This window comes from Brienomyrus brachyistius, chromosome 2 (assembly GCF_023856365.1).
Source record: "Brienomyrus brachyistius isolate T26 chromosome 2, BBRACH_0.4, whole genome shotgun sequence".
NCBI lineage: Eukaryota > Metazoa > Chordata > Actinopteri > Osteoglossiformes > Mormyridae > Brienomyrus > Brienomyrus brachyistius.
This window is the reverse complement of record NC_064534.1, coordinates 10,350,730-10,494,908: the sequence shown is the minus strand read 5'-3', so window position 1 is coordinate 10,494,908 and position 144,179 is coordinate 10,350,730. Positions and strand designations below refer to the sequence as shown.

General features: G+C 45.1%; 1 protein-coding gene across 2 annotated transcripts; it reads right to left on the bottom strand.

Annotated features, from left to right (window-relative positions):
• Window positions 1–25,903: 25,903 nt before the first annotated feature.
• LOC125716779 (leucine-rich repeat transmembrane neuronal protein 4) lies at window positions 25,904–131,321 on the bottom strand. Of its 2 annotated transcripts, XR_007384404.1 has the most exons (4): window positions 130,602–131,321; window positions 119,711–121,254; window positions 41,269–42,945; window positions 25,904–26,027 (listed from the first exon to the last, which is right to left on the bottom strand). XR_007384404.1 is itself a non-coding variant. In XM_048989522.1 (3 exons), the coding sequence occupies exons 1-3, from the start codon at window positions 130,603–130,605 to the stop codon at window positions 42,727–42,729; spliced, it is 1,767 nt and encodes a 588-aa protein (XP_048845479.1). In that variant the 5' UTR covers window positions 130,606–131,321; the 3' UTR covers window positions 40,571–42,726. The 2 variants fall into 2 exon arrangements, 1 of the variants encoding a protein (XP_048845479.1); XM_048989522.1 differs by lacking the exon at window positions 25,904–26,027 and having other exon boundaries at window positions 40,571–42,945.
• Window positions 131,322–144,179: the final 12,858 nt, after the last annotated feature.

The window sequence follows — 144,179 nt, the reverse complement described above, 5'->3', positions numbered from 1 at the left end:
ATGGCATCCAGAAACGTTTTATGATAATATTAGCCTTGGAGACTGATTTCTTATACATATTACGCTCCTTTAGAGATTAAAATTATGTCGTAGATGTTTTTCGAACAAAAATGAAAGACTGGGATTTTGACATTTATTTCTGGTTGGATAGTTTCGCTTGAGTGCACATGTTTTGTTTGTCCAGACAGTGTCACATTCTGTTGAGTGCAATGACTCTGAAGGCACTCGTTTCAGAGATGAATAATTGCATGATTGATTTAGCTTTTGGGTACAGTTACTCCTCCCATTTTGGAGGCTCATCTCCCTTATGTCGTGTCCTTCTTTGATTAGGCTGACTACAGTCCTATTCTGTATGAGGGGTGGATGGATGGATGGACGGATTGATGGATTCATAGACAAATGTATAATGCAGCGGCATGCCTCCTTCATTTGGGAACACCAAGTACTCAGCTGCTCGCTTTCCCTCTCTTGCAATCGCTCTCTCTTTTTCTCTCTCCCTTTCTCGTACACACACAAACAGACACGCATAATGCGTACCAGCAATGACCTTGATTAATCACTCCGTAGGTCCGGTCGCATTCAATCCAATATTTGTCCCTGGCCTGCTGAAACTTTGCACTACTGTAATTAGGTAAAAGGACTGAGGAAAACCTCAAACATATTAAATCGATACAAAAGAAACAGACCCCATTTGCTATTATGTCAGCTTTTTACACTGCAATAGCAGCACTCAAAGGGAAAGTTATTTTATAGGATGCTTTCTTTCTTTTTTTTTCCTTGGAACATTTTGGTATTTTTAAGATGAAAGTTTAACACTAGCGATATATGTGCAGAGAGCATGGGTCAACATCAATTTTAAATTGACTCTGGCATACTTGAAGCACTTTTTTAACTCTATAAATCACTTGCAGTTGGGTAAATCACTGAAATGTGCTGCAAAGTACAGAGCTACACAGCTGACCTTACTTTGTATTATGAAACTGCAGTTAAGACTCATGATGTAAGAATTATGGTTTTGTCTGAGGCCATTAAGTAAGTGTATCAGTTAATGTTCGCAGCATTTGATTGTCACCTGACACTTTCATTTTTTGACTGTTTGGTATTGCACTATTTGGTGAGATTATGCTCAAAGGCATTACTATCTCCTGGGACTTAAACCAACAACCTTCTGGTTATATGTACCATCTCTGTTCTGTATGCTGTAATTATTGTGTGTAGGTCCACATAAAAGACCTCGAAAGCCCAGGTGGTGCTACCAAATCATAGCAAATTCTGTTCAGGTGCCTGTAAGGTTTTCATATGCCCACAGGTGCACCAATCCAACGAAGCCCCCAGGACAGTGAGTGATGCGTATGTCAGAGGTGTATGTGTGTGTGTGTGTGTGTGTGTGTGTGTGTGTGTGTCTGGGGGGGGTGTTCAAGCTCATGCTGGGCATGGCAGATGACTGGGAGGGATGAAGATGCAATGATGAAGGCAATTATTACCCTCGACGAGCAGGCGCCTGGTTCGTCTTAATGCCTGTCACCTGCTAGGTGGCGATGTAATGCTCCATACTGGTTCCACTGGGGCAAATGCTCTTGTTTGGAGAGGAAGCACCGGAAAAAGGTCTTTACCTCCAGAATCCCTGTCGCATCCTGACGCTTTATCGTCAGTGGTCGGCATCCTCGGTGGTCCCCCGCCACCGCCACCTGTCACGCCAACGTGCCAGTCTCTCCCCACTCCCCCTCGCTCGGACAGCCCCCCCCACCTGCCTGTTCTAGCCTATCAGATGTCTGCCTTATCAGCGCCTTCAGGTGTGCACCGGGAAGAAGCATTGGATCGGATCTGACCTTTCACGCGCTTGGCGGATTATGCTCTGAAGTGTAATCTCTGTTCCTTTTGTCTCCTCTAAGCCAAAAAGTGTCTTTAGGGACAAGGATGCCAATGTTTGCTTTTTGATCGCAGCATTTAGGGGTTCAATAACGAAGAGACAACTATACTCGTGTCTGGCTTACTGAGGGTGAGATACACACTGAGATTATACAGACACAGGAAACAGGGAGTAGGTGGAACGGATTAATCTGGATGATTCCTGGCCCACTGAACTCCCCCCAGAAACGGACACGGGGACCCAGCCGACACTCTCACATCTGGGAAACTGCGGCATCCTGTCTTTGTCATCTTCCCACATTCAATGTCGAGATGTATCTGAGATATTGTCTAAGGGTCTTGAGTACATACATTTCTCAGCCAGACACCCTGTGCTCGATGGCACGCGTACCGTGTGATACATTCCATAATTGTGTCATTCCGCATATCTTTTAAGACGCTTCCGGTGACAGACGGGGGTGTAGTGTGTCCAGCACATCTACACGGTGAGAATCAGATAAGCAACGCAAAAGGAGTAACAGTGGGGATTTATACAGAATGGCCCCTTCCCAGTGATACCATACTGATCCCACCCCACCATGCTTATTTTTTTAATTCACATGGAAGATGCCACAGAAACTCTGTAAGGAGGGGACATGCATTTCAATAAGCCACAACAGAAGGCTATGTTACCCAGTCTGGACCTTCCTTCCGGGCTTTCTGCCTCTCAGGGGGGTCACATGACTATGGTGGCAAATTTTTTTGGCAGTCCTCGGTGACATCTACCGCCAGTTCCATAGTCACTCGCAAGTGCAAATGTGCCCCTGCTGCCACATGGGAGAGGGAACGAAAATGCCAGGAAGCGCAGGTGCATTGTGGGTAGCACTAGCAAAGGACCCTAAAGAACTAAGCGATAGAGAAGCAGCAGGGCGGCGTTACAACATGCAGTTTCAGAACTGGACGGGGACTGATCTTTTTGGGTAAAGTGGCTGCCGCTCCAGTTACACTTTCCCCGAAGTGGCAGCGAAAGCTGGATCTCATTGTGCTTTAGGCCGATGATGGACACGGCCCAGACAGTCCAAGAAGGCCTTGCTTATTTTACCCTTAATCAATAAACATTCCTAGTAGTTTCTTCAGCAAAAATCCAATGGTATAGCATGAATTCGAATGTGAATATGCATTATGAAGAACCTGCGTGAAGCTTTGTGAGGAAAGAACCGTAAAAGGGACCCCTGTAGGCCGTCAGTCACACTGCAGTCAGAGAAAATGGCTTCGCGTCGGGCGTCTTTTGTAATGAAACATCCCTTTTGAATCGTAAGCTAGCAGGTGATGCGAAGTCGGCACTCGGACCCCACCGAGCTCCCGGATAACAAGATTTGGGGACATTTTTTATTCACGGCCCCTTTGTCCTCCACACCAAGCTAACTGCACTCAAAGTCCTGCTAAAACTGAAAGTGTGACACTGGATTCATCACCTCCAAAGCAGCTCTTGTGCACATCGGTGCTAAGTGTTTGTCTGCGGTGGTTTTATTCTTCTTTATCTGTTACTCACTGTTATTTACCGTATGCTTCTGTATATATTGGCTTATATTTACCTGGCAGTGCGGTCTGCAGAGAGCACAAGTATTTCAGTGAACTATGCCGGCCAGCATGTAAATAATAACAATAATAACAATAATAATAAAAACCGATAATAATAATAATAATAATAATAATAATAATAATAAACAAACCTCTGAACCTTTTATATACCTTTAAACGTGTACTTTAATCCACACAGAAAGAAGTATTATAAACAAAATTGTATTATAGATATTACCAACACTCATAAACTCTTAGTGACTCTGGGCAAAAGAAAGCACTAAACATAGGATATATATGACCTAAAAATAAGAACTGATGTTCTGAAAGTGTTTTTTTTTTAAATATATATATATATCTTTGATGCATCATTTTACAAGCTTGGCAGCATATGTCTCGGTCTGTGATCCCTTAACAATGCAGGTAGAATTCGGACCTTTGAGAGCCGAGCGGTTCAATAAATCAGAGGCGTGTGACAAACGCGTCAGTGATGAGCGCTGCTCAGGAACAACACAGCACCTCAGGTGAGCTTTCCGCATGACGGATGAGCCAGCTGCCGATGGAATGGAGTAACTGGCTGCCTCTGCCCCCCCAACTATCTGTGGCTGATTAAAGAAACGAACAAAAGAGACAGCCTTGTCAAATGGCTGCCCTCGTGCTTTTCTGCGACGCTCAGCTCTAAAATAATGGCTTCAGATTAATAAAAAACTGTTTAAAGACGTTAATGAAACATCTTTCGCATGTCGACCGCGTTCTTTGTGCCTCTGAATAGGGATGTTAATTAATTTAGCCAATCTCATCACCAAAATGAATTTAAATGAATTCCTTCTACATTAATGAAATGGAAAAGGAGGAAAACGAGAGACGGACTAATTAGTGGAGAATCCCGCAGACCCTGTACCATTATTGGATTTCGGTTTTGATGTGGAATGTGATGACACTGTCGCCTAACTCTGGAGAGGCAAACTGAACGGTAAAAACATGGTAAATGACAGCTTCGGGGCTCTGGATTATTTTGGGAAGTGTGGGGGAAAAAAAAAATGAGGATGAAATGCAAATCCAAAGATAGCACAGCCTTTGCAGGCACCAAGTGCACACAATAACGGAAAAATCAATAAGACTTCAGGAAAGTCTTGCTGAGAAGAACATACTTTTCAGAGCACTGAGTGGAAATTGATCTTTGCCATGTACTGACAGGTTTTTTTTTTTTTTGCTTTTTTTAAGATTAGGCCTTAGTACTTGTGTCTCTTCATTACAGCTTGCCCTTTGTTGGACTACTAAATAGACAATTGTTTCTAAATTTGTGCGTGTGTGTTTTCATGTGTGTGTGGACGCAGTAGTGGTGAATAGGCATACATTTAAATGTGCTGCAGACTATGTATTGATTTCAGTGTATTGATGAAAATGTCAGCCAAAGATTTTTTCTGTTTCTGTGCTGGAAAAAAAAATTATGGGAGATTGATTATTCATTCTTCACCAGCCCCCCCCCCTGCCCACCCAGCCCCCAGTTTATGTGTTGCCTTAAAAACTGCTTAAATAATGATGAATTCATTTTCCATGGATCACCACGGCAGTGGCAGTCATTTGCTTGCCGTTGGCCTCTCGGAGGTCTTGGTGGTGCACATTTCAATAACAATTCGGTTTCTTTTAGATGATTCTCTACGCTCAAACGTGACTGCCATGGAAGAGAACTTCTCATGTCTTTCCAAAACCACTTACTAAAAAATAATCAAAATGTCAAGCACCATGTCTCACTGTCGAAGGCGATTTTCCTTCCCGTGACGTTGAAGCTTTCAATGACGTGGGTAATTCGAAAGAATCCTGGGATCAATCTCAATGCAATCTCAGTTCCGAGGGGTTGCTATCACACCAGTCAAGGGCCTACACAAACTTTCTGCACACGATATTTATTGCAAATACACTCACTAAAATGTGCTACTTGGCCCCTCAAACAGCACCTTAATGGAAAAATCCACTACACGCAAAATAAATGACAAACAGTAGGATGACAGAATTTCCATGACTAATGTCTCCAAAGGCGATACCAGGATGATCAAATAAGTTCCGGATGTTCCTGTGTGAACTTAAACTGCTTGGTGGAGTAGGAGGGAGTCTATATAAGACATTGGATTTTTAAGGAGCAAAGGTCAAGATCTTCAGGATCTACAATGATTTCTTTAGAGTTTAGGTGTTTAGTTACGGTGTGTTAATGTCCATGCTCTGACTTGTAGTCATTTGTTCAAAGCACTTTACTACTTGTAATTGCTGAAAATTTTATCATCATCATCATACTCAATTTCTTCTGGACTAGATGGGGAATCAGAGAAGGCTGGATCCTACGCCAGGAAGCATGTTGCATGCAGGCACCTCTGTCACAGGACAGCAACAGAGATGCCGGAAAGATGCCTTTGGCCTGTGGGAGAAACCAGAGCCTCCATGCGCACAAGCAGCCAAAACCATATTAAAAATTAAACCCGCCGTCTTGGACGTATGAGACTTCAGAACTGTCCACTAACCTGTTAATGGGATAGGTTTCGTTACTGTTTTAGTATTGTTGCAATTGTTTATTTATTGAACATTATTATCGAGCAAAGTGTGCTGTATAATTCTAAGAATTTATTTTACTTTACATATTTTCCAAGTTGGGGGCGTCATGGTGGTGCAGTGGTTAGCCCTGTTGCCTCACACCTCTGGGACCCGGGTTCGAGTCTCTGCCTGGGTCACATGCGTGCGGAGTTTGCATGTTCTCCCCATGTCGTAGTGGGGTTTCCTCTGGGTACTCCGGTTGCCCCCCACAGTCCAAAAACATGCTGAGGCTGATTGGAGTTACTAAATTGCCCATAGGAGTGTGAGTGTGCCCTGCGATAGACTGGCCCCCCATCCTGGGTTGTTCCCTGCCTCATGCCCATAGCTTACGGGATAGGCTCCGGACCCCACATGACCCAGTGGGATAAGCAGTTTGGAAAATGGATGGATGGATATTTTTCATCATTGTTGTGGTATAACCTGTTATGTATATATATTAGGGGCCACATCATATACTGTATTCCTGAATTATTTGGATTACAAAATTTGAAGAGCCAAAGGGCCAAAGTCCATCCCTAACCTCTCACAGGCTATAAAAATTTAAATGAAGCTGCAGGAAGTCGGTCTTCAACAGAAATACATAATAATATTTTTTTCCTTGCTCTGTCACCACACAGAGCCTGAAGACATTCTCCAGATACTTCTCCAGAGTATCATGATCACTCGCTTTTGTGGAAAATCTAATTGTTTTTCGTAAATATCGAACATCACTCCTATTGTACCAGGGATTTCAATTTTGAATCAACTCTGGGTAAACAAAGGACGACACTCGAAATTAATATGATTTCAATAACAGACAACATTTAGAAATGCATATCAAATAATTGAAGCGCGGTTAATCCCCATGGCAAATAATGAATACTAATTTGAGGGAACAGTAGTAGTGTTTGAATTTCACGTTGATGTTTGTTTTTAGCACAGTTACCAATGCAATCCACTCGTTTCTTCATCCGAAACCAACCTCAGTCAATTTCCTACAGAATGGTGTAATAGATTGATGAGAAATGTTCACAGCCCTCTGCAGACCACACTCTGAAAGACAAAAGGGCACAGTATCAGTCTGTTCTGCTTGCTACTCCAGAAAGTTACAGAGCTGAAAATACCCACGTGCAAACTGACCCACCAAAAATCCCACGAGAACGCTACACGTATTTAAATTAGGAGAAGTGAAAATTAAAAAGATTTTAAACACGGTAATATGAAATATATTATAATGCTAAATACATTATCAACATAACAGACGTTTAAAAAGTTTAGCAGTAAAAAAGCTGTTATGAGGTTCAAAGTAATTTCATGCTAATTATGCAAAATATTAGCAAAATATTAATTAAAATAGCTTAATGTCAGAATTACAGATGCTAAGGTTTGTCACTGTTAAATGGAATATTCATCCATCCATTAATTGTAACCGCTTACCCTCTACAGCAGGCTTGTGCAATTATTTTCTGTGGAGGGCCAACTCCAAGCTTCAGCATGTCAGCATGAACCATTTTTAAATGATTATTTTCATATCCCTTGAAAGCTGCAAAACAAAGAGAGGTTCGGTTTTTTGCGCCGGTATGAAAGCGGATGTATTTTTCATTACTCATGGAACTTAAAAATAAAACCTAACCCATTTTGTTTCCATTGCATCGATTGCACGGGCCAGTGAAAATGGCGGCGCGAGCCGGATATGGGCAGCCGGTCGACTTTTGCCCAGTTCTGCTCTACAGGGTCACGGTGTGATTGGAGCGTATCCCAGGAACACACAGGCCATGAGGCGGAGGGAAGCTAGGGTGGGATGCTGGTCTGTCGCAGGGCTTTCACCCGATGGAATTCGTTGTCTTTGCTCATTTCTTAGAATGTGGGAGGGATCTAGTGGTACCTGGAGGAAGTTCACACAAACTCAAGAACGAACATGCAAGCTCCGCACAGCCAACTTAACCCAGAATCACTGAAACATGAAGCCAGACTTACAGTATAGGCACTGGGCAAATGTGCTTCACGTTTGTATGTACCATAAGTGTGCAGTACGATAATTTAAAAAGGTGTTTTCACATTGCATATAGTGCTGATAACATTGTGAACGATGCAGATGGTACCGAACCACACAGCACATGTGTCACATGCAGATCCATCACATGCCATCACATTCAGTAACTCTGTCTTTTCTCTTCCTGCGCCCGTTGCGGGCTTTTGACTCGGCTCCCGGTGGCAGCGCCTGCGACCGCATTCTCCACCGTTAGATCCCCTACTGAAGCTCATCTGTCCGCCTCAGATGGAGGAGCAAACTCTTGGGTTCCCCGTAAGCTGGTGCCCATGTGGGAGACACAGTTTCATGTGAGGAAACATACAATTATTCCAGATCCGGGATGCGCGTTGTTGCTCTCTCAGAATATCCGCATGCCATCTGCTCCTCAAACGCCACTCCAAATTTTGCCGTTTGCAGTCTTTATGCTTCATGCATGCTTCAACCAGGCTGGATCCTTCTCCATTTCGGTTTCTAGGCTGGGCTCAGAGTAGGGGAGAAATTATGAGTTAAGAGTTTCTCCACTTTCCCTGGTACAGAGTTCCTTCGGCCGAGGAAACCTCACTTTGATGAGGGGAAGGGGTGGGGGGGGGTGAGGGGTTTGACTCAACATCTGTAGCTATCCAGAAAAGGGATTATATATATGTCTGCCTTGTTTGCCATGGCATTGCCTGTAAACAGCGGATCCTCTACATTGATCCATTTCTCCAGATTCGAAGTAGCATCCCTTGGGTGGGTTCCCAGTCTCAGCTGCCAGGGCAGATTTGTCACCCTGAAAATGCGTTTGCCTCTCACTTCTTCTATCTCAACACAAATGCTTTATTGTTTCCTTGAACCTAACCCTCATAGAACGAACCACAAGCATCCTGAATTCAGTGTGTTCTCTTCATTGCCGAATGAGAAAAGAAAACAGCAACGGCAGGAAAGCGTCCTCCACAGCCAAAGACGTCCATATAGTGCTGTTTAATTGCATGTGAGTTACTGCTTCATGCCCAGCTCTGGACGTAGCTTAGCAATCATCATTATCGTTGTCGCGGTTTTTGCATGCAGTTGTTCAGGAGTCCAAAATATCTTGGCCGGATTCAAAGGGAATTCATGCAGTGAGATGCAAGGTTTGACAGCATGTGCTATCACAAACAGGCTCCTGGAGATGGGACTGTGCCGTTTCACTAACATGATGCTCACTGCCGGAAAAGGTTTGTCATGTGGTCATGCTCTCCATAAGAAGCTGTTTCATATGCGGATGAATGTCACTGTACCCACTCGCCGGTTCTAAGTCACATTCACCTTCATTGTTGTCTGGATGAATCTGATTTTCATCTATATTAGAATTTAAGTATACTGGACCCCCTCCATGACATCTTTATGCTGCCTGACATACTGGCCCCCGCAACCACACCCCATGTCCCTGTACTGGATAAGCAGGTATAAGTTAGAAGGGCGGATGGATGAGCTACTATTGACTTTGTGTGTTTTATCATCAGTTGTATCATCAATTCAGTCACCCACCCATTGCAAAAATTCACAGTTCCCTGGCCTGACATTAGATTATTGTTTGGTGGTGATGGCTTGTAGCTAAGTTACTTATTGTGGCTGCAGATACTTTTATTTTAGATCAAAAGAATTGTTTGATCAGTAAACTTGTTTGATGAGTAAAAAAATTTGAGGTTTCCGATTATGGACATCTGTGTGTCCGTATTGGACCCCTACTGGATGTTCATTTGCTATTTAGATGCTAGAAGAATAATTGAAATAGATTCCAAATGTCTTGGACATGAATGACAAATGTTGTAGGATATGTTTATAGAGTGAAAAGATAGCTGTGAATATGTAATAAGGTTTGTGAAACGGACTGTATCCTGCAGTGACTTGGGTCACAGCTGTATGGACGTAAATAACAGCATGAATACACAAAGCGTATGAGGACAAGTACAAGATTACACAGGGGTGACGTTAATGGTTAGCTGGAGGGCTGGTGCCGTTTTATCTTTGTCCCAAATGTAGTCTGTCAGGTTAGGTTTTATATTCAAGGGTTGCATGCAGCTTTGGGAAAGTCACACACAGGCATTTGCACAACTTAAAGAAAACCGGCATTTTACTTTATATCTGTGACTTGTGGGTCAAAATGACCCCACTACTAGCCTGTAACAGTGTATGTAAGCTTTTAGGTTTTGTTAGCATTTAAATGAATATTTCATTTCGCGGCACGGTGTTAAGGTGCATTTTCCCCCCTCCTTTGCGCAGGTCTCTGCATCACATCCACGTCTTTTTTCCCAGTTTCACATGTTGCTATGTTCCAACACACCTACATTATATGACAGCATTTTATAGCAGCAGATGTAGTATCAACAAGAGTGAGCATGAATCTCCTCTTCAATCACAAATATGGCAGGTATATATGCATTCATGCCCCCCACCCCCCTAATTTACATGAACTAATGAGCCCAACAAGATGTAATGCAGGGCTTGAGACACAAGTGCGCCCCCTGGAGTTGACAGCTGCTGTTTCTAAGCAGCGGCAGATGTGGGGTCAGGATTGACCCACACGTGTAAAGCTGCCCTCTGTTACCGAGTCACAGATGATTAACCTTATAAATGGCACTTGAGGTCAATCTCTCAAAACTAATCAGCACTTTAATGCTCTCATTTAACGTGTATATTCGACTGCCGTTTGAAATTAATTGAGAGTTCTCCTGCAATCAGTAATCAGTCTGAATGCAAAGCACAGAAGCAGCAGAGTGAGCCGCGTCCTCTTCAATTAGCAGTTTCTATTGGTGTATTGTTCTCGCAGAAGAAGAGGCTTAGCATTAGAGCTTTGTATTAGATATCCAACTATAGCAAACTACACAAACTTCGGAGGCTTTAACCATTTATAAAAAAAACAGTCTAGTTAGCCATATGCTCACTGTAAAAATCTGGTGACTAGTGACAATGTTATAGGGAATGGATGCAAATTTATATTACAATCTATGGTCAGTTGTGATGAGTTGGGACTCCACCTTGGGCTATTCTCTGCCTTATGCCTGTAGTTTTAAGACCCGCCCCCCCGCAACCATGAATAGGAGAATCAGGTATAGGAAATGGAAGGATGGATGGATCCTTTTTTTCCAAGTATTTTGTTTTTACCTAGAAATTTGCCCTATTATGAGCTGCAGGTGATATAACCTTTAAGGAAAGGTCATGTAAGCTATTATAACTTTTACAGATCTTGCAGGTGTGGTAAAGATCTTGAGATATTTTTCAGGGCAGGAATATAAATGCTTGAATTGAAAATTTGACAAAAACACTAAAACGTCTGGTAGACGCTCGGGACATAACAGCGGCACTCGTTTGGCTCCTGTGGTGTTAGATACCCTCAGCTTTCATGGACATAATGGAAGAACCTTGAACACAGAAATGGCACACAGACGCCAACCTCTGAATCACCCAGCAGAACCTACGTTGGCCATTGTGTTCAAGCATCTCCCATCTGCAACTTTTCAGCGCTCTCAACTGAACCGTTTTATTTCATTTTTTTATATATTTCTATTTTATATATTGACCCTGGCCGGAGGATAATCAGCGACAGCAGATGTAGGCCGCAATTCTCTCTGAGGGCCAAAGACATTACTCTCGACGGACTCAGGGGCAACCCCCCCCCCCGCAGTCTGCAGCTCAAGTGGCAGTGGGACTGTGGCTTTCCAGAGAAAAGCGTTCCCAGGAAGCAGGGAATCCAGAGTGTTCAAGTGTGGCCTTCCAGTGATCATGCCAAGGGCTGCCATGTTTTTTTTAAGGTGGCATTCCACCTTAATAAATAAAATTTACTTTAAACCTGTTATGTTATAAAGCCAGTTGTTCTCTGTGTGAGCCTTTTTTGGATCTTTATTTATTTGCTGAAAATTGATAGTATATAAGTAAAGATTTAAAAATCATAAGAACCCTTGGCAAATAACTGATAAATATTGAATGCGATCTTTAAAGTTTAATACGAAATCCATCACTTCTTCCTTCCAGCACATAATACTTTTGCTCCTGTGTTAAAAGTGACTTTTTTGTCTGCAGATTTCCTTTAAGCCATATAGCTGTAGGTACATCATTTACAAGCTTATTTCCTGAGCAAAATTAACTGTTTCTGGCCATCGTATTTGACTTCTGGTTGTGACGTGGCTGGAGAGTTGCTGTTTGCTCAGTCGGCCTCCCTCTTTTTCCTGTAACAGAGTTAGCTGCAGTTGTCCTGGTGACTCCGCTAATGGATACACTGACCGTAGCTGACCTCGTTTGCCCTCTGGTGGGATTTGTCTTTTTCCTGCTTTGCTGTTTGTCTCCGTTATTCTTGGCAAAGACAATCCAAAACGAACAATAGTATACTGCCCCCCCCCCCACAGCTAGCCGTTTAGCTACCTGGTTTACGTTCTTCTGGCCAGAAGGGGGCGCTTTGTATAAGAGTAGCGTGTCAAGGTGAGAGAAGGAGCAACAGTGTGGTGGGCAATACTCAGACAGCCACAGTTTTATGCCATAATTTAATTAAGATTAAGAGCACACAGAAATGGAGACAAACAGTGATCAATAGATTCTTGGGGGGGAGGGGGGGCGTAGCTGTCTCTAGAGGGAATCACATGACCCAGATACGCTCAGATCGCCTTCTTGGTTTGCTCCACCATTAATATCTAACGGCACAGAATTGATATGACCATTCTGCAGGCAAACCTCCACAGACCTCTTTATCTCCTCTATATACGTGGGTGTGGATTCATTCCGTGTAACTGCCCAGGTAGTTCTAACTCTTCTATATCATTGTGTTTTAATGTTTTATTTAACATGCTAGTATAAAGACCTGCGTAATGTTTCACTCATAAATAAGCCGTCATTCTTACAGGCATAGTTTTCATTGGCTTCCAAACCCCAGCACCTGTCTGTTGACAGTTTCTCTGGGAACAGATTTGCCGCTTCAGCGAGAAGCCTGACCAGACGTTCCATCCTTATAGGGACGATATTTTTAAGAGCAGATTAGAATATTTTTCAAATACTAATTTAAATTATTTCCTTCAGAAACATTAACCTAGTTGATTCGTTTTCCTTCGTTAGCCATGGTGTAAGTGGGATAAACCACTTTGCAATAATGAACTCCAACTTGACTGTGGAATATTTCTACATACCTTGTGTGTGTATATATATATATATATATATATATATATATATATATATATATTATATACACCTTGTGTGTGTGTGTATATATATATATATCCCATCCATATTCCTTTAACCTTGTCTCTGTAAACCCTGAAAAACCTCATGCTCAACAATCCCACTAATCTGTGACCTACTTCCAACATAACATGTCTGCCAAACCCAACTGAAATTCGTATTGCATTGTCCATGATTGATCTGAAGCTTGGAAGATGGGAAAAATAAATAAATAAAAAGAATGAAAGGAGGGGAAAAGCTACATTTTTCAGGAGTCATAAATTGCTCGCTGTCAGGGAAACGTGACAGACTGATGAGCTCTTTAGGCTTAGGTGGGCTTTGATTCCAGCAGCAGGGAGCTCCTGCTGAAGCAGACGGGCCTATCAGACCCAGCCAGCAAAGGACGGGACAAATGAGACGATCTGAGAGGAGGGAAAGGAACTCCCCTCACCTTTCATGCCTGATGCTGTCCATTCTTGAACCTGATCTCACCACTGCCTAATGAGTTCCCGTATCCTGAGAACTTCCCCAGCAGGTAACCTCCATGCAGCAACACCAGCACTGTCTGCACTGGGGCCTGTGGCACTACGGTCCCTAATGGCACTTTGCCACTGGCATACAGGAACCGAGTCATACTGCGAAGAGAGTCGAGTTACAGCGCAATTCCAGCTGGTTTCCAGCTCACTCCGGTTTACCACTGCAGAAGGGTCCGGAATGGCATTGCCAGGCTTGGGGAGGGACAGTTACGTAAAACCGAAGAGATGCTTGTTTATTGATAACACGGTGTACATCATGATTTAATATGTGCTAATTTCCTCTAGCAAGGTGAAACTGGGGATTTGAACCAGCAACCTTCTGAGGCACAGAGGCCCACTGAGCCACAAACTCCCTCCTGAACATTAAACCAGGTGTAAGACCCCTCACAGCTTCTCATTTCTGCACGGTGTCCACTACTGCTGAGATAATGAATATCACTGCCTGCGTGACACCCCATAGGATAATCAATTGGTCAACTGGCTAATTAATTGTTATACGAGTAATATACCGAGCAGAATCATGGGTAACATTCTTCTAGTAGTTATATAGTAGGCGTAGTTGTGGAACTGCTGAAAAACAAATACATAGTTTTGTCTGCCTTAAATTAGACCACTACCATGCCAAAACAATGAGGCTGAACTAATTCCTCTTAAAACTCTCTCCAGCTGCTCTAGAAAGCAGCTATGAAAATCTGTTTTCGACACATCATCAGAGACTCACTCAGTGGGAGCTGGTCTTTGTGATGCTGCAGGAACCCAAAGGCTGGATGGCGAGCTCTGAAAAGCTGAAAATCTTCTGCAGTCCCACCTGGGCTTTTCCTGCTGACAGCACGCCCGCATCCTGGTACCTATTAGCAGTGTGTCCTCTGTTTTATATTTACATTCAAAGTGAAATATATTGAAATGTATGTCTGCAGTGGAGGCCAAAGATATCCATCCATCCATCCATCCATCCATTTTCTATACCCACAAGGGTGCAGGGAAACTACGGACAGAAGGTAGAAAACAACACAGGACAGGGGGCGTCAGTCCACATTTGGTTCCAATGCAATGTAATACGTACTGTACATAATCCCCCCCCCCAACACACAAACACACACACACACAGATCATATATTCCTATAATTGTGGAGAGTTTCTATGGGCATAACCGTAATCCTATTCTGTACTAAACGATTATAACCTTAACCCTTACCCAGCTCTAAGCTTAACCCTCAGTAACCAAACACAATACAAGACTTCTGGTTATTTTTGCTTTTTAATTACATTCACTGATTCTCATAAAATAGAAGTTTACATTGTGGGGACCGAAAGACCCACAAGCTGAAAAGTAACAGCTTTTACATTGAGGGGTCACTTGGTCCACAAAATGTGATAGATACAAACCTACACACACATACACACCATTCACACCTATGCAGAATTTGTGAAGTCAAAGATACATACTGGGTAAAACACACTTAAAATCAACCAGGCCTATAATAATCTCTCATTATTTGAATATAAATAAAACATAACCTTCAAAATTTAAATATACAATTATTTCAATAAATAAAGTAGCACTTTTTGAGAGGAAAGTGAAATGCTCTGATCGACAAAACATTTTTCTAAAATGTGCTACGCAAAAAAAAAACCTGTGGAACGACAGCAGAAATTTCTATTGCAAATGATTCAGGTTGCCTGATGCGTCAGAAAGCTGTATAATTTATGAAACCAGGCAGACACTTTGCTGAAGGGCAGGTCCTTTATTGAACCTGGGATCCTTTTCTGGTGAAGTGTTCAAAGCAGACTTACACTGAGTAGGCTTGTGGTACGCTGTGTTCTAAGCACAGTTAAATGAAGAGACATTCTATCTATTGTATTACGGTACTCGTGGTCTGGATGAAGACATCAGACCTTGGCCAAAAAAATATTCAAGGAATTTTAGTGCTGGTATTTGAATCTTTTACATAAAAGCATTTGAAAAAAATATAATACATATATAAATATTATCTTTTAGACTAAATAACATTGCTCTTTTATCAAGTAATATTCTGTGCTGTGGTAACATAAAATATTTAATCTCCCTTAGAAAAATAAATATTCCATTTGCAGTGTTAAATATATGTGCAATCACAGGTTACTGATGTTGGAGGTTAATTATAACATCTAATATAAACACTAATGAGAGACAAAGCAGATCCACAGGTCATTTTATGGGTTTCCCATCTAATCATTTAATTTATTTCTCATTTTGTGATGGTTCCTACTGCTAATAACAGCCAGCTGGTCTTCACTTGGGATTAGGAAGAAGTGAGTAAAGCAGGAAAGGAGAGGAAGATGGAGAGAATGACCTTGCTGAATCCTCAAGGGAGCTTTTATCTGCTGTTTGAATGAAGCGCACTTGGTCTCCGTTCTTAGGCAGATGAAGTTACAGGTCCCGACTTGTGTCACTCCCTGGCAGACGCTTGTCGTGCCCATAAAAGGTCACAGGTGCTTCACGGCGATTTCATTTCAGTCACCTGGCTAATGATTTATCAGCTGGCAGCGGTCAGAGCACTGAAGGAGCAGCGTTCAGTCCAAACAGAGGAGCCGTACCCAAAGCGTGGAGCGTAATGTTCAAACACGAAGTGTGTAGCAAAGGGTGGAGAGACATTTTCTTCAGCTCTGCTGATGGATTTCTGACTCCTTGCAGTTTGTTAGCAGCTGGGGTGTTTGCCTTTTGTGATACGGTGGCTCCGCCTAGGCTGACAGCGTGCAACACAGGGAACGCATGGGTGTGAACCCCCCCTAAACCAGTGCCACTTTGGTGTTGTGCCAGTTTGGGAAAAGAAGGCCCAGCAAAAAAAAAAGACAGTAACAATTGCAGTTCTGGTGGAGTGAGTGCTGTCATGCCAGGGTCTCACACACACGCACAAAATGTTATCTTTGTGGGGACTCCATTCATTTCTATGGGAAAAACTCTAATCCCAACATGACGACCGTAAGTCCTACCCAGCCCGTAAATAACCAAACAAAATACAAGGTTTTTGGCATTTTTACTTTATTGATTGCATTCACAGATCTTTGTGGGGACCTGAAAAATGGTCCCCACAACGTCAAAAAAACTGGTTTTTATTACATTGTGGGGGAAATTTAGTCCCCACAATGTAATATAAACCTAATACACACACACACACCGGCACACAGTTCCTTTGCTCACCCATGCAGTGTTTACTTAGCAGTACCTCCCATGTTCTACTGCATTAAGTATACAATATTAATTAAACTCAATTCAATTTCTAAAGTGGTACTATTTAAGCAATTATAATATTATTGTTTTCAATTAGAGCATGTTTTGCGGCATCTCTCTCCAAACACTACTTACCATTATCTCTTTTTGCTTTTTGCTTGGCTTGGCTATTGCTGTTATTGGTTCTAGTCGACGGTTTCCTGTTAAGTGAAGCATTTTCTCCGAGGGGGTGGGGGCATCTTCCTCTTTCCTCTCTCTTCCAGGCTGACTGCTGTCTGCACACCCAGCCTTGCCGCTGAACACCTAAAGTGTCCATTTAATGGCAGCTCTAAGTGCCTGCACCTGCCTTTCAGCCACTGGCAAAATAGGGGCCTTCTTCAAAAATGGTAGGAAACTGCTTTCATTTCCAGTCGTGTCTGTCCGTGGTTGTGGCGTGTTGTACTGCCTGTCAGGGAATCCGGACAAGAGCAATGCTGTTTATACAGCCCAAGTTTAAAACCTTGTCCTGCAAACATGGTGTGTTACAATACGCCAATACAAAGGTGCTCTAGAAGTATGAAATGGTGGCCTTTGGATGACATTTGCAAAGCCTGCCAAGCAGGATATCTTTTTACTCACAGCAATAATCAACTAACATCTGAGAGCTTTAGCTGTGGACTCATTTTCATATATATATTTTTTATTTACTCAATTACATATTGTTGTTCTTAACGTAATGGGACAGAGCTGTCATATAGAGTGAATTTAAAAAGTACCTATTTTTACAAGCAGCTGATTTGTTGGCCTTATGTGAATAAAGTGTCTGGCTCATATAAAACTATCAAGCATTTTTCTAATTTCAATTATATATGACATTGCATGATGATTTTTCTATGCTTACTTCAAGTCGGTGTGGTTTCTTATATGGAACCACTATGGAACCACGTGCTGTATGGAAGCACATACTGTATGGAACCACTATGGAACCACGTAGTGTACTGTAGGGAACCACATACTGTATGGAACCACGTGCTGTATGGAACCACATACTGTATGGAAACACTATGGAACCACGTACTGTACTGTATGGAACCACGTACTGTATGGAACCACGTACTATATGGAACCACATACTGTATGGAACCACGTACTGTACTGTATGGAACCACGTACTATATGGAACCACTATGAAACCACATACTGTAGTGTATGGAACCACATACTGTATGGAACCATGTACTGTACTGTATAGAACTACATACTGTATGGAACCACGTACTGTACTGTATAGAACTACATACTGTATGGAACCACTATGGAACCACGTACTATATGGAACCAATATGGAACCACATACTGTATGGAACCACTATGGAACCACGTACTGTACTGTATAGAACCACATACTGTATGGAACCACTGTACTGATTCAATTGATTTCATTAACAGAATATATGTATACAAATTAAAACTGATAAAACATAAATATGCATTGTACATCAATGTAGAAGTAATATGTTTAACAAAACATTAATCTAATATGTATTTTACATGAATGAAGGACATACATTACCAATGACACACTAGCGCTGGGCGGTAGGTACACCGGCATCATAGTCATTACTCGTGTGACTGTCTGCCATGATGTGGGCTTTTCATTTAATCTTTTTACAGAAAATACCTCCTATAGATTTGCACTATACCGATAACACCGCGTGGAGTCTGCAGCCTAATTATGCGACAGCCTATTTATTCAAAAATAAAGCATTTTATTTTCTTCAAAGCTTCAGTTGTAATCTGAATACTTGTCCTTATATAGTGTATGTAACAGGTTTATCTGCCTTGTGTGATTTTTCTCTTACACGCTCTGACGGGGTGTCTTGATAGCAAATTAACAAATTCAAAATGAACTGATTTTGTGTAATTATACACATTAAACAAAATAACCGGGTTTTATATTACATATTTATATTGTATATATATTGTCACGATCACTTGCGTGCTGAGCAGCGATCGTGCGGGCAGACGGGTAAGAACAGGCTGACAGGCGAAGATCAGGGCAAACTACGGGGTTTATTGTGGGAACAGGGACTGGAGACATTCAACCACACCATAACCACAATGATGGACAAGGGGAGCAGGTCAGACCAGGACTTAAATACATAAAGACTAATCAAGGGAATTGGACAAAGCTGGAGACGATCAAGGAAGCACACGTGGGTAATCAGGGGGCGTGGCACACACGAGGAGCGGACGAGCCGGGCATGACGTGTGTGTGTGTGTAAATATATGTGCTAAATCAGCATATATACAGTATGCACAACATCCTCCATGCAAGGTGCATGGTAAAAGGCCACAACTACCCAGTTACCACTAGAACAGCCCGTGTCCCACACCAATGAACGTCAAACTCCTTTAATTGCCAAGCAAGACGTACTTAGGCATGTGCAGCCCTTTTGTTTGCGATAATGTTCCATTAGTGTTATTAACAGCAGCCAAGCTAATACTCTCCACCAAAAAACCGTAATGTTCCTAATAGAGTGGCTGCATTGTTTTCAAATGCAGTATTTTAGAAAATGTTTGATAAATCGAGGTAATCTATTGGTGATTTTTATGTTCATGGAACTTTACGTTTTCTAACAACTGAATAACGTAGTTATTTTTAACCAATTCAACTCAGGTGAAACCAAAGGTTTTCAGGGTTGCGAACTGTTGCGCATCTGGTGTGACACTCCCGTTTTCGTACTGTCAGGCTCACGCAGAAAATCTTATGGCAAATCTACTGTATATTATCCTTTATAAAGCTAGAATTAGCTACATCATAAGCATTGGTGTAGTTTGCAAACCCTACGGACTATTTACAAGGTAATAGAATTGTTACATACATGTAAATGCGTGTGCATGTTCTCCCCATGTCGTCGTGGGGTTTCCACCGGGTACTCTAGTTTCCCCCCACAGTCCAAAAACATGCTGAGGCTAATTGGACTTGCTAAATTGCCCGTAGGAGTGCATGTGCGAGTGAATGGTGTGTGAGTGTGCCCTGCGATGGGCTGGCCCCCCATCCTGTGTTGTTCCCTGCCTCGTGCCCATTGCTTCTGGGATAGGCTCCGGACCCCCCGCGACCCAGTAGGATAAGTGGTTTGGAAAATGGATGTATGGAATTTACATGAATAAAAGACGTGTCTAATGATGCATTAAGTTATTCTGGATTGTATGTAATATAAAGAGGTTATTTGATTAGTGGGTAAAACACATGAGTCAAATGTTATTTTACAAAACTTTTTCATATTGGGAGAGCCAGTCACTTGGGATTCAGCTGTTGGAAATCCAAATCATATTTAAGCATTGATCACCTAGGTCTTTAGAAACAGGTTACACAGCTTAACACGCTGTTTTAATGTCATATTAGGGGCAAGACATAAATAAACAGAGTAAAGTACTATTCTGGCTAAGGGCAGAGGGCAAATGGTAGGCCGTGATGTTTAGAATCAACAAACAGATGCAAAGAGATGCAGATACAGACAGACGATGGGGAGGGGGGGGGGGGGGTTGGGGCAATTAGCACCTGTCTGTGACTAATTGCCTGTTTCCCAGGACGTGGTGTAAGCGATTGGCGGGACAGCATGGATGCGGAGTAGGAGCCCATTCAGTCAGGGTTCCTTAGACAGCTGCCGTCATCTTGTCTGTCTTTCCTTCCCTCGTGGTGCCTCATCTGCGAAACGTCCTCCAGACTGTTTAGTTCCTGTGTGCAGAGGCATTGAAATGGCTGGTAATATATATTGGACGTTCAGCGATATTTGCAAGACATGTGAAATGTCTCCTTTTTTTGTTGTTTTTGATGCTTCTTTTTTTGCACTGACTATTGTCACGGCAGCGCATCAGGAAGCCAAGGTGCTCTTGCTCTCGCCGAGCGGCTGTCCAGCGGCGACCACCTGTCAGCGTGCCGGGGCCGGCGTTTGGGACAGCTGGCCGCCATGTGGCGGCGGAGCCACGCCCACAACTACGCCTGGCTGGAGACGACCAGCCACTCCGCTCTCCCAGCACCTGTGCTGCCTGTAAAATAACCTCCGCGATTATGAGGCGCTGGCCGTGACCTTCGCCTGCTGAGATCCGGGCAGTCCATTTTAATTCTCGTTTAGACACGCCCACTGCCATTACCTCCGCTCCCATCTGTAGTTGAACCTGGTCTGGAGCAAGATGTTGGCCACATACCCCCCCCACCCCCACACACACACACCTCCCTGGGGCTTCCTCCGGACCGTTATTCAATAAACACGGCCTCTCCAAGGCTTGTTCTCATACACCCACCGACCTGTGTGCCTCTTAGTTCAGCCCTGCCTCACTATAAAATGTCAACCTGCATAAGGAATCCAAATGAGTATATAATACATCTAATCTAGTCAAGCAGCACATATGGCCTGTAATCTGTGTGATAACGAAACAGCTATTTAAGGTGCATATCATTGTGTGATTTTTTTTTTAAAACAGCAATCCTGCCATCCTACAGCAATAGGCAAGAAAAAGCTATCGCTTAACAGGAATTAGAACACAGAGACAGTTTGTCGCATCCGTAAGGTTTAACAATTATAAGTGATTATGAAAAGTCAAACAACATTGACTCTTGGTTATGTTCTCTATGACAGATTTCGATTTCCAGTTTCATTACATCTCTGGAGTAATAAAAGGTAACATTGATGTTTATGTTACATGTTTTATTAATTATTATTATTAGGTGCTGCCAAGCTGCTGTGGACCTTTGGTGACCATGTACATAGCATTTCTCTGGAAGATTCTGTATTCTCTCTGGTTTTTCAGGCTTCTCAGTGTTCATTCATCTTCCACTGGTCATTCTTTTCCTCTTTTACTTTCCACGTATCAGCATTATAATCTTTCCCATTGCCCAGAATAAGATGGCTCTCGTTTGAGTTTCAAGTGGAGGCTGGACTTGATTTGATCAGAAATCCAGTGTTTTGTTTTTCCTGCAGTTCATGGTATATTCTTAAAAATCTCCACCACTCCCAAGTTTCAAAGGCATCGACACCTTTTCCTGTCCCACTCCTTCCTCGTTCAGCTTCCACATCCATAAATAAAGTGTCACAGAATATGTCACATTCTGAACATTTCTGATCTTTGTTCTTGGAGGTATGTCAATACTTTTGAAAAATTTTGCCGGGGTCTTTGTTACAGCTCCGCCAAGTGCCCGACTCCTGCATGTTCCTCGACTGCCGTATCCTTTGTAATCGATGATTCTTCCAAGGAGACAGAAGTCATCTACTATCTTTGCGTCCTTCCCATCAACATTAAAGTTAGCTGTCATTCCTGTAGTCGTTCTCTTCATGTTTACCTGTGTCTGATCTCTGCTTACCTTCTATCTGATACTTTTTCATTTCCTGCTGTAAGTGTCGTCGGCACATCGAAGCTCGTTGATGTTACTTTCAGCAATCATGTTAATATATCCCCTGTTAAAAGGACATCTGTCTCCTGATAGAAGATGGATGAAATAAATGTTGCTAAAGAAGGAAAATGACTATGTGTGATTTTTTTTTTCTCCTGATGTATTGAATTAGGTCCTTATTCTTCCATGTAAACAGCTGTCACAAGTTAAATGTAGCTGCTATAAAGCAATGCAAGAAAAAAAAAACTGAATTATTATTATTATTGTTCTTGTTCTTGTTAAGTTGATGTCTACAGCACTTCCCATTATTGGGCATAATGTCCACTGGTGCAAAGCCACTTTCACTGAAGCGTTTTAATACAGCACACTGAACTTACCTTGATTTATGTCATTAATCTTTGTTAAGTTACCACGCTGCAAACTGACTGAATGAGTACGTCTTGGATGGAAAATCACGTTTTTGGCTTATTGGGAGAGGCACTACATTGAGAGAAAAGCCTCCCCTTAATCGAGACCAATCTGCACTCTCTAAACACCTTTATCAAACTAAGAAGTTTTATTTTTTTTTAAAGGCAAACGGCGCCACGGTGAAAGTGTGGCTCTCCAGTTAGATGACAGCTGCGAAGAATGAAGCAGGCGGAGTGTAACTTTCCCCGCCCAAAGGCTCGGCTGCTGGTGAAACACCTCCCAGTGCAGCCGCACCATTACCCAAACACTGTGAAAACCGGCTCACACAGCCGAGACTCTGGCAGCGCCGGCTTCGACAGACGTGTAAATAAGTACATTTGCACATACATGTGATGGCCCGTTTTAGTGGCCCAGACAGCCGGGCCAGCTGTGGGTAAGATTTCACATCGGAGTTAAGATGAGGGCTCATTCCCATGAATGTGAGAGTCACAAAAACCCACCAATGTCTTCTGGGGAAAGAATGATCATTTTTCGGAAAACCGCGGCATGCACGTTTATGATTATCTCTGAAACTTTTTTTTTTTATTGTTTCTTTACTATTTTTAATTCAGATTTTACTCATTTATTCTTATCTTGTTAAACTGTTTTGCTTTTTTCTCTTTGTATTGCATATTTTGTCACACACAATCCAGGAAACGGTTAGAAAGCCATTCTACTGCACAGTGGTACCGTGTACGATCGCGTTTGTGACAAATGAAACACAAAACATGACACTTAAACTTGTAAAAAACGCCTAGAAAAAAGGACGTACAGCAAGGAATGCTTGGTTTCTGCGGCTAGAACCATGCTTACAAGCGAGAGACAGGGATCACCTTCCTGTGGAGATATGATCGACACCTCCTTCGATGTTTCCAGTTTTGACGAATGTGCTTATTTTATTCATAAATCCTTAATGAAAATGGCAACTGAAATTCACCATTAAAAAAGTCCCCCTGTATGAGCTATAGCCAGACATCCCACCTCTCCCAGAAATTCTGGGTGTTTCCTGAAAACTGACAGGAGCTTTCTGACACCCATAAATGATGCACAGTGTCCTGGAAATCTGTCATTCCGCTATTCAGCGCTGGTAAAATGAGGTGGCTAGAAGTTTTATCGTTGCAACCTCGCCCCAAGTTTTACCACCACTCTCTAGCCCCAGTCAGCAAATTTTACCCTCCTCCCAGTCAGCAATATACAGTATATTTGGTATTACCGTAATAGCAGCCAAGCATTGGCCAGCACTCACGTCCCCCCGGATGCCCCTCATCTGCCTCAAATGAAATCAATACCTCCAAGGTGTGATGGCTGAAATGCTGTACTGTGTATGCTAATGTTGTGCTTCCCGATCCTCACCTTGAGTAACACCCCATGTTCTGTTCCACCGCAAGACAATCCAATTAAGCTAATCAGCTAATCTACAGACCCATAATTAGTTGAATTAGGTGTGCTGGAGAGGAGTCTGTAACAGATATATGCGATGACTTGAGGTGTTGAAAGTCAGGCTTAGGATTTGCTGCCCTGATATCATTTTTCGTTTTTGCCAGGGAGTAATGTGAGTAGGGTTATTAAACATCTATTAAGGACAAGTTGAAAACATTACTGGAATGTTCACAAGGGTTAATGAAGTAACATCGAAGGACCAAGTACTACTGGCAGGACATTTTCAATTTGTGAATTCTCTCATTATCTCTAATGTGTGTTAGTTCATTATTTGACATTTATACAGGTCAATTTGCACACGGTTATTTGCGATCCACTCCCTTTTGTCATTTTAAAGCAGTATTAATTGTCTGCCTAGGTAGTGTGCCTCTGTCATTGCATGGTACACAGCATACCTGTAAGACCACAGACTTTCTGTAATAATTGTGGCAGTGGGAACCACAAATGCACGTAAGTTTACCTGAAGACATCAAAAGTGTGACAACAGGGTGATCAAACACTGTGGTAGAATTCAGGTGCATAATTGAATATGACTGCTCAATAACCGATACAAAAACTCATAAAAACAGATCAGATAAACATCGGTTTATGCTCATATACAGGGAGAAGTGGTAATGGAATGAAGATGTCTGGTAATTGGGGTGAGATCCAAAAGGCACTGTCAAATGAGAATGGCAGGGGTCAAATTCAGTATCAAACTCAGTAACTGTCCAACCATGATGTGGAAAAATGAAACCATGCCTTTATAAGTTCCTGACTGGACTCGTGAAATGCTCTATTTTGTGGGTGTGCATGTACCTCTGGGTCCTTAAAAACACTTCAGTTGATGCAGACTGGAAATGTGATCATATACAGTAGGACTTATTTGTCATTGCTATATTGGCTTCCTGTTAATTTTTATATTGCTATTAAATTACTACTACCAACCTAAAAAGCTTTGGCCTGTCCCTGAGTAATTTTGAGATATTTTAGTTCCAGTTTAGTTCCTGGACACTCTGTGGGGCAACACACTGGGCAGACAAGGTACTACCAGGGCCAGGAAGTGGACATAGGCAGAGCAAGGTGCATCAGGGAAAACAGGCCGGACAGACAGGAACACGGTGGAAAAATGTAGGAACATCCAGGTCAGGGGCACCAGGTAGGGCTACAGGGGAAAGGAAAATGGGACAAGGCAAGGGAACTAATTCAAAGGAAGGGCTTTTGGGAATGGGGCTCGGCAAGGGGGACCCTCAGACCCTGGGAAACGGGGCAATGACCCAGGGACGTGGGCTCTCCTGAGTCTCAGTGGGACAGGGTGACTTTGAAGGAACTGCATGGTTGGGTGGTACTGAGGCACAGCAGGGTTGGGGCTGGAAGTTGTTGAGGGAGCTGTGTGGTCGGGTGGTGCCAGGGGGCCCGCAAAACAGGAGGGAAAAAGTACCTCCTGGATGGCAGGGCAAGGATGATCTGCAAGGGCACCACCAGGACCTCCAGGCTGGAGCTAGAGAGTGCAGAGGGGTCTCTCCTGAAGGCAGCTGCCATCAGGTCTCAGGTGCTGGGGGGATCAGCGTCTTCACGGTTGGTCCAGATGATGTGTCCTTGTCGTCTTCTCCTGAACACAGAGACGCTGCCTTCTGCTCCTGGCTGGGTCTTGCTTGGGTCTCTCCTTTCCAGGCTGGTGGCAGCCCAGGGATCGGACGTTCATCAGGCAGTGACCTGCGGGAGATGGGACAGACACCATGGCACCGACTGGAGATGTAGCAGACGCCATCATGAATCGATGAAGCAGCTGCTGGTGGAACATCCGAGGACCATGAAGAGGGCGACCTGGAGGCCTCCAAGTCACTGTTGCTGAGGGGGTAAATGAGAGGGATCTCCATGAACCACATTGGGTGGGGGCTGCAGGCTGGCAACCAGAGAGAGCGAGCACGCAGAGACCCAGAGAACAAGTGGCTCTCTGGGTACGCTACTGTGTAGCTTCCTGAGTCTGGTCATTCTGTCATGGGTCAGGAAGCAAGGAGTCAGGACCAGGCATGGGAGCAGCCAAACCAACCTTTATTCAAAGGGCCAAGAAACAAAAGAGAGCACAAGGGGTCCAAAAAGGGGGAACACTAGTAAAGGAAGGACTCAGGCTTGATGTCAATGACAGGACTTGGGTGCCTAGGACTGGAGGCACTCTTATATATGATTGACAAGGGAGAAGATGAGGAGCAGGTAGAGTGATCCACATGAGGGTTGAAATAAAGACAAAACAAGTAACAGGTGTGGCTCACTAGAGCCACACTAGGCAGAGAACAAGAGGGCAGGAATGCAGGGTGTGAGTCTTATGCAATGTACCTGCTCTCGCTTTTGCACTTTCTTTGATTTGTATATCTGTCATAGGTTCTTGCTGTGTTTTGATGGCATCGCATAGCTGCATGCTCGCAATGCGCCATTTGTCTCACTTGTACATCTCTTTGGATAAAAGTTTCAACCAAATAATTACATGTGAACGTAATGCAGCTCCCAGAGTGGAAAGAACTAGCTTGAGCCGCAGAGCATTCTCCTACTGAGCTCCACAGCTGTTGAACAGCCTTCCAGCAAACGTGCGGGATACAGGCTCACTCTTAACCTCTCTGTCTTAGCTCACTTCATACTTATTTATTTTAACTTAGGGTGACACTAGCTACTCAGGCCCAGCTGTAATCTGAGGTGCAGTACTGGGCTCCATCGACTTTGTACATGAGCTTCAGAAAGGCTGTGACGCCTGCTTCCCATGTGGCCTCGTGCCAATGGAGTGCAGGCATTCGGGGATTCCTCTTGCCTATGTTCTCACCTGCCCCTCCTTCCTGGTTCTGCAGCCATGCGCGTTATTTATTGCACTCACCCTGCTGTCTCACATTGTCACTTTTCTGTCCCACATTTGCTGATGGACTTTCCTCATCCCCTTCTCCCTCCTGGGCTGAGGTTGAGGACCCTGCCTGCCCAGTGCCCAGCTCGACTTTTTGCATGCCTCCCACCAGCTTAAGGCATGCCGCCTACTCGCCCTTTGCCTTAGCCACCTCACCTGCCTGTTTGCCTCGGCTGCATTTTTGGCTGCCTGCCTGCCTCATATTGCTTCTGCCTGCCTGCAGGGGCTAAACAGGCTTGCCAAGGCGGCAGTATAGGAGCTGAGAGTGATCAGGGAATCCCTATTGACCATCTATTTTTTCAATAATATATTTTTTTAAATGATCTATTATTGGTCATTTATTTGTTCGCAAGTTGCTGATTGGTTAAAACTGAATGGGGAGACCCATTCTAAATGTATCTCTTTTTTTGCACTCTTTTTGTACCACTGTGTATTTTCTGGTAGGTATATGTATGCTCTGTTTCCTTCATATAATGGATTTTATGAGCCTGACCAATGAGTTTTCTGCCAGTAAAGTATGGAAGAAAACATCCTAATAGTACGAACCTATCTCATATTTTTTTGGAATTTGCCCCTCTCTGTAAAGTTATATATGGTATCTATGGTAATTGTGGGTGCAGTTGACACACACTGGATCGCAGTGTAATGCTTTAAGGGCACTGCTGCTTAGATGCGTTTATTCAATGAGCTCTCTGTTGAGCTCCTACTGGTTACTGGTTACTGATGTGAGAGTGCAAGCTTGCCGTTTGCTGTTATGATGTGATTGCTCTTGTTGGATGTAGCGTCATATTCACCTTGACTTTGACTAGAAATTATTTTATACTCACTAATATTTAATAGTTTTGTCATTTATTGTTGTGTCATTTTTGGGGAGTGAGGGCAGAAGTGGGGACAACACTGATGTTGCCTAGAGGCTCCTGAACTGAATAGGCCGCTGCGTACCTCCTCCTATCTTTCTACAATTACCTTGCACTAAATTATGGAAACTTGTCCTGCCTGGTGGCAGCCAGAAAAGGATGAGCTTCCCCTTGAGTCTTGATTCCGTGGTTCCTCCCAAGATTTCTTTCTTCCTCTGAAGGAGTCTTTCTTTACCACCGTTACCTCAGTTTTTCCATCTAGGGACTTTGGGCCTGGGATTCTCTAAAGTGCTTTGTGAAAAAGCCCCTTGTTAAAACCACTACATAAATACAACTGAATTGAATTGAATTAACTGTTTAGAACTGCTGTGACTAGACAAATAAGACTGCGGGGAACTGAGGGGGGAGAGCGTGTATGCTATATGCTGAAGTAAATTAAGGACAACAAGGGACAGGGTAGGGTAATGAACTGTAGCCATGGGGATTAGTATGTGAATGATGAGGACCTTTGGTGGGGGAGAGAGGAATCCTCGGGTGTGACCGATAGCTCTTGAAGCTATGAACCCCTCAATGTTATAGTTGGGCTCTGGGCCTAGGAGCACGATAGTAGGGGTGATCATAGTGAAAGTCATCAGTGAGTGTCTTGATTGCACCCACAAGCACTTCTCATATATGTTTTATTCCTAGTTCACCAGTTAATATAGTCTCTAAACCTATAGTCTGGGAGGGAATGGAACTGGTAACCAGGGGAGCCATCTATGATGAGAAGAGGAAGTATTACTTTGGATCTGGGGACTCTGACTGAGGGGGATGTTGGCTTTAGAAATCACACCTGAAATGAGGGTGATATCCTATAATCAAAGAGTGGCTTTTGATAATACAACACAAGGGCTTACTTTTCTAATAGCCTTTAAAGGGCCAATTAACTTCTTTAGGGGAACTTTCAGTTGTAGGTCTTCCAGGAATTGCCAGACCTTTTGACCTGGGTAGAAGTGAACGACTTGTCTATGGCAAAGGTCTGCCCTCGCTGTGTCTCATCCATTCATCCTTGGCAGGGACCTCAGAGGGCTCGCTTGACTATAAAAACAATGGCAGCTGGTACCCTGGAACACACTGGAATTGGGTTAGTCCCATAGAAACATTATTGAGAGGCTTCAGCACATTCAGCCGTAGTAAGATAGCAGCTCCAATAGCAATGGGAACTGCTGCAGCAGGGCCAAAGAAACCTGCCATTCTCCCGGCGAAGCCTCTCTCCCTGACCAGTGAACTGCAGATGATGGAGGTGAGACATTGATTTATATTTCCAATTCCAAAATACCTTCCCGACATCTGATGTAAATTGGGTGCCGCAATCTGACACTATGTCCAATGGAAGGCGGAAGTGCTGGGAGACATTTCGGAACAGGGCTTCTGGTCTTTCCAAGCCGCTGGTTAGTTTCTTCAGTGGTGCATTGTCACGCCCTGCATCCCTTCCCCCTTGTTCTCTATGTTGTGTGGCTGTAATGAACCACACCTGTTACTTGTTTAATCTTGCCTCTCGTTACAGCCCTTGTGTGGATCACCCCAGGTGCCTCTCATTTAATCTCTCGTCAATGGTGTATATAGTGTCTCCCTGGCTTGTGCTCCCCAGTCTGGTCATTGATATTGCCGCCCGTTTGTGCCCCCCCAGTGTGCCTTATGTCCTGTGCTCTCGCCTGATCCTTCCTACCCTGTTTTGACCCCTTGTGGTCCATTTTCCTTTTGCCCAGCCTACAAGCTAATTTAATAAAGCCCGCTATGGTTTTCCCCACGCCTGCCTTCGCCTCTGTCCTTACCTCTGATATGACACACATGATGGGATGCATTTGAGAACCTGTCAATGATAACCAGAATAACGGTGTACCCCTGGGAGGCTGGAGGGTCAATAATAACGTACAACACATTTGTTGTAGCAAGCTTTATGGGGAATAGGAAGAGGTTCTAGGAGACCAGCCAGGACCTGTCTAAAAGATTTCCATTGCGCACAGACCGAATGACCCCTTACAAAAGTAGCAACATCCTGTTCAAGAATTGGCCAGGATTTTTTTTTTTACTTAGATGGATTGTGTGCTTGGTTCCTGGATGTGTGAGCCCACTGGGGGGTGGTGGGGGGTGTTGTCTGACTTCCTGTGATGCATATGTCCAATAGCACAGTCCCAGGCGTGATACGATGTTAGGTGAGCTGCCTAGTTTTTTCCCCTGAAATCCTCTGCAAGATCATAAGAAGGAAAGACTGTGTCTACAGGGTTAGTCATTCTCATTCTTAGTGGAGCATGACAGGAAAAGGTCAAAATGTGATTAAGCCAGGGCTGCAAAGGAAACATCAAAGATAAGATTTTATAGCATTACTGTTACTGGAAAATAGTCCATGCTTGGATCCATTTTAATTTAGTCATCATCTTCATTATCTTATCCATCATCATCATCATCATCGTGCCCATCATGTTGATCACCCATTATAATCATCACCATGATTATCTTCATCATTATTACCAGCATCATTATTATCTTTGTCATAGTGATTTGTAGCCTGTGATCTTGGCAAAGATAGAAACCCATATCCGATCGATAAGCAGTAGAGGTCATACACGCAATAACTGAAGATATAGTCTCAAAACAGTGTGTTTGTATGCTTTCACTTAATTCTGTCAATATTGCTTTTTTATTAATTTTATGGAGGGAAATTAGCTTTCCTGCAAATGAATAAACACAGTCAGCTTCAAAGCAAGGTACTGAAATAGGAATACTTCAGGTAATAAAGGGTGGAATAGTCATTTAACTGCATGATTAATGTAATTAGACACCCATCCAGCAGTTACGTGGAATAAGGTATGAATCTCATGGATTTATGCTACTTAAGAAAGACATTGTAAACATGTCTGTAAACTTGGGCTATGAGTGAACACTAAGGACAGAAAACTTTTCCTGTGACCCTGGGCTTAAAATGATGACACTGACAGCACATCATCAAAAGCTCACCCTGAATGGAATAGTCAGAATACATTTTATACTTTTCACGTGTGTAAATGAACAAAGACCGTTAACCAATTAACTGCAAATTAACAAGTAACTTCCTACAGAGGAGGATGGGGCTTGACCCTGGACTGTACCCTGCCCTGGCAAATCCCTCCACTCCTCTTCCAGTTCTCAGCTATATTAAAAAAGCATAATATGAAAATTTAGATCACATTCGTGTACTAAGCTGAGAACATTAATGCTTCAATATTCAAATCTGATTCCATTTTTAAATTGTGTGATCGTGAAGCACGATCCTTCTGATTGTGTTCTGCTGATGGAGAAACGTCACACAGACCTTCACACTGCTTCATTAGTATCTCTGTTGTTTTATTGTTCCTTCATCAAGACTCTGTTGGGGCTGGAAATAGTCATCGTTCAGTTTAATTGTGATGATGAATTCCCAGAAGCGATTACCGAGCTTTCTCATGTTAGAAATGCTTCATGTACACTTTGGGCAGATTACTTGAGATCGTGTAGTGCGGTTATTTTCATCTGTATTTTTTCCTCTCCATTCTCCTGAAGTGCTTCATTCATCTCAGCACTCGTCCCCAAAGGTAGGCTGTTAAGATTCCACCATACCCACCCTACCCTTTGTCATGTACCTTGTCTATGGGATTTTCCGGACCATCTGTGCTCTAGAATTGTATTCGGGTGGTTGGTAGTCCTGCCCAATGTTTAATCTTGTTTCCCATCCATCCATCCATCCATCCATCCATCCATCCATCCATCCATCCATCCATTGGTAGATATACAGCCATTTCCGCAGGGTGGGACAATATCGTGTTTAGTCGTGTGGTGAGTGTGACAACGTGCTTCACCAGTGAATGCTTCCCGACCTGACCTGACATCCATCCATCCATCCATCCATCCATCCATCCATCCATCCATCTAAGGCAATGATAGGGTGAGGCAGGAGCCAATCTTAGGAAGCAAATGGCATGATGCAGGAGACACCATGGGCGAGATGCCGGTGTAGGATCTACACACACACACAAACACACACAGACACACACATACAAAGACATTCTAATAAATGTGCTGTGTGTACAGCCCGCCACAAGGTGCAGTGTTGTGCAGCAGAGCGCGGCCCTGCATGACATGCAAAACCTGCGCAGCCAGACTCGGCCCTCATGCTGCAATGCAGCACACCCAACTGCGTGACGGATGAGAGTGCCTCCGCGGGGGGCGTGAGGGGAGGTGGGCCAGGTGTCAGGCAGCTGGGGCAGTTATGATGCCACAGAGTATATAAGGGCTCGGCAAGTGCTGCGTCCAGTGGGTTCACAGACCATCACAGACCAGTTGCAGCAGGAGAAACAGTAGGACACCAGATGATGAACACATTCATTCTCAGACCCTTCGCAGGCCATTTGGTAATATCTGGATTTTTCAAATGACTCCTAAAATGTCATCTGATTTTGTAAGATGTAATAAACACACATAAAGATTACATCATGCAAAACTCTGCATGTATTGTTTGTTAAATAAGACTGCCAGTTCCAGAGGTTTCATACACTTTTCTCACAATCGTAAGATTGCAGTTTTATTTTCGTCCGCAGAACCCTGGGGCTGATTTTAAGATAAGATATGGTGAAGTAAGATAGATAAGAATCTTCATTGTCACTGCACACAGAGCAGCGAAACGCCGTTAAGCATCACTTCAGCCTGCAGTTACAGAAAATTCCTTATGCAAACACAAGGAAAATGAATATATCAACACAAAGGGATAGACATACACAATATACAATGGGGTATAAGACCACAAATATATACAGAAATATGCATTTGTTAAACCCATCCGCTCTCCAGTACTTAAATAAAGTCTCTGTTCCTGAATTCCTTAGTTCCATGGTTTTCTTTACCTCTCCTCCCAGAGGAAGAATTGCAAAGATCATCTATGCTAAATATGTTAGAGCTACGGAACATTGTGTGTGGGATTACATGGTGTTGGGCAGTCAGAGGGATGCCGCCAAATAACTCCAAAAGCTTGCTTTAACAAATAAGCAGCAATTTCTGTGTGTTGCAGTTCATATGCTCTTAGGCTTGGCTCCTGATCCACGCTTTCTTATTCTTCTGAGGTGTTGACTTCCTCTAAACTTAATAAGGTCCCTTAAAAAGTCCCTCCAAACAAAAGAGTCCAGCAAAGAGTAAGAATTAGAATCATAATCAAAATTACAATAGGGTGGCATATAATAATAATTTTTTTTTGACTCGGTACAGTTAAGGACAGACCGATGTTGTGTTCTATTCAAGTGCCGACCTTGAAGAGACCTTTGGAATGGCACAGTTATTGAAATGAGGGACGTGTCTCCCTTCACATCCCCGCTGTTGATTTTCTGTGTCACGGTGCAGATATTTCAAAGATGTGAGGTCGGATTCCTTAGAAGCTTATGGAAAAGGAAGCCGAACACTTCCGAAGACAAAGAGAATACCTTCATTAACAGTCTGCTTGTCAGTCTCTGGCCTCTTCGTGGAGAATTTCCTCATTTTACTCTTAAAAGAAAAATGCTTTTGATTTTATTCTCCTTCTGCTTCAGTTGAGCAGAGCTAAAATATATATCAGACAATGACAAACAAGCTTTTTGATCTTCTGCATGTCGGCTGTCTTTTAGCTAACCTATTACTTGACAATCTAAAAGTGCCTTTAATCCCCGAAAAGACATCATGATATGTTCTTTAATACTGACGCCCCTTTATTTCTCTTACACTTGCAGTTTCTTTGGATTTAACTGAATGATAGCATCATTTCTGGGGCACCATTTAGAGGCATTAAAATCTATGTCCTAAATACCTTATTGTGATGTTACCGGTAAGCTCAACCCCCGCCCTGAGACGTAGGGTGGACAGGCTTTTTTTATACAGGGTACCTGAGAGTGAGAGTTCAAAAAGTTCATTTAAAAATTGGGGAGGGGTGTGATGTGTGCCCCTTAACCCCCAATTGCTTCAAGGATGGGCTGATCATACTTCACCAAATTGATCATGTTTGTCTCTTTGTACAAAAGAATCTACTAGATAAATATAACAAAAAATGAGCTCCTTTCTATATAGAATAATCAAAAAGAAATGCTCTGCCCTGAGTTGCCTTGGACCCCCCCCATGTAGCCGCTTCAGTTGGTGTACCTGCAGTAATCGATTATCTCTAAATTTAGCAGGATGGTTGCTGGCTAAGGAACTGGAATAGTGGATAAAGGTGATCGGTCTTCCTTTGCACAGTGGCATTGTGGGTAGCGCTGTGGCTTCATGTCTCCAGGGTTGTGGGTTCGATTCTTGCCTTTGCCTCGTATGTGCAGCCTGCAATTTCTGCCTGTGTTTCTACGGGTTTCCTATGAGGAGGCCAGTGTTTTCCCACAGTTCAGAAGGTGAACCAGTGTTTCGAAATCGCTCGTTCTGACTGTGGGTGTACCCTGTAATAAATGGGCCTCTTCCCCACAGTGCCCCCTACTGGCCTGTTATGGGATAGGCCTACAGAGACCCAAGATACAGATACAGATGGGTAAATAATAAAAATAATAAATAAATAATAATAATAATAATAATAATAATAATAATGTGCAGTTAAGGACTGACTAAAACTGTAGGGGACTCAAGGTGGTCTGTGCTCATGATCAATATGTCCAAATCCAGTAGCTGGAATAGTGATTTCACTATTGGGCCCGTGAACAAGGCCCTTACTGTTAATATTTTCAGTGCTGGCTGACACTGATCTCTCAAATGTTCATCATGTCAGATTAAAGTGCCTGATAAGTAAAAAAGTAGACTGAAGTCTTACATTAGCTGGGGAACTTTGACTAAATGTCAACACTTCCAGGAGATAAAATTTTTGGTTTCGCTCAAAGAATAAAATAAAAAGCATGAAGCAGAAAATAAAGTAACAGAAATAAATGAAGTTAGTCTTGACCTCTCTACCTGTACAACACTTATCTTCTGCTTACAGCAGTTTCCCAGTGGACAGGTCCTAGATACCGTTATTACAAAGTAAAAATGCTACTGCTGTGAAAAACGGCAACAAAGTGAAAAAGAATGAAATTACGTCTGTTTTTGTCACAGAGGACGGTGTGAAAAGATGTGTAATCGCCTCGCTTTCTCTCGATCTGCAGCTAATTATCATTTTCACAGCTGGCTTCTTCGTAAATTCTGCATTCCGTTATTTACCTCCTTGTGTGTTGGAGCCGATAATGAGAGCATTTACCGGGGTGAAACAGGAGCACATCAAACCCCCAGTGGGCCCAATGCGACGAGAAAACGACGGTCCATAATCTGAGCCGTGTCTGTTATCGACCTGAAAAGAGAGCCTGCAGGGTCCCATGCTGGACCCGCTTCCTCGTGCTAGAACAGGTTTTAGAAATAAAGGCGTGTAGAGGCCGTCATACTGGCTGACCTTTCATGTTGCAGGCTAAATGATTGAAGGCGGGCCTGACAGTGTGCCCGCCCCTCCCACCTCCCCACCAATCAGACAGAAGTGCTGGAGAGCCTTTGGGATAGAGCCAGGTCACACACCCTGCACTTCATCACTGTCCTCTGCTATTCACAGGGACCTGCCTTGTATCTATTGCCATATTAAAGTCCACCATTTAACTCTAGTGCTGTGGTCATACCAAGTTGTAATATTTCTATATTTGGAGTGACAGAGAAAGACCTGCTTTATATTACTGATGTTTTATGGGCTGAGTGGGTTTTCCCAGCAGAAGAAATCTACTGTGGGGAGACCAGGGTGCTTCGACTACCTCATCTATGCAGCTTTTCTGTCATGTAACAGACAGGTGTGTGTGTGAGAGTCACCTTTATCGGGCTACAGGTGCTCACAGAAAGATGAGCGCTAGTTATGGACAGATTACAAAAAGAAATATCAAAAATATTAAAGAAACAACCTATCATTGGTAGGTTGATGGGAAAGAAGATTCCAGTGAGGTACACTCAGCTTTGTCTTAGACGGGCCCGGTCGGATATGTTAGGAGCTGTTCCAGGTATGAATATTTATATTGTAATATTAATGTCTCCTTGCTGACAAATTTATCCATCCATCCATTCATCCATCCATCCATCAATCCGTCCACAGACAAAATTCGTCAGAAAGCTATAAGCAAGGGAGTCATTCACCATATATCAGGGTCCCCAACTCCAGTCCTGGAGATCTACTGTGCCTGGCCTCAGATGAGCCACACCTGTTCTCAGGTAAATGACAAAGGTTTGCTGTATTACAGCCTTCACCATCAATCAACCTTTTTGGCCTTTCCATTGGCCACTGAGTGATCGAATTGTCTGAACGAATAAGATGTTTGCTGCTTTTGTGATGTTGAGTGTGAGAACTGAAATTAAATTGTGAAAATCGTGTTTGATAAATTATATCTGATTCATACAAGCTGAATAATTGATGTCCTAGAAAACTTTTTCCCCACAGGAAAAATGTCAGTTTGGTTTGTATGAAAAAGAGCTGTGGACCATGAGGAAAAATAAAACATTTTTTATTCAGCAACATGTTGACCAACAATTTTAATAATAGATAGAATGTTTTAATTTAAGAGTGTGCTTAAAGTTAATATTCAGTCATTGCTTTTAAATAACTCGGTATGTGAATTGCATATTTTTAGGCTGCTTGGGATTTACAATTTCGGTGCTGATGTATTCATTTAAAGTGCATTTCTAAATTTAAATAAATGTATTTGTGAGGATGCAGAAAATAAAAAAAATGTCACACTCCGAATGGGATTCTTTAAATTTCTGTCTTTTTTTTTTTTTAATTTCATCATCAAAACTTTACAAAACATTTCTGACAATTATATAATTCAAGAAGAGCTGTGTTTTGCGTCAGACCAGGTTGCCATAAAACCACTTTCAGGATAAAAGAAAAAAAAATAAGTAAAAAAAAAATTTAACAAAACGCTTGGCAATGTATTTACAGTTTTACCACGATTTTGCCTAAAATGAAAAAAAATAAACCACAACAACGACAAGGAAACGCTCATTGAGAAGCAGGCGAATCAGGCCAGACTCACACCTGGCGCCGATTACCGTCACAAGCAACAACAGTGTTAACAATACCGCTTACTTATTTACGCTTTTCTTTCATCTTGATCAATAAATCTTGCTCTTATATTAAATATCAAAATAAATTTATTGGGGACAGAGTAAACTAAAATACAGGCCTATTTTTATCGATTCCGTAAGAAGAATTCAGCATAAGTAAAAAAATTTCATCAGTTCATCTTCCTGCACGATAAAGGTCACTGGATAACGACATTATATGTGATATGGACACAATGTTCCCCAGATATCAATAACCAAGATATGGGAATTAATAGACATATCCGGCAGACTGACGGTTTTGGCAGCATCCATCTGAAAAAATACACACATGGCAATGAGTGTTAAAAGATAAGTGGAGCTAAACACCAGGCCAGTGGGCTGAAATCACAGGAAGCCCGAGGAAAACCACTAACGACACAAAGGGAACGCGTCTCCCCTCTCGGGTCCAGTAGACCCCGGCTAGGGTTTGTGAGTGAATGCACGCTGCGGCATGTTCTGCGAACCGACATCACAAACTGCCGATCCTCTCCTTTCTTCGAAATGATCTGGGATTGAAGGATTGAGGAAAACACTACAATACACAAAATAATAACGTGAAACAGATTTGCAGGGTTTCTTTTTTTCAGTTAAGCCCCAGCTGAGGATACCTACAGCGTAAGCTTGCGCCAGAGAATCGAACTGTGAACACACATTTATGGTACAGGCAACGTTAAATATAGCATTTGTATCATTATTTATCATTGAGCTTTTCATTTAAACACTTGGTGTGCCATTTTGCCATTACAATAATATATAAAATAATATATAAAAGGTTCAAATCATCAGTAGGATACCGATTTAAAGTGTTGCTTCATCATGATGGTGAGAAAGCGGCACGACTGAGTCACGGACGACGGATGGATTACGCGGGGAGCTGATCCTGTTAGCCTCCATAAACGCAAATGGCTGAGCGCCGCAGAACCCCTAAACATACATCATTTATGTTTTAGACACAACTGCAATAATGAATGAATTATGACCGTCGCTTCCGATAACCGAGCGAAAGCTTAGGTCCTCCGACGGTTTTTATGGAGGAATTCCCCCAGGAACTATGCACTGTATGCCCACGACGTTTAGTACGGCATAGTGAGTCATTATTACAGAACGTACGTGTAAGAGTGCATAAAGAAAATTCGTATTGATAAGTGTAATGATATTTCTATCATGTAGTCAGCCTGTAAGAAAGCACACCAGCACTAGACGTGAGGATAAATTATTTAATCCATGTCTGGTACGTCTAGGTGAAAAGTCATTGACAGAAACAAACTAACAGTTCTAACGCCCAGGCAAGCACAGGCAGAAAATAGTTTTTTACTGTTGAACTGTCAGTTTACACAGTCCGAGTTATCAGTGCAGACAGCCCTCAGCCGCCGCCCCCCACCCCCAGCTGAACCTACACCAGAGACACAATGTCAGGTAGCGAATGACAAACACTAATTTAACGGCCCAGGAGTCAAGCGTAATTGAGTTTGTCCGTTCCGCCTGAAGTCTGTGTAATAGAACGGGCCGCAGATCCGAGCCTGGGTTTCACCTTGCCTGCTCTCTCTCTTACCTGCTAGAAAGAATATTCCTTCCTAAGAGGAAGAGCAGGGTAGCAGGTAAACCACCTGTATTGGGCCGCCACTGCAAGCTTGAAAATACAGAATAATAATAATAATAATAATATCAGTATGAATGGGAATGTATGACTGTAATGCATTGGGCCTGCTTTAAGCAACAAATCCAAATGTGCTAAATGCTTTATTAACAGAGAGACGGTGGAATTTTAACTCATGCTGTAACTTTAACTGTAACTTTATAACAGAGACTGAGCTCATTAGTGTCCCCCCAGAATGGAATTTTTGTGAATTCCACCTAGATGTTGAAAACAAGGTGTGAAATAGCTATACAGATCACATTCCTGGGCCAAACCTCGAACAGCCTCGACTGCATTGCGCAGCCGCATGCGCAACTGCACACGCGCCCATAACGCCGAGCACGACGAGTGGAATCGCCTGCCGTGCTGTGGAGCAATCACTTGATGCAGTCTGCCTACGCGTCGCACTGTAAGAAAGCCTACAGTGAGGAAAAAAACATTATAACTGCAAAGCAAAATACCCATTATCACACAGACAAAGGCTGGGTCAGCGCAAAGCAGAGTCTTTCACCCCCAACCCCCATATCGAATGCCTGTTTTGGACATTCGGGAACAGCTTGCCTGGGAAAGACTCGATGTGCGCAGAATAAGAATGAACAAGCTGGCCATTTTACAGCCATTGAATGAATAAAGACAAGCACAGGAAGTACGGCAACTAAAATAGGAAGTAAAAAAACAGACGTCATGTGATTTTCACGTGTTCTCATAGTCTCTTTACGAGTTATTAAATTTAAGCCTCATCTTCAGGTAGGTAATTGCTAGGATGATTCAAGCAGTTTTTCTTCATTGATCTTTTAATACCTCGGCAAATCCTTTCTGAAATGGCGCACACATCAAGGAGTTAAGGTATAAATGGCAGGAACAATGCAAAACTGGTTTTATAAAAGAAATATAAACAGGTGTTTTCATTTGAACATAGTCATTGGGGAAGTACAATGAGATTACAGTGTAACATGGATAATTGCACTGGTGCAAATTCTGAAATGATTTCACCGGTTAATGTTGGGTTTGATTTTCGTTAAAACAGAACAATAGGGTAGGAAAAAAGAGATACTGTAATTATGTTATTTTGCAATTACATAAAACAAAAATACATAATCATATTAAGTGTTATACATTATATTAGGATATAACACTTTTGTATTTTGTTCTTAACCTGTTACTTTGTTTGAATCGCCATTCATTATTTCAAAGGGGCAAAACAGCCCAGGAGCTGAACAGTGTAATCATACCGCTGTAAAGGTTAGGTAAAGAGTTATTTAAAGTTAGTTGAGCATCAGCGAGCATGAGAATATTTCATTATGTACTATTACTTTCTGCAATTATCATAAAGGAGATCATGAATATTGAATATTTTCTGTTTGACAGGAATATAAATGTAATTTCTTCCTCTTCTCTCTCTGCCATTTGCTTAGTGCAAAATTGGAAATAATTGGCCAACAATTAAAAGGTCAAGGAAACTGATTGAGCATTCAGTGGAGAAAATGATGTGCTGCTTTAAAATTTTTTGTTTTTTTAATAAGGCAGGCATGTTGATGGACAGCTCAGTTTGATGGAGGGACCCTTGTGGGGTTCCATTGATGTACAAATTAAGACAAAACCTATGGAGAACTTTACTTACGCTATTGGGGGCACATTTGGACAGCCAACTTGCACTGCATGCTGGGAAGATGTGCGAACGCATGCGATTTCGGCAGAAAAGCTGATTGCGATGGCAATGCGCACAGGGAGAAGATGGACGTGGGCGTGCAGTGCACGCTGGGAAGCTGGACACATGCGTGCAATGCATGCTGGGAAGATAAATGATGATGGGAGGGGGCTCGGAGTGGGAGGGGAAAGCTGCTGCAGGTGATGGAGAATTGAGGTGGAGAGCAATCACAGACAGAGGCCAGAAGAAAGATGAAGGAACAGATAATCGGAAAGCACAACATTATTTATTAACGTGATTCATTAATAAGAAATTTGCTTTACAAAATAAGGAGGGGGCCAATTATCAAAAGCAAGATGGACTTCATATTTAGCCAAACCTTCTGCAGTGACCTGGGAGATGTTGCTATCTCCAGTCAGCCGTCTTTCATCCACCCATCAAATATTATTTCATTAAATTTTGAGGTGTATAAAACCATTTATGGCTATATATTCAGTCTTATCATGCCTTGAAGATGCCTATAAAGATACACAGACACTGTGAGCACAAAGCAATGATAACTGATCGTTTTCTTTCCAAAACACTCAACACTCGCTGCCAAAGACAGAACTAAGAACCAAACAGTTGATTTATAACACATTTAAAAAACGTGGCCAATGGTATCTGCAGTATGATATTTAAAATACATATTTGAAACAAAAGTCATCTTTTTGATGAACGCACGGCTTAAAGGTGTGTGTGAGGGAGAATCTGACCAAAAAGTTTGGGCACTCCTTCAGAATGCAAACCTCGCCGTACATATTGACCCGGGTTTAACAGACTCTTATGAAACATGGAATAGAAAAATGAGATAAAGTAGGAATTCTCTGTTACAGCAAGCCTGTATTGCCAATCACCAGCTTCCCAAAGCCCCACACAAATCCATTCGCAATAAACATCCATCAGACGATTCTGTTCTGGCTCACCTGGGTTTGAGATAAGGCTCCTCTTCGCGGGCACATGATTGTGTTTCTGAAGAAGTAACATCCCTTTTTTTATTCGCTATTTACAAGATTAACAAGGCGAACAAGTTCCATTAGATGCGTGTCAGCGTTCCCTTGCAGCCTTGAAGAGGCCCCTCTTTTCCCCGAAGATGGGCAGCTCTGTTTCGAAGAGGGCAAATCCCTTCCGCAATGTAACGGCGTCGACAGCCGGCCCTCCCCTCCCCATCGCAGGCGTGGGGGCGGGGCTGCTGTGTGCAGCAGGGTGAATGGGTAGGGGGAAGCAGAGCTGGCGGGATGAAAGAATCCAGGTGGAGTAGACAGAGCGACGGCGGGTGAGGAGGGTTCACTTCAGAGAGTCTTTCGGGGGGTCGGGGAGTACCTGGGACCGGTGTAGTTTACACGCAGGTCTACAGGGGGCAGCGGACGACCCCAGTGCAGTCACTGAGTCCCGAAGCCGCTCACGGTGCCTCTGGCCAAGGGTCGGGGTGGTTCAGCGTCAGATGGGTGCGGATGCCTCAGCTCGTAGATACGGTGCAGACTTGTCGGATTATTAAAAGTGAGATGCACCAGCAAGGCCTGTACATTCTCAGCAGGACCAGGAGGACCCAAAGGGCTCGACAGTTATTGTAAATATGCCCTTAACGAGGCATCTTCTCTATTGCCTGCGTATAATTGCATTCCTCCAGCACTAAGGTATGTAATAAACGTAAAATAACATGGGAAACAAGACATGTACTTGTCTTTGGTAAGACGTTTAAGGTGATGTTGTGTGTCAATAGAGCGCAATATAAAAAGAGATTGTGTCAGAAATACATCAACATATCAGTAAGAGAATGCTGTCATGTGAGCGGGCGCACGCTGGGCATCTCACTCCATACAATCAAACAATCACAAAGGCCTTTTTGTTTTCACCAACTGTTAGCTGCTTCGGACCCAGCAGGAAAAAGACTCTCCGGCTGTTAAACTTTAATCTGCTCTGCAGTTCAGTCCCCGGTCTTCTCCTCGGTGCTGTTGATTTTACACTTTGATGAATTATCTCCCAAGCTTTTGGGGAAACATCTACGTTAATTAATCGAAAAATTTAGGTGAGGGAACTGTTCAATGAAGAGCAAATTAAATATACTTTAATTTTCATTACCAACTAAAAAAAAAAAAAAAAACACATTTGAAAAGTGTCCAGCTTGTCATCTTGTCATTTACAGAATTAGCTTTCAGTTGGTTTGTTTTTGTACACCCATATTGCACTGATAAATTGTTCTGGTTCTCTAGAACACCCCCCCCCCCCCATTACTGGGTTTCCTCAGATGAGACACAAGTCCGATTAAGTGAGTAACGACCCCCACCCCATACTGCTTCATATCAGGTTCATCCCCCCACCCCACAGTTCTGTGCCAGTCTGGGTCCCTTGTTGAGCCGCAGCCCAACCTCATCCCGCCTCCCTCACTGCGGAGAGGCGCGGGGCCGGGTGAGGGTGGCAGCCGAGGCGGGGGTGGGGGGCAGAGTCTGCACCACGATGCGCTCGCGTAGCCCCCGGTCCTCCAAAGCCTGGGGGGGGCCCTCAAAGCCCATGTTGAGGTGCAAAGGCTGGTGGGCTTGGCAGTAGTCCATTACTGGCTGCTCATACCTATAGAAGGTCAGTGCACTCACCTGGTGCGGAACCTGTCCCACAGGGGGCAGCAGAGAGGAGGAGAGAAGGAGAGATGAGTTAGATGGACGTTTCTATTCCTGCTTGCATAATAACCATCCATCCATCCATCCATCCATAACTGCCTATCCAGTACAGCATCACAGCATGGCCCAGTGCCCAAGAAGTGCACAGGGGACGAGGCAGGGCAGCAGGTTGGATGGGATGCCAGAGCTTCGCATAGAAAATAGTAATTTACAGTTCCACAGAAGCCAGAAGAAGGCATCAGTACCCCCCTTAAATTTTTATTATTGACAGAACAACTGGCCCCAGTCTGCCCCCCCGCCCAGAACCCCCACTGCACTGTAAGCCTGATGCCCCACTTGTTTTCCTGTTTCTCCCGTGTATCTCCTAGTAATGAGCCTGAAATACCTGTCCCCCCCCCCATCTCCACATTTGTACTTGAATAAAGCCACTAATCCCCCCCCCCGCCACATCACAATGTCCTCTCACCGGCCTGCCAGGATTCATACATGCCATTTTACAGTTGTGTTCCTTATACGGTTGAGCTTTTCATTAAAGCAGCAGCCATTACCTGGCTTACAGGCAAGGCAGAAGCTCCCTCCAAGGGACCTGTACCGTTTACTTTCTACTCGCACTTCTAAGCGATTAACCGTTATGCTAAACGAGGCGGCTCTGATTGGACCTGCTAATTTAACATTGTAGCAGAGGGTGTTTTCACTGTGCAGACTGTTTTGGACGGTCCCCTTGTTTAGAAAGTATGTGGGAGTGGGAGGAGTTATGCAAATAAGGAGCAGTGGTTTATGGGGAAATTGGGCAGGCATCATAAAACATGACTTGCTTTGGAGAATACCTAAGCTGTGGTTTGCTGTCTTCGGGTTTTCTTATTCCTGCGATGATGTTTGGGCTTTCTATAAAACTGATGAGTAGTATGTTTGATGACTTGAGTCCAAGTTCCATTGGCTCCAACCACCACATGCTGCTATATCATGCTTCTGAAGTGGGCATGTAAATAGGTTTTGCAAAGGGAGTGAAGCTTCCAGCCAGGAGCTTATGTAAGACCTTCATCATGCGTATATGATCTTCCACTCAGCAATTAAAACTGTTTGGAAATAATACCGTATCATTCATCCTTCCCCTGCAGGAATTCTTCCCGAGAAAAAGAAATTTATATAAATAATAATAATGAAAAAACACTAAGGGCTGGATAGTACCACATTTGTGAGTTTGCCAGCTCTTCCGAATGAGAGCGGCTAGCCCGTCCCGCTGAGATCTACGCGTCAGTTTGTTCGGATATCAAGTCGCTCGACTTGCTGTGTCGCCGTGACTCAGAAAGGCTCAGGTACTGAGACACAAGAAAGGAAAAGCAGCCTTTAGCTTTCTCTGAAGTGCCCATTAGTGCAGCAGCCTGGCTCACAAACGCATACGGGAAGGTCTTTGATACCACTTGTTTCTGAGCGCGCTGAGAGCTTTCGTTCTAAGACCACGACGACAAATAAGAAGTACTTAGGATCAAGTAGGAGACCAACACTGTTGTGAAACATTAGAAATGATAAAACCAGTTAATGAACAAAATAAGTGAAGAATTTAAAGAGACCAATGGAACCAAAATAGGATCCACAGAATTTAATTTGTGAGTAATTAGCAATTGATTGGTTTGTGCTCTTCAACATCTGCAGCTAGAGAATGCATTTAAATTTATTTACCGCAGGGGTAATGAGACAAAGAGATTTACGTGTTTTTTCGACTAGGAATGAGCAAACCGGCTGTAGGGGGGGGTTCTCCGATCTGAGCAGTACCATGTGGTATGATGGCCGTATACTTCAAACGACGTCTGGACAAAACAAAATCAAAGGCTGTGTCTGAATTCAGGGGCCGCATTCTTCTTGGGCTGCATTTGAAAACCGCATGTGTCACAGCAGTGCGACAAGGCCGTCCCACTTTGAAGGGTCCTTCAAATGCATCCTAGGAATGCATCCTTCTTTTGCTGAGTCACGAAGCATCTACCCAGTGGATCTCTCTCAGCCCAACATATCCCAAGATTCATTGCGCAGAGGTAAAGTGGGCGTATCTAGCTAGGCGATGGGAGCGGCACTGGCGGGACTGGCGCTGGTGACGGTCAGATCGTCCCATTTGACGATGCTTTCCGTTCAACCTTCAAAGAATGCAGCATACAAAGGCAATACCTTCGTCGATCGCGTCATTTGAAGGATGCAGCCCCCGAATTTGGACGCAGCTTCTGTCACGCTACAACCCTGGAGGACACAGACTGTTTTCGATGCAGTGCACCAACAAACAGAGCGCAAATAAGCGTATTGTGGAGAGTGCGTGAGTCATGTTAATATGGCAGATGACAGCTATTTTAAAATGGAAAAGTAGTTTCTGTCTTTATTAGCAGCCACTATTGGCTGAATACTAACGTTAGACAGACTGTCAGATGTCGTCTGAAGTATATGACCACCTTCTTAACACCGACGCCAAAAAGGCCACTTAAGGCAGCTTCATGCGCATGTGCAGTTCCGGCTTCAGCAATTGACGATATGCAAAGTGCAAAAAAAGGGACAAGCAAATAAAAAACGAAACAAGAAAATCAGATAGGCCAGCTGAACAGATAAATGATAAGGCTGCTCTCCCCAAAGCGGTAAGGAGCCAGCAGGAGGTGCTGTTTCTGCCTTTGCATATAGAGTAGTGCCTACAGTGTTGATCCATATCCCATTTTTGTAGTGCACCCATGCCAGTCTCACTATTACCATCCTGGTGTTATCTCTGCCTCCTCCAGCTCCCCCAATCCACTGCCCAAGCACTGCCGCTTTGCAGTGCAGGCCACTGCACATTACCGCCACACCACCCCCCCCTCGGAAGACAGCAGAGACTCCATTAAGCGGAAACTGCTTATTACATTACCGACACTTTACAGATTCCACTTTGCATTCCTCCATCTTTATGCTCTGGTGCTTCAAATTAATTAAGTGATATTAACTTCTGACCATTCGAGGAGTTTTAGCCTGTCTCTGACCGTAAATCCGCACGGGTACGCCTGCCCGCCCGCGCGGTCGAGTCCCCCCCCCGTCAAACACGATGCTCGTCCACAGCATCGATAATTAGAGATGAGAACGCAAGAGCTGTACACACTCTGCATTTGTAAGGATATGCCATGGAAAAACACCAGCATAAGAGGATGTGTGTTTAATGAAGTGGCTAGGAAGGAGAATATTTCCACTGAAAGCTACTTTGATCTATCCTAGGTTTGTGAAAGCACTCCGCAAGGCCAAACTATATTTATGAACATCAAAACATAGGAGAACTCTACAACAGCAGGCATTTGGGTAGACAGCTCATTACCACCTCCGAAACAACATTACCTTACTCTCCTAACCTGCAGTGGGCATCCTGAGAGCAATTAAGTTAAATTGGGGGAGGGCCGCACCTTGATTTGGGAAAGTTCTAGACCAATGTTTCCCTTGTCCTCGGGGCCTTATAGACGGCCCACGTTTTTGCTCCCTCTCAGCTTCTTGCCAGACAATACACATTCTTGCTCTCAGTTAGAGGCTGGGAGGGAGCAAAAATGTGGATTGTCTGCCTGTCCCTGAGGACAGGACTGGGAAACATTGTTTTAGTGTGAGGCTCAAGTCCACTGACACGTCAAACAAGACCGTCACTCACAGAGGACTCCTGTGGTCTGTTTAACAATTACACACCTGTTAAAAAATGAGGATGGCCAGCTATCCAATGGATCACCCCCTCCACCAATAAGCCCCACCCCCCAAACAGAAAAAAGTCACATGTCCAGTGAGAGTGTGGCCCCTTCTTAAACCGATAGGGTCGAAGGAACACTGTCCAAAATATGGCTTGGAAGTCTCCACAAACAAGAGGAAGCCACAAACACAGACAACAGGAATCACATACCGCCACATAACACAAGACATCCCCAGTGGTGGCGCGTGGGTTGGTCCACATGTATCTAGGAGAAGGTCTGATTGATTTATAGGTTCACTCGCCCGATTGGAGGATTAGCTGTGAAACACAATGCGATTTGTGAAGACCCCACGCCTCAGTGTCATTAACCCGAATGAACCAGAACATGTTTACAGCAATATTAGCCAGGAGGGGTACCAGCTTGTCGCGACTTGTAAAAGGAGGTCTGGTCCGGTCCGGTATCGCTACTCATTCACACGGACCATGATGATCGTGACGTAGTGATGATCACCATCTCACCCCTCCCCTCCCTCCTAGTGAGCAAAATACAGTAAACTGAGGAGGGCCCACCCTCTCAGTGAAATTTACTTCCCCCTCATGGATGCGTTTGTCACCGATGGAATTTGGATCTCAGGGAAAAAATAATACAGCGTATGGTATGGAGTATAGGAGGACCTGGAACCAATCACAGGATGCACAGAGAATGTAGGAAGGAGCAGCCTATATGGCATGCCAGTACATCATAGGGTCCAAACTCACACAAAAGGCAGTTTAGAGGTGCCATATGGGTTGTGGGAGAAAAGCTATGTGATGTAGGGCAAGCATGTGAACTCCAATCCTCTACAGCAGAATTGGGATTCAAACCCTTAACCCTGGAGGCAGTGACCAGGCCACCCAGTTCATTTCTCCTGCACCCAAGCTCGGTACTTCGCAGCGGATGCGGCGGCTCTCTTGATATCAGCATTTTCATCTTTGTGTGACCTTGCATGGCCAGCGGGGGCGCTGTGGAGCAGGAGTGGCAGAGAAAGTGGCGCTCTCACCCCTCCGCTTCCCTCGCTCAGCGAATGCATCTCACCCTGGACATTCCGGGATGACCCCCCCCCACCCTGGAGGATTATATCGGCATCTGAGTGATGAATATTTAAAGATTAAAAAGCCTTTCTGGCACTGAGGCTCCGGCGTCTGCCCAGGTTTAATCAGGCAGATTGCTGCAGACCACAGACCTTTGGCTGCAGTGTTTATGCTCTGGGTCAAGAGCTGAGCAATGGGACCTGAAGCTGGACTGTAGGTCAGTCTGCACTCGGGGGGTGGGTCTGGGTCTGGGCTCTGGGGATAGGCCGTAATCCTGGCCTGACACTGAAGCTGGGCTCTGGGGATAGGCCGTAATCCTGGCCTGACACTGAAGCTGGGCTCTGGGGATAGGCCGTAATCCTGGCCTGACACTGAAGCTGGGCTCTGGGGATAGGCCGTAATCCTGGCCTGACACTGAAGCTGGGCTCTGGGCCCAGGTCAGTCTGTAATCTGGGCCCGGGTCAGTCTGGAATCTGGGCCTGGATCAGCCTGAGCTCTGGGGTTGGTTTTAATCTCTGGGTCCTCTCTGAGACCACCTGCTCCATCCAAATACCCCAGCAGCAGACAATGACTAGTAACTGGAAGGTAATCCTGATTTTAATGTAAAAAGTTTTTCCTCAGAATTGTCTTTCAGACCAACCATAATTTATCTTTGTTGATATCCCAAAACCACAGGACAGCAGCCCAGTTAAATTTGTGTGCATTTAGTAGGATCTCTATTAAATTAATAAATCAGGAATGAGAGGTCACCTGTGACCTGAGTGACCATGCAGGAAGTGATAAGCAAATGACTTTAGCTTAATTGTATCGATTAATTGCTATGTAATTATGTCTTGACTGTGCGGGGGTAATGGAAGGTGTATAATTACAAAAGCCATCAACATTTTGACTGCCTGAACGGGAAAATCCTCTGGTCCAGGGTCTGAACTAAGAATACAGGGAAAGCCTGTGAGGTCAGTGAACAGAGAAATATTATTTCTCCGTTTTAAATTTTAAACCACTGAATCACCCCTCCCCCCATACTGCTGCATGACAAGCTCCCATTTTGTGTTTCATCTAATTATGAATTCGTAAAGACTTACTTCAGACCAATCTGGGTGAAAGCTGTTCTTCTATTTTCTCATTTGTATTCTGTACACACACACACACACACACACACACACACACACACACACACACACGTGCACGCCCACACAAATGCCTGGACTCACAAACCTGCCACACACATACAGGCACACACACAGTGACCTATAGGTATCATCTCCGAAGGGGATGTCCTCTCCGCTGTTTAGGACTGGTGTGACAATTCGTTTTGCACCTAATTATTTAAATGTACCCCGATGCTGTTTCCACATTCTATAAACGCTGCACCCCTTGTAATTCCCAGGCTGGGAATATGGCTAAGCCTGCAGTTACCTGAGCCGCACCGTGTTTATAGTAAGATGCTGGAGATCGGAAGGGCATTTTCGGGGCGTCCTGCTGCCAGTGGCATTGACGGGAGCTCATGGTTTGAAGCATAACTTCGGCGCGTTATAAAGCAGGCAATTACGGGAGTTCACGCTTTGAAGCATAACTTCGGCGCGTTATAAAGCAGGCAATGACAGGAGCTCACACTGTGAAGCATAACTTCGGTGTGTTATAAAGCAGGTAATGATGGGAGCTCACGCTCTGAAGCATAACTTCGGTGCGTTATAAAGCAGGTAATGATGGGAGCTCACGCTCTGAAGCATAACTTCGGAAAATTATAAAGCAGGCAATCACGGGAGCTCACGCTCTGAAGCATAACGTCGACACGTTATAAAGCAGGTAATGACGGGAGTTCACGCTTTGAAGCACCACTTCGGCGCGTTCTAAAGCAGGCAATGACGGGAGCTCACGCTCTGAAGCATAACTTCGGAAAAATATAAAGCAGGCAATGACGGGAGCTCACGCTCTGAAGCATAACGTCGACACGTTATAAAGCAGGTAATGACGGGAGTTCACGCTTTGAAGCACCACTTCGGCGCGTTCTAAAGCAGGCAATGACGGGAGCTTACGCTCTGAAGCATAACTTCGGCGCGTTCTAAAGCAGGCAATGACGGGAGCTCACGCTCTGAAGCATAACTTCGGCGCGTTCTAAAGCAGGCAATGACGGGGGCTTACGCTCTGAAGCATAACTTCGGCGCGTTCTAAAGCAGGCAATGACGGGAGCTCACGCTCTGAAGCATAACTTCGGCGCGTTATAAAGCAGGCAATGACGGGGGCTTACGCTCTGAAGCATAACTTCTGCGCATTATAAAGCAGGTAATGACGAGAGCTTACGCTTTGAAGCACAACTTCGGCGCGTTATAAACCAGCTCCCATTTCTAGGGTTTTAAAAGAGAAGGGATGACAGTTCTTTGTTCTCTCGCTGTAAAAAAAACAAAAAAAACAATGGGGAAAAAAACAACAAATGCAGAGAGCCAAATGTCTGTAGTTGTCTCCGCCAAGACAAACTAAGAATACCCGGGAGAATGGGCGATCAGCGCGCCTGTCACCGCGCTCTGCAATTAATAGTATTTTCTGGGCTGTTAGGTTTGGATTGCTTATCAAAGCGTTCACTCAGCCTGCCTCCCCTAGGGGGCCCCGTTCTGTAGCCATGGGGTCGTGCCTGTGCCCCAGAGGGAGGGTGGGGGGCTCGGAATTCTGCTCCAGAGGGAAGGACTAGCACAAAGCCTTGCCTCCCGGCTGATCACCTCACCCTTCTTCCAGGCGATGGGGGCGGGTAGCAACAGGGCGGGATTGCGGGGTGGTGGTGGGGGGGGGGGGGTTGGGGCGTGACCCGTATCATGCCTCAGGCTCCCCCACAGGCAATATGATGGCAGAACAACAGCGAGACATAAAACGATCATCGGATCACGATTCTGTGCTGCGAAATGCTCCATGAAGTCGAAACGATAAATTGATAAAGTGCTTCCCAGGACATCTGGTGCTATTTCTGTCGGGGAATGGGGGGGGGGGGGGGCAAGTGCGGGGAAGGTCTGGCCACACGTATGCCTGAGATAAATTGCAAGATAAATAACATGATGGGCTCAATCTCGTTCGTGTTTTTCTTTTTTGGTTCTGGTGTGGGAGGGGGGTAGGGGTCCACGTGAAGATATTTAAATGCAAGGACTATCAGTCACAACAGCCAGGGCAGACCGGCAAACGGTCAGGACACCTCTGGCAGCATGTTTACGTCACGCTGGCGGATGGGTGACGTTTTAATTAAATTATGGGGGCCCACCTCTCTGTTTCAGTCCTCACAGATGCTGCAGTTTAACGGCTAAGAGTAACAAGGCCGTGTGTCTGGTGTCTTGCAGAAGGTAGCAAAGACCTTTTCATTATGATTTATTATTATAGCTGCTGTGGGGGCACCGCTATGGTTGTGGGATTGAATCCCTCCCTCTGTGTGTCTGGAGCCTGCAGATTCTCACTGTGTTGTGTAGTCTTCCTCCAGTTACGCTAATTAGCGCCTCTAAACTGTCTGCAGTGTGTGCAAGAGCCTGGGCTGTGCGGCACTGACGCCCTATCTGGGTTCTGGTGCCATGTACCGCCTAGGATGGGCTCCAGACCCCACATACATGCTTTGCATCCATCTATCCATCCATTTTCCAAACCGCTTATCCTACTGGGTCGTGGGGGGTCCGGAGCCTATCCCGGAAGCAATGGGCACAAGGCCGGGAACAACCCAGGATGGGGGGCCAGCCCATCGCAGGGCACACTCACACACCATTCACTCACACATGCACTACTACGGGCAATTTAGCAAGTCCAATTAGCCTCAGCATGTTTTTGGACTGTGGGGGGGAAACCGGAGTACCCGGAGGAAACCCCACGACGACATGGGGAGAACATGCAAACTCCACACACATGTGACCCAGGCGGAGACTCGAACCCGGGTCCCAGAGGTGTGAGGCGACAGTGCTAACCACTGCACCACCATGCCGCCCCATACAGTGCTAACCACTGCTGCTTTGCATTTCTAGGAATATGATAAAATAATGATCTGGGATTGAGGTAGAGGGGGGAGCAGCACAGCCTCTGCAGATAAAGCTCATTATCGATGACTCTGAAGCCACGGATGAGTCGCTCGTAACATATGGCCGGCTGCACTGGGTGAGGGTGCCCGGGTTCAACTCCGCTCATTGTCCTGTCATGCACGCGATTCTTCGCACGAGTGTGATGCATGAAGCCAGGTCGCTTGTTCGAGCTCGAGGTAGAATCATAAGCTGTTATGCCAAAGGGGAGTGATACTGACATCTTGTCTGGCTGTGGGTGAGTGACGACAACTGTGAATTCACGAATTGTCTCGGTAAGTCCTGGAGTGTCTTCAAGTGATACGTGTGTGTGTCTGTGTGGATTATGTTGATATTACATTGTGGGAACCAAATGTCCCCCACAATGTAATAAAAACCTGTTATTTTGATGTTGTGGGGACCATTTTTCAGGCCAAAGTAAATATGCCAAAATATTTGTTGGATTACTTAAGGTTAAGGTTAGGGCTGGGTAGGGATTAAGAACATCATGTTGGGATTAGAGTTTTCCCTACAGAAAAGAATGTAGAGTCCCCAAAAAAATATAGTTACAAACTTGTGTGTGTGTGTTTGTCTGTGCAGGGGGGTGGCTGTGCTGGGGTGCGAGTAACACATTCTGTCCGCAGTCCCATTTGTTTGTGCATGCTGTCCTCACAAACACCTGCTGTACACACGCACTGTGTGCGCTAAAGCCTGTCATTAGACAGGGGTATGCCGATTGGCCAAACAGGATCCCACCCATGTGCCCGCCCCGACTCCTCGTCAGCCAATCACAATTTAAATAGCCTCAATCCACAAATCCCTGATAAATATTTCATTAGCCGGCTGCGAGTGGCTCTTATTGTGGAGGCCGCAACGATATTTCAAAGGGCTTCGGGTGAAACCATTCCAACACTGGAGGAGACGGAATTAACTTTCTGGGCGGCAGGGAGCGAGCGAACATGATTTATATTTTCAGGAGGAGTGTCAGCTTTGAAAAAAAAATTGAAAATCGGGATGCAGTAGAAAGACACTATGGGAATACGTGAATGGGACTGTAAGCACTCCGACAGCACACAGCTGAAATGTGTATCAGTGGATCCATATGGAGAGGGGGAATCGGGGGATTTCATTAGATTACCCCCCCTCCCCCGCTTTCCTACCCCTTAATAGGGGAGAGCTACTCAACAGCTGCAGGGCACAGGAGTGGTCTTTAGCAATGTGAATCTAAAATGTTGCATGTTGCGATGATTTATAGTCATTATTTACGGGGGGGCACGGAGACTCACTGCCCCCACTCACACCGTGGTCTGGGGCCACACTGCAGATGCTGTTTCACTGGGTCACTAAGTACACCATCAAACCTTTCAGTAACTAATATTCCTAAGAAATAGGAGTGTAAAAACAAGATATCAGTCCTTCAAAATAATGAAGATCGGCTCTGTATTCAGCAGGCTTGCGTCCTCATTATTATAAGAAATATGGAACCAGTTGTTGGTCTAAAATAAAAAGGATACAAGCCACCAAAGATCAGACCCAATCTTCATTATTTCAATTGTATTGCACTGTTGATGAACCAATGGTATGGGCCATCTGAGAAGGTAGAGTATGGTGTATTAAGCGTTTCTCCTATATATATTTAGATGAAGATCTCACCCGTTGTCCCTACGTCATGTGACACGTTCCTTACTGCAGACAGTAGAGAGGAAATTCTCAGGCCTCAGCAGCCAGTGCCCGGGGAAGAACGAGACAGAAAATGGTGGACTGAATTCCTGGCATCTACCGGCAGGGCGGAGATTAAGGAATACCCAAGTCAGCGTTCATGTTTGGAAGGTGAAATCCGGGACTGTAGCTAAGAAGGTAATAAATATTAGTCAATGAATCAATATGGTTTAGGTAATCTTAACCAGTAGGCATCAAAGGGTAATGAAGTGATATTGATAGAAGGGATGGAAAGAGACATTTTCAGTGTAAATGTCAGTGTAGCTGCCTCTGCTGTGTGATTACATGATGGTGATGTCACCACTCCTACATCATCAAAGCAGCCTTTCATCAAGCGCCACGCCAGAGTACCACTTAGAATCTGCGGCCCATTTGCATCGCGATCATCATCTTTTATCACTAGAAGGGACCGGACAATAAATAAATATATAAACTCTCTCGAAAGAAAAAAAACCATAATAATGATCATTTGAATAAATGCATAAACATGAATTGTGACTGGATGGCCTTCTCTAACTCTATCAGTCACTCTAATCTAACTCACGCTGCCCCGTCCGTTTCATTTTGGCATTCGTGGACGTATAAGTGCTCTACACTGGTCTGCAGAGAATGGCTCTATAACTCAGAGGTTAAATAGCATCTGCATTTCCCGTCCGCCGTAATTCACTTTAACGTGGATGGTCCCGCTTCCTCGGCCCTGACCAAAATGCCATCTCACTTGTAAACACAGCCCGGATGTGCCTGTGAATGGAATCGTCTCCGCTCTACACCCGTAACTGTGTCGAGTCGAGCCTTTTGTTAAAGCACGTTGTTGCAGGACTTGACATGGCCGTCCTCGCATCTCCACTTGACCCTGGACGTGCTGCGGTTCACATGCGTATTTTCTAAATATGTGTGATGAATTGTGCCGTGCAAACTGCGTTGTTACAAGGGTGAAAATAGCTTTTGTTGCTGAGTGGCAGGAACAGAGAGCTCTATCCCTCGGTCTTTTCGAAAATATGGTAAACGTTCGTTTTTAAGCATCCTTTTTTAGCTTTCCGATGTCTTATTATTTCCTTATTGGTCCTGGGGCATAATGACTGCATACGAAATGGTATGAGAGTTACAGCAGCATGGATTCGACTCACAGATACACACCAACTCCTCTCCTCCAAAAGCACTGCGTATCCATGACTGATGTCATTTGCCAGCTGCAATGAAATGTTTCCTCTAGGAAGAATAAAGCCGGATATGAATTTTCAGGACTTCATCTTTTCGTGTAAAGACAAACATGTCACACATTAGTAATAGTAAATAATGAATGATTCAAAAGACCCCCCTCTTTGTTTTTATATTCTGTGGAAATGAACTGTGATTGCTAGGTGCAAAAAAACGTTACTCATAATAAGTGACTCTTACCGTCATAACTTGTCTTTTTATTCATTTTTATTCCTTGTCCTTTATGAAATTTATATGTATATATATATATATATATATATATATATATGTGTGTGTGTGTGTGTGTGTGTGTGTGTAGGGAGGCTGTTTTTATTCCTTTTTATGTCTGATTGCATATATAAACTCTCTGGAAGAGGCTCCAGGCATCTCCTGTGGGCTTGACCAGGATACGCGGTTAGAGGATGTAAAATTTATCAGGCAGTTTACTTATTGTACAGTGAGATGCCACAATTCATGTCACCTTATACTACCGGCACACAGACAAAAACCAGAAGCCTGGGCAAATGCACCGAGTCTCTGATCTCCACCTCGCGTCTCACGCCTTTTCCTGCCGCCGTTCTTCCGCTGGACCGGCCCGTTAGTAACTAACCACCCGTGCCCCTGCTTCTGAAGATTCTATGGCAGGCGGCGGCAGATCGGCGTTTCCCGATCTGGCCGCTGGAAATGACGTGTCTGCCTGCCGTCTCCATTAGCGCGCTCAGGTGTGGAAGCATCTGTGCCGCCGTCCATGGGAAGATAATTAGCAGATATCGGCCGTCGCTGGGCCCTGACGCATCGTTATGGAGTCCCTTCTCGGAGCGTCTCCAGCAGAATCCCGTGATCGAGGACAGGAACCAAACAGACGGTTTTCATTTGCATGAGTACGGTGTCTAGGACCCGCATGATCAACATTCCAACAGCCTACTCAACTCGCGCATATATGGCTTACTGATGTGAATTCGTATTCTTGGACGCTTTGTACTGCCTGCTACTTTACTGCCGACTGCACATTATAGATACTTATCATTATTTTTAAGGTTTATTGTTTAATGTCTTATATCTTGTCTCTTTATCCTTCTGTGCCCTCTATAGTCACGTCTCTTAATTTATGTCCCCTGTTGACAGTCTTAGAGCTAGAAAACGAAGCATTTCACGTCACTGTACTGAGTGTAACTGTTTATGTGACGAAAGGAACTCCAGGAAAGTCCAGTTATCTTCATCTGTACGTGATGTGCTCTGCCTGCCGATGTGCTCTGCCTGATGACTGTACATTCTGGATTTCATGCATTATAAAATCCAGAAAACAAAACGATCCCTGAAACATGTGACACTTTCTGAACCCTTAAAAGCACAATGCTGACATTAAGAACCGAGGCAGATGTCTTCAGAGAAGAAAACAGCGCTAATTAAATTATTGCGATTTTCATTGAATTTGAAATCATCATAGAGAGAATTACACTGGCCCCAATCGGACGGTGGCCTTTCAGAGGCTACGTGGCTTGTGATGCTTTACTGCATTGATCGGAACAACAGCAGCCAGACAGACCACAAGATGGTGTCCACCGTGACAGGGTGTGGTTTGGCCCCTGGGACAAGAGCTTTGGGGGGGAAGTATTCCCCTCGGTGACATCACAGGTGTGAATCACTGAGGGTAGCTTTGGGCTAAAGGGAGCCTCATTATGGTGACCTCCGCAGTCAGCGGTAGGGAGACAGATGCATTCTGTCTGTGCCAGACAGGCTCCACACAGGCTCTCAGACTGCTTCAGTTCCCTAAGAATGTATGGTGGTTTCGGTGGGGAGGTCAGGGTGGGAAATTGTCCTACATTTCTCATAATTCTTGCGTGATGGAACGCTCATCAGCAACACTGTGCTCTTCCACAGAGACTGCAGAAGGTAGCTGAATGGGGGAGGGGGGGCATAATGGAGGAGACCCACTTGTCTGTTTGTTTTGGAAAAACTCACATATAACCTTCTGCCTCTTCATTTTTATTATTTATTTTTCTTCAAATTTGTTGAAGGCTTCTCACTGCAATGCCTGCCACCAATAATGTGGCATTTTAACATACAGTCTGAAAATACAGTGGATTGGGAGATTTCAAATTGTAGCCAGGGAACAACCAGTGCTGCTTGTCTCATGTAAAAAAAAAAAATCACATTTCCGTTTTAAAAACATGGATATATTGAAGTTTTATCGGCTTGCATCAAATTATCAATAGGTAATTTTGCTTGCTCAACACTACAATCTTAATAATTTAAACCCACCTTCCCCCTCCCCCACAGTCCGTGTTGGGCCATATCCAGAGGTTTCCAACTCTCATGTCCCTTTACCATGGTAAACCTGTCCCTGTTTTACGGTGTAGTTCATGGTTAACCATGTCATTCCCTACCACCTCCCTCTGATCACATGACTGCCACAGGAAGGGCTGATTACAGGTCTCCTTATCGCCGCCCTCACGCTAACGTTCTGTCTGGAGAAGCGCATCTTATAACAGAGCTCTGAGATGACACAGCGGCGAGGCTCCCGTTTCAATGAAACAACTGATATTAATATTCCTGTGCGTTTTTCATATATGGATCTTTTCTCCACGCCAGCCATGCTTCCTAGAAGTAAAATGGGATCCCCAACTCTCCACTGCAGTCGAAAGTGAGACAGTCTGATGTCTGATACCCTGCTGGGTCGCGAACTAATTTACACCTGTGCAGGCGCCTCCGTCTCACTTCAGCGCTTGTTTCAGCTCAGCCACGGCGTCCTCATGCCAAGGGACTGGGGGCTGAATGGAGTGGTTAGCTGGGGTTTTTGGGGAAACCGGCCAGGTGACAATCTGCCCCCCCCCCCCCCCCCCAAGACCCGGGGATGTTCAGGGGGGTGATAGGGTGCCCTTAACCACTGCACCGCAAGATGTTCTGCAAAGACCTCAAGCTGAGTGAGTTGCCCTGGGTAAAGGTGTCTGCTAGGAAAGCATGTTAATAAATCAACAAATGACTTAATCACGCGACATGATGGCATGGCAGCCGGCCGATGTGCGACTTCAAGGGAAGGGGGGGGCGAAGGAAGAGGGGAGGCCAGCTGTTTTCCAATATGGCACGCCATGTGCGTGTGTGTGCGAGCCCGTTCGTGTGGCCAGCCTCCCGTCCCTGTCTGCTTTCTCACGTGGCTCTGAATCAGCCGATCTCGTCCTCTTGAGGATCTCTCCACAATCCCCGCTCGCGGAGCACGGATCAGAGAGCATGAAAGCACCAGGATCACCCAGTAGAGGGCTAACTCCCTCAGCCTGGTATTTATAAATCATGTATTGTTTCATGCATCGCCCGTAAATAATTGAAGAGCTGCTGCCTGAATTATTTCAGAGCAAATCTGTTTACATATTTCTGTAGATTTGTCTGTCACTTCCCGTACGTTACGGTTTTCCTCCTATCAAATAACGACACACCAAACAGCTGTTTACACTGATGGAGGACTTACAAAAGATTATGCCTCATCTGCCTGCAAATTAACTTGTTAACACATAAACGTTGCTTGTTTAACCACAAAAACGCCATAGTCATCATTCTTCGTTATTGATGTGATCGAGTGTCACAGTTCTGCCCAATATCAAAGGTTCTCTGTGTTTGCTTTCCATGTGCAGTCCTAATGTGCCACAAACCTCAGGGTACAGTCATGTTCTGCAATATCCTGCCCTTCTTGACAGAGATTTTAACTTAAGCCTTTTAATTACTACCAAGTGTTAAACTACTCCCATGGGTAACATGCTGATTTAGAATCCACGCAAGTACGAAACGTAACCGCGTGAAATTTCAACACTGGCGTGCTGATTAAGTAACTGGACTTGTAGATCGGAATCACACCCCCAGAGTGGATTCCTGTTTCCTGCTTAAATCCGGTGCTTATTACAGATGCTTTTCAGAAAAAAAATCCCAGTGGTTGATTGCAGTACAGCTGGTGAGAAGAATCTGTATAAAACATAAATGATAAAGAAATGCATGTCCAGGAGTCTGCTAGTAATTTATTGTGCTATTTGGGTCATTTGACTTTGTGTGACCTCCTTTATCGAGTCATAAAGGCTGATATGATGTTTGATAATGTCTGGGTGAATGTCACCACCGGACTCAGCCAGGCCGATATGGATGCAAATGAACCTCTTCTCCTCTGTGGAGAAGGCAGCACACGTCACATACGCCACCCCGGTCCAGCAGGCTCTGTGTAGGTGACAGACATGTGGTACAACTTACGTGTCCTGCTCTCTCCCTTGATGTCTGCCAGTGAGGGGCACGAGGAATGCAAACAGTTAACTCGCATCTGATATGCGTCCAGGTCAAAGGTGACGTCCGAGTGTCCCAAAACCACCTTTCTGAACCTCAATTCAGCCCTTTCTGGTCACACTCACGTGAGCTGAGGGCAAACATTGACGTGATGGATCGGAACCATAGCAATGATCGCAGACTCAGGGTCGCCCTGGCGAGCTTCAATGAGAGCAAGCTTAACGTATATGATGCCTACAACCTTCCGACTCTTAACGTTATTTGAGAACAACATCTCAGCCAGATAACATAATCGGCAGTGAGGGACAAGGTAGGAAACGTCACTTTTAGAGAGTCATCGTATTTGTTACTGTAAATGCATTATGCTACCTTACGCCAATCCAGTTCTCTTATACAAGTGACCTTCTCATATCTCACGGTTTTCCGACTCCTGCAGCTGCTATTTGGGCACCCTACTAAGGCAGAGAAATCAACCCAATAAGTATGTATTCATCGAGAAAAGGGCAGAAGGCAGCGGAACAGCCTGTGTGGGACGCCAGCCCATCACAGGGCACACTCATGATCAATTTCATATTTATACTTCCTACCTAATATATTTGTCCCAGCACGCTTTACAAATACATATATAAACACATTAGCCTCTGAGTATTTTATAGACAGCAGTTTACATAACTGCTTGTCTTCAGACTATGGGAGAAAACTAGCGTACCTGGAGGACATGTGGGGGGGGGGACCTGCAAGCTCCACACACACATACCACAGGAGGGAGTGCCCCTCATTCCCGGAGGTATGAGATGACAGTGTCACCCGCCGAGTCACTGTGCTTCAGCCTGGCAATCAAAGTCACAGATGTCCTCCGAGCTGCATCCAGGGCCCCCTGGTCCAGTGAAGCTTGCTGCGATCCTACTGTCCGCCCCCATTCCTAAACGGCGCGTCCTGAACCAGAACTAAGGCGCAGATTGAAGCTGCACATTCCAATCACCCCCGTCACATTTAATCACTGGCCACTGACCTGACACACTCGTACGGAAAAAATGGAATGGAAAGCTGGATTCCTGTCGGGTCCGCTGTGGAGGAACGACATGCCAGGGACGTCTGGGACACGCGCTAATCTGCCCTCTCTCTACCGCTGGAGATGATACTTTTCGACTCGGAAATGGGAACTAACAAAGACCAAAAAATGAGCAGCTGCTGCAGGGCGGGGGGGTCTTTGTTCTTGCTGTGACTCATCCACTTAATCAAGTGAACAGCAATGTATTCAATCATTTGGCGTTATTCATGATTACAAGCCCCGCACTGTACAATGCATGCCTGGGAATTTCAGAGGCTCGTTGTGAGTATAAATATTATTTTGCAATACAGGTATAGGAATATTAGAAATCTCTATATATTGTAATTGGCGATAGTCAGATAATGGTGTTGTTTAAGGCATAATTTAATGCTAATGTTAGGCTCTAACAAGATCTAAATATGCATATGCACTGTATATATTTAAAATGGGAGGCATAAGAGAAGCCATGATTCATAAAGAGGGGGCCAACCTTATTATTAGCCAATGATATGTTTTGAACTGGTGAGTGACAGGGGAGGAGGCTCATGGGAGTTTTACTTACACAAAAATATTTTGAGGGCAGAACAAAAAAAATTACTGGTTTGGAGAGATAACCAATCAGATTGCGGAAGAGGTGGGTCCAAGCAACTAGAGGAGGACATCTGGTTAGTCCCATCTCATATAGTTGCTTGGACCCACCTCTTCTACAATCTGATTGGTTATCTCTCCAATTCAGTAATTCTTTTGCTCTGCCCTCAAAACATTTTTGTGTAAGTAAAACTCCCATGAGTCTTGGCGTGCCTATCTCTCCAATTCAGTCATATTTCTTTCTGCCCTCAGAACATTTCTATGTAAGCCACTCCAAGGGCCTGCCAGCTTTCAGCAGGGGTGAGTGCTCCAGTGACCCCACCCCTGTATATGACCCAAAAATGCAGTACTTCAATACCTGATTCTCTAGTCCCTCAGAGTATGTAAGTCTAACAGTAATCAAGCCTCTAGATCTCTGTGCAGGGTTGGCATGCCCTATTTGGCACCCCGAGGCCTTACGCAATTCCCTGTCATGCCCACGCTTCTCTCCCGACTATCTGGAGTCTCTCACTGCCGATGCGAACCGAACTGAGCACGATGCTGCCGAGCAGCAGACACCAGCTTAATAATGAGATTGGGGCAGACATGTTTACGCAATCACAAGTTGGACTGGGCTAAGCAGGCAGGTACGCAGACAGACGCGCATGTGCTCGCATGTGGCACGTATGCGTCACGGGGGAGAGACTGCGAGAGATTAGGGGCTAGTTGTCAGAGGCCGGGATGGACTGCACGCGAGCAAAGAAATGACTGCGGAAGATCAGGGGTGGACTGTAAAAATGCCTAAAACTAGCTGCTGAAGACCAGGGATTGACTTTTAGGGACTAGAAGCGCCTTTTCCGCCTAATTGAACGGTTCTGGTGACAGCTTGAGTGTCTCTGTCATCATATAACACATACAAGCCCCTTTCCGCTGCCTGTCTGATTTCTGGTGAACCAGCAACAACTGGCACGCAGCTTCCAAAATAGATCTACCACACAGCACAGGGCCTTGCTCCTCCAGTCTGATCCTGTGTATCAGCTCCATCTCTCAGCTCTGCACCCATAAAACAACCTGCCTAACAATTACCCCCCTCTCCCTCCATTCTGCCAGATGAATGGTCATTGGGAGCATTTCTCGCTGTAAGGTGGGGGAGGGTCACAGCTTTCAAATCATTCGCGGCACCTCCATTTCACCTCTTTTTCGGGGAGTGCCATTCTATATATATTTTTCCCCCATTTTTTCCATGTTTGGACACCCCACCCCCCTTTCTTCTGGCTTGCTAATTTTGTTGACGGGGACTTTGAAAATGCTGCAAGGGTTAGCGGTGTGGCCTTTTTAAAAAGGCATATAAGCTCCCTGAGTAAACAGATCATCGCAGCCTATGTTCCTGATATATCGCTGTTGATATAACACTAGTCTTTTGTACGGCGCTCGAGACGTCAGCAGAATCCCACACAGTCCCCGTCAGGCTGTTCCTGGGACGCTGGATAAAAGCGAAACTGAGCTGTGACACTCTCTGTGTACAGGAAAACAATGCATGTACGATTCAGTACTGTCATCTAAGCAGACAAGAAAAAACAAAAAAATAGCAAGGATCTGAGAGACTTCCTTAAAATCCCGCACGTATCCATATAGCCAGATACTTTACTGGCTAAATTAAACACTGCACACGGGTTGCAGGAGCTTCATAAAATGTAATGTGTGGTATGTAGGTTTATGCGTGCAGCATGTTACATTTATGTTGTACTGTAGTGCGTAAAATTTGTATGTAGCGTGAACTGTGTGCTTTGAGTGCATTCATGTGTGTACGACTCGGAGATCTACCAGAGGTGGACATTTTAGGTCCAAAAAGTAAAAATCCAGACCAAGTAGAGCATAAAGAGTCACAGAGGTCTAATCAGGTTGATTGAAATAAAATATCTGTCGGGATTTTTACTTTCTGGACCTGAAATGTCCACCGCTAACAACTACACATGTGTATGTGTCAACACAAACGTCATGTGATGTCACGGGATGAGCGTGTGGTTCAGTGGGCTAAGCCTGCATGCCTGTAATCATAAGATTACTGGTTCAAACCCAGCCTTGGCATGTCTGCAGGTCCTTGAGCAAGGGCCTTAACCCCTGGGTGCCCCAACAGGTGGCTGCCCTTTGCAGACAGCTTACTCTACAAAGAACAAGTTGAGGGAGGTGTAAAGACAATTTCCCCACAGGGATCAATAAAGTATCAATTATTACTGTTATTATTATGAAGCTGGTGATGGAGGAAAGAGACTGGTGAGCGACTTTGGCAGATACTTGTTGTCCAAAGCGACACTAAAGGGAAGGTAGGGTCAGCCAGTCTCGGGAGCAAGTGGGGGTCAAGGGCCTTGTACAAGAGTCTGACGGTGAAATCACTCCACCATCCATGGGATTTGAACTGGGGAACTTTCAAACACAGGCAGAGTCCCAACGCCCTGATTGGTCACACAAACACATGTGATTAGCACACTGCGTGGTCCTTTGCTCTCCTACACACACTGCACTCCGAGGCTGCTGTAATGCTGGGAATGATGGGAGACACCTGGGGAGACCCCTTTGTGCTCCTCAAAGTCTATTAAAGCAAAACAGAAGTGGAGGAATGTTCAGTGTCCATTCAGCCCCCACAAGGTAAGTGCGCTTGAAACAGCAACACAGAGGAGCATCTATGACTGCATTTCACATGAGAGCTCATGGACTAATGACAAAAACAAGCCGAAATCGCAGGCTTTGCACTCTCCAGGTTCGCAATATTCCATTGTGCTGAAATGATGCAAAACAATTACACAGTAGGAGATTTCCTGAAGCATATATGCTACTTTAGTATAAGAGGTAAACAGGTGAAGTCCTGCATAAGTATGTAAAGTCCCAGGTAAATAGGTATAGTCCAGTGTAAATGAGTAAAGTTCAGGTAAATATGTAAAGTCCAGTGTAAATGAGTGAAGTCTCAGATAAATATGTAAAGTCCAGTCTAAATGAGTAAAGTCCAGGTAAATATGTAAAGTCCAGTGTAAATGAGTAACATCCCAGGTACAGTAAATAGATAAAGTTATGTGTAAATGAGTTAAGTTCCAGGTAAATAGGTAAAGTCCAGTATAAATGGGTAAAGTTCCAGGTAAATTAGTAAAGTCCAGTGTAGATGAATAAAGTCCCTTGTAAATTGGTAAAGTTTTGTGTTAAGTCCTATGCAATAATATAAGACCAGTTGTTATATCTTGTAGCTTAATTGTGTTGAGCATATTATCTAAAACAACAATTTTTTTACATTTGGACCAAAATTGTGATAACTATGAGTGTGCTGGCCGCCACCAAAATCGTGTTACATGTGCGGGACGACACGCGAGCTGGCCTTGACCACAGTGTCAGTAGCAGTGCCTTTTCGGAGCGGGTTGGGGGTGGCAAGGTCGGATGGCTGCTATGGGGTGTTTTTGCAGACGGTCCTGGAGGATGCATTGGTCCCCCATGCACGGGGCTCCGGGCTCCCAGGCCTACTGTGCCGATGCCAGATCCACCCCCTCCCATCTCACTCCAGCTCCGTTTCCATGGCAATGACAGCCGGCTGAGGAATGCACATCTAAATAAAAAGCAACAGCTCTCATAAGAGAGAGAAAAAAATCTGAGGACGGTGCAATTGGGGCGGGCGTTGGGGGTGGGGGTCTCGGAGGAGGTGTGTGTGGGTGTGTGTCAGCATGTTGTGTGATGGTGTTGGGCATTTCTGTTCTGTGCTTAATTTCTACCCCCCCTTGGGCACAGATTTGAAGATTAACTTTCAGACTGATGTGTGAAAGGCTAAACGAAGTGTCGGGTTTGTTTTGTGACGGCTGACATAAAGCGTATTTTTGTTTTGAGGGAGATAATGATTTCCTGTCACGTGACCTTACTCAGGGCTTGCCGGGCATCCCTCATGTCCGATGCTCCTGTCAGCATAATAATTAAGCCATGGGCTGCAACAAAAATGATGTTTGGCTTCGATAATTTGTTTCCACTAAAACACAACGAGAAGTAAAGCAGCATCATGCATTAGAGCTTTGATTTAAATGCTCCCAGCGCATTAGATTTGGATTGTGTGGTTAGATCATGTGGGTGAGCTTTTGTGTGGGAGGGTGTCTCTGTCTGTGTATATCGCGTATGCGACTGTCTCTCTGTGTCTGTGTGTAGGCATTGCAGATGGTGTCTCCTGCATGTGTAGCTTGTTCCTGGTGCTTTAGAGCTCATACAAGTGCAGGACGTGTTGGGAGGGCAGTGGAAACGTTGGGTCTGGTCAGGGTCGAGTTGGGGTCCGGACCTGGGCTGAAAAACGCCTGCGAATTAGCCGAGCGTGGTCCAAGTTTCAGTGAGGCCGGGTTTAATATGGGAGTTGTGTAAGGCCGTAGGGTGCCAAACAGGGCTTGCTAGAGGCTTAATTATTGTGGAACTTAACGTACCCTGAGACACTTTGAGGTACTAATCTTTTAAATTACGGGATGCTCATTCTAGGGCTCATGGCAGCTCAGGAGTTAAATATCAGCCCTGTAACTGAAAGGTTACTTTGAAAGGTACTTAACTGGAGTCATTCCATTAAAATGACCAGATGTAATAAATAGATAAAAGCGGAAGTAGCCTTATAAAAAAAAGAGCGAGCTCTGGCTTTTTACAGAGCATGACCTCACACGGCGATCAAACGCGCCTGACAGGTTGGCACTGCCTTTGCCAGAAACAGAGGCTCCCTGTTTTATCTTCCACATCAACCAGGGAGCCAGTGCCAGGTTCGCGGCAGCTCCTCACCAACGGAGCCAAATCGTTAACCCAACTTCTCTCCATGGCTGATCTGCCATTCAGAAATGCTGTCTGCGTGGGCATATGGCACCTCACACGCACCCCTGGTGGAAACACTGCTTTGGAAGATTACATCACGATAAGATTCTCCTCATGGATTTTTACTAGCTGGATCAACATTCTGAATTCTAACTGCTGGGTTTCTACAGAAAAAAAGGTTAAGTTTTTAGATTATTCCCAGATTCATACCTCCAAGGTTGAGCTCATGGGCGTTTTACTTAAATGAAAATGTTCTGAGGGGTGGAAGAAAAAAAAATGCTTCAAAGAGATAACCAATCAGATTGTAGAGGAGGTGGATCCAAGCAATTAGAGGAGGTGGGACCAACCAATCACATGTCTTGATCCCGCCTCCTCTATTTGCTTCGACCCACCTCCTGTACATTCTGATTGATTTTCCCTCTCAACAAATTATATTTGTCATCAGAACATTTTGTGTAAGTAAAACTCCCATGAGCCAAGATTGGGGGTTCAAGTTCTTCCCTTGGCTGTGTGTGTTGAGGTTTGCATGGTCTCTCCAGGTCGACACTGTATTCTCCAGGTACCTGGGTTTCCTCACGCAGTTCAAATATATGTGGTGCGGTTCACCGGTGTCTTTGAATTGTGATTGAATGAGAGTGTGTGCCCTGCAATGGACTGACATCCCACGCAGGGTGTTCCCCTGCTTTGTGCCCTACGCTGCTTAGCATTGACAAGCTGTGTAAGTGGGTGGAAGATGAATAGATGAATGAATAGGTGGATGGATGAATTATTTATACACACAAAAATTTCCCTTGTCTGTCTTGCAAAGTCTACATGCCAGCAGCTCGTTTTAAAGCTTTTTGGATTATAATTTAAACCAGAACAATAAATTGCCTCAAGTTCAGGAAGGGGCCAAGCCAGAGCATGTGTCAGAGGGATGTATTGTCATTTAAGAGAGTCATCCTGTCTGCTTTTGATGATGACGAAGTAAGGACAATTAGGAGAGCTTCGCTATTAAAGCTGCATATCAACGAGGGGTGGAAAAAAGCCAGAGTATAGCTCACAGTGAGGAGCGTAACTCTGTTCTGTGATACTCACACACCGACATCTTTTAAGAGGACACCTTCTGTCACGACTCAGCTCTAATGTTGCTTGAATAATACATTTAAGGATGAAGCCAGTGCGTATTAATTTTACACGTGCGTTTTTCATTTCATTTGACAGTCAAGGTGGCCAGGTAGGCTATAATCTCATCCCGGGTTATGTGTGCGGGGTTTGCATGTAACTCACTATGCTGCCTTAGTGTTCCTGTTTACTGTCTTACTGCCTTACTGTCCAAAGACATGCAGTTTGAGTGATTTTCCTTCTTTAAATCGCCTATATTGTGTGTGTATGCATGTGTGTGTCCTAGCAAAGCTGTGCAAGGAACCTTGTGCTTCCTGAAGGGTCTGGGTTCCTGACAGCCCCGTACTGCCTAAGCATTTGGAAAATGCGTCCATGGGCAGATTTCACAATTAGCATGCCATTTTATCGGCTCAGCCGATGCTGTTATCCACAGTAAGGTGCATATGGCTGGCAGAGCAGAGACATAACACAGATCGGGAGGATCTGAGAGGAGAAAAATCAGCATCATCCTTAAGCATCTGTTCACTTATATCCTGGTAGCCAAACACTGTCAGGTCCTAAAATGTTCCCGCTCGAGGTGCATGATACCTGCGAGAGACAGGTCCACCTGAGCAGGCTGCCTCTTTAAATGCCAAAGACGCTCCGGAAAACACCTAGTCGCTGTTTGTCATTCCGTCAGGCTCTGTCAGCAACAGAAGGACGTTTAATCTAAAAAGGAGTGCCACTGTCCTGCACCGAAATTGGCAAAAATAAACGCAAAGTCGCTCAGACGTCTGAGGTATTGTGGCACGTTCATGGTCCTTATTAAAATTTTGTTCTTTGCAAGTATCTGACTAGTGTTTGTATAGGCAGGGCATGTTTTGATTAGCTCTACACAAAGATAGGGCCAATTATTAGCATTTCAGCAAATGGGAATCCTAATTAGTAAATGGGATATTGGCCTGTATGGTACACCAGCTTATTATTTTGTTGCTAACATGCTTTTGTGTGCAAGTTGCGAGGGAGATGTTCGTCTCACTTATTAACACCGTTTTCCAGGATTTTCAAGTGCTGTTTCTCTTTGAAAGTGGAATAAAGGAGCAGACTTTGGATACCCGTACCACAGTAAGCAACAATACCAATGCGAAAAAACAAATGCAACACCGCTTGCTTTTTGGTGTCTTTCGTTGCGTCCTTTGTTGTAATATTGTTGGCGAAAGCGTTCCCTGGATGAGTGGAATGTGCTTTGTAAGTCTGAGTTTTGGGAAACGTCGGCTCCTGGTGTTCTGTCGGGAATCCCAGAGGATTTAAATTAGCATCGAATTCATTAATATCCCGCGACTATAGTTTAAGGCGTATTGATTTGACCGTGACTTTCCATAACCCACCCAATACTGTGAGCCTGGAGGCTATCCCAGCATGCACAGGGTACAAAGCAGGGTACACCACAGACTGGAATGCCAGTGCCTCTCAGGGCACACTCTTACACATATGACTGAAACATGTAAGCAATTCCAAGAAGGGTAAAAGGTAAGACAAAATGAAATGCATGTATCAGGAAAAAAGTTATGCTTCTGCAATGTATCTGGTATGACCAGGCGATTTTCTTTATAAAAATACAATTATTTCAGGGTAAGAGCATGTCATGAGGCGATACTCTACGCCTCCTTGTTGCATTAAAAAACTGGACTTTGAATTAAATAAAAAGTCGTGAGTGCCACTGGGGACCCCATTAAGAATAACATTTTCGAACAGCAAAACGGCGCAACATACGGAATCGATGCTTTGAAAACCGTGAAAAGAAGCATTCTTCGGAATTTTGTTTACAGAAAAGGATATCGGTTCTGTACACTGTGTTTTACGAGGAAGTAGCCTTTTAGCATGCATTGGCGAAGTGCTTCTTTTTGAAATGGGGGCGGCACAGAGGTGACAGGGGGTCTGGCATCGGGATCCTGGATACCTTGGAGACGTATGATTTTTCAGGTGTCTTGAATCCCATTTGCAGGATCCAAATACAGATTCTGCACGATCTGGGGGGTGATATGTCTGAATACTGGCATCTTTTCTGCATGCCAACCTCAAGGCATTATTTGTCTCTGTCTTACCTTGGAAATAAGACCAAATCTACCATGATTTCCTACACTGTCCACATTCAAGAGAGCAGACATCTGTCAGTGCAGTCCTACAGGTATATAAATAGCCTTTTCATTAGGGATTATCAGGATATCAGCATCAACAAATCAGATAAATCTGTGTTCCTGAGCATCAAGTTTTACTAAGGAAAATACCCCATATATTAATAATTACATATTTCAGAGATGTTCTCACACTGGTCCATTCGGACTAATGTGGTGCTGAGGTATCGCTCCCGCACGGCTACACTCAGGTTCTCATCCCTGAGGTGGTTTGTTGTGTGCTGGGTGTGGCAATGCACTGTAATCAGTGCATGCTTCTTACCTTTCAGAGACATTCCACTATAATATGTAGAATGCATCGCCTTGAATGCAGCATGAAAGAAGACTTAATAGTGTTTCTTTTTGCTGGGAGCAGCTGCAGGGTTTATCCTGAGGCTCCCATAAAGGAGGAGCAGAGGTTAAACAGGGGAGACCAGCTGCAGCTCCCTCCTCGAAAGCCTCACGCGGAAAATCCACCACAATGTTGCTGCGCCCGCCTGATTTTTGGATTCGGACACCACCCGGTCAGTAGGGGGCGGCGGGCCGCATGGCTGCCGAAGGAGACAGTAACCTCGGCCTGACTGTGTTCGTTTATCTCTAGGAAGAACTGGGGGCTTATGGGTAGCCTACGGGCCGCGGGGAAGGAGTGAGCCTGCAACCTATGAAGGTGAGAGATCATGAAATAGCGAGTGAAATACGGTCAAATAGGCACCCCATCCCTCCCTCCCCCCCCCACGCGGAAATGTCACCAGACAGGGGGGTCCAGGGAACACTGAAAATATAGCAAATAATAACTGAAACAATCAGGCTTAGAAACTTTACCGGAATCAGAAATTAATAAATCTAAAAATGCCAGTGGCTGATTTTGAACTAATACTGAAACGTTTCGGTGCTGTTTTCCCGCCTGGTTTTCCCCTGAACTCGTGCATTTGGGCGCTGGGCGTCGGGCTCCGGCCGCCGTTTCCGCACCCTGGGCGTGTGTTTGGCTCCCTCTGCTGCAATCCACCACTCCCAGCTCCCGCGCCCTGCTCAGTTAAGAAAACACCCTCCTCACCACCTCAAAAGAGGATCGACATTGCCGCAAATGTCACGCCGTGCAAATTGTGGGGTAGAGGAAGATCGGCCGGGGCGTGCCCTAATAGGTTCGTCAGCAGAGGCAGCGTGTGGCCAAACATATGTTTATTGGACCTGTGCTTGATATTTTTGCTATTATTCTTTTGTCAGGAAGAACTGCTTTATAGGGAGACCTGCTGTTTACTAACCAGCCCTATGCCCTGTCTGGGTCCTCGGGGTCATGCTTAAATATGGCCATTTCCTGCTGTCTGTTCAAGATGGCCTGACTCCTAAGTAATTCTTCGTAATTAATGTGTTTAAAAAAAAGAATGTAATGAAACTAACTGTGGACAAAGAAAACAGTTATAAATGTAATGTTAAGTCAGTTTTATGACTTTTAGACATGCATGCAGGATGTTTCCCAGACAGTCACCATGATTCTTCATAGAATATATGGCTATGGAATATGAACAGATGCGTATATACATTGTTTATTATTAAATGGATCAGGTTAATTTAGTTTAATTTACAAATGTAACTGGTGCATTGAAGCCTTCCCTTAATTTACGAGTGTTCCACAACTCGATTTGCACGTCGAGGTGATTTGCATATCGGAGAACGCCACACCGGGGGGACAAAAGCTGTTTTTTTTGACAAGTGCCCCATTTAGAATTTCCTCCGGTTACCGCAGGAACGGCAAAGGGACACACATCGATCCGCCGCTCCCCGGCGGCGACACAAGCGAGCCGGCCAGACTCGTTTTCAAAACAGTTCGCGGAGTGACAGAGAGGCGGCCAGAGTGCTCATTCTCGGGCCTGAAAGGCGTGCAGCGAGCTCCACGCCATGGAGGACCATCTGCTGGCCTGGAGATGTTATGAATAGCATGAAACGGCATTGAGAATGAGGGACTCCTGAAAGGTGGAGGTTTAACAGGGCGGAGGAGGAGTGCCCAGTCTCTGCCTGTAAGGCAGCTGCTGGGGCCTGTTTGTACTCAGATGTGAAAGACATAAAAATGGCCAAGCGAGGGATTATTACCCAGAATTAACATATGCTAATCATCACGGCTGTATTTCTGATGCCCGTGGGGGGGGGGGGGGGGGTCTAGTCTACATCTCGATTTTGTCCCGATGTCACCTTCGCTGTAAGGAAAGGCATTTAAAAGGATCATACTAATGCAATTTGTCATAGTTTTACAGCGACGCCTTCGATCAGTTATGGACCAAACTTATCCTCTCGCGGGGTATGATATCCGATAACCATGGTGTCCGAAAGTGGTGGGATTCCCCCCCAGCGCCCCACTACCCTGCAGCAGTACCGGTTCCATTTGGGATGCCTGCGTGCTCCTTACACACTCTCTCTCGACATAAGCCCAGCCCGGGATGAGCTATGAATTTTAATAGCGTGTTTCACTGGAGGGAGGGACTCAGATCTCCTGAAACTGCAGCTTAATACTCAATTACACTTGGTAAGAGTTGCGTTTTGTGGCTGGATTCCTGTGTTATTAAATGGATCTTCTGTTCATGGAACACCGTGAAAATGTGCGACGGACTCACATGTCCCAGTCCCACCGCCTTCAGTGTAGCCGGAGCTCTGATTTTACTGGGAGTACTGGTAGACCTAACTGTGTCCCTATGGGTCCCAAGGTGCCGAAAGGCACACAGGTTCATGATGAAGATCTTAAATGAATGAACGAGCGTTCAGTCATGCCCTTATCATACTCCATGTGCTTGCGGAGTGTGGTGGCATGCAGAGTGCTGTTTTAGTTGAACCCCAACACTGCACATAGAGACTGAGCTGATGAGTGCGTTAACCGTTTCCATGATAGTGACCCCAGTTAGAGGCACTGTGGACCCACTCTGTGGCTGTGCAGAACATGTGCCATGAGAAACTCCCACCTGCCACACGCATCGTACATCATCAGCAAAGAGCCCCGAGTCACCATCAAAGACACACCGCACATCATCAGCAAAGACCCCTGAACCGCACATCAAGAGTCTCTAAATTGGTAGCAGTACAATCTTACTGCTGCAATTCCACCGCTTCCTGCTAATTTGATCATACTTATGAGTTATGTTAAGGTGCCATGAGTCACATGGGCTGACGAGGCTAAGAGGACTAACTAACTAAGCTGGCAGCTTACGGAAGACCTATTTGGTCACCTTGAACATGGTAACAGAACACCTACTGCTGCTGTAGCTATGCTAATGTATTACAGTATTCCTAACTGCAGGCAGTTCACAGTCCTTTGAATAAAATTCCTGAGATTTGAAAAAATAAAAAAAATCAATGAAATGGATTTTTAAACTTTTTAAAAATAGATTTAAAACCCCTGGCAGGTATATAAGTATTTAACCCAAAATGCATTTTTAATTCTAAAAAAATGGCCATAAAGAGTTTTTAAATTGAAATTGATAACTACTGCTATGCTTCTCCCACAATAGCGCCATGTGACGGTCTTCCAAAGGCCATTCGTGGATCAAGATGCTGCTGCTCGCCACATGTAGACATTCCGTGACACGGGCAGCATATGTTGTGAGGTACTTACTTTCCCACACACTTTTTTTCTCCCCAGGCAAGCACTCGCCTAACTCTTTGGGTGTGCAGTTAATTCATATTCTCGCTCCCATTCAGAGAAGCATTCGAATGCGCTGTCACGCTGGGTACCGTAATTAAAGACAATAATAAAATAGCAGCAGGACGCATGGCATGCTAATAGTGTCATGCATATGCATGCTAATCCCGTACCTGGCGAGGAACCACACCGACGAGAGGAAAAGCCCAAAGCATCTTGCTACAAGTGTCACGTGACCGACGGCTGCTCCTGTCCAGATACCTCTGCCACACATTGCCCGAACTGTGGATAACAGCTCGGAAGCTTCTAGATCCCTCATTACATGCATCATGCTCCTAATTGTCCTGATGCTCAGTTCATGTGTGAGATAAATAAATGGAAAATCCTGTGAAGGGTAAAGTCATTCATAACAATGACTGAATATATATATATATATATATATATATATATATATATATATATATATATATAATTGCAATGTTTTTGGCAACCAATCGGCTTCCTCTTGTTCCATGAAAGTGATTCTAATTAAGAGTAGCAATCACAAAGCCTGTTTCTAATGGAATTAAGTACGGCATATTTCCTTATCCGATCTGCCCTTACTGCGTTCTGATTCGTTAGGCCACATTACTTTTTAGTATTGTGATGGTATTATTCTAGGAATCTACAGGCTAAATTAAGAGAAGCCAAGGGGTCCCCTTTGACATGAACCAGATTACCACTGACCTGGTTACCAACTGCAGAACTGTCTGTCTCTGTCTGTTTCTGTTTGTCTATGTCTGTCTCTGTCTCTGTTTGTCTCTGTCTCTGTCTTAGTCTGTCTCTGTCTGTCTCTGTCTGTTTCTGTCTGTCTCTGTTTGTCTCTGTCAGTCTCTGTCTGTCTCTGTTTATCTCAGTCTGTCTCTGTTTGTCTCTGTTTGTCTCTGTCTTAGTCTGTCTCTGTCTGTCTCTGTCTGTCTCTGTCTGTTTCTGTCTGTCTCTGTTTATCTCAGTCTGTCTCTGTCTGTCTCTGTCTCTGTCTGTTTCTGTCTGTCTCTGTCTCAGTCTGTCTCTGTCTCTGTCTGTCTCTGTCTATCTCTGTTTGTCTCTGTCAGTCTCTGTCTGTCTCAGTCTGTCTCAGTCTGTCTCTGTCAGTCTCAGTCTGTCTCTGTCAGTCTCTGTCTGTCTCTGTCTGTTTCTGTCTGTCTCTGTCTGTTTCTGTCTGTCTCTGTTTGTCTCTGTCTGTCTCTGTTTGTCTCTGTTTCTGTCTGTCTCTGTCAGTCTCTGTCTGTCTCTGTTTGTCTCTGTATACCCAGATTCCATACTGTCAGGGAGTCTGTATATGAGTAACGATGCCGCTGCCCTCCCACTCCCATGCATGTAGCCAAGCACGAAGGGCGAGGATGCTGACGAGAACAATCTAATATCACTGGAAGGTTCTAGAAACGTTTGATCAACATAAAACATGACCAGACAGTTCAGATGGCTGCCATTGCATCAAGGTCAAGGCCATCCATGCCGTCATAACTCCCAGAATAGTCTCTGAAATATGGGATTTTTAAAAATGCAATTCAAAGAGCACTAAAATCTCTGCATTTATGCAATTATATATCTATAAGCAATGAAAGCCATCACCTGTAAAACAACAAGGGGTAAAAGTAATGCCCTGCTTGTTAAATGCTTAGCAGATACTATTATATAAACAGGGTATAAATTTTTATTATATAACACAGCAGTATATGCACAACTGAAGATATTCAGGTTAAGTTCTGCCTCCAGGGCATCCCAAGGGGATCCACCTAGGAATCGAACCCATGACCTCCGGCCCCTAAATCCAGCTTCTTCACGGCAGTTTTTATTTGTCATTATATTTTTCAGAAATACCGTTATATATACACAGGTTTTCTATCAGCACTGTGTTCATTTTTAATATATTTAATTAAACAGTGTACTGTAAATAAAGGTGATCACTCACCCGGATGCATTTTTTATTGACCCTCAACAGGGACAGAAATAGTTTTTTATATGCTGTAACAGATAACTGTGAACAAAACATCTTATCATTAATTAAGACGACAAAGGGCTTCTTTGGGGTGCATTGTCAACAATTATTTGTTTCCTGAGCAGCCTGGGGTGAATTATTACATCATGTCTGAATGAATGAGCGGCAATAAATGAAAACGTAAAAACGCGCTCAGGGTGAGGTGTGAAGAAGCAGAAATTAATAGGCAAAATGGGGCTCCGGCATTTTTTAAGAGGAAAAATAACAAAATAACAGAAAAAAAGAGGGTCTTATCTGAGGTACTGCATGAAAGCTAGATAATCTACAGCAGGGGTGTCAAGCTCTAGTCCTGGGGGGCCGGAGCCCTGTGTAGCTTAGATCTTTCCCTGTTCGGCCACAAATGATTCAACTTAAGAACTGTGTGGTAATTAGCACAAGGAGTTCAATCAGGTGTGTTAAACGAGGGGAAACACAGAAATGCCCTTCAGGACTGGAGTTTGACACAACCGCTCTACAAGAAGAAAGGCAAACCTCACAGACATGAATTTCAGGAAACTCCCATGCCTTCAGTGTTTCGGTTAGGGCTGCTAAATGCATGAAAACGAGAAAAAGTGTTTTATGTCCTTAACACAATCCTGGGCCGAAGAAGCGGTCACTGTACTCTCTCAAGCCACGGAGAATTCCTAAATTAAGACTACTGGTTATTGTCAGTATATTCGCAATCTCTGCTGCATATTTGAAGAGCTGAACAATTAACCAGGGAAGTTCGAGTGTGACATTGAAAGGTTACAATAGCGGAGTTTTTGCCAGATTTCACAGTTTCCCTCTGTCGAGCTGAGAGGCGGAGAATAGGGCATTTGTCTGGGCTGGCAAGTTCGGGTGACGGCAGCTGAAGGCTGGCTGCTAAATATCAGGGCCCTTCTAACCTTCGGTCTGAAGTTAAAGAAAAAAAACAAGCCGTAAAATACTTATTGTGGGCCGTGGTTTTGGACTCCTGATGTAACTATTTTTTACAAAGGATTAAGCATGATGTCTAGATCTTTCTCTAAAATACCTTGGAGAAAACTTGAAAAGTAGATTGTACATCATTTTTATGTTGACAAATATACTTCTTTACAACAAAGCAACATAACTTTGACATCTGTAGTGTGTGATGGTGGACTAATACCACATTTTCTTGTTGATCATACATCAAACACCATAGATCCTGATTGTGGGACCAGCACGACTGTTTAATACCCTCTAACGCTGGCTAAAATGGCAAGGCCATCTCAGTAAATGAACCCTGTCACTGAATCATCTCCCATTAATAATTTGGTGGTATGGGCACTGCGTGGTTGGCATACTCCTCAGGTTCAAACATCGGTTGGCATGGAAACGTAGGAAGGGAGGTGATAGCTCTGGGGTTGGGGGGGGGGGGGGGTGATGGGGTGGTGTAAAGATGTGGAACACATGAAAGAAAACATGGAGATTACCAGCGGGGGACCGCGGTCGAATCGACAGCTTCCTCATGATGAGGATTATACGTAATAAAACCGGCAGCAACACAACATGGAAACAACAGACAACAGGTCTTTCAATGTACTCCACCAAAGCTGGATCTGAATAGCACTTTTGTCAAAGAAGATAACACAGGGGGGAGCCCGAAAGGGTCTGCATTGACCGGGAAAGGTGAAAAAAACAGATCAAAAAAGAGCGCAGCGAAGAAACCAGAAGAACGTAATGGGTCTCTGAGCATCACAGGGCGCACATTGATTTGCCCTTTCGCCAAAGTGCTAGATTGTTGAGCTTTAGTATGACATTTCCAGCAAATCAGGGCCATCTCGAGGTAGCTGAGAGGCCTTTAGACATAGCTGGCCCTTAATTATGGACTTGGTAACAAACTAAAGCAATTGTAAAAACACAGTTTGGGGAATTCAAAAAGGAATCGCTACTGGGGATAGCTGCCATTATACTACAAGAAATAAAACCAACCTGTAACAATTCAGGTAGTTCATTGTGTTTAGAAAAAAAATTAAACAGCTGTAATAGAGGACGATGTAAGACATGACGGCCATGAAAGATGTTTATTTCAACGGAGGTCACTGTATCGAAGCATGTGATCTGGTACAATCTGGTACTGCTGTTTTCCTTCTGCTGATTGTGACTTTTGGATACTCATGATACCATAAATAGACCAGTTGACCTTGGTTTTGCCCAGTGACATCCGATTTCCTCTGAGTCCCTGACCGTGTGACATTCAGCTAGAGCTTCCAAATCTACCCTGAAGGCTCTTCATTACATTCAGGATGGCCAAACTGTAGCCAGACATTTAAAACCCTGGGGCACTGTGCGATTCGTCGTCGACGGCCTGCCTCCTGCCCCATTGCATGATGGGGGATGTTATATATACTAGGCAGCCTTTGTGCTTTGGGATGTTCGGACAGCCTGAGCAGTCCGCCATCTTCCTGCCTGACACCTCCCTGACACAGAGAGCCCATTTTCAACTCGGCGGGGCGACACCGGCAGTGTCGCTTCTCGCAAGGGTCGCTCCGTGTGAAAGTGCGCGGTCGGAGGCACCCATGACCCCGCTGCGTGCTTCATGGATACTGCCGCTAAACTGTCACCCCGAAGGCAATTAACTGGAAAACCTCGGAAGTCAAAGTGAATGTCACCGCTACGTCCCGTTCGTCACGATTTCATTTCTGGTGGGTGCCTAACGCCTCGATGTGGCATGCGGCTGACAAACCCGTTTACCTGATTACATCGTCCAAAAGCTCGGTTTGCGTCTTACCTGGGAAGAGGGAGCTCCGGCTCAGTGACAGATGTGCTTCGCGGAGAGAGATGTCTGGATCCGAGTATTAAATTCAATCGCTACAGCGCTAAAGCAGATGCTCCTACCTTTCAGGGCATTAGGGGATTGATTCAACTGGTATTGAGAGGTTTATGTGGAAATTAAAAGGTGCCATGAAGAAATGAGAGACCTATAGGAGACATATGGCATTTAATACACGTAATTGTGTATATTCCCATGGCAACATGCACATTAAGATACTAATGTAGTATTTTAAATGACTTATATAATATTGAAACTGCTGTTAATAACAAATTGATAGTCATAATGCAACAGACCATAGAACCAGAAATAGCTATGGACTGGTCTATAACTCACTGTTCATATATTTAAAAATAGCGGTTTAAAGTGCTAAGATACAATAAAGTAATTTGAACAACTCATTGGTGAACTCAATCCAAAAAATCTTTCTTGACAAAACTATATGTTAAACTTGGCTCAGAAATTGCACACTTTTGCAGAAGGTAGACTTCTCTTAATGATTTCTAGCCTCATTTCGACAAAATGAAGAAAGAAGGCGCTAGCTGAGGCTGTCCTGCACATGGCTATTAATGGTGGGCCGCAATTAGGAATGGTCGAGTGTGGTACCCTTTAGGTCTGCAGGACCGGTGACCATAAATGGTTTTGGTCCTTTGCCTGGATCTATCAAATCATAGAGTGTGGTCAATGAAAATTAAATGGTTAGTCAAAAAGGGGTGGATGGACGGACGGACAGACAGATATTTACACTGGGCATGGATATTGTAAAGGTTTGCTAAAAGTAAAAGTGACAATGACAGCAACAGACCAAATTGATTTATTTTGGTAGTATAGCAACAGGGGGTGGCGGTCGGGGCTGGGGGTGGCGGTCGGGGCTGGGGGTGGCGGGCGGGGCTGGGGGTGGCGGGGCGGGGCTGGGGGTGGCGGTCGGGGCTGTGCAGTCGGTTCATAGAGCCCCTCCAGCCAAAGGCACCAGAGGCTGAAAAACTGTTTTATTAAAAAAAAGAAAATAATAATGAAATAAAAAAGCATCTGGGAGCAGAGCTCTGGCTGTTCTGCTGACCATGCTGTGGCACCACTGTTGAATGCCAGGAATAAGAGGTTTCTTTGATGGGTTTCAAAGCCGTTCGCTTCCCCAAGACCGTCCAGAGTCCATAATGCTGACCCCCACCCTGCTCAACCTCACCCTGCCACACCGCTGTGGAAATGCTGAGTAATCACTAAAACATACTCCGCACACACCCACGACCTGATATGCACGCTGATATCCATGAGTGCATCCCCAGCTGATGACACGGAAGCACACACAGCATGTCCTGTCACCGCGAAAATGTTACACCGCTGCTCGGACACGCCTGGGTCCATGTTGTCCATGACCGGTGATAAATCACGCCGAACTCCTACAGCCCCCTGGGGGGGGGGCCCATCTGTGTGGCCATGTGCAGTGGGCCAGGCTGCAAGGCCCAGCCTAGAGGAAGTGACCCCAAGGGAGGTTCTTGTGACTTTCGACCTCACTGTGCCACCCCTCCCTTCCATTAATCCTTCGACGTGAGCTTTTCGGCGTGGCAGTGGGCAATTTATATGCCCTCCGACCATTGACAAGACCACGGTCGCTCCAGCAAAAGTCCCGCCCATGTCTAGGATTGTGGGGGGGGGGGTAAGTGTGACTTGTGACTGAGAGAGGGAAGAGGGAGGTACGGAGCAGGCAAGAGAGCGAGTGGGAGAGCAGACGCGCCTTGTACGCTTAAACACTAAATAAATAAAAACGACGGCAGCTGGGCCGAGAGGGGCCTGCGACAGATGACGCATAAATAAATTATTAAATAAGCGCATGAATAAATCAATGGAGAATGTGTGAGAGACAAAGAGAGAGAGCACCGATACAAAGACTGCAGCAAATTGCTAGTGGTACATACAAAGCCGCTCACTGCGACTGCGATCCTTACGAATGGCGACGCATGGAATCGCCGTGGAGTCAGTGCGCGGGCAGTTGCAGGGGGGATTATATAAGGTGACACTGTTTATTACATGCATGCAGACTTATGCACACAAGCACAGGCACAGCGAGGGTGAGACCACACCGGCGAAGACGGGATACCAGATCCCCAACCCCTCCATCACTTTTCCCAGAAAGGTGATGGTTAATGGCTTAATAGTCTAATTTATTACTTGTGGGAGACGGAGCAATCATATGGTCCCCCATTTTCTGCCATCACTTCAGAATTCATTTCCAGGATGAGGGAGAGAGATTGGTGCCTCTGTGGGCAGGGCTGGGGTTCGAATCCCATCTCTGTTCTTTGTGTGTGCAGTCTGCATGCTCTGCCTGTGTGGTGTGTCTTCCCTCCTGCGGTTAGGTTAACTGACATCTCAAAATTCCCCATTGTGTGTGTGTGTGTGCTAAACCTGTAATGGGCTGGCATCCCATGCAGAGTGTCGTCCAGACTCAGACAAACCATACACACAACAATGACTAAAATAAGCAGCTCGCCAGTAGATAGATGGCAGCAAGGCCCTGGATTGGATGGGAATGTTGCCCCCTGTTGTCAATGGGGCTCACTTTGCCAAGCCACGCCCCCAGCGACAAGATGACACCTGCCCCTTGAACCCAGTAGCTTTGCACAACAGCATAGAAGATAAGAATCCATCTGTGATTCATTGGATCTATTTTTATGACTGTCGTGAATGTCAGGGAACTTTGGCGGGAGCCTAAATACCCAGAAGTCTGTTCCAGGGTGTCATTTGTGAGAATGTGACCCTTACTTCAAGCCCTAGAGCTGCAATTACAGTGTGCTTTAAGGATGAAAGTATACCAAAAAAAAGCATCAATGAATATCCATTATCAGCAGCATCTACTGTGGCATCTCAGTACTACTCAGTCATACTGTTACTACAGGGGTGAACAATCTTATCCAGAAAGGGCAAGTGTGTAAGCAGGTCTTCGCTGCGGCTCCCTAATTAGATTGCTAATTATAAGACTGATTGGCTGAACAGCTGTCCTAAAGGTTACCCCAAAATCCTGCTTATACACTGGCCCTTTGCGGATATGATTGGCCGCCCATGTGCTACTAGAACGACTATTAGAATATTCAGCTGTCAGAGATGGAACGCTTAGGTGCAGAAAGTGCAAATCCAGACTAAGGTCTTGTTTCAGTCAACCAGTTGAGTATAAAGAGTCACAGTCACAGAGGACTTAACTGGTTGGCTGAAACAAAACCTTGGTCTGGATTTGTTTTCTCGGGACCTGAACTTTCCACCTCTGACAGCCGTTTGAAGGACATCTGTTTGAAGCTCTTCTCTAGCCAGAAAAGACACTCTTTCAGTATCCACTACAAAATTTTGTTAAAAGCTCGGGCAATAATAGCGCCATTAAATTGAGATGGACAGCCTGGTATATTTTTAATGACCTTCTTAAAATATGCATGAAGGTTACACAGCAGAAGGGGCATTTGCCCAAGTTTGGACACCCGGAACGTCACGTGTTTGCGATCCATTCCCCATCTTTACGCTCATGCTAATGTGAGACCCTCTTAGCGTGACCATGAGGTTGTCAAAGCCGACCTGGACAATGGCACACCTGCATAAAACGCCACGTCAGCGTCTCTCACAGATGCTTTCTGGTATCACCGTACCTCATGAATGTCAGAAGATCGGTCTCATCGGTGAGTGACAATCCGATATTTGGCACAAAACTCAGTTGATGGATTTGTTTTGTGGCTGCCAAGCATGTAATGTGTATGTTGATGCTGCTTGTATGGTGAAACTTGATTAGTAGCCAAAGAAGTAGTTAAAAAACCAACTATTAAATGGCTACTGGGAAGATGGGGGAATGTTTCCTGTTAATGAGCATCCATTCACCTTTGGACAGTTTATCCAGTATAGAAAGGGGGTCTGAGCCTGCAGTCTGTCCCAGGAAGGACAGTGCACAAGGCAGGGCACAGGCCTCATATGTGATGCCAGATCAGTTGACATGCACACACACACACACACACACACACACACACGTTTGTATTCATATCTTTGTGGGGCACATCCATTCTTTTCTAACAGCACAACCCCAATTCAAACAATGACAGCCTTAACCCCACCCAGCCCTAACCTTAACCATAAGAAACCAAACAATGACAGACGTAACCCCCACCCAGCCCTAACCTTAACCATAAGAAACCAAACAATTACAGCCTTAACCCCCACCCAGCCCTAACCTTAACCATAAGAAACCAAACAATTACAGCCTTAACCCCACCCAGCCCTAACCTTAACCATAAGAAACCAAACAATTACAGCCTTAACCCCACCCAGCCCTAACCTTAACCATAAGAAACCAAACAAAATGTGAGACTTTTGGCATTTGATTTTTTTGATTGCAGTTGCAAGTTTTCATAAAACTGAGTTCCCCTTTTGGGGACTAAAAAAATGGTCCCCACAATGTCAAAATAACAGGTTTTTAATCACATTGTGGAGATATTTGGTCCTCAAAATATAATATATATTTAAAACCCCCATACCCCCCCCCTACTACCACAACACACACACACACACACACACACACATACCCATCCACATGTAGGGTATACCGATCCTTATGGGGCCCGCTCATTCACTTCTATGGGAAAAATGCTAACGCTAACTATGACAACCTTAACCCCCACCCAGCCCTAACCATAACCATAAGTAACCGAGCAAAATACAAGAGTTTTTGCATTTTTAGTTTTCATAGCAGTCACCAATTTTTATTAAATAAAGTTTTCGCTTATGGGGACCAAGAAACCGGTCCCCATAAGGGAAAAAAAGGGATATTTATCACGTTATGGGGACATTGTGTTCCCATAAGGATAGGTATACCCACTCACAGATACACACACACACACACACACACACACACACACACACACACACACACACATCAATTACTACTATTACTACTACTATCAATTAGCAATTGATACAAAAAACATAACATATAAACATATCAATTAAAAAAAACTCTGTAGAAAACACTGGACATGCAGCTGCTAAAACTATTAGCAAAGCAGGGGCCTGATTCTCCAGGACAGTCTGGAACTGTAAGCTAAGAACAGCAGTTTTTTACACTCTGATAATTAACCTTTCCAAAGAATCAGTTCCACGAGTCCCATAACCTTTAGAGCTTGTGTCTAAAACGAAAAGGGGACTAACAGCAGGCACTAGAATTTTACAAGATTCTTTATCTTTCCCTTTAAGAACTAAGCAACTCTTTCATTCTCCCTTTTACGACTTAAATCTGCTGCTTAGTTAAAACATCCGGTGACGTTAATTGCAAAATAGATGCAGGGGTCAATATTTAGCGACAAAAAAAAGAGAGATCCTGTTTATTTCTGTCAAGTGCTCTGCTCTAATGAATAAAACAGTTTGGAGATGATGAGCGCATCCCACCCAGGGTGTGCCCCTGCATCGTGCCCCTGAGGCCTGGGACAGGCTCCAGCCCCCCCCTCCCCCCCCGTGGTCCTACCAGGATAAGCAATTGGAAGATGGATGGATGGACGAGAAGATGAGTCCCCCTCTTCCAAAAAAACGCCAGGTAGCGAAATCCATTTTCTTCAATTTATCTGGAGCCAACTGAATGTGCTTCAGTGCCGAATAAGAGACAGAAAGGCTACTTCCGGCCGGGGAAATGATGCCATGCAGTGGGACGCGGCTTACAGACTAAGCCTGCGGGCTTCCGGACCCCATCTGCATGAGCAATTCTTTCCGTAATGGGCTAGATAAACACCGCGCTGCAGAATGAACACCTCGACCTGCATGCCGCCTCATTGTTTGTTTGCTAGAGACGCAGGAGGGGGAGTTGGGATCGTCGGATCCTATCGCTGCGTGCCGGCGAGGCGAGCCTCAAACAGAACGCCTCTTCAGCAGGGAGCTCTGAAGGAGTTCGGCGCTGGCCCCCGTCTGTCTTAATTGCGGCTCCGTGGCCGCGTGAGTGCGTCAGGGAAAGCGGGCCGGCGCTGTCCTACTCCATCGCTACAACATATTTCCATATCAAAGGGGAGATGTGAGTGTGGCCAGCCGCTTACACCCAGGCTGCTCGAGAAATCATAACATCAATCGCGGCCAATGGCTTTTGTGATCGTTTTATTATCTGGGATCTGAGATCTAGTTGAAAATTGAAGGGGGGGTCAGGTGACAAGGTACACTATTAGGCTGTTTTGATTCTTCCTCTGATATGGGCCCCAGCATCCAAATAATATTTCACATATTGGATGGATGGAAAACAAACATAGAACTAACCCTAATATAGCCACAGTTTCCCCCGATCTGCCTTTTTATACATGTTCTCTAAGAGGTTGTGCATATATGTGTGCTGTGCTACGCAGCCTAATGAATGACATGGTAAGGATGTGATACATCGATGGGACATATGAATGACACAGACACAGAGACCCAGACTGCGTAGTCACCTCCTTTCAAAACAGACCAGATCTGCACGGCCGTGCAGGAAGCAGCGTCCCTCTAATGATGCTTCATTAACACTTCATTAACTCTTTTTTTTTATTATTTCAAGGGCTGTACTTATATGTATTACGGATGGTCCATGACAGCCAATCAGACGATGGAGAGAGAGAGAGAGAGAGAGAGAGAAAGAGAGAGAGAGAGAGAAATGGAGGCAAATGCAGATGGTGATACTGACATGGGGGTCATTTCTGTCCATGCCAGTGAATTCAACATGAGGCCTTAGTCTCATCCGGGGCAGAACAGGAGAGGGAAGGAGCTTCTCTGACCATGGTGATGAGAATCTGCTATTTTAAATAAGAGCAGGTGATGTTTGCGAGCAGTTTAATGAAACCGTACTCAGATGAGCAGCCCGCTTAGACTGAGAGATCCCCTGGGGTGCTGTGGCATTCCTCGTCAATTCCCACTTCTCTGAAAAGCTGCAGAAAAGGCCACTGGATAGCACTGGAATACAGGACAGCTGGAATTTAGGGAGAATCTCCAGAGACGAAGCAAGTCTCATGGATATTTCACTGTTTAGTTAATCAAAACGTGAATGTAATTACTCTTCTAAAAAATGCAAAAAAAAGTAGGTTAACTAATTTTATTTCATATTCATTTCTTTCTTTTTTTGCCTGGAGAACTGTTCATGCAATTTACAAATTGTAACCACAAAAAGAACAAAGATCATAATTAAAAAAAAAAAGCTCTTTTGCATAACAGAGTAATTGCAGAACTCGGTCATACCTGAGAGGTAGCAGAGGCACATGGATTAGAAAGTTTACACCTATATCTCATTTTCAAGGCCTGTGTACGGATTTTAATGTCATGAGAGGAATCTGGGTGCATGAGCCTAAATGGCAGGGCAAAGAAGAATGTAAACGACAGTAGGTGTCCTGGGAGCTGCCTGTCAGACAGCCTTTCAGACAGACACGGCTCTGCTCGGCCTTTTCTCTGTGAATCCACCTTCTCCTTTTTGGTGTCCGTGGTCAGGCCACCAGGATGCAGGTTTCTCATGAGACGCCTGGATGGTTGATGCACTGTTTAAAGAACAGGACACAAGCTCTGTACCCAGATACGCTGTTAGAGATGTTGGGCCCATAATCCAGGCCAATCCAATTATGTTCTATTTTTTTTTAGCTCTCAGAGGCCCTTGGAATCGTTCTAACTCTCCCACCGCTATGGTGCCTCTCACTGCACCCATGCCACTTTGCTGCCAGGCCACACCCACCGAAGCTGCAATTGTACAAGTTCCTGCCTCTTTCTGCAAGCCTGTCCGTTGTGCGCGTGTACTTAGTGAACACGCCTGTCAGTGACAGGGAGCATGCTCTTTGGTGGACTGTCCTCGGGGTATCCGTCATCGATCCCTCTGTGCGCACTGGCGATCGCCGTTCTTGGCCAGGCACTGCTAAGTGAGCGCGTTTGTTCGCTCGCGGTGAGAAAAACACGCAAGCTGGCGTTAAAAAATATAAAAATACTAAACCCACAAGAGCCAGTTAACGATTGTGTTAGCACGTTCCGTGTGGCCGCGCTAACGAGGCAGGGTCACCCCAGCTAAGCGACGGCCATCTTCGGCACGCTCCTTGGCAGATCCCGAAGAGCGACACTCCCCTGAAAGGCTGCCTCCCTGGACCCGGGCCCTCCTCCATCACCCCCCTCCCCCCACCCCATCCTCCAGCATGCTGGCAGGCTGAGTGCTGGGCTCTCTGGGGATGCAGCTATTGATTGGGCTGCATCACCTATGGACACTTTAATTCATTAAAGGCTTTCAGTCTCTGCCCTTCAGGTCACTTCTCAGATGTAAGGAAACGGAGGAGGTGGAAGAGGAGGAGGGGGGGAGGAGGAGGGGGATTGGGATAAGGAGAAGGAGGAAGGGGAGGAGGATGGGGGAAGGAGGAGAAGGAGGATAAGGAAAAGGAGGGGAGGAGAAGGAGGATAAGGGGGAGGAGGAGAAGGAGGAAGGGGAGGAGGATGGGGGAAGGAGGAGAAGGAGGAAGGGGAGGAGGAGAAAGAGGATAAGGAAAAGGAGGGGGAGGAGAGGGGGAATCGGGATAAGGAGAAGGAGGAAGGGGAGGAGGATGGGGGAAGGAGAAGGGGGATCAGGATAAGGAGGAAGGGGAGGAGGATGGGGGAAGGAGGAGAAGGAGGATAAGGAAAAGGAGGGGAGGAGAAGGAGGATAAGGGGGAGGAGGAGAAGGAGGAAGGGGAGGAGGATGGGGGAAGGAGAAGGGGGATCAGGATAAGGAGAAGGAGGAAGGGGAGGAGGATGGGGGAAGGAGGAGAAGGAAAAGGAGGGGAGGAGAAAGAGGATAAGGGGGAGGAGGAGAAGGAGGAAGGGGAGGAGGATAGGCAGAGGAGGAGGAGGAGAAGGAGGATAAGGAAAAGGAGGGGAGGAGAAGGAGGATAAGGGGGAGGAGGAGAAGGAGGAAGGGGAGGAGGATGGGGGAAGGGGGAGGAGGAAAAGGAGGAAGGGGAGGACAAGGAGGATAAAAAGGAGGAGGGGGAAGAGGAGGAAGGGCGGCTTTTTGCCAGATGCCAGCGAGGGGGAAGCCTCATCATGTGAAACCGGACTGATCGCATCTCCGATTGATCCGCGTCCGATAAAAAACATGTGTGTTTTCCATCTGGGTTGCTTTTTTCGGACTTTTTCACTTGTTTTATGCAAGAAGCCAGCTGCGTTTTATCGGCCAACTGAAACCCTCCCTCAATAATAGTGGTCCATTTAGTTAATTACCTGGCCATTTAATTGTTGGATGTTATAGGTAGCGGTCCTCAGTCAGTGATTATAGCTGTTTTAGGTGATTTTCCGGTTTAGGGTGGGGATATAAAACTTGGAAAAGAGCTGAGATGTGAGGCTTTGCCCCCCCCCTCACCCCCCCAGCCCAGTAGCGCGACCTTTTAACACGTTTTCCTTTGGAGATGCAGAAGCCGTACGTGTCCGTGTGTGCGTGTGTCCGTGCCTGGAAGTCACACAGCAGGTGACTTGAGCGCCTTCTTCTGCATGGCTGAAGGCCTGCCTGATGGATGCCCCCCCCAAACCATCAATCGTGTTCCCAGCCTCAGCCGCCTCCGGGTTGCGGGGTCTCTGTTATTATCCCGGGGACATTATTTATGTCTGCATGGCTGGTCCGTCGGCTAAGACCCCCCCCCCCACGGCATCGGGAGTGGGAGAGGAGACTGTCCACGTGACCTGCACAGCGGTGCACCCCCCCCCCCCACCCCCTCCAGGGTGTGTGGTTCGATTACACAAGTGCCGCGTGACATCGCAGCGTGATGGGTGACGCATCCCGTCTCCGTTCTTTCTGCGGGAGAATGCTGTATTTTTCCGGCGTCCAGCATCAGCCGCACCGGATCTATGTCCAATACGGATGGAGCGGGAAATCAGAATGCGTACCACATAGAGGCGGCGGTGATATACGCCCGTCACGGAGGCGTGTGCTCAGCACTCCTGCCCCCTGCAGCTGTGACCTTCCCCTCCACTCTGTTGGACTCACACATCGCAAAAAAGGATATAACAACAGCAGGGCCGGGACCACAGGGGCACTGGCCCCCTGCTGAAAGCTGATTGGCTTCTGGGTGCCCTCTTCTCTGTCACTCACCGACTCACAACATATCATTGGCTAATGATAAAGTTGGCCCCTCTATGTGAATTATGCCCCCTCTTTTGTCCCCCACCATAAAAAAAATCAAGTATCGGCAGGTTGTGTGTCTTCTTGTGTTAGGAAGTGCGAGCACTTTTAACACAACCTGCGCTGGTGCTCCATGTTGCAGAGTGCTCCAGTACTTGCGAGCTTCTGGAAGAAAGTGCTGGCAAGGCCAAGACTAGATCAAGTAAGTGCCTCTGAAGCAGGCGTCAAAAATCCCATGTCGATACAAGGTACCATGTTGCTGATGCGTGCTGCCACCAGGGCGGCGCCGTCGGTCTGCCTGGAGGGAGGAGCAGCCGCTGGGGCACAGCGACCCCTGAAAGGGAGCACTAATGCTGGACGGGGTCGGGTGGGGAGGGCCGATGGCACATGATGTCCAAAGGGGGGCAGATGGAAGCAGAGGGGCACAGGATGCTTGGCGATGGCGTTTGGGGACCTCAGAACATTCTCCCAGACTGAAGCAGTACCAAACAGGCTCACAGACCTCAGGGGGGACTGCCATAGAGAGACCTATAGCTTCCATGAAGCCATTTCGAAAATATGTCTTCATCATCATCACCCTATCTTATCTTATGTAATCTTTCGCATGGTGTGTAGAAATATACAATATACACATCCAGTTTTGTTATAGGAAACCCTTTCTATAACCAATAAACTTTTCAACTCCACAGATCTGCTTAAGCTCACTTCCTGTCACTCGGTTTACTGAGCTGGTCCCCCTTGTTACTTTAATGTGTGCCAAGTACCGGCACCTGGTACCATGAAAAGGCAGGAAAAGGGAGCCACGACAAACAGGCAGCAAACATTAGCACGAAACGTCAGCAGAAAGTTAAATTCACGTAAAGTGATTCTGTTAGGCGGTCTGTCTCCATTTACCGCGCCTCTGCTTCCTACAGTGTTTGTGTAGTGATTTGTATTAAGTAGTAATTTGATCATTTACACGAGTTTTTTTTTTGTTATTTATAAATAACGGTTTAGAGCAATTATGTTGCACGCAGATGGCAGTGTGTGTTCACCCCCCAGTTTAGCGAGTGTCAACATTTAATTAGATTCCAACACCTTCCTAAAGATAATCATTTGCAAGACGTATCACACTTCAGAGTGCAATTAGCTGGTGGTAGCAGCTAGAGTGCTACAGCACCTAATGAACGGTGCAACGCGCACTCCGGAATCACACAGTTGTAAAAACACGTTGCGATGCATTGGACCGCCGTTACCAGCGAAGACTAATGACCTGTGCTAAGGAGGACTGAGTATGAGCTAAGCCCAGCACTCATGGTAAAGAGGGACACTGCTATTCGTGTTCAGGGTGCATTAAGCACCGAGTTTCAGCTCACACTACACGCTGCCAGGCCATCCCCTCTCGTTCATGCTCCCTCCATCTGAATTTGCACCACCTGCCTTCTCCTTTGCACCTTCGCACCATCCATCTTCTCGCCATCTGCCTTTCCTTCATCCTGCCCTGCTGCTGCCCCTCCTTTTGGCTCCTCGCTGGCTCTTCCTCCCGAATGTTCTGCCTCTGATCTAAGCTCACCCCGTTGCTGAAACTCCTTCTTCTCCTTTTTTCAGTCCCTCTTCATCCAAAATTCAAACGTCTTACGAACTGCCGCACCTTGACGTCACCCTTTTAACACTCCCTTGCCTCTGTTCCCACCCTGGCACACCGCATGTACTGACCCTGCCTCTCGCCAGACCCCGGGAGCTTACGGAGCAGACCTCACCTGTGCCAAGCAGCCTTGAAGGTAGACCAGTCTCCCAGCAGGGCATGCCTCACCTGATCAGCATCCTCCTCTCTGTCCCTGAGAGATGAGATCCTTACCTCCCCGAGATCACAGCTGCTGCTTGCCACCATACTCCTGCTCTCGCCAATACTTCTCCAGACATCTGCTAACTGCTCCCCGCCTGGCTTATACTGTGAACTGATATTAATGATGAAGAACTGTCCCGGAACCAGTATTCCAGAAGCTTCTACATCCTGGCTTGTATAGACAGCATATGCGTGTAGACTTTGACAACCACTTCCTTATTTTCCCACCATAACCTCACGTCCCACTTTTCTGACCTGTTTTGTCTAATTTTCTTTCCCTGCAGCTAATTACACTCTCCGAGCTCTTTTACCATTAATAGTTCTAGAAAGATCTGACAGAGGTTTCCTGCCATCGGCTCATGTTCCTTACATGTACTGCTATCCAGCACATGTCATGTTGCATAAGATCCCTTCCGGTTTGACGTTCGGAGTCGAGCGGCTCGCTGGGTTTTGTCAGAACCGGGGCCCGTGTTGCTCCACCGTGTTCGGAGACGTGGAAGAGAGACACAGAGAGGCCGTTGACAGTAATGCAATAGGCCGAGCGAGTCGGGAACCGTGTACAAGGATCTAGAAACAAGGACAGACCTTCCCCAGGCGTGACAGCAACACAAAGGCATAAATACCCCCCCCCCCCCTTCCCATCACAGCCAGCTTCCCGAGAAGCATATCCAGGTTATATACCCCCTTAAGAAATGTTTCCTCAAGCTAGTGTCTGCCTACAACCCCCCCCCCCCCTCTGGAACGGCTTGTCACCCACATGAGGTGGTTGGGGAGTCAGATGAGGAGGGTCGGAGAGGGTATAATACCCCTGCTGGTGAGCTTCACCGCTACCTGTTGTCACCGGGACCTGACGAACTGCCCCTGAAGTGACTCTACGTGGTTCCCCCTGTCCTTTGTACCTAGGGGGCGCTAGGATCCAGACTTTATTGTCCCCAGCCAGCGTCGCTTGTGTCTGTCACTGCCTGCTGCAGCACGCTTCAGTCGCCACGGCTGAATGCCTTCCGCAAAAATACACGCCTACGCTCAGGCCGAGTGCAGAACTGCCTTCTCCCCTCTGTTAGCTATTAATTACTCGCTCCTCCCCCACTGAAGGGGGCGGGTAAGAGCATCCTCACATGAATCTCACACCACGCCACGGAAATGGGTCTGGCTTTCGTGCTGAATGGGCGGGCACATTAAAATGTGAAAAGGCGCAAGGTGCTTACCTACAGGAAGGGGTGCGACATTATGAAAGGAGGCCCCTCTGCTGACGAGGTCGTTTTAATGAGGAGAACGGCTGAGCACAGGTACATCTGCAAGCCTCTTTTTAGTCGTCCCATAATACTGTCCTTGAAACACTCACACGTACACTTTGTAATTATATCTTTGTGGGGACTCTCCATTCATTTCTAAGGGGAAAATTCTAATCCCAACATGACGACCTTAACCCCCAACAAGCCCTAACATTAACCATAAGTAACCAAACACAATATAGGACTTTTGGCTTTTTTACTTTTTTCATTGCATGCACGGATCTTTGTGGGGACCTGAAAAATGGTCCCCACTATGTAATATAAACATCCACATGCACGCACACACATGCGCACTTGGGAGTGAAGCTTGCTGTCATTTATCCGGAACCCATAGAATATTTACAGAGGTTACAGAGCCTTGCTTAAAGCCCAGGTGGAGATTACTATGCCAAGGCTGGGATTTAAACCAGTGACCTTCTGATCCCAGGCACAGAGGTTTAACCCAACAAGCCAAACACATCCCCCAGCGACCAGCAACATGCGAGAGATGCGACCTCCATCAGCGGCACCTTGCCAGCGTAATCAACGTCTTTGTCTTGTCCCTCCCCATCCAGCAGAAACACCCACCGTTGGTCCATAAGACACACGTGCGGGGGGAGGAGGGGGGGGGCACCGGAATCACACCAACCTTTCACATTCATCTCTGAATGCCTGACATCATAATAAGACAATAACATAAATAACATGGAGACTTTGCACTGATCAGCTTGCTGCCCCCTCCCCATCTGTGTAACCTGTCTGGTTCCCCCGTCATCCCCAAGAACTTGGTAAATTCCCTGTAGAAAAATATATGTTTCAGTGACCATCTTCGCCGGACCAGCCAGTGGCGAGAAAAAAAAAATTAAAATCTCGATTCAGGTGACAAAGTCCTCTTTTAAAATATGATTTCATGCATTATGGAATCCGACAGTAACTGTGTCAATCCACTGGGCTGCACCATTTGGTGATGTCAGTCGGCTCATCGCGGTTCTCCGGGTGCTTGGATATCAGCCTTCACTGCATGCGCCGGCCATGTGACCAATGTGCTTCCACACCATCCAGCCCTCCGAGGCTCCTTCGTGATACGCAGTTTCCTCCCTGTGAGTTTCTGCGCACCGTCTCCATCTCCGCTACATTAGCGTCGCAGTCTGGGCTATTACAGAAAGTAGCCAGTGGCCACTGTGTCATTTTTTGCATCATTGTCTCATAACAGTGGTAATTAAATATGTTGCCCACGGAGGATTTCTGCTGATTTTGTGGATATTTTGGTCTCGCTTTGTTCCCTGTCTTTGCTGGCCAGTCGACAGATAGCGAGTCAGGGATCCAGTTTCTTAGGCTTGTTATTGGCTGTCCCCCAGCTGACCCCCTCCGGGCCTGTTGCGTCCCAGGGAATGCTTCTGGTTGGCCGACTGGAGCAGGTGCTACGTTGGGCCTCACTGACAACAAATGACATTAGACCCCTGGTGACTCTGTATTTGTAAGTGCGACAGCCAAAGCAAGGGTGTGCGAGCAGGCAACGAAATGTGCGTGATAAACTTTATTTGCAGTGTGTGCAAATTCACGCTAGGTGATGCAACCGAGATGACATATCCAGGATGCCATTAAACTGTCAAACCATCATGCTGTTTGAACACTGAGGCTCTCTGCTTTCACAACAATCAGAGTGACATCACAGCAAATGACTGGCCTGATTGGCTGAAGATTCTTTCGATCATTTTCATTTCGAATTATGATGCAGAGAGATGGTGATGTAATCTGAATGGCTGAGAAAACAGCACACCTCCAGAATTTAATGGGGCTACGGCAGGCTGCGATAAGCCCAGGTCTGGTAGTTAATCTGGCCACCAGACTCTCCTCATACTTTAACCTGTAGGAGACGAGTTCTGTGTGTAGAGAAGTCGCTCGTCATCTGGCAAGTATCAGGAAGTTACCACTCTGATCCATCCATCCATCCATCCATCCATCCATCCATATAGTTTCCTATTTTTTGAATAAATATTTATCCATTCTTAATTATTTATTATGTTGTTCTATTTTACTGCACTGTTACCAGTATATGGCAATAAATTGTGAAACTAATTAAATGAATCCATCAATCCATCCATCCATCCATCCATCATCCATTCATCCATCCATCATCCATCCATCCAAGTTTAATTAAAGTGAGTCCAATTAGGCTCCATTCTAACATTTGTCTGTTTTTCAAAAATGTATACTTTCCTTTAACAGTCAAAAAGGGAAATGAGGCCATTAAAATCTATTCAGCTGAAGGCTGCTTTTCTCCAACACTCTGTTTCACCAGCAGTCATATCCCAAATAAAGCAGCTTTCAGACGCCCCACAAACAGGCTGCAGCACCTCCTGCTCCTGTCAGATACACCGGTGCTGGGAGCGCTTTAGCGCCGCTCCTATTTCCGCGCTTTGGAATTTGGCTCCGCTGCTCCGTCCACTCCGGAGGGCGGCTTTGTTCTGGACCCCGGATCGGCGGCCCGCCGGACTTCACGCTGCTCGCCACTTCCTGTCCAGTTAAAGGCCAGTAGGAGTAGAGGCATGCTCCCGAGCACATTCGCATTCACCACCGGGTTCTGTCTCAGCGGGGTAGGGGGGCAGTGAATTAAGAGCACCAGGACGCATATCTGCGGTTCAACAAGGTCAGCAGTGAAAAGCACAGGTGTGTTTCTAGTGCACATTTGGGCTCACGAGCTCCATTTGGCCATGCGTGGAAATAGTCACCATTGTTGGACATCCCAGCTGCCTTCGGAGGAGAACATAGCAATTATGGGGAGGGGGCGGGGATGCATTTAAATTTGTGAATCAGAATGCGTGTTGGGAAATAAGGCAGACATCAATTTCCTGCGATCGCATTTTGCAGCCTTCAGGTATTTTTTTAAAATGTCTTTACAAAAAGCTTTGGCAAGTCATTCTCAGACTCAGGGGACGCCATGGATACAACAGCCCATAAATGAGTGGGGTGAGGCTGGTGACTGGTTCGCTGAATTAACTAGGTGGCATTAGTAAAACACCTGCAAACTAATTCAGCACCTTCAGCGGCGTGCCGGTATGGGACTCGATTTAATCTCCCTGTCTCCTCCCATCTTTGTCTGGGAATCATGAAGCTCTGTGGAGGAGCAGAACATTGTCGCCTCTACAGGTCTGTACAGTGTCTACAGGAGCAGCTTCCGGCTTTTAGCCACTTCGATGGCGCGCCGGCAGGCGAGGAGGAAGGCACTCGCGACTGCCGGCACCGTCTTATCGGAAGCTGCGCTCCCTTTAGCTACGCACGGATGGGAGCTGCGAGCAGGCTGCGCCTAAGGTGGCCGCAGTTACCCCCAGGTGCGTTCCCAGGCTAGCACCGCTAATGGCTGGCGCATCAGTCACAGGAAAACAACCCAGAGCACCGCAGCACAGCGGGCTGCGTGGTGCCGGAGGGATGGGAACATTAGCTAAAGCTAAACCAGCGGGGCTGGTTTGCAGACACCAGGCAGATTTGGGGGATTTGTTACATTAGATATTTTTTTTTAAAAAAGGAGGAGATGTAAAGGACAAGGTCACCTATTTATATAGCTAAACAGGCTGGATTTCTCCAGAGGTTTAATGATACCATGTTACCATGAAGAAGGACCTTTCGAACACCTGAGTCCATTTACAAAAATTCTAATCACAACAAAAAATGTAAGAGATACAGTAAATGCCAATTCAAGCCGACCAGCATGGATTAATTTTCATTTCATGATGCAGGTGGCTGAGCCTTACTGAACATTATTGGGACACACAAAAGGGGAAACTCAGTTTTATAGAAATCTCTGACTGCAATAAAAAAAAAACTAAAAAATGCAGTAAGTATTTAGTTTGGTTACTTAAGGGTTGGTAGGCTTAAGGTTGTTATAGTTTGGATTAGGGTTTTGCCCATAGAAATGAATGGGTGGTCCCCACAATGATATGAGTACAGGTGTGTGTGTGTGTGTGTGTGTGTGTGTGTGGTGTGCATCACTGTGTCCATCCGTCCTCTGTGTTTAGCAATTACAGAATTACATCATCTGAAGAATTCTTTCCTACTCCTAATCAGTTAAGAGGTTTAATTACAATCAGTATGTGATTAGCAGTATAGAATGGACGCAGCCCCCCCCCATATATCTTCCAGTCACATATGCAGTCCGTATCTATAAACCACAGAATAGAGCCAGCCAATCACAGGCGGACAGAGTTTATAAAGCTCAACTAAACAAAACAAAGGAGTCACTGAGACTGAGGCCTTTTAAGCAGCTGTTTGCGGGTTAAAGCTCAGCTGGATCTGTGAAGGCCAAACTGCACAGGAGGTGAGTATCTAACACTGGAAGCTGCTCGGAAAACTCCATGGAATTCAAATGCCGAATTTCAAGGTGCTAAGAAATCCAATTCAAATTAAATGCATAAGATTAAAGTATGCCAATTCAATTCAAACAAAACTAACAAAGAGGAACACTAATTAAAATTTAAATACATAATGGTGGAGCATAAAACATTCATTACAAATGCTACAGTATCCAATGAAATCAATTGAAAAAAATTAACACAACAGCACGCACTAAGTAACCAGAATCATTATTCTTTCTATGCATGTCTAAGCAGCATGTATAATCTTCAAAATATGTTTAATTTAATATGCAACCTGCTCAATATACAATAATAGTTGGATCGATAATGGAAGGAGTTATTGTGGTGAAATATTAAAAATGTTTGCCCTGTCGTTTCTATCGAATTATTGGATGGATGTCTTTGTGGAAAGCTACGGATAGGTCACACTTCTCGGGCCGTGCACCCTATTTCCTGTCCGTCCCGTGGATCCTTCTCTAATCCGCGGTAATAAAAGGGGCGGTGCCCTCTCTGTTTGGCCGTATGGCTTCCGTAACGCAGGCCGGATGCTGACTGATGCAGGTCAGGCGAAGGTTAAGCTTTCATTTGCCGGAGGAGATAAAACCCAGGCAGTCACCTTTTTTCATGTTCACTAGTGCCCGTACAAGGTGAGCACCCCCAAGTAATAACTTCATAGAGACTATTTAACAGCCTAACATTAACCTCTAGAAAAAAATAGTCTATATCGTATATCAAAGACATAATCAAGTAATACACCCTATGCAATTTCTATATTTAACTTCATTTATTAATTATATTCAATTTCTTACCCAACTCGCATCGGGCTTGCATTAATAATATCGTAAGATGAGTTTAACTTCGTAGCACATTCGTAAATATGTCTTTTACCGGGAACCTCTAAATCACCGTTCCCTCCACTGCAGAAATACCACTACAAAAATACTACAGGCTGCCGGATGATTGAAGTTAGACGTGGCCTTGACAGAATTGCTGATTATCTCACTCACTGACGCTCTTTTAGAAAGGCTGAATATTCTTGTATGCTTGTGCTCCTAAGCCCAGTCTTTGGGTACTACCTGCAAGTTGCCGCCCTTTCCTCCGTTCCCTGTACCCTCGTTCTGGAATCTCTCAGTCCTGGTGGCCGCGGTTCACGCCAGACGAACCGGGAGGTATCAGGACTGGCCGGCGGTGACGTAACGCTAAGATGGTGCGTGGGAGGTGGAAGCAGGGCAGCAGGTATAAAACTCGGTTAGCTGCAGTGTGTCCAAGGCTGAACCACTCCCAATTCCTCCATGGGACTCAAATAATGCCCGGATAATGTCAGAATTTACTGTGTGCACAGATCATGGTACATTCAGTGACAAAACTTTTAGCACGGAAAACACCTTTCCCATGGAATCAATAAAGAATAAGAAGGCGGTCCGAGTTTGTCTCTCATTTAAGATGGGGAGTTTTTATCCTAAATAAATGTGGGGTAGCAGGGGGCTACAGTACCTGTTTGCCCATTTATAGCCATCTATAAGATGGACCCAACCAAGTCCGTTGACCAAGTGTATCTCAACTACCAGCAGAAAGAAACATAAGGGACCGAAACTACGTTCTCGTCTCCTGAGTCTGGTAGGAGGCTTTGCAGCATCTTCTACTGACCAGATTGAAGAACAGTTTCTTCCCCAAGCTGTCTGAATCTCCAACAGTTAAATATAGACTGCTTCAATCCCTGTACTTAAGCTTAATTATAACGTCTTAAGTGTTTCACAGCAGCTACTGCCTTTTTCTGCCTCTTTATTAGTCATTTATATTGCTGTATGTTTTTATTATAGCATCATCGGCTGTGAATTACTGACTAAATTCTGTTAGTTGTTCCTTGTGCCGCATGTGGCCGAGGGAGAAAAAATGCTAAGGATGTGTCTAATACATCATCTTATACCTCACTTATTGACACATGATCGATACTCAGATAACGGCAGACACATATCTCTGGTGACTGATTCCATGCAGTCTAATGAAAATGTTGCCAGACTTCAACTAATAGATGCCATAGAGGCTGTCATGTCTTTGCTAAAGGGGCTTCGACTGAAGCATTTACCCCCCACCCTCCCCGCCCGCACCCCTGAATCCACTGGCCAATATCGCGCAGTGCTAGCAGCACTAATTTCTGCTGTAAAACGCTATTAATTATGATCAATGATACAAATCCAGTAAAGTTCTGCTAAGGAAGCATGCAAAAACATTTGCTGTTTAACTGATGAAGATGGGAACAGTTACTAATTTGACCTACAGATCGTCCTTGAAATTAAATCCTAATGAATGTGGAGATTTACAATGCGTAAACACTGAAGTAAATTAATGGCTTTGTGATCCTTATTGCCGATCTCATTTGAAAAATATAGATGAGTGTGGCTGTATTTGTCCTTAAATACTGCAGCTGTGCAGCCAGATCCACGGGGGTTATATCTAATTATGGACTTTGAAATATTTACTCCTTCGTAAAGAGATGCGCACTTTCTTATTATTTTCTTTATTTTTAACTCCTACTTACGAGCGGGCCGCCATTATGCCTGTTACTGTATACAAAAAGTTCAAAGATCTGTTAGTTTTTAAGGACACATACTACTTTGTGACACTCAGGAAGACATTGCATGGCTTTGCCGTTCGTCGACTTGAGGTACAGTACAGTATTGAATGTAGTTTCTTTTAATATTATTCGACGTTATTATTCGGCTTAAAGAAGGAATTAGGGAACGACTCGTGTAACGGAAGGTTTTTAGGTGCTTGGAGCACTTCCTCTTCCTAAACTCTTTGTACATTATGGTCGGCCTTTAGTCTTCTAGGGCTGGATGTACATCTAAACAGGAACGGAAGAAAGGTACGCGTATGACTTACTATCCCCCGTTAATACATAAAAATTTTAAGTTTGTACATGATGTACACAATCCTCAGTCTTTCATTAACATTATTACTTGATTAGTAAATCAGCACACCTTCTATTTTACGTTTTAATCAGGCCTGATTAAAAAGTTCTCAAAAACCTGCAGGAATCCTGCCCCAGAAGGATGGGTTTGCAAAGCCTTGATTTATGTGGTGAATCAAAGAAGCATAATTTGTAACTTGTTTTTCTGTTTACCTTTAGAGACACTGTTTCTATAGCTTTAGCTTCCATTGTGTTGAACCAGGCAGGCGGACGGCCTGTTTGTGGCCCCCTGTCTAAAATTGATGAAACCCCACCATAACTGCATCTCCTCAATGAGGCCTTTGCTATGGAAAAGATCATGTGACCTGTAGTGTATGGCAGTGACATCATCCAGCAGAGAATATATCCGACCCTAGGATTACATCCCATAAAGCGCGCTCGGGCATTGGCGGTAACAACCGAATGACGTCGTCGATAGCTAGCGGCTGGGTACGCGCTCACCGGCCAGCATTTTTCCCACAAACCTCCGCTGGGCGCTCAGCCAAGTCCTGGTGCCTCTGTAGCAAACACCCTCCCAGCAGCAGACCCTCAACATGCTCTTGCTCAAACGCGCGCTCACGCTGAGCCGACTGGATCGGGCCAAAACGATGCCGCCTGCCAGCACGCCATCATCAAAATAAACAGCGGAGCTACGGCAGCGGCGAGCGATCGGCTTCGCCCGTCCCGCTCACGCCCGACCGCGGGTGATGCAATTAAAGCCGTAACCATGGGAACCGTGAACGCCATGACCTCGGAAAAACGGGAATTCCACGGTCGCTGGTCTGTCTCTGTGGCGTTTGGCCAGATTCCCACCACGCCACTGTTACGCCTGTGGGTTCTGGGATGCGTAGTGCTGGGTTTGCAATCCCGCGTTCCGGAACCTTTCCGGTAAATCTTCAGAGAGAGTTTTCTAGCTGCAGTTAGTGCAGAATATGGAGAGAGTACACAACGAGAGTAATCTGTGCTGCCCACTCGAGGATGGCTGACAGCAGAAGCCCACCCCCAAAGGCCAGCAAATCACCTCAAGTCCTCCATTTTTTTCATCTCCGTTCAGTACCATCGTAATGTCCTCACTATACTTCGGAGGACATATGTCGCCATGGATAACAAATCACCTAAGGTAAATTGCTTCATAAAGATAAACAGTAACAGTGACGCCGATATTCAATTAAATTTAATTATCCTTGTTGCTTGAATTGAATCTGTATGAGTTTCTTTATCTATTATGTATGTTTTTAAGCATCATTAATAGTCGTTTCTTACATGACACATGAAACAACCATGTAATAGAATATTGTATTTTAGCTTTTTATTTATGTAGCAATGCTAATAGAACTTATTACTCATATCGAACTTTGTGTAGCATTTAATGTATTTTCCATCATAAGCATTGACTTAAAGGTGGCTTAGGAAAAAAAGTGTTTGCTCATAAATGGAGCACTTAAACATATCCGTGACAATAACCTTAATCGTGAAAATGATGATTATTCATTTGCTTTATTTTCTTGTTCCTCGGTGCTCCTGCTTCGCATTGGGGCCTGGTACTGACTGCCGCGGTCTGCATGCTGTGTTACAGTATACACTGTGATGTGAGCTTCACCTCCGCTCTACAGCTGATTTTCCCAGTTACCTGTGAACCCTTAGGTAGGTGTAGGGAATCCACAGTCCTTTTCAGGGCCAAAGAATTGCAGGTGATTGATATGACATTCCTAAACATCAACAAAAATTTGAATGAGGTTTAAAAATGCTACTATTAAAATACAACTAATACTACTACTGATAGCAATAATAATACTGACAATAATACTACTGCTACTACTACAGCAGTAATAATAATAATAATAATAACAACAGGCATGATCATAGTCTTCATTATCACTGTTGTTGCCATTTGAATAATCCCGTTTCTTCCATCGTCATCTTATTTGCAGGGTTAATCCCAGTTCTTGATCAAAGCATCCAAGTAATATATTTTTATTCAGACCCAATGTCAGTAATATTTGTATTTTTTTGCTGTACTACATAAAGCATAAAGCTATGATTTGCGGCCCTCTGCTTTCTAACAGACACACACACACACACCTTAAATCTCGGCGTGAAGATAATTCCATGCCACCATTTGACAGTTGACTCTTAATCAACTCAGTAATCTTATTGTTTTTTTTTTTTTATTGCAGTTAACTTGTGGGGAGTAAAGGGTAACAAATAAGCTGACAGGCGAGCTTGTGCAGGATCCAACGTTAGCCTACATCCCAACTAAAGAAATGATGTCAGAATCACTTTTTTCCGGCGCTTGGCAATTATATGGGTTGATTTACACTGTGGCACAGAGATGCACGATGTGTTTACTTGCTGTGTGCAGGAATCCCATTTCATTCTCAGCTACATATATCCATTACTCTGTTCAGTCATTAAATAAGAGGTAAAGAGACCCGAAACACAATTCCAGTTAAGCATTTTTCCATTTACAAATTCAAACCATGAATATGTCATCTATTCAAAATGGAAAGCATGCAGTGGTGTTTAGTGTATGAATACAAATGACACTGAGAAATAAATGCACTTCTTCCCTGACAGCAAATTCGTGTATATATACAATTAGCAGCAATTGTGGCCAGGAGTAAACTTTAAATACATAAGCATATACAGAAAGGTGTCTTTTTAAATGTATAATATTCAATATTTACTGAAATTAGATTTTTCTGTAACTTGTGGCTTTTTTGTTATTAGTATGTAACTATTGATATCATGGCTATGTTGAGTTTTCATATTTATTTAAATAAAATATTTTTAAAAGGCCATAATAACCGTGCCTGTATGAGATTTGATCAGACAACATTAAGTTCCATGTCCTCATCTTCCATGCCTGCTGATGCCCAATTAGGTTCCATTTTCGGGTTTTCTAAATGAAAACACAACTTTGAACATCTATGATACAAGATTAGACACTGGAGGGAGAAGTCCTGCTGCTAGTAGGTGATGTCATAAGCTGGGTTGGGTAATTTAGGTCCAGTGATTAAAAGTCCATACCAAGACTTTGCTTCAACCCACCAGCTGAGCATAAAGAATCACAGTCACAGAGTACTCAACGGGTTGGTTGAATCAAAATCCCGATCTGGACTTTTACTCTCTGGATCTGAATTACCCAATTCTGCTCGTAAGAAAAGCAAGCTGTATATGTGACTATGTGCTGGTACAATGGCAGTGCACTGGGCATCAGATACATTCTGGACTTACAGTGTTTGTGTGTTTATCTGTCTGTACCTGTTAGTATTACAGTACATTATGGTAAGACCTGTTACATATTACAGGTCCGCAAGAGCTTAACCTCTGCTTCATAAAAATCTGTGAATGTAATTTAAAACTTCCAAAAATCTTGCATTTTGTTTTGTTGCTTATGTAAGGTTGGGGCTGGGTAGGGGTTAAGGGTGTCATTGTTGGGATTAGGGTTTTTATCATAGAACTTAATGGAGAGTCCCTGCAAAGATATGAGTATAGGTCTCTGTGTGGGTGTGTGTGTGTGTGTGTGTGTGTGTGTGTATGTGTGTACCCTTCAGGTTGTAGGAATTAAACTGACGTCTTGGAAGATCATCAGCGTTAAAATGCGACATTTTTTCAAGGGCTTTTCAAATGCTTGTTTTATAGGTCGCCACCTCTAGTCAAAACATAACAGGCGAAAAAGTCATGCCCTGTGTTCCTGTCATGCCCAAATGTCCTGCGCGTAGCAGATCCTGCATTGAGGATACATCTCCAACAGCGATGTTAGGGCCCGGTAAGCGAGGCAGCGACCGGTGTCTTCCTGTGCCCTGTCCTTCACCCTGACAAAAGATCTCCATCAGCACACACCATTAGTGTGAAATAAGTCAGGTGTTGAAGGCTGTACTTCGGTATCGTGTCCTGCCCTGGCGATTCGGCGACCAACTGCCAGAACCAAGACAGCACCAAGTCCGGGGAGACACTGACTTCCCATTTCTCCTCAGGGAATTTTTATACACTGTTTCTCCCAATAAATATTTCAGGTGACTAGATGAAAAACCATGTCGAGATCTGCAACAAACTATGCTGCATCTCACAGAATTGCATTTGAATTGGCGTACAGCAGGCAAGTAATCATTTCATGTACTGCGTTTACTATGAAAATTCCGCTTTTCATCAATTTATGTTAAATTACTTTTAAATAAAATTTCACTAAGTGCTGCAAGCAATTGAAAGTGGATCCAAATGAGGTCCAAAGGGGAGATCGGACACACAAACATTTGCTTTGAAGTGAGATGGATGGCCTTGCCTGCCATTATCGGAATGTATACTGAATCAAAATGAAAAAACAAAGAGGAGAAGCTCGATACAGAGCATGTACAGTATTGCGCGCATGCCTGTGTCGCATGTCTGTGTCACATGCCTGTGTCGCATGCCTGTGTCGCATGTATGTGTCGCATGCCTGTGTCGCATGTATGCGTCGCATGCCTGTGTCGCATGTATGCGTCGCATGTATGAGTCGCATGTATGCGTCGCATGTATGCTCTGACAGGAAACTCAGCTTTGCCATGATCACACTGCGGTTGGCAGAGTTATACTCCCATTCCAGTTCCCTGCTCACACTCAGATCTGCATTAGGTTTGTGGTTTTTGTGACTAAATCCAACACTAACAACGAAGAAGCCTTGGCTATCAAGGTGTAGACCAGCCAGCTGTTACCTGTGCTTTGATTCAAGGGTGAAGATGTACCTGGTGCCAGCCAGGCAGAGACAGAGTCTGATGCACTGTGCCGGGTCTCCCGCCCAAACACATACCCCCACCTCATCCATCAGCGAGACAGCATCTGCTGGCCCCTCTGAGGGGCATCTGCTGTTTCGCAGTGCTGCCTTTTTCCCTTCCGCTTCAGAGCTCATGAACGTGCCGCTATTCCCTGCAGCCTGCCCTCCTTCTCTCCCTACGCCCCACCCTGGGCTTTGCTAATTTGGCACATCCGGGAAACCTGGCCATCAATCACACAAGGACAGCCAATTAGCCTCCTGGCCCCGACGCGTGCAGGGCTCCATTAGGACTCTGTGGCAGAGCACTGTGTCAATTGACAACAATATATTTCCAGGAGAATTTCTTGGGAAAACTGAGCTCAAAGCCCAGCCAGAACTTCAGGGATCTGCTTTTCAGCTGTGACCAATAAACAACTGAAGGGCTGCACGGCAAATTGCTTTCCAACAGAGAAGCATTGTTTACCTCTATGGGCTCTTTCAGTAATCTTTCAGCTCTGAGGTCACTTCCTGTTGTGTCCACATTGGCATAATATTGGCTTTTTCAATCTCTTCTCTCTCCCCCCCTACCGCCGGTACCATGCGCCACACAAAATGTTCAGTCACCACCAACTGTCCGTAGATGAGCAATTCAAACACCTTGCCTGACATCTCCCATGCTGGTTTGAGCTAAACAATTTAATTGCATGTTTATTGCCTCTTAATTTATGCTGCCACTTTGGTGTTTACACAGTTGGATGAGTGTCTGCCAGATCCGTGCAAAGCATAATTCATATCAGGAACCTCTCTCCACGTTACACGTTCTCACCTACAAACGGTCAGGACAGGGAGCGTTCGAACATTGGAGATGATTCGGCAAATCAGGATAAATAGGGAAAAAACAGGCACTGTCTGCATGCCCCCCACCCCACACGGACCCCGAATTGTTGGACAGCGGTGCGCCGCGCTATACGTCCTGCAAGTCTCGCCTGCGCGGGCTAAATTCTTCATTTCGACCAACAAATCAGCTCATCGATTTTCTGCACGAGGAATCGCGGACGAGAGGAGAGTTAGATAAGCAAACCGATGTTCAATTTATCTTCATATGCTGTGATAAAAGTCATGTTCAGCCGGAAAGGGCTCGCTACAGAAGCGGCCCCTGGAATTTTTTAACTCACCCCCTGCTGTTCATCATCATCAAGTAAGGAGAGAAACAAAAAGAAATCGCTAAAGATATACAAAGCTATCGCTACGAGTTTCTCCTCCAATGTTTTTCATTTTTTAAGCCTTTCCATTCGTCCTTGTAAAGTTTCCCAGAGATATTTTCTTGCTTCCAAATGCGGCAGAGAATGGTCAACTGCTTTAAGACGGTACAGCATAACCTTTAGGTTACCCATTGTTTCCCATTGCTCTGCACACCTGCCTCGGCACATCCTGTCCCCAGGATGGGAGCTGATAAACAGGTGGGGGGCTGGCGGAGGCTGAGGTGCCAGAATCCAAAGTGGCAGTAGGTGTATGTGGATGGCCGATCCCAGGGGACCAGGATGAATTCGCCGAACACTGCAAAAGGCCAGGAAATAATCACTCTGAAAAAATAAAGACTCTGGGAAGTGTCCAGAAGTGTTTCTTTCAAGCATTTAATAAGACTTCTCAGACTAATCCCGATCTGGACACGCGATAATCTTTTATTATTTCTTTCCTCTGAATCTGAAATGATGTCGAAAGAGCACTTCTACCGCGTGAAAAGAAGTCTGTGACCTAACAAATGGGAACAACAGCAGATCCCCGGAGGGTAGAATAGTCTGATCTCAAGTCCAAGCTCTTTGACCACTTCTGAGGCACATCGTTTGTAAGTCAACGGTCCTCCATTGACAACTAATAACTGGAAAGTCCGAAAGGAAAAATAAGACAGAGGGGAAAGAGGCCAGATAATCACTATGAATATCAATCCAGTCCTTGTTGTGAAGACCTTGAACGATCCCAGATTCTGAGCTTTAGCATGGCCATTAGCATAGTGAGCAGGTATTTTAAGGCAGAAACCCTGCAGAGTGATGGAGCCTCCTCCCATTTCTTTATTAGGAGCCTCATTAGACAGGGATCCAGTCCCCCTGTCATGGAACAAAAAATAGCAAAGATGGCACAAGGACCAAGGAGTATGTGAAAAGCACCATGGAGATGGCCGATGGCCTGCAGAGGAGAAGGTGGATGGATAACAGGCTTTGCCACCCAGGGTGGTTTGGAGAACGTTCCGAAGGCCTGCTTAGAAACCCTGACACGGACGACTGCACCTCTCCAACTTCTCCCCCTCACATGGTCCACAAGGCTAAGCTCAAACCTCCTCCACTCCCTTATTTTGAACACTGTGTCCCAGTTTGAGGTTTTACAGGAAATCCCTGCTTACAGGTTTGACAGGAAATAAGACAGGGCTGCATAGCCTGTTGATGGAACACACTCTGAGCCTGTGCTCCTCAGAAAAGTACGAGTGGCAAAAGTTACTGTGAGATATGGAAGAGAAGCCCTTGTTGATATATGACCCCCCCACCATCACCACTGAGGACTAGGGAGTTTGGCTTTGTTTCATACATATGAGACATGGGGGGACTGGGAAATGAAGGATGGGGTAGGTGGCTTTGTTCCAGAAAGTGACTGAGATATCCACACCTCATCCCCGAAACGTGGGGTGTGGACTCAGCAGGTCTCAGGAGCTACGCCTGTCCCACCTGTCTCCCACTGCTACCTAATTATACCACTCAGCAGCACTGGATCGAACTTTGGAATACAAGCAGAACCAGAAAGTCTCCAAGGAAGCACACAACCATCTCCATATCCTTCTTTGTTTTCTCGATCGCCACGCGCAAATTGTCATCAAATTCAGTTCACTGGGATTGTGACCAGATTCATATTCCACGGATGACGCGGCTTGAAGCTGAGCTATTGGATCGCAGTAGTGTTTTCACGAGCAAAAGCGAAAAAGGGAACTGAGAGGAGCTGAAGGTGTCTCCTCCGTGTGTCACCGAGCTTAACGACTCCTGGGATCCCAATAAACAGGTCCGTCATTAAGGGGCGGAATTGGAGGATCTGCGGCAGCTGTGCTGCCCATGGTCTAACTCGCAGACAAATGTGACATGAGAGAGCAGCTGCACGCGCATTGCATCGCATATCAGAACCTCCCTTGCGAATCATTGGAACTGGCAGAAGGACAGCAGGCTACAACCTCCCTGTCACAGTCCCCACATCCAGAAAGAGGGCTTAATATCATTAGCAAGTTAGCGGAGGAGAAGATACAAACATCTTGGAACACTTGATACTTCATATGGCATTGTTGTAAGCTACCCAGATCTTTTTCAAACTGAAAGCAAGCAGAATCCAACAGCCCAACTTTGCCAGGTGGACTAGATGTTGATTCAAGTTCTTGGCTTCGGTTATAAGTGACTGAATCAAATATAACATCTTATAGACAAGGATATTGCAGGAAATTGTTTCAAAATTTAACCACAACTGAAAACAACAGCATATGATCACAAGAACACCTCTGCTTCCAGTAGAACCTACTGTGAAAGGAGAATAGTTTTCTCAACATCGTTAAAAGACCTCAGCTAGCCTTCATCATGCTTAGCAGAATTAAAAGGATCTCTGATGGTGTTGCCCGGCTGTGGAGAGCCTGGTGATCACTGCCAGCACTTGGTAACAGCCAGAATCTAAATCTGGGTCTGCATGCTGCTGGTTCCACCGGCCTGGATGCCCTTCCATGGAGCATGGCCATATGCTGGTTCAGGAAACACATGGGGATTGATGAGATACTTTACTGGAAACTAATTGGGACGGATGAGGGGGACTCAGCGATGCCACTCGCGACCCACGCCAGCAGATCGATACATGCCCCTGATCCGCCATTGATGGAATGACCCTGTTCTCTGGCCTCAGGATAATCTGGCCTGCTGATTTATCTCAGGTGAGAACACTTTACAGAACATGCAATATCGATTTCCCTTCCCCCCTCTATGAAAGGTAAGTTATAAGCTGTACCGATAATATTCCTCAAATGGCTCCAGCAAATGTTTGAACTGGAGTGCAACACAGATGAAGTTGAAGTCCCCCCTTCCCCCCCCCCCCCCTGCCCTCCCCCCAGGATTGCTCATTGCTGATGGACTGATAAGAATGGTGCAATATCGAGGATCAATCGAGCATAAGGCCTGGAACCACGAATGCAAGTACTGGGTGGTCTCAGTCATCCAAGGTCAGCTGTAGAAATGACCTTTGCCGTACTTTCATGCCACATTTTCTGCAGCTATTCCTACCATTAACCTTCCCCCTCCACGCCCTGACCGCTTATCCTTGCTAGCTATGAAAATGAGGCCCATGATTTGATGGAATAAATATTTAAGCAGCACACAATTGGCCTCTTGTATGCATTCTGGAACATCGCTCTGGCTCGCAGCTGTCAGGTCCAGGACCTGCATGCCTCCGTCCTGGTTTTTTGAACATCAACTTGAATTGACAAGTTTCCCACGGCGGGCTAAGCCGCAGAGCCGCCCCCATGCGCGGATGGGCGCACTCTGGTTTCACCGATAATTGCCACTATTGGCAGACCCATTTTACAATCAGGTGCCAGATTCCGGAACATTACAAACGGTGATGAGAAAAAGAATCCTACCTGGCACATTAACAGCTCTTGCTCCACCATCACCAAAAATGTGTACAAATACTTCATATCACACAAACAAAACAAGTCTTACACGGGCAGAAAGCAGGACGTCCCTTGAAAGAGCCCTTTGGACGGTGCATTATGTGTCCATTGTATGTTTCACCAGCACTTAGACTGTTCCAGAAAACGTAGGTCACGGTCGGGTGCCATAAGATCATCTTTCAGCTGCACTTCTCAGCTTTACAGTTATTTGTCCAGATGGATGCAGGCTACTTTTTTTTCGTAAACAGACAGTGTTGATGAAACTTTACAATGGCCTTATATTGCAGTTTTTCAGCTTTGTTTCGGAGCATTTCTCAAATGACAATTAACATCCGCAAAACAAGAAGTGTGATCCCCGCACCACGACGTCACTTCTGCACAGCAGAACACCATTTCTCATTGGTTCGCAGAAATTTACAAATATTGTAGTTTACATGCATGCAAATGGTTTTGTATAATTGTCATCATTTGTCACAATTTTCACTTGTTTTAGTCTTGTTGGTCAAAAGAGATTATGTAGTTTCCCACTGTAATATTTTTACACTGAAAATGATACATGTATGTGACCATCATGTTTGCCACCACATCCAGTTAATCAAGCTTTCAAAATGATTTAAAATATATATTACATAAATTGCTTTGATATGGCGCTGTTGCATTTTTGGTTCCTACAGCACATGATTTGTTGCCATTTTGCTGATATTCTATTATACAGTGCTAAGTGACTTTTTTTTTTTACTATTGTACTATGTCTTGAGATCTGAAGAAGTTACACGTGCATGCGAGTGCTTTCTCTTGCCAGTGAACGTTACATACTGTAATACAGAGCCTCACAGTGTTCAAACTAGTATCTTTGACATGAATAAGTATCAGTTTTCTAAAGAAGAATGATTGGCCAGTGACAATGAGAAAGTGGGAACCGACTATAATTCAGCATTGTGGAGTTCAGGAGCAGACTTACACTGACATACTGACAATATATCTAAGCATTTTGACGCTCGTGGTTAAAACGATGCTGACTGTACTTTTTTATTTTCGTGGCAATAACAAATTCATTAGTGGAATTATTCGCTTTTGAGACATTAATACATTTTTTGGGGTATGTTACAGACTTGCAGCTAAACCACAGTGTTGTACTACAATATATGCGTGAACTGTTTGGAGAAATGCTCTTATAGTCTTGAGAATGTTTCACGAAAAGGGGCCAAAGCAATCGAGAAAATCGGTAGTCTAAAGTCTATTGCCTTTGGAAGTCTCTGCAACAGTTACATTGTAATTCAGGCTCTGTCTACATGAAAATAATAGAAAGAGATAGGACTCAGTTCTCAGGGGAACAGAGGGGGGACCGTTAGACAGTCAAAGGTGCGATTGATGAGTCTGAGGAGAGGAATGAGTGCGGGTAGATTTTATTATTATTTTTTTTAATGTAAGGGGCAGCTCTACCTCCCATCCTTCCAGGCAGAAGGACCGGGAGAACTCTCGCCGAATCCACTCCACCAGAGAAGGGATTTAGTAACCATGGCGACCAACGAAGTCCGTGGCATTGCCATGGCCCTGCTGGATTATCTGAAAGACAGAGCCTGCCTTGTCACGGGGAGTCCGATCAGTGCCAGGCGGAGGAGCCGGGGGAACGGGCAACCATTATACCTGGAACATAGTACCATGCGCAGTAAACTAAAGGATCTTCTTCGAGACAACATTCTCATAGGTAGTACTGAGAATATAGCACTTTAGAACTTAGCAGTGTCTTTAGAGAAAAGTCCCAAGACTGGTTGTGTGTGAGGTTTGAGACTCTTCATCCAATTCCTCCCGGTCAATGTGCAAAACGTCTCCGCTGCCTTCCAGTGAGATCGTTTAGTGGGAAACGGCCGTCCTGCTTCCTCTCAGCGACAGAACCGGCCTTATCTGACTTGGGCAGCACTGACCACGGGGCGTCTAGCCTCTGAGCAGCCCGATGCTCCGTGGCAAATTTGGCCAGCACTCGCAACAGGCCGGCTCAGCCATGAAGGGGAAGGAGGGAAAAAGAAGCGAGGAAGGGGGCCTTGCTCTCCCCCAGGAAAGCGGCATTAGCCAAAGGTTGGATAAGGAACCGTGCAAACACAATTTGGCTTATTAAGGGCTGTTTGCAGACAAACAGCTTCCCCTGCGAGCTCAGGAGGGAAGAGTTTTATGTAACCAGAGCTCGACACAGCCACTGGAAAGGGTCCTGTCTGCGTCAACACTGCGTTTAGGCCGGGGGCGCTGTTAGGATCATAAGACATCCGGGGTTTAGCCTAGAGACCTAATCTGTCTGGGGATTCTGAAACTGAGAGCATGGAAGTCAAAGCATCCGAACTAAACAAGTCATTCGAGGCTCATTCAGATTCATTCAGGGCCTCAGCCTAGAACGCCCAAGGCCTGTGAGGTGTTGGGTCTGGGCAGGAAAAACGACGCCAGGGTCAAACGTGAGCCCCTGATATAACAGTAATGACAGGCATACCTGTGCTTGCTCACTCGCTGAGTAAATGTCAGCGAGTCTGAATCATGACACGTTAAGGCTGAACCCAGAAACGATGACTGGGGCTGTGCGGAGTGTGGCCGTGCATGTGAGGCTGCGGAGAAGCTGGCAGAGCGTGACGTCCGCTTTGGGGGGGCTGCGAGCACCGGCAACAGCTGAAGTGTTTATGACATGATAAAAGTGGTCTCTGGGCAGTTCGACTTCACATCCACTCATGCCAGGAATGGATCCTTCCTCTAAAACATCCCCTTAGGCTTTCAAGCAGTCGAGCTTCAGATATTTAATTTGAATATCCATCCATCCATCCATCTATCTTCCAACCGCGTATCAAGTACAGGCTCATCTTGAGAGCACAGGAGGCACAAGGTTTGAGGACCACTCTGGACAGGATGCTACCTTATAACAGGAAACAGACACTCACACACTATGGTCAATTCTGGGATACCGATTCATAGAACAACGGATTTTCAGGACAGTGGGAGGAAAGCAGACACACACTTTACACACACGGGGGCAGGGTTAAGACCCTCAACCCAGTAGGGTACCCACCTGCACCAAAATAATTTGAAGAACTGCGGTTGTTTTGGAGCTCACCCCAGCCCAGACCTCAATGGCTGTCGCTAAGAAAGCGGTACACCGTAAACAGCTCATTAACCCCGCCCCTCCACTTTGGCAGATTAAGTGGATTGTGGTGCGATTGGATGTAGATGGAATCTGGATCAGATCAGAGCAGCGTTTGATTAGTCACACTAACTTTTGCTGGCCATGCGAGCTTCACACACCACAGCTATTGTGCTCTGGACAGAGAACTGGGAGCTGAGCTTTTCACTCTGTGAGTGTGTGTGTGTGTGTGTGTGTGTGTGAAGCTGTCTCTGGATGTAATCGCTATTCGGGGAACACGGTCAAAGCGTAAGGAAACTACCATTTCAAGCATGAAAGGAAACTATGATTTCGGGGTTAATATAACCCCAGAATGAAAACACAGGTAAGGACAACGAAGCACCTACAGATGTTCTCAGGCTGTTCAAAAAAAGGATGCGTGTGACTCAGTGACCTGAAACACCCTGGTCACCTGACTCTACCTCTGTAGGCCACACCCCCTCACCATGCGCGCATGTGGGTGCGTCTGCATGTTTGTGTTCATGTGACTTTATGAATGTAAGTTATGTGGGTGTTTCGTTGCTGGGGAGCAGACGGTCCGTGGATGAACGCCTCACTCCTCCTGCGTAAGGGAGGAGCGGGAAATAAGTAGGGTGAGCTGCAGAGTCTCCTAACAGACGATTAACCCAGAACCCCCATCATTTGAGTAAATGCATGGCAGATGCATGGAGACTTAGAGGTTATAATGAAAAGGATACCACTACTTTCTAAATGCTCTCCTTCTCAATGCTCACTTGAGGAGATTAAGGGGGGGGGGGGTACATCACACTAGGATGGGGGGGGGGTATGTACCCATGGGGCCATCAGCTATTCAGGCTGGAAGAATTGCCATTAGCCTGGGCGTCCTGTGCTCCCATGGTGCAGTGCAGCCTGCAAAGGAGCCTTTCGCTCTCCCCGCTCATCCAGAGTCGGATGAGATGGTGAGAGCGGCCCTGTCCGGGGTTTGTCAGTAACAGACGGCACCGCGGGATCTTCCGTAACACCTTGGAGCTTCTGGTACGTCTCAGCCGAGCGGGGTCTGCAGTCGGCCCAATTTCAGGACAGTGCAGGGGAGACCAACCCGTGGCCAGAACTTCAATGTCTCATTTTCAGCTTGAGCTCCTCCATCCCTGCCCCTCCGTCGTGCTTTATTTATTTATTTATTTATTTTGAGAGCACCGTGTCTAGTTTTGGGCCAGACTAAAATAATAACTTAGAAAGAGACAGTGATGACGAAAAGGTCCTTGCGAGGGCATTGGGAACTGGTGCAGGGAGGGGAGAGATGCCGGTGACCTTGATAAGCAAATAGACCTCATTCCTCTGGGTTTAAAGTGAAATCTTGACAAGATAATGGCTTAAAGGAACCTGGCAGTTAGTTATGTGTCATTTATGTTGCCACTTAAATTTAACCTTTTTTCCATTTCCAATATATCTGCATAATGAAACTATCAAGGACATTATATATCAAAAATCTCCATATATTAGCAAAACGAACACAGTCCAGAAATGTTAAATGTGGTCTTATAAACCCACACAGTGGCTCGAAGGAAGCGCGATTTGATCAATGACGAGCACCCGGGACTTTCCCTGACATTTTTACCAGGATAATGCGCTGTAAGACAAACACTATTCCTGTTTTCAGAAAGGAAACCTTCTGGTTCGATGACAGCACGGGGAGGTCCGGAAATGACACGTAACCGGCTCGGGAAGGAGCTGAACATCGGAGGCGGCATCGGAATTATTTAAATAAAACGGCAGTGCTGTGCTGGCGTGCAGCTAAAGCCATGATATGGGTTTGTGAAGGACTCCCACGGGCGCTATAGCTGCCAGCCTTCACTGCCTCCTCTCCCGGACCCACTGAGCGGCATCAGCGTCTCCTCGACTGTGCTCTTGCCTCCCAATCAGTAGGGCACAGACAGGTGCATGGGATCGGGGAGAGAGAGAGAGAGAGAGAGAGGGAGGAAAAGGCAGACAGACTGGGTCGGCGGAACGAGGGGGATAAAGAGCGCTGGGGCTGAAGAGAGAGCGAGAGAGACAATGAGAATGCAGACATATGCAGAACCGGCTAACGGAGAAGCGGGATTAATTAGGACTCCCTGTCTGATTGGACTGCAGACTCCCATCAAGACAAAAAAAAAAGAAAAATGAAACAAAAGAAGACACTCAGCCACTGCGCCTTTCTAGAATGTTCCATGTTTCCCTGTTATAACCCAACAAAGAAAGCTAGCAATGACACATCGACTTACATTTCATTAATTTCGTAGAAGCTTTCATCTAACACGACACATATCCTGTGAAAAAGTCAGACAGTCCCTCGAGCACCTGGGGTTAAAGGCCTTGCTCAAAGCCTCCAATGGTGAGATCACTCTGCCAACAACGAGATTCCGCACCTACATCCTTCTGATCACAAGCACAGCAGCCAAATCTACTGAGCTACACAGCTCCCCACTTTAATATGACACACATCACCAAATTGATTTTTTATTTTTTTTTCTTTGCCCAAGCTGGTTTTTTTTCTCAGTAATCCAGGGGAAAAAAAGCTTTTTTAAGATATTTTTACTGCAGTGAAATTTAGTTAAATTTATAGAGTTCATTCCCTTAATGAAAATTCCCCCTGGAATAAATCTGATCCATCAAATAAAGTTTGCGGACATTTTTGTACTTATTTCTGTACTTGATCTGCTCTACAAAGCAGAATTCATACCTGATGAAGCACTTAAGTAACGACGGAGGAATCTGTGCTGTGTTTTGAACTTCTTCTTCACAGATTAAAAAGCACCCAGTCCTTCAAACAAAGGATTAACAGACACTGAGATCTCAGACTCAACTTCCTGCTTCCAAGTAATGCGCTTAACATTAGAGCAAAAGAAACAATGTGTTTAGTATACCTCGAGACGCTTTCCTGGGTGTTGCGCTCTTGCTTCTCAGCCTGTGTTATCACCCGATAATCTTTCCCATGTGACAGCTGTCACATGTTGCGTGCTGGAGGGGCACAGATACTGTGGTAAATTCAGAGAGATCATCGCTTTACAGAGGCCCCTGAATCACTATCTGAAGGGGGCGATAAAGGAACAACGCCCCACCAATTTTAATATCTATAGAGATGAGTCGTTAGTGTCTCCATGAACATGGGGAGGGACACTTCAATGCAGCTCTGGCTATCATTAGGAGAGGGGGGGTATGCCATTATTGGACTGTAACCAGGGCTGGAAACCCACCCTGACGGAGGCACCACAGGGGCACCTGCAGCGTCCACCTCCCTCACGCACAAAGCCTGCAGGTTCTCTGCCTGTCTGCTGCTAACTCTGGTCTCACCTTTTCCTTGCAGGCCATTTTCTATCATGCTGCCTTGGCAAGGCTCCACATGCCCGCTGTTCCTGGGGATGGTGAGACTATGCCACCTCCCCCGGAGAGGAGAGAGGACCCCGAAAACCAACCGCACCGCACACTGAAGCAGTCTCAGCCCTACCTGCGCAGGCTTTGCCAGGCATTTCAGCGGTGATGCTGGTAACATTCTCCTGTGAAGGTTACTCCCCAAAATGCTGTTTGCTCAGCATCCCAAAGAGTTCAGCTGGGTGACGGAGGCCCAAAAGCACCAGGACGGACAGAGCAAACGGGCCACATCATTCATGCAGTCGGCAGTTTTGTCAGGTTCATGTCACATGAGGCTGAGTGACCCTGTGTAGGAACATCAGGCAGACGCTCACCTTGTTTGCAGGGTCATTCACTCACAGGCCAGCGAAGAATTATCCCAGGCGCTTCAATTGGTTCATGCTGGGGCACTTCATGTCCGGCTGCTATGGCTATAACTCCACCTGCTGTTAAGCGGTGTGGGCCAACATCACTGAGGTGGAGCATAAACACCAGGGCGCAGTCATAACTCCACCTGCGGTCACCTTAGCAGGACGACATCACTAAGGATCAGTGTAAACTCCAGGGCGTAGTCATAACTCCATCTACAGTCACCTTGACAGGATGACATCACTAAGGTGGAGCTTAAACACCAGGGTGTAGCCATAACATGGTCCACGACTGTGGTCCTTATTCCTTCAGGAACGTGCCTCTGATCTTGGCCTCTTCTACCTCTTCTTCTATTTTGCCTCCCTGCCCTTCCACCATGCAGCCTTACTTCACTCCCTCTTACCGACTGATGACTCTGTTCATTTCCTTGTTGATCCTCCATTGTCAAATTGTAACACTGTGTTGTTCTTTGTCAATATATGCTTGCCAACTGAAGATTCATGAGATGCACCTCTAAGGTATTTTAGAGAGCTGGTTGATCATTGGTCGATCTAACGCTTCAAACATTCCCCTCTATTGGTGAACGTCAAGAGCAATTCATTAATTCAGGACACATTTATAAAAAAAACGAAAAAGAAATCATAAAAGAGTTGAATAGAGAATATGCTATGACAACTAATTAAACCATTTTGCATGTACCGACTTATACAATGAACTAATGCCTAGATGTTTGGGGGGGGGGGGGGGGGGGGGGGGTAAGACTATTCAACAGGTTCAAATCTCTGCCAGGGTTCCATGTGTGTGGAGTTTGCATGTTCTCCCCATGTCGTCGTGGGGTTTCCTCCAGGTTATCCGGTGTCCCCCCCCACCCACAGTCCAAATGCATGCTGAAGCCAATTCGACTTGGGAAATTGCCCAAAGGTGTGCGTGTGAGAGTGTCTGTGATGGGTTGGCGCCCCATTCTGGGCACCACCCTGCGTCGTGCCCTTAGCCTCTGGGATAGGCTCCGGACCCCCTGCAACCCTGCACAGGATAAGCCGTTTCAGAAAATGGATGGAAGGACTATTGAACAGAATACCGGTATAATACATTTTGACCAACATTGATAATGTAGGAATCAGTAAATGCATTTGTAGTTTGACCAAAAGAATGAGACTTTGCATTTCTGATGTGCACAAGTGATGTGGAGGTAATATAAGTAGTTATCCATCCTGTCATGCCCGGCTCATCTGATCCTCGTGTGTGCCACACCCCCTGATTATCCACATGTGCTTCCCCAATCGTACCCAGCTGTACCTTGTTATTTCGCCTTGTCTTGTCTATATCAGTCCACGTCTTGCCCTGCCGTTTGTCCGTCATTGATGTTAGATGTTAGTACCATTAATCTGTCCTGCCCGTAGCCGTCTTCCCCTTAATAAATCCCCATTTTCTCCGACTTTCGCCCGCCTGCCTCTTCCTTGCTTGCCTCCTGCCCGCCTGTCTGCCCGTCGCTGCCCACAAACTCTGACACATCCATTGTCCAAACCGCTTATCCTTCTGGGTCGCGGGGGGTCCGGAGTCTATCCCGGAAGCAATGGGCACGAGGCAGGGAACAACCCAGGGTGGGGGGCCAGCCCATCGCAGGGCTATAAGTAGTTATGAGAATTTTAATTCTGATCTAAATTAAGTAATGGAGAAAAACTACAATGTTGCAGAAGTGGTGATGACATTTTGTTTACCCAAATCTTTTTAATTTATGTATCTTTGTAGATGGTCCTTGTGCTAAAAAGCAGCCATAAACACTTGCAGTGACGCAGTGACACCAGGTGATGTGCGAGCAATTAAGCAGAGATTTACTGCCCTTTATGATGTGTGTCCCTCCGTAAACAGATCCCACGCGGCCCACAATGCCTTGCCGCAAAAGTGGCCCCCTGTCAGATCCCGCCCCCCCACCGCGGCTGTCCTGGCTTCCCTCTCTGGCAGTCCAGCTAAGCTCCGTGTGCGCGATTGGCTCACGTCGAGGTGTCATCTTGATACACGTGTGTTTTTTCTTCACTTTGGTTTCTCCCCCCGCGGTTTTCATAAAGTATTAATTGACGATTAAACCGATCCCCCCCCCCCGTGCAATTAATCCTGTTTGAGCCTGCTAACCAGATTGCCACCGAGCTTCCCACCATGGTACACCCCCCCCCCCCCCCCCCCCCCCCGAAGCGAGGCCGTCTGACACCACCGGTGGCGCCGTCGGTCCTCCTCACCCGTAAGCTACAGCCTCCAGCCACTCGCCACCTTGGCTCTCTTCCCCCGACCGTATTATTATCGGAGGGGACTGGGATCAAATGAAGGTGACTGCAGGGTAGACGGTAAGAGGGCTGGTCTCTGGCTGCCCTGCAAGCCAGTGATGACAGGTGCAGATGGGCAGCGGTTGGCCGAGGGTGAAAGACCTCAGCAAACTGCCAGAATACTATACAAGCATGTGTGCTTTGCATATGTGGTTCCCATTATGTAATGCGCTATATTATAGCCAACCGTATTCCTTAGTGCTCATCCTGTCCTGTGCTTGGAGCCTTTCCCAGGAAAGACAGAGCACGGCGCATGAGATACCCTGGCTGACTCCCACACACTCTCAAGGTAACCTGGAGATACCAATCCCTAGATTGAGGCAGGAAACTGGCACACCCAGGGGAAGCCCGTGTGACCACCGGAGATGGTTCAAACCCAACGTGCTCCAAGGCGGAGGTGGGGCAGTAACCCCCTGACTCGGAGGTGCACGTGGTGAGCTGCAAGCCGGCATGCCACCCTTCTGCTAATCGCGTGCTTGTAGTCCCCTCTGCACTCTGACTTGATGTTTGCGTTAATGAAAACGAACAACGTACAACCAGGAATCAAATGCTGTTTTCTGCCCGCACAGCAGAATGTTTCATCCATTTAAATGACACCTTAGGGAGGACAGGCATCAACATCTGGCTTAACATCTTAAATGATCTTTTCTTATGCATTTTAAAACAGCCCTAAACATCACAGAAGGGCAAAGAGGCTGCTGGTGAATGATATGCCAGAGATTGTCATGACAAATCTATTATTATGATTATTGTTGTTGCTATTTTTGTTATTATTAATGTTTTTATTGTTGCTGTTATTAATCATCATCATCATTTGCAGAATTCTGAAGAATTTGGACCAAGGGCATGTTCACAAAAATGTTTTCTTCCCATTCAAGTATCTCATTGCATATTAATAGAGTAAAATACCTTCCCTTTTCCCTACGAAAAAACTGAGGCTGTCTGAAATGATCCATAAAGCACAGGGATCTCATCTGACTATCCGAACATAATAATAATTTTTAAAAAAAGGTGCTTCTGTAATTATGCACGTCTAAGCGATGGAAAGGGGGGGCCAACGGCACAGCCGGCTGACATTTTAAAAGGAAATGGAAAACAGTGAGGGCAATTATGGGGCTGGATTAGCAAAGGCAGGAAGGTATTATGGGTGGGTCTAAATGAGAACTGGCAGGACAATGATTCCTGTAGATAGATAGACAGACAGAAAGACAGACAGATAGATAGACAGACAGACAGACAGAAAGACAGACAGACAGACAGAAAGACAGATAGATAGATAGACAGACAGACAGACAGAAAGACAGACAGACAGAAAGACAGACAGACAGATAGAAAGACAGACAGACAGACAGACAGAAAGACAGACAGATAGATAGATAGATAGACAGACAGACAGACAGACAGACAGAAAGACAGACAGACAGAAAGACAGACAGAAAGACAGACAGACAGACAGAAAGACAGACAGATGAGTGTGAAGATTTTTTTAATTTATTGTAACAAAAATACAGAAAATACTGCAGAGACTCCATTTTCAAAAAGACATTGTCACAACTGACAGCGAAGACCAGGGGTTTCCCAATGAGTGGGGAATCTCAGCAGCCTTCCTCAGTAGCTCCTGCCGTCTGCATATCGCATCCAAACTCAGAACGGGCTTATTTAGGGATAGCTGGCAATACGGACAGAGGCACGGGCGCACACAAGCCAACACAGATCCCCAGTGAGGCACAGAGAGCTGCACCATGCGTCATTCACATTGCAGGGGCAAAGATGCAGCCAGAGCGAGGGAACGAGAAAATGACTGGAGGAGGAATGAGGCTGATAGACAAGGCAAGACAAATAGAATGATAGGATCCCATTACGGGCTACTTATTGCTGCCTTTCAGCGATTGAAAAGAGGCCCCCCATTTCCTCCCCAGTGATGAAAATCCTATATTGGTAATCTACCCCCTCATTAAGTGGGCATCAGACAGCGCAGGCCTGGCAGATGGAGGCACAGGGCGAAGCCGGCCGGATTAGCAGTCGAGAGGCACAGACACTCACGGGAACAGACGATAGTCGAGCATACTGGAGCCCCAGACAGCAGCCCCCCCCCAGCCCCTGGGGGCGCCCGGGGAGCCTGGGGATGTCTACACGGCATGGGGAGTCACCATAACGGCAGCCAACGGTGTCACATGCAGCCCTCCCCCAGCACCCAGTGTGCTACAATCCTTTTTATCTTTCCCTTTAAATCCCCCTCTTCCTTCCGGAATGCAATAAAAAATCCGCCAGTATCTGCATCGGTAATTGACCGCGCTCTTGGGTAGTGAAGCGCGTGCACAGACACCGATAATAAAACGGCATAATTACACGACGTCGGCGAAGTCCAGCAGAAACCACAGCCTTCAGACGCCGCCGTAAATCACGACCGCGCCTTCGTGGCAGATCCACGTCGCCGCTTTGCAAGAATGTCGTGCAAAACATGCGGGAAATCATTAAGAAATTAGACCGACGCAGACTTACAAAGAAGCTGGAACATTCGGCGCAGTACAGACAGGCCACACGAAAGACATTACACTGCAAGCAGGAAAGAATACAGCGAAAGACAGGAGGCACACAGACCGGGGAAGCACATTGGCGCAGGGAGTCAGAGCGGGGACCTGACAGGAGGGCCCGGCATTCGTGTCACACGCTCCTTCAGTCTAATGTCACCATAGGAAGAGTAAGGTTGATGGGCACCTGAGGAAAGCCTGTGAGAGCTGCTTACATATGATCACAAGATCTGCCTCTTATGACAGAGCCTGTCCTCGTAACTTGCACACTGCATTTTCCCCAGCAAGACAGACATCAAGGCCGTACCACATCTGAGCTCAGCGATTGAAAATGACGCACAGAAACAGAAAATGGCGCAGGAACAAATGCAGGCGAGGAAAAAAAACAAAGCAAACCCTTTAACTGATTAAGTCAAAGGCATTCCGGAATTCGTTCAAATGCACAGGTTTATAAATGGATTAAGTCGTCATTGGAGGGAATTACAGATCTTGGTACAGTGCAAGTATCAATTGGCGGTTCGCAATCCCAGAATGTTAAACACGTTAATTTGGGAGCACTTACAGCAAATGACTCAGATGGTAAGAAGATATAAAGCCAGGTGTTATAATTAACAAACAGCTTCAGCTGAGCCTTGTTTTCCAGTGATTTCACCATGGCCTGTGCCAGTGTCAATGTCAAACCCATGCAGGATTTGGAGTGATTCACTGCACTGTAACTTGATGTGGCACATACATTTCTGTGGCTAAGCAGTGGGTTATTTTTAAGACAGTGAAACCATTCTTTAGGCTAATACGGTGACACGCTGTGAAGCAATTGATGCTTTTTAATGAATTATAGATTACTATTTGCCACGGCTGACTGGGCAAGAAAAGAACCTGTAAAGCCCAAGAAAGTATGAGTCAAGCTACGATGCAACGCAATCCATTTTTTCCTGCCCCACACACACAAGCAGCAGGGAAAGGGGTGGGATGAGGGGGGGGGGCGCGCATCTTTTTTTCCTTGAAAAACGAAAAAAAAAAAACTCCAGAAGATTTACCTCTCGTTCCCCGCAGCGGAAATGGATTTTAGGAGGGTGGCGAATCATACCTCGCATTCGCGGGAGCCCGAGATGGTGTAGGTGACCGGGCTTGACCCATTGACCAGCACGTCCATGGTCTCAGAGTTTGTGGGCTTGTAGTCCACATAGTACTCCTGCAGCGGCGAGCTGAGGGTGCGCTCGGTCTCACGGGCCTTTTTCCGCCGCTTGCGGCCCAGCGAGTTCTCCTGCAGCTGCTTCACGCTGCCCGGGTACCGCTTCCACGACACGTAGATGACCAGCAGGATCATGGCCACCGACAGGAAGAGCGCCACACTGCCAGCGATGATCTTATGGAAGGACACGTGTTCGAATTCCTGCTCCGGCATGGCGGAGAGATCGCCCGTGGGAGACGGGCTGGCCTGGTTACCCCGGGACAGGTCCTCCGTCACTTTGGACAAGGTGGGGATGGGTAACCTCTTGGGTTTAGATGGGCTGCTGGACAGAGTGGACGGCGTCTGGGCGGGTGGGGCCGGTGTGGCTCTGCAAAGGCTGTACGCTTCCACGGCATCCATCACCTTCTCCCCCTGGACCTCCTTAGGTCCAGCGCAGATCATGGTCGTCTCCTTGTTTCCTTTGAAGTTCCTAAGCCAGGCCACTAGGGGGCAGATGCTGGAACTGCATTCCCACACATTGCCCGCTAGACTGATGGTAGTCAGTGAGATCCAGGCAGCCACTGCCTCTTGGGACACATTGCTGAGCTTGTTGGAGTCTAAGTTGAGGGTCTGGAGGTTGGGCAGGCACTGGTAGATATGTGAGTCCACCACCTGGAGGTCATTTCCAGAGAGGTCCAGCTTCTGCAGGGAGGTCCACGTCCACGTGAGGCCCTGGCTGATGGACCGGATGCGGTTCCATTGCAGGTAGAGCGCCCGCAGGTTGTTAAGACGTGGAAAGTGGGAAAAGTTGATCTTGGAGAACTGGTTGTGTTCCAGGTGCAGCTCGGTCAGCTTAAGCAGTCCCGCAAAGGCGTTACGCGTGAGACTTCGCAGGCGGTTGTAGCCCAAGTCCAGGAACTCCAGGTTGCGGCAGTCCTGGAAGAGCCTCATGGGGATGCTCTTCAGAGAGTTGGAGCGAATGTGCAGACTCAGCAGTTTGCGCAGGCCCTGGAACTGGCCCGGCTGCAGGGCCTGCAGCTTGTTATAGGACAGGTCCAGGTTGCGAAGGTTGGGCACAGCGTGGAAGGTGTCATTGTGAAGGTGTGAGATCTTGTTGGAGCTCAGGATGAGCTCCTTCAGCCGCCGCACGCCCTGGAAGGCCCGGCCATCCACGGTGCTGATGTAGTTGTGGTCCAGGTAGAGCCAGACCAGCTGGCCGAGGCTGGCGAACTGGCCGGCCCGGAGGCTCGCCAGGCTATTGTAGCGGAGCGACAGCCCCTGGCAGCCCGTGGACAAGTTCTGTGGCACGTCGCGGAAAGCGCTGGACTCACAATAGACGATTTTACCGTCGCAGCGGCAACTCCGGGGACAAGGCCGCTCGCGGAGGCTGCTTGGGGAGGCCAGGATCCAGGCATGGAGCAGGAGAGGCACCACCAGCCACTGGCTTCGCACCAGAGACCCTGCGGACACAGACAGAAGGGGCATGTGACCCGAAATTAGTCAACTGAGATCCCCGACGGGGTCCTGATGCTGTACGCTTGGGCAACCTCAACTGATCCTGCGACATAACCCAGCTGTATAAATGGGCAGAATTATTCTGGCGGGACAGAGAGAGAGAGACGTGTCTCAGTCATTGTCGTCTCGGATCATTTGGCAGAACACCGACCAAACACCGATACAGATATATATTTATGTTTATGTAGTGTATGACAGTTAGCTTCAATTTGTAATTCACCTTCTCTCCCTCTGTTCATATCGATGGTGTTGAAGTTCATTTTTACACCTTCTGAAGCTCATATGTCATTCAAAGAAAAAGAGAGAGGGGCATATATTTGTGTGTGTGTGTGTGTGTGTGTGTGTGTGTGTTTCCATACCATGTCTGCATATGTAGGTGTGTCTATTTAAACTTCATACTTCATCAAGAAAAGGAATGAAGCAGATAATTTGGCTGAGTCACTAATACAATTTCCCTATTAAAACAGGAAATTAGGTCTATGATGTAACGCGTGCTAAGAGACACAAAAGAAAGAAAAAGTATGAAAAGCTTTCCTGCATCATCTAGAACCACATATAAAAGCCCGATATTGTGTATGCGAGAGTAAAACTCTTTCAGTGAAAAACTGGCTGGTCAATTGTTGCCATCGATACCTCCAGTCACTAGCTAATGAATATTAATCAACAGAGTTCAAACGTACATTGACAGCTTTGCTAAAAAGTGATTTGTAGATTGATTTTCATCCTTCAACTTACGTTTCGTCTAAAATTTCTACTTTAAATCACAATTTAGAAAGAGATCAACCCATCAAAGGTGGAATGAGTTGGACTGAAGATTTTAAACCTGACTGACATTAGCAGGAAATCTCCCTCAGCCTGGAAGGTGAGATATTTCCATCGTTACTCGCTCCCCATTTATACACTCATTCCCACATTTCTTTAAATAGTTTGTTGCCTTTTGCAAAATTAACATAATTAACGTGATATAACCAAAACTGCCTCTGCCTCTCTGTCCCAGGACACATGATGCAATGACATCTGGCAAGTTAACAAAAAAACAGAATATCACACAATCACTAGGAAACAGAAGCTAAAACATCACAGCAAGGCAATGATCACATGCTTGCTGATTTTACCCATAATTCTAGCAGGATTTCAAAATGGCTGTATCTAATGCATTGTCGATGTGAATATTGTTTTAAATTCCTGCTGTAATTCAGAAAGTGAACCACCCAAATTCTTTAAAGCTATATCATACACTATGTGTACAACACAGTTCGCTGCAAATGGAGATTCTGTTTGATCTGAACAAAGTTCAACCAAATCCTTTAATGGCAGGGGTGCTGGACCATGAATGAGTTGATACATCAAACATATGCTTACAAAGTGAACACAGGCATCAAAGGTCAGAATGTTCTATTTAATTATAATTATATTACTGTGATGATATTCAAATGACTGGATTTTCACATTGATCCCAACCTGTTTAATCCCACTTGAGGCCAACTAGCATAGATGGAGCTCACAGATATCAGATAATAGTGTCTACTGGTGACCAAAACCAATAACAAATTTAGCAAATTTCTAAGGATTCTCTTGTGTTACTCTTCTCAAATGCAAGCTGAGATTAATACATCTTGCTGGTGCTTGAAGTGAGACATATCTCACTGTCACATTCTGACATTCTGGCCCATAGCTGATGTTAAAACTAGTGCAACCTGCGGGCCTGCCTTACCGCGCAGCAGAGTGGCAGTGCCAGCTGCATGCATTTGTGTTTGTACATCTGGACAATCATCATTCACACGTGCAGCGCTGCTACGACAGAACCCCTGGGGTCCTACTTCTGCATACTGCAGCACTTCTTATATTCATCTACACTATCAGGGACAAACAGTCTGATGGCAAATCCACACCATTTTTAAGTAGAATGCAGAATATTAGCTCTGGAGCACAATCTTCTTCTTATGACGACAATAACAAGGCTAACGCTACAGTGAATTCTGTTGGAGATTTTGATCAAAATGCAATTTTACTGCAGACATAGGATGGTCAAATAAGCCATGTCAGAGGGGGAGACTACGAGCTGTTTCAAGTTTTACAAACTACTTCAGGTATCCTGTGCTTGGCTAATTAGTTCAATTCTTCTTGCGCTTTGACCGGTTTGTTTCCTTGATTAAAAGACTCATGCAGCTGTTTTATGTTAACATTAGTGACGCACGCATCATTATAGATTATAGGACGATTATAGCATCATTATAGGGGACTGACCAATCAGCACACAGCACAAACTCAGCACCAAAGTGAAATCCAGGTCTTTTTAATTGAAATGGTAGTTTATGAACCCTGTTATAGCTCATATGCCCCCCACATGGATTAGGTGGTCACCCTATGCAGACATGATGTTTATAAACTATATAGTTTTTTTCCCCTAATCAAAGCATTTTGTCACAAACACAAGCGAGTCTGGCCACGGAGGCATTTATCCATATACAGACAGGTGGACAACCCCTGCTCTTACACACATTCCATCATGTCTTCAGTGTTAAACCTATAGTGTAAAGTGGGCACAGTCAGCAATTACTTAAAGAGTGTGATGGCATAATGTGTTAACAGCCTTCAGTCTGGCTGGCCATTCATCAGTCACGTCTCTGGATGGAGGAGTATGTATACATTCATAAAAATAACAGACTTCCCTCAAGGGAAACAATTATGCAATAAAGAAAGACGGTAATAATGTGAAATGCACTAATGTGTTGATGCATTCACTTCTAAGCGGCACCGAACCCCCTGAGGCCAGGAAGACCGGCATGACTCATGACCTGCCAGTGTTCCTTCTAAGTTTTCACTTAAAGACGATGCAAGGAACTAGTGTGACGCTTGAGATAGTGTTTTTTTCTGTCAGGAAAGCCCATTGAAAATGGGCCACGCTTTTGCACTAGGCCTCACGGACATGCAGACGCGAGCATAGCACATGGGTTCTCCTCAGAAGCCTGCCTCTGCAGAGACCAAGGTTATAACTCCTAATGGCTTTTAGAAGTCTAACGGGTGGGATGTTGGCGTAATGGGTCAATCTGCCTCCATAAAGTCATGTTCCTTTTTTGGTAAGTGCTGCCATTTTGTCACTGTAATGGCTGCACATTGTGAATCCAGGCCTAACGTGAGCATTATGAGAAAAAGAAAAAAAGAGAAAAATAGTCTGTCAGCTACTTCCTTACAATATGCATTGTTTTCATATGCAACTATTCAGAAACCGGTTCTTTGTGCCTGGCTTAAATCCGGCTTCTAAGCGCAGATGTCTTCATTATCCAGTAGTGCCTAATGGAACGCCATTATTTTTCACCAATAAGGTAACTAGCCCTGCATGTTCTCCCACGACAGGGATGAAAAGGCCATTGTGCATTTCTGCACACCAGCTAAAAACCGCAGTCAGCACGTTTAAGTGGTTAGAATAGTTCTGGACCTGCTCACAGGGAACCAATCATATCGTGTTACTAAATGGACACTGAATATGAATGGGGGTCATAAAAAAGATCTTCAGAGCAAAGGCTTCCTGTTAAGGTTCATGTGATGTGATGCGTTCTGTTTGTACACCTTTTTTCAACCTGTCAGCTCCGAAACTCGGAGATAATTTATCATACAGTAAAGCAGTTCTTTCAACTCTCTATTAGAATTGTTTTCCACACATACAGTTGGCAACAATTATCATTTACAGCTGTGGAAAAAAATTAAGCGACAACAACCAAATTTTTAGTTTTAGTCATTTCTCAATTTATGGGGATGCTTCTGCATAAAATACACATTTTTTGTAAACTCTGACCTGCCACTTCCCTGCTTCTCATTGATGAAGGGCTTCTTCCTTGCTATATGGGACTTCAGTCCTGCTTCTATGAGCCTGTTATGAATTGTCCTAGCAGTGCACTTCACAGCACTTGATATGTCCCATTCTTTTTGAAGGTCACTTGATATCACCCTCCCATTCACGAGGCACTGTTGGATACGTTGATAGTCATCTCTGGCATCAGGAAGTCACATCTGCCCTCTACCTGGCTATCCTATATGTCTACCCTTAAAATACTTCTGGCAATAGAAGAAGGTTATGCCTGGTAGGTACTGGCAGGTGTACCTAATAAAATGGCCATTGAGCACATTATATTATAATAAATTCATTCACCGACGATGTAAAAGTTGAGTACGCTGATGGTGATACACAAATAACCATTCCCAGTGTGCTGCTTAGCCCAGAAATGAACATAATGACATTACCTTTAAAAGTCACCTTTCTCCATATTATCACTAACCGTGCTTCAGTGTCCCTCCAACCTGCCTGCCTGGTGCGGTGCTAGGTGACGACATCCCTATCTGTGGACAGAGCAGCAGTCACTCGGCGAGAGTGATAAGTGCTCCATTTAGCGTTCGCTCTGGCTTTGGCAGAGTGGATCTGAGGCTGGTCGGCGTGACGGGGACCACGTGACCATCTTCTCTGACACAGCGATGCCGGCGCACGGCGACTCCATGTTACTCCGCTTGAAGGACCCAACCTTTCCGCTTCAGCGTCACCTCTCAAATGAGGAAGGGTCTTGAAGATCCTTTAATAATGCGTGATAATGACGCCACACAACTTACACAGCAACGGAACACTCATGAGTGAGACCTTAATGTGCCCATTCGACAACAAAGCGTTGATTCTCAAAGTACACACAGGTCACTTCTCCCTACATCCCATTGTCATTTCCATAGGAACAAGTTTAATTTCCCTTGACAGCAAAATCATTTGTTGCATAAGCGGCAGAAGAGGTAAAAACAGATATATTTTGTGCTTGTACCTTTCCCGCCCCCCAGCAGGCTCTCAATCTTCGACAGCGTTATCTTTTCTGACACCTCCTCCGCTTCCGAAGACGTGAAAGCTTAGTCATTCAGTAAGGGACACATCATCTGCCTAACAGCATCTAAGCATCATATAGCTATTTAAAAGGGGAGGGGGGAAAAAATACAAATGTTTTTAAACATTTATGTCTGTTTTAACGGCCATACAGGATTGCAGTGTCTCCAAGTGATGCAGTGAAGTTAAAGTGCTGGAGCCTTATTAAACGAATCAGTCATAATCAAACGAATGAATTCTTATTTTTGGCTGCGTTCGGGATGCGGTGAACGTGCACGCCGGATTTAAAAGGCCAGATTGTTTCTAAGGTGTTTTAACGCACGATGTGAGGCTTTGATAGGGGCAGCAATAGAAATACATGAGGTCATTGAAGACTAGACTGTATCTCTCATATAGTAGAGGCGTTGAGGACCTCACCACGCGTCTGGATTCTGCGCCAACAAAGGGATTCAAAAGGCTTCAAAGAAAAACTTAAAGTTTTATCAGACAACTACAGCTACAGTACAAAGGAGCTGCTCTATATGTCAAGATAAAATATCTAGTCACCGCCGATATATATCAATGCTTAAAATAAATGCTCAGATGTAGACATAGAAATAGACACAACAGCTAGAGACAGGTCGCCACAAGGGACCAAAATTACGCCCGGCTTGGGTTCAGGATCTCGCAGGTTGACTAGACAGCGAGCGAGGTGAAAGGTCTTCACACTGCCGTCCTCTACAGCGTCTTTACGAAGAGAGGCTGGCCTCGGGCGTGCTTATTAACGCGTGGAAACATCAAGGAACTCCACAGAATAATAACTTCCCATGCGGACCATTGTGCTCAGGGTCCTCAGTCCCTGTGGTGTGTTTTATCTATAGCCTGAAGTTGCGTCTGGTTGTTTGTACACATGGGGAAAAAATAATAAATCTGTTCTCAGTTCAGCTGCAAATGTTGTTTTGAATCACTAGTTTGGTGCGAGGAAAACTGGGCAACCTTCTCCATACAGTTAGTGGAAAGATGATAAAAAAATATATTTCGCAAAATACAGCAACTTTATCCTAATTTCAGCAATCTGGTTAATTAATGATTCCATACGAACTGTATAATTCATTCTCACATGATTCTTATCTTCTAGTCTTGTAATCTTTACTCGGTTCCTCTTTGCATCTTGAGTCATCTTCCTTTTGTGCATTATGCAGATTCTCCTTTTCATGGGGAGCTTGTGATTCTCTGTTTAATGGAACAAAATCATTGCCCACTGCCTCTCGTCCACCTTTCTTTGAGGCTGGTTTGAGTGTTCCATTCGGCTAATTTAACCTTAACCAGTCTGCAGAGCCCGTGGCTACTTTGTCTCCCTCTGAATCTGCCCACGTCATGCTGACGATATCGGATGATGGTGTAGCTGCTAAGGATCTCTCACGCGCCTTTGGGGGGGGGGGGGGGGTACGCCGCTGGGTTACTAGAACGCAGGTTCAAATCCAGGCAGTATCCAAACCATGTAAAAATCTTGAGGTATTCAGCCCCCGTGGGAACACACATGACACAGCTACCCGATGTTGCCTCAGAGATTCCTATTCTGCCCCTCGGCCCTGAAACCCGTCCACCCCTCCACCGCCCCCCCCCCCCCCCCCCAGACCATGTCATTGTTGTACTGCTCCTTATCAGTGGTCCCCCAGTGGTGAAAACAGCATTCACATCGCATTATTCATTTTGCAGATTTATCTGAAGCCAGTGTCCAGACCAACAAAGCGAGCCATCGAGATACTACAGCAAAACAGTCCATCAACATTTGCAGTATCCGGGGAGTATTTACTCAGGTTACTGATACTCCAGGGTATCATTGCAAATTGTAATCATCATACTGCCACAACGTTGCTCTTTCACTTAAAGCCATTGCCAACTGAAGGCCTGTTGTATCCACATACTGCTTTACTGATCATTCCAAGTGATTTCATTTGCATTTCATTCACTTAAAAGCAGAAGTAACTGACTGCTTCCGAATCTTGCTCACGCATCCAGCGGTCACTGTCCTCCTTTACTTGTAATCTGAATCGTTTTCATCAGGAAGATGCTTTCTGCATGAATTAGTAAATGAATTCATAAATAAACGCCGCCATGAGGGCTTTTACTTTTTTAATCCTGCGATTTTATGGCTACGAAAAGGCCTGTGGTGATTGCATTTAACGACCCCAAACGGCACAGTGCTTGCGGGAAAAAAACTAACCACCTAAAGTCAGCCATCCAAACCCAGTGTCACTTTATATTAAAAAAAAAAGAACACAGGCCATTATTATATCTAAAGCAAACGAACGTTTAATTTAAATTGGATATAAATGTTATTCCAGTTTATCTGAGTCATTTTCAGGACTAGGGAAAATGATGAGTTGTTTTAAATTTTACAGCCTCTGAGACGCGATTTTGAGGCGACTGGGAACCACCGGCAGCGAAGTTGGGGAAAAGGGGGACTGGGAGGAGAACATTGGCGCTGCGATCTGCCGCAGAGACGTCGCAGGCGAGCGGGGCTTTCGCTTCTCCGCGGCTGCGCTCCTGTTTTGCCTCATTTACTGTATACCTGTTTAAACTGAACGCCTCCGCTCACTGCTCACTTGTCATTTTGCGTTGGCAAAAACACGAACCCCGTTATACTGCCGCAGAGCCGCTGGCGATATTCATTATATCGGAGGCTTAAAGCCAGGGGCTCCGCCAGTCCTTAGCAAACGCCTTCGAAGACAGCCGCAGTTCGTAAAATGAGTTAATTGTTTGTTAATAATCCTACGTCTACCCCGGGAGATATACAGTTCGAAAAACGAGCAAGTGCCGAACTATTGGCTTCGGGCCATATATAAATAACGTATAATAATCATAATTCGCACCTTAACAGACTGCAGAATTGAGCATTATATCTTGATACAAGTGCAAAGTAATTATAGGAAAGCACGTTTAGATGTAGCAGAAACACACAATAATAATAATAATAATAATAATAAGCTTTAAGCCATGCACTATAAGAAACCTATATTATTTTAACTATGGAGCCCCTTATAATTGATTTACGAATAGGTGGGAAAGGTAATGGGGGGCAGTTCAGTTCTTCACAAAATCTGTGTTTTCTACTAATATAATTACCCCGAATACATTATCACAGAGTTAGTTAAACAGGGCTATATCTCTTAATAATTTAACGAAGACTGTGCCGATAGATCACACACGGGAGTTATTAATGACCATAGTTGGTATGGAGACTATTGGCCATCTGTGTACCCGAGAGAATTACGACGTTGTTGGTCGGGATCGCCGTAGGCGTATAGAGACCGGGGGCTACGGCGGAAAGCGCCTGTCTCTATAAACACACTGATCATCTAAAACGACGGGGAGGCTGAAACATCTGGCCGCATCAGGTCAACAGCCAAAGCGAATACAGCGTGTTCGGTCTCCGAGGCCCCCAGCATAATGCAACGTGGGGACATGTGATGCGCAGTTTGTTGCAAAGGTATTAATCAAACCCTGCAGATTTACCCAACTGCTGAAGTGACAGCAAAATGCCTACTGACGTTTCATAAACAGAAAGAGAACATTAAGCGATATTACAATATATATATATATATATATATATATATATATATATATATATATATATATATATATATATATATATATATAAAAAACTGGCGAAGTGAACGATAGCAAACATTTCGTACCCCGCAAATAAAACACGACACGTTCAATTTAAAGGTTCATCAATGCTCGAACCTGTTGAACAGTAAATTAAGTATTTATTAATTATGTATGCATTAGGAATTAACAGCCGCTGAGCTTATTAGATATAATTAAACGGCGTCACGCATGATAAAGTTGTAGAGCTTCTCACGTTCCCCTTAATTACGGTTTCATACTCAGTCGATAGGCATTTTTAGATATCTTGAAATAAACCAGACAGCGAGATAAGACTTCAGCATAGGTGAATCATTCATTCTTAAAACTGCATATCTAGCGTCTCTTAATCAAACACCAGGATCGTGCAAGCGAGCCGCATCTGAAAATAAATAGATGCAGATGTTTCTTGGCATTTTCAGCATCAACGCTGCGCTGCAGTCGATCTTCTACCCATTTTACACACAAGCAAAGGAAGGAAAGGAAAGTATGTAAACCATATCAGTTTCGTCGTGTCATGAAAATATACACGTTACAAAAAAAATAAAAATCAGTGCTATGCTCGTTTAAGACCCGGTCGTCGTAACAACAAGTTCATTGTTTTAGCGGAGGGATGTAAAACCCAAATCCTGGCATTAGTTCCTTTGGCATGCCACCACAGAGACTTTTTCCACCCCCCCTCAATGAACACAATACGAAACAAAACAGCGATGCCCTCGATTGCAGGGTCTACCGTTAAAGCAAAGCGCCAGTGTACGGGAAATCAATTGACTTGTGCTTAGAAAATGGTAGTTCACATACCCATCACCGCGTATCTATCAGCGGCCGTCCTCGGGTTTAGAGGCAACTGGCGCTTGACGCTCCAGCCTGCATGACACTCGGACGGCTTCCCCTTCGCATCCGCCGGCTTCGCAAGGCGCACCTGCCCGCCGCACGCTCTCCGGCTCGCTTCTCAGGACGGGGAAAAACCTCACACCGCCTTTCAATCCTGCAGTCCATCCATGTCGCACATTTGGGTGCCCCGGTGCAAGCTAGTCAAAAAAAAGCTTCCCCAGAACCTGAGCGCATTAGTCTGGGAAAAAAAAGAATTATTATATTGATCTTGTCCGTATGCGTCGGAGCAGTTATGGTACAATGCACGGGCAATAATCCCAAACCCGTATTAATTAAATCCTGTTTTTTTAAATTAATAAAGAAAACTTTAGGGCAACCATGTCACGCATCTTTATTGGGTTTTATCCATAAACCGTGTCATAGTCCGCGAGCAACCTTTCCCGAAAGATGAAGATAATTTAACATGAAATAATATTTTAGAAACTCCGTTGCAGAAGGAAAAAAAGGCTAACTGTTCCAAATGCTTAAGTGGACCGTGTTGCGGGTTTCCCAAGACTTCGTATTCCAATGATCAGGCGAGAAAACGATGCGTGAGGGGATGTGCCTGCGGAGCATCGAAACATTTTTTTCTCCAAACTGTCCAGAAAGATTAAATGCGGTTTCGACTCTTTATTTCCTGCCTCCGTCTCCACAGTCCCAAACAGGATAGAGGTAGAGTGGGCGGTTGAGTTGCGTGCTACTACTGTAGCAATATCACGGCTGTCTGTCAAGGCGACGCGGCGACTAGAGGCATGATTCCGGTTGCCCTCTTCTGGCGAGAAGCGAACCCCAGCAGCAAACAGCAATGTCGACCCCCACGCTGCCCTCTCCGATTACTGTACAAACGCCATTCAGTGCTCATCAGGACGCGATCAAACAAAACTGAGGGTTGTTAGATTAATTAGGACATATGTCAAGTTTATTGAAAAGTTTAGCATAAAAAAACGGACGCCGAGAAACTCGATCGTCACACTACTGAGATGTATTTTTACTTTAGGTTCGGCAACAGTACCCGTGATATGCAATATATTCATCTGCTATATTCTCCCTACATATTGATATCTTAACTCGTTCTTTAGTAAATATTGCGTATAGCGTGCATTTAGAGAGTGGATTATGGTTTCTTAAACATCTTTGAAACAATATACATTTACTATTCCGGTCTTGCCATCTCTAGATGCCGAAAGAACAGCACTGCTCAGCCGAAGCGCTATTAAACGTTTAGCTTCTGCTCATAACCTCTGCGCCGCCGCGTGCCTGGAAAGGAGAGGTCCCGCGTGCCCCCTTGCCATTCTTTGCAATTTACATCTAATTATGGAGAATTAGCTCAACTCTCAAGGAAGTCAGCGGCGCTCCTTCCTAGGTGCAGTGAAGCAATCTGGCCGAACACCAACTCGCCCCGTCCCGCAGAGTGCACTGTAATTACATTTTTATCAGAATAGTTGCAATTTGGTGGAAACAAAGGCCAAGATAAACAGAATCTGTCGCTATGTTTATTTGAGATTTATTAAACTTGAGACGTTGAGGGGATGTACTGCCTTTTGTTTGATTTTAGCGGCTTACTGGACGCGTTACACCATGAAGGGCTGGTGACACGCCTAGTCTTGACCCGTTTAATGAAGCGGTTCAGGTTAACACCTTGGCCCAAGCACCCGGACCTTATGGAATGAAGCCACCGCAAATATGTTTGGTTGGAATACATACTGAGGTATTGAAAAAGAAAGAAAAAAAAAAAGTAAAATGTGTGAAAAATCCCAACAAACATGCAAACAGACGGATCTCTTGGTGGAAGGTTGTGCTGCAGATATCAGTCAAAATAGGACAGAAGATGCAGCCTTGACCAGGATAGGCTGAGTTTCGTAGCCTCAGGACATGTGATGATCCGCCATGAAGATGGAAATTGCACATGCTACCCCCAGCCTGCTTCTGTTGCTCCGCCTCCCATTATCCTGCATGTAATAAGGGGACATACTTTGGAAATGGCCCATTCCCTCATGATGATTAATGTTGAATAGTTCCCTTTAGATATGTAAGAATTTGTCTGCTGAATAAGAAAGTGTCCTTTCAGGTTATAGTTCATCTTCAGCCGCTGGGGCGTTTTTACACGCTTACCAATACAGTGTTGTTTTTCCTTAGATTCTAGCAGAACAATTTCATCTTTCTCTCTTTCAGATTATTTATGAAGAATAACTTTAGCCACAAATACTGTATGTAGCATCTGGATTATTAAATACACATAGCAATTGCTTCGCTGTACACTATGCTATACTGTACTGTACCATACTATGGTATACTACAATGTTCTATACTATACTGTACTATATGATACTATACCATGCATAAGGATGATTAATGGGGAAAAAAACAGGTTGCTTCCTTTGTACATCGTATGGCAACGATTGTAGCAAAACTCAACAAAGAAGCGTGCCCTCATATTTTTTTCGGTAGTCAAGGAAACGGTTGTGTTGCAGCCCCAAATACCAGTATACCGTTTTTGTGAGCCATCTGAAGAGCTGGGGAACAGGTCAGGATGAGAGAGTTATGGACTCACCTGCAGCTTATTTAGATTTGCTGGGGTTCAGTCTGCCTCTTGTCATCTGTTGAAGAGTTTGTCTGAGCAAACACAGGTTGTGTAGCGCGATCGCATAATGGGGACAATGCCATTGCACTTCTGTCTCCTGCAGCTCTTGATCACCCGTCTAATTACAGGTAATGGACACTTAAACTCATATCTCTAATGCAATAGAGCTGGCTTGTGGCAGTGAAAGATATACAACCTATCAGGCCATTAAAGACAGTACATATAGCTGGAGTGATAACGGGAGGGTAATGTTATGTTAAAAAAAACAAAACACAATTGCTAAAAGGAGTTATATTTGCGTCCATTTATTTACATAACACTGTTATTCAGAGAAACTTGCACCACCTGTGTGCTTTGCAGAGAGTTTACAGTTTTGTGCACTTCTGGAACTAGATATATTGTGCAAATGTTTATTTTATTTGTTTTTTTTTAGTTAAAGGAGCTGTCCTTCGTGGCACACTGAGGACTTAATCCGTGTCACAAAGCCATGTGACAAGCTAAACACAGAGAGCAATATGTTTACGGGCAGAAGCCCATCTAGGTAAAGTGGTTGACAGCACAAAATATCATTCGCAGAGCAAATTACTACTTGTTCAAGCAATGGAGCACAGGACACAGGGCATTCACGTTGTTGTGTTGTGTTGTGTTGGGTTGGGCTGTGTTGTGTCACATTATACGTGATATTAGGCGTGACCAGAATGTTCAGTGTCTTCAGCTGTGAAGCGTAGCTTGGTTTCTTGAGATACGGGGGAAGGTACAAATGCGGACGACGTCTTAAAAGGGAGACTGAGCTGTCCGGCGCGCATGTCGATAAGAAGCGAATCGCACCGTCCGGTTGCTTTGAGGCACTTCCCAGCAGCAAGCGGGTTTTAGTGAAGAAAGCGACACGCGCTGGGCCTGAGATAAGAGCTTGTGGAAAGGAGGGGCGGGTTTGTTGGTGTTCGACTCAGAGTCACGTGTTTCACCCGCACTTTCACCACCATGACCTGCGAGAGGGAATGGCTGATCATTGCAGTTTGCATAAAATTTCCTGTGAAGACCCGTGTCACAATAACAAAGACGTCTGCTCAGAGATTTGGCTCAGAAGAAAGAAAAAAGAGTCCCGCACTAGTGACCAAAATTGTAGAAACTCTTCCAATTTTTAGAGATTGCAGAACTTTATTCAACTCTTGCTCCAGTTTAATCGCCCAAAGTATGATCATTTTAACGTTTTCTGATTGTTCATGTACTCATTTTTAAAGCATTATGCCAAAAATGCTAGATGTTTCCAGAATTTTGGCCACTAGTGTAGTTCTAACGTTGCGGGGAAGACAAGGAACCTTCATCAACTCGTTTCCCTGCTCTATTAATGCAGTGCAGCCGGCGGCCAGCCCCAGGAAGAGTAGGCCAACAGCCTGGGGATACCCTGGGCAGAGAGGCAGCCTATTGCAGGGCTCACACTCACGCACTCATGCATGCACATTCACACACAATGGGAAATTTAGAGACACCAATCTTCCATGCTTTTGGTCTGCGGGGACAAACCATTCAAAATCGGAAAACACAGAACCTCAATCCTGTAACCCTAGAGGTGCTCACTGGTAGCATTTTAAGGCTACAGCACTACCACTCGAGCCACTACCCTTCTCGGGAACCAACATGTTATCGAATTGTATGGTGATTTAAAAAGGGATGAAACTTGTGGGAGATTTGGAATAATGGCATTGGTTGGCGTGGTAACGCTTGCAATATGCTACTCATTTTTGAGGGGCTCATTACTTTACAACTGCTGCCTTTATACAATAGAGAAGTGCTCAGAATGACCCAAGTGAGGGTGTTAAGGTGGTTTTGCTAGTTAAAATATATCTTGTATAAAAATGTAAGCGGCCCCACCCACAAGAACAACACAGGGCAGCAGGCAGTAACATGGTCTGGGTTTTTGATCTTGCAGCTGTAATGTTTCTGCTTCAAATATCGACAGAGGATCTTCTATTATGCTTTTAATAAAAGCAGTAAATGAAATGTATTTGAAAAAGAAGAAATAGGCAAAAAAGCTTTAGAACTATCTGCTAAGCAACCAAACAATTTAACTGAATCTAATTTCATTAAGGTATGAAGGAAGACAGAATCTCATTTGGATTCATAAAGGCTGCTTTCTGTTTAGTATTTCTACTAAGACAGACAATCTCTGTATAAATGTGCGAACTATAGAACCGCTTTAGCGGCAAAAGTTCAATGGCTTCTGCCTCTGCAGGCACAGCCGCTGTTCAGCATCTACATTACTGTTATCCAGAGACCTTTATCTCAAAGTAATGAGTGAAGTACACTTTTCCACCCAGCTATGCTGCAAGATATTTTATTGAAACAATTTAAGGGAGTATTGTTTTCCCGCTCTTATCAAAGATGGATGGATGGATGGGTGGATGGATGGATAGATGGATGGATGGCTGGATGGATAGATGGATGATGGGTGGATGGATAGATGGATGGATGGGTGGATGGATAGATGGATGGGTGGATGGATAGATGGATGAATGGATGGATGGGTGGATGGATAGATGGATGGATGGGTGGATGGATATATGGATGGATAAATGGATGGGATTTTACTTAAGATTTTACCTGGACATGGACTTTGGGTTGGGAAGATGTTAAGGTGCATGGACACTAGGGATAGAATTTAAAATAAGAGCCCCCAACCCGTACCCAACCATGAGGGGGAACCTTTATGTGTGAAGTACGTAGAATGTTCCGGAGTTTCTGAAATGAGCAGGGGTGCGAGATGGTCACAGGTGTCCGTGTTCAGTACCTGTTGGCAGGTCCTTTCGTCTGTCCCTCCTGACAGCGAAACAATGAGGCACCATTCGTCTTCCACAGCAGAAAGAAAACTCTATTTGACTTGTGGCACTAAATCACAGCTTTCTGTTCTCCTCCAAACACAACAACAATTCACCCCCCCCCCCCCCCCCCCGCCAACACACACACCCGCCCTGAACTCCCATGACACTCAGCCTTAAATGCGGGCCCCATATATTTCCTGCTGTCAGCTTCGCTGCTGAGTGTAAAACAGAAGCTAAGTTCAGTTGTGGCTTTTAGGCACCGTTATTTTGAAAGTGCAGGATTTCAGACTGACAGACACAGAACTCTTCAGCGACTGCATGCGCCCTCTGTACGCAAAGCGCGCGAGATATTCATCTAAAAGTGCCGTACACTGACGCTAAGATTAACTCATCGGTGTAAAACCTCCCCCATTAGTTGTGTACTGTATAAATACTCAACTAACTCTATGAGCTCTTTGGGTGGAATTTGGTTTGCTGACATGTGGAACTAAAATCCAGCCGCTTCCAGCAAGAGGGCAGACTAGGTAGTTGCCTCGGGCCCCTGAATTTCCAACCTTGTGGAGGAAGGCAGTGATCATCGGTTTTCTTGGTAATGGGGCTTTGCCCACGTAAAGATTTGCTGAAGGCCCCAGAAAAGGTAGGCCATCCCTGTAACTAACGATGTCTAAACCAGCATTAATTCAGTGATGACTAACCATTGTAGGGTTAAATGGTGATATTCTTTCTGACATACTCTTCCCATACTCACCTACTCCTGTCTAGACATTGATATGTTAATCGGCTACGATTACTACACTTATGTAAGAAATAATTGATTACGGCACTTCCCAAATGTTTCCCAGAGAATTTTACTTGACAGAAACATTGGGAAAGATATGTAATTATAATAATGATTAATTAAAAAAAAAAACAGGAATTTATATAATTTGGCAAATTATTTCCCCATTTTGCAATTATCCCTTAGCTCTGAGTCTAGATAAGTATAATTAAGCTTATTTCACACAGATGTCAGAGAAAATAAATGCCAGGACACTTCCTGCACTGATCAATATTAATATAACAGCTTGTTATTGATCTGGAGGCTGCTTGGAAGAAAAGCACATAGTACTTTGTATCTCCAGGGCACCGTCCAGGATGGCCACAACCATGAAAGGCCACAGGGCAGATGAAGTGTGAAGGTTTTGCTCACAGTGTAGGATCACCACGGCTTGTCGTGTAACCCTCGTCTGACAGATCCTCTAGTGTTTCCAATCACAGGCTAAGGGGTCACAAGTTCACCAAGGGGTCGGAAAGGTTCATCATATCCCTCAGACGTATGGCTGGACTGCTGCGAGTGTGTCAATTTGCTTTTTGATAATTAAATCAAATTAATCAATGATGGAGTTGGTTTCTGCTGGAGGTAGCAGGTTTACTTAGTCAGCAGGGACGATGACAGACACTAGGTCAAAGACATTATGTCTGCGTTGGCCTCTCTGTCTTTACACGAGCAGACAAAAATAACCACAGTCACAACTGTGCAGACATCTGTTGGCAGAGGACAATTCACAGATGGTAGCCACTTTCCGAGCAATGTAATTTCGATGGGTGTGTATGGTACCCGCAAGCACTCTGTGGGGGTGGGGTGGGGGGGGTGGCAAGGATGTAGCTTTTAAGGAGGGATGGGTGGGTATAAAGCTTGTAATGATTTTCTGTTCCCCCCTCCCGATTTAATTATGCAAAATAAGGAATGCTGGACATTTCACAAGCTGAGTTACACATGGATGGTTTTGATGAATTCAGCAAAAAAACGTCAAGAGTGACAGACAGTGGCCTAACGTGACTGAGATATTGTGTATCTCTTTCCAAATATAAATGTGTTTATTTCTCTTTACATAATTTACAGACTGAATGATATAGGGGTTTGGTCATACTTTTGGTTACACAACAATATTATACTTAATGTCTTCATTGCCAAAATAAAGTCAAAATTCAAACACAGATTGTGAAATTCTCCCATAACACATAGAAATGACATTACAACGAAGAATCTCAGATCGATTTCTCCCCTTAATCAGGTTTGTTAAATCACTGTGTTTTTAAGGTATTTTGTAACAGCAGGCATGTCTCTTTTTATTCACGGGGTTATTTTTAGTTGTAAAGTAGCTTCCAAACTCGTGGCATTTTAAGCTTTTTTTTTTTTTTTTTAATCGTGTTTTTTTAGCTGAGAACATTTATGATCCTGGTGATCATACTGTAGCTCTCCGGAGTTTGTAAATGGATGACATTTCAGAGCCAAGATTCTCAATACTCACATATGACTACTGATACTGTGTTCAGAGACAGGGGGGGGGGGGGGGGGGGACCTTACGAGCTTAATGAAAAGCGGGCCACCTAAATGATGAGGGAGACTGGCATGCAATCGACAGGGGACTGCGAGCACTGGAAAGAAAAAGCTGCCATAAATTAAAACAAAACAGCAAAATCAGGCTAGAACCAAGCAATTATAAATGCTGTTAACAGGCAGCGCGCCCAGCTCTGTATGCACGCTGTGGTGGATTTGCGAATATGTGTGTGTGTGAGGGCTTCATGCTGTGTGTGTCTGTATTCCGTCTGTGTGAAGAGTAACGATCATGGGTGGGAATCTAAAGAGGTGGACTAGTTCTGTGCCAGACTGACCACCCGGTTGATTTTTCATTAAAATGCATATGAAGCGGCACGACCATTTTGAAGGGTGTCAAAGGTGCCATGTTTGTTTGTTAGCCTGTCACAGAGTGTTTCTCAATATGCGTACTTGACTGTACCTGTGTTCTCATGTACCTGCTTTACATCACCTTCCATTGCCAAAGACTAGTTCCAATACTAAGAACAAGTAGAAGTACAGAGGAAGGTAGAAGTTCCTGGATTGTGGTCTTGCTCCACCCCAAATATCAAGGATACATCAGCTGCATCCTCATCAAACCAGACCAATCCCATGATTCATTGTGCCCCAAGTCCGTTCTTGGGAGGCAAATCAACAAGACTGGTCTAAATGATAATAATCACTTTATTAATCCCTGTGGGGGAAATTGTCTTTTACGCCTCCCTCAACTTGCTCTTTGTAGAGTAAACTGTCCACGAAGGACTTCCACCCGCCCAGGGAACAGGGGGTTAAGGGCATATAGGCTTAGCCCCCTGAGCCACAAACTGCCAGAAGCGCAAGTGAAATCGTTGTATTCTTGGTGTTGAGAAGTACCAACTTGGAAGACGTCCACCCCACCATCGGGACATCGGCATGACATATACCAAGAATACAAGCCACGCAGGGTGCTATATGCTAGATGATGTAGAAGCATCTTTCAATTGACACCCAAAAAGATTTCTTGGTAATACAATAAAAGATCACATGGACAAACACTCTCAGGGACAGACATGCAGCTGCTCTAATATTCAGTACACATGTACATCGCTTTACCCCGGAATTACCATTCTTCACCTCATCACTAACTTTAGGTAAATCGGACAGGCTGGAAACACGTGTGGCTCCTAATCAATGGATACCTGATCACCTGCATTCCCTTGCTCATTCAGTGAAGCAGCAGCGAAATTCCGCAGCAACAAAAATCAAATCAATCTAATTGCTAATGACTCTGCCTGGGATGGGAGCCCAGAATGTGTCAAAATTTCCTCGGACCTGTCAATTGCCCAATATTTATCGTTGTCTTCGGTAGCCCTTGGCAGAGTTTCCATGTTTGTTCCATTCATAAGAAATGTAAATAATAACAGTAATTAATAGTGAGCAAATGTGTACAAAAAACATTAGTCGTATTTAGGTGCAATTTGCTGGCACTTTTTTTTTCTTCGTCTCATTCAGTCCGATTAGAGGGATCGGAGGAATAATCCTCACCAAAACAGAGACAAAGAATAATCATGTGTAGTTTGCAATTAATGTAAAGAAGAACAATATTCAGATGTCTTTATAGAGACTATCTCTTGAGGGTCATTTTTATGTAATTAATGGTCCTCAGGCACCCAAAATTCAAAAGGAGATTAAAATTGATTGAAAGTGATTAAAGATGTACTGAAAAAAGTTCCAGTACTTGTTACAGTCTTGCACAAAGTTAAACATGCACGTACAGTCATTGACACACATACCAAACACAGGAAATACAATCCACATATCAGCGTAGATAAATCCGGATAGATACAGAGACTCACACACACGTTTGCACTCTCGTCATGCATTTCTCATGATGCTTTCCAAGAACCTCGTTGAAATTCTGTCAGGGTTTCCATGTTTTGCTTTTTATTGTTCTGTTGACACTTCAGCCTTCTAAACTCTAATGTGCACTAATGTCCGTAGAGCTCCCCTTTACAAGAGTCTGATCCTGTCAATGACAATTAGTCACTGCTTCCTCATTATCGAGTTTCCATCACCTCTCCTCATTAGCAATTGGTCACAGCCTTTACATCGTGGACATTCGGTCTGGACTGTCTAATTACCCGAGTTGGACCTACTTGATGCTAAGTAAGAAAAGACTTCACACGACAAGGAAAGACTCATCACAGACCCATGAGAAGATTTCCCACTGTCCATTTAAGACAAAGATCAAACTGTTATAGCTGTGTTTTTGAGGCAGAGGTATGTGGGAATTTAGGCTTTGTGAGGCAGTGGGTAGCACTGTTGCCTGAAAACTCTAGAGCAGGGGTTTCAGACTGCAGTTCTGGGGGGGGGGGATGCGCCAGTCCTACACATTTTTGGGTGTCCCCTCATTTGACCAACATGGAAAGAACTAAGCTACACAGGGCTCCGCCCCCGCAGGAATGCGATTCGACACACCTGCTCTATGGTTTGGGGTTCAAACCAGTGCGCTGGTGGCCTAATGGGTAGGGAAGTGCACTTGTGATTGAATGATTGTTGGTTCAAATCAATCACTGAGGTAACCTGAGTAAGATACCACCCCCACGCACTGCTCCTCGGGTGCTGAATTAGCTGCCCCTTGCTGTCAAATATGGGTTAAATGCAGAGGACACATTTCATTGCAGTGTGTTTTGGTGTGTCGACACTGGCAGTTGATCACTTCAACTTCACTTCGAATCCGACACCTGTGCTGGGTTTCTGCAGTGTGCTTGTTCTCCACATGCTTCCTACAGGTACTTCTCATACAGTTTAAACACACATAGGCAGTGAGACTGGCATCGGTATAGTACCAATGGTGTTTAGCCAGTGTGTGGACCCTGTATTTCCCTGGAAGTGTCCCCAGTGCTGCCTGTGGATAGACTGCAGCCCTGGCTTCATGACTCTATACATGCAAGCAGTGCAAACATGAATGGATACATACTGTTGCTCTTGCTTGTTGGGTGGAGTAGCGTCTCTGAGGCTAGGGGTCTGTGCCAGCAATTGGAAGGTTGTTTGTTTGAATCCTGTGAATGCCAGTTGCGATCCAACTCCGCTGGGCCCTTGAGCAAGGCCCTTAACCTGGAATCGCTTTGTCCTGGGTGTGACGTTAATCTACATCCAGCCCTGTAAGGCGGTCCTCCAACTTACAGGGAAATTTAGCGGTTGGTGACAGGATCGGCCTGAGATGGTGGGTGCAGTAACATGCTGTAATAAGCGCATGCCCCTTACTTACCTCTTCCCTGTTCCAATATTCAGCTGCAGATGTGATAAAAATCAGCTGAATGTGATGCATAGATGGTTGGACTCAAAATAATATGCCTAAGTCGATTCATTGATTATGACTGACCTCCGATGTCACGTCGTATACTTTCCAGAACACATCTGAATATGATTGATCTGCAGAAGAATATGACTAATTTGTCCTGGATGAATGCAGATTCGGAGAAACTCCATGTGATAACATTAAAATTTAATGTGTTCAATAATTCTCTGAACTTCAGCGTGTGTCCTTTGATAAATATGAGGCATTATGACAATCAGAAACACAGTGCCAAGCATGCATCAGATGGCGTCTTGTTTATTAACGGTGGATTTCCCAGAATTCAAATTCAGAATTATTTATTTTCCTCCCCTGAGGACATAGGTTTGACCAGCCGCAGAGGTAATGCATTTTAATGCGATTCTGTGGGAGAGAGCCGCACCTGTGGTCGAACCGCGAGTGCCTTACTGCAAAGAATATCAGGAGGAGGTAATACTTAATGCCATTTTTAGAGAGACTCCCTGCACAGCCAAGCAATTGGCTGATCATCAGGCCCTTGAATCCTTGATTTACAGGCAGCAATGCGAGTGACGTTTTAAAGAAGTTCTGCAATTCTGCCTGCACTGGTCAAAACTATTTATCACAAGACCAGTAGGTTCAATTTCCGGTTTCAATCTAACCGAAAGGTAATATGGGGCTGTAGCATTTCTGCAGCTGGGTATTTAAGCAAAGGTTTTTGGCTTAAAGTTTAAAATTGGCCCTTTTCTCATATCTAAGAATTTAAGGCGAATTGCTTCAGCATGAAATATCCAAAAACAAGCCTTTCATAAGTTGCATTTGATAAAAGTGTCAGCTAAGCAGATAATGATGTAAACCATGTGAAAGCAAAGGATTTTCATCCCATCAATTATGTCAAAATCAGCAGGAACGCAGCCTGAATGCTGCTAGGATACATGATGCAGCCACATGGACTTGTTGAAAGCAGCTAGTATCCTTGGCAACAAAAGAGCGTTTTTTTTTTTTTGTTTTTTATTGACTTGATTAGCAAATGTTATTTTGTCCCTTTGAAATCTCCTTTTCACTGAGGTGGGCTTTTGGCAGATGTTCCCGATGTTCTCCATTTGGATTTCTTCGCGCGTCCTTTGCCGTTCCTTCATGCCTACTCGTGGTTCCATAATAGTATTTTTGGTTTTCTGAAGCGGCACAGCCTGTTAAATTAATAGTAGGAGTAACACACTGCAGCCATTTGCCGTCACACAGTATATCTGCATGTTTACGACATTTATTTACGAGACTCTAGTGCAGTTTCCCTCCCTTAGCTACCCCTTTATTTGTCAGCTCGTCCCCCGTTCACTCCCCCCCCCCCGCCACTCTCTCATACTGCTCTCAATGAGATGCTTGTGTGCTCTGGCTTCTACTCTGATGCAGGCCTTTCACAACTAATCTTCTTTCAAAGAGAACCTTGGCATGTCAACGCAGAATTAGTATTCAGAGAGAGACAGAGGAGAGCGAGAGGCAAAGCAGAATAGGGGGGCACGATACGGATAGCTATGTGTTAAAAATAAACACACAGTTTGGCTAGAAGAGAACACAAAATCACATGTAGCAAACCACTGAGCCCAGTCAGCAGGAACCGTTTGTAGTGGGTTTGTTCCAGCATGTTTGGCTTAGAGGTGCTGTGATCCGATCATGTGACAATGTGGAGGTTCTCCTGTCAATTTTGGGGTAAACTTAAATTGACTGCCATCCATCCAGCGGTCATACCTCCCTGGAAGCACAGGGACCACTGCATGTGTATTTTCTTGTTAATTTTGTTTTGCACAGTTTGCAAAACAATGTAACCCGATTAACACAGCAGCGAATATCACTGATAACATACATTTTTAAAAGAAATAGATTCAGTATCATTTAGTCACCAATCACTAAAGGCAAAATAACTAGCTATTAGCTCCTTTTCAAGTACACCTGCATTTATTTTTCTCACAAGTGTAATATACAAGTGTAATATATTGCTACATTGAATAAATAACACTTACATAACCTTGCTGAACTGTGTAAAAAATATAATTATACACTATTAAATATTTAGTAAATGAACCCTAAGCTGAGAGCACAGTCACTCAGAAACCATAATAGGAGAAAATATCATTCGGCATAAGACACAATAAGACCATTAGGATCTGCGTCTGATCAGAATTTCCTGCTTTAGACACATGCTTTAGATTATTGCTGTGTAATACACAATGCGATCTCTGATGTGGCCGTTCTTAGTGTGACCCTTCAAGGTCATGACTGACAGACTCAGTGACAGACGGAGAAAATTGGTTGACAGGCAAACGGAAGAATCAAGAAAGGAATACTGTCCATGGTAATCACAGGTGTTTATAACTTCCTGGAATAGAGGAATCAGTAAAATAATGGCTAAATGAGCCCTATCAGCTCTGAGATACCTGGAGTTTTAAGTGGGTTCAGGGGAAGCGTGAGGTTAGGG

Excerpts from the sequence above, each read along its gene's own strand:
- LOC125716779 (XM_048989522.1), bottom strand. Across the intron at positions 42,946-119,710 it reads CGGGCTCCCGCGAATGCGAG|GTTCCGCACCAGGTGAGTGC; the intron begins GTATGATTCGCC and ends CCTGTGGGACAG.